General features: G+C 40.3%; 4 protein-coding genes and 1 long non-coding RNA gene across 7 annotated transcripts; 3 read left to right on the forward strand and 2 right to left on the reverse strand.

The window, feature by feature from the left end:
- The first annotated feature begins 547 nt into the window (after positions 1-547).
- Positions 548-55,067, forward strand: gfra4b (GDNF family receptor alpha 4b). The gene is made up of 8 exons (XM_054791634.1): positions 548-904; positions 37,760-38,035; positions 38,115-38,195; positions 38,536-38,881; positions 40,175-40,284; positions 40,917-41,051; positions 43,453-43,619; positions 45,735-55,067. Exons 1-8 carry the CDS (start codon positions 862-864, stop codon positions 45,870-45,872), a joined length of 1,296 nt encoding a protein of 431 aa, XP_054647609.1. The 5' UTR covers positions 548-861; the 3' UTR covers positions 45,873-55,067.
- On the reverse strand, positions 23,734-77,401 carry LOC129189677 (uncharacterized). Of its 2 annotated transcripts, XR_008572843.1 has the most exons (4): positions 77,298-77,401; positions 70,043-70,209; positions 24,213-24,382; positions 23,734-23,997 (listed from the first exon to the last, which is right to left on the reverse strand). It is a non-coding gene; the product is annotated as an uncharacterized LOC129189677 (long non-coding RNA). The 2 variants fall into 2 exon arrangements; XR_008572842.1 differs by having other exon boundaries at positions 23,734-24,382.
- LOC129189674 (solute carrier family 4 member 11-like) lies at positions 69,919-99,146 on the forward strand. 2 transcript variants are annotated; one of them, XM_054791633.1, is made up of 20 exons: positions 69,919-70,096; positions 79,236-79,286; positions 80,193-80,291; positions 80,530-80,567; positions 80,663-80,885; positions 80,974-81,055; positions 81,457-81,580; positions 81,666-81,875; positions 83,271-83,355; positions 83,430-83,555; positions 83,635-83,748; positions 83,826-83,958; positions 86,733-86,806; positions 87,462-87,732; positions 89,619-89,725; positions 89,854-90,019; positions 92,398-92,571; positions 93,954-94,149; positions 95,593-95,762; positions 98,565-99,146. In XM_054791633.1, exons 1-20 carry the CDS (start codon positions 70,060-70,062, stop codon positions 98,629-98,631), a joined length of 2,547 nt encoding a protein of 848 aa, XP_054647608.1. In that variant the 5' UTR covers positions 69,919-70,059; the 3' UTR covers positions 98,632-99,146. The 2 variants fall into 2 exon arrangements, with proteins under 2 accessions (XP_054647608.1, XP_054647607.1); XM_054791632.1 differs by having other exon boundaries at positions 80,524-80,567; positions 98,565-99,143.
- Positions 99,147-114,629: 15,483 nt separating this feature from the next.
- On the reverse strand, positions 114,630-119,796 carry LOC129189676 (DNA dC->dU-editing enzyme APOBEC-3Ca-like). Its single transcript, XM_054791635.1, has 4 exons — positions 119,571-119,796; positions 118,458-118,602; positions 118,117-118,357; positions 114,630-118,002 (listed from the first exon to the last, which is right to left on the reverse strand). Exons 1-4 carry the CDS (start codon positions 119,582-119,584, stop codon positions 117,920-117,922), a joined length of 483 nt encoding a protein of 160 aa, XP_054647610.1. The 5' UTR covers positions 119,585-119,796; the 3' UTR covers positions 114,630-117,919.
- A 229-nt stretch (positions 119,797-120,025) lies between these two features.
- On the forward strand, positions 120,026-122,426 carry LOC129189888 (adenylyl cyclase-associated protein 1-like). Its single transcript, XM_054792067.1, has one exon. The coding sequence runs from the start codon at positions 120,136-120,138 to the stop codon at positions 121,540-121,542; it is 1,407 nt and encodes a 468-aa protein (XP_054648042.1). The 5' UTR covers positions 120,026-120,135; the 3' UTR covers positions 121,543-122,426.
- Positions 122,427-127,403: the final 4,977 nt, after the last annotated feature.

A 127,403-nucleotide genomic window follows, 5' to 3' on the forward strand; every position in this document is an offset into this window, starting at 1 on the left:
ACCGTGCGGCCTCGCCACCACCGATAAACAACTACATTTTATGTATTCACCAGGTCACAACATTAGGTACGCCTGCCCAACCTAAAAACATGGAAAATTCTGCATATACAATGATGATGATACAGAGGTATCAATTCAACAATATGTTTACTGCAGTGCAGGCAACTTACAATGCTCACTATGACGGCTGTTTGTAATATTTTGACCATCACAGCTCCTAATGTTAAATATACTGTTAAATTGTGTGAAGACAATTTTTTTATACAGCTCCTGTATTGCAACTTAGATGTATACCTGTGTCCCAGGTGTACCTAATGAAATAACCAGTGTACTATTTGCAGAAATGTTTAAATTCAGGCAGCAATTGAGCCTCAGCAAAACTTATCCGGCCACCCTGAGGCTTCATCTTACCCCACTCCCACTCTCCCAATCTCTTGCTCTCTCTCCCACTCTCTCTGTCGCTCTCTCTCTCTCTCTCTCTCTCACACACACACACTTACTCACTCACTCACTCACTCACAAGCACACACACACTGCGAATGGACAAGAAGGCGCACAGTGGAACTTTCACTCACGCTCATTATTACGCAGGGCTCCAATTGCACAGCAAGCAAGTGAGCGACCGCAGCTGGGATCACCTGATGGGATTCTATCAGCTATAAAAAGGCACCAAAAGACGACTTGACGGCTTTGAGGAGATTAAACCAGTTCTCCCTCCAATAATATTAACAACAATAATAATAATAAGAAGAATGTGCATCTCAGGATACCCACGTCTTGCCGTGTAATTGAACAGCTGGCTCAAGGTGTACGTTTATAGCAACGAAAAAAAAAAAGAAGAAATTCTCAATTGGTGCAGACATGGACCTCTGGGGGGTTTATCTGTTCCACCTCACAACTTCGGGTAAGTGTTATTTAATGCACCAAAATGACTGCAATACATATACTGTATATATATACACACATAGTATATTATATATACACACATAGTATATTATATATATATATAATATATCACACACACACACACGCACACACACACACAGTCCAGAACAAAAGTTTGGACACACCTCCTCATTCAATGTGTTTTCATGACTATTTACATTGTAGATTCTCAAAACTATGAATGAATAACTCTATATGTCTTATATTTTAGACATACTGTATATTTTATGTCTTTTTTTGATAGCGCTGCAAACCCTTGTTGTTCTCTCAATGAGCTTCATGAGATAGTCACCTGAAATGGTTTTCACTTCACAGGTGTGTTACTTAATGGAATTTCTGTGGAATTTCTTCCTTATTAATGGGGTTGGGACCATGGGGCTGCATTGTGTGTGTCCAATTTTTTGGCCTGTACTGTACATACATATACAGTACATATATACATATACATATACACACACACATATATACAGTATATATATATATATATATATATATATTTTTTATTAAGGGATGCTCTGATCGATCGGCCACCTATCAATATTATTTCCGTAAATAAAACACATGATCGGCATATGCCAGTAAACCGCCTTTCAAAGCCGAAAAAAATGATCGGCATGTGGCGGCAAATCCTACATGTCTGCTGTGTCACTTAGGTTTGCCAACAAAATGATGCATCTCGTATTGAACTTGACACAGGCTATGCCAATCGATGCCCGTGTGTTTGATCACTCCGTTACCAAATCTATCATCGGTCAACTATTCTTGCATCTTTGTTTCTGCACTTTGCCGAGCTGTCAATGGCTGTACTTTACATTGGCATAACTGGCATTATCCGCTTAGCTTCTGGTCTTCGGAATCCAAAATGTGACTTTTTACGACAGTGACATTTTGTTTTTAAAACAAACAAGCAATGCGGTTAGTTCGGAGCTTGTTTTTGTCCCACACGGAGGTGGATATCCCGTTCATGGGGTACGTACCAACTTTTAAGTGTCACTGAACAATTTTGCTCTCTTGTTGTCATTGTACTAATTATGTCTCGTCCTCAAAACACTATTTGTGTGTAGTTTAATGAACATAAACACTGATTGGGTCCAGCCTTATGATGGTGATGCTATGACATGGGTCTCCTATCTCGCCAGTTGATTTTGAGTAGCTCACAAAGGCTCAACGAATATTTGCTTCAATTCTTAATATATATATATTTTTATTGCAACCGTTGAATTCAGACTTTATACCTTTATATAATGACAAATGAGCACAAAAAAGCATAAAGACGATGGCCACACTGTTTGGAGATCTGCTTGGTAAATAAAGTAGTGTACAATTTAAATGTTGTCGGTCATTAATAAAACACAAATAGTTGACGTCTAACAGTGATGAAAGTTGGACACCCCTGCAACCTGGACACTCAATGTATTCTCTTTTACGTTAAGCGGGACAGATTTCTATTTAATGAATATATTTATTTGTATTATTTTATCCTGTTAATTTGGTTTTTATATCTTGAGCTAAAAAATAACTGTTAAACTGTTTATTTACTATGTATTCATATTAATACAAAACAGCATTATACTAAATTCTGTTTTTTGTCAAATAGTACAAAAATTGTTTCACACAAATGCAGGCAAAAAAAAGACAATTTGCCCAAACATTTCTTTTTTTAATATTGACCTATTTGCCAGGGGCCCTTGGAATTGTCTAATGGTGGCCCTGACCAATAACGCTAATCATAAATAATTGGAAAATGTACTGTTAATTAATGTGATTGGTGCCGGTATCGACTGATCTCACTCATAGATGATCGGTATCGGAATCGGCAGCATAAAACCCTGATCAGAGCATCCCTAACACAGACACACACACACATATATATACATACATACATACATACATACATACATACATACATACACATACTCCTGCTTCAGTGCTATTATGTCATGCATTAATGTACTTTTAATCTTTTTATTTTTATTAATTTTCTATTCATTTATTATTTAACATATTAGGAGGAAACTCTTAGTACTCCTTTTTGGACATGTTGAACTGTGCAAATGTAACGATGCGATGCACTTCAATGTCCATAACAAATAAGCCATTCCTTTTATATAGTGGTAAGTATTCATGTTCTGCTGAGCTGTTTATTCCAGTAAACAGTCCCAAATTGGCAACATTAATGTGACACCTGCTCTCTGTGTAATTGAAAGAAGGTGCACTATTGATTTTGGAGGGGGTGTTCTGGTGTTCTGTTGACCTGCTGTTGGTGCATTGTCTCCCCGGGACTACACAAGGGTGTCAACCTTATGCATGTTAAAATAATTTAAGTACACATCAGATATGCTTCCAATTGGCTTGCTTAAAAGTTTTGATTCACATGTTTGGCACAAAAACACGCACAGCAGCCAGATGCCTTCAAGGGTTGCCTGCTGATTCATGTCAGGAAAATATGTCCGTGCTCAGGAGCAATGACTGACATGTTCCTTGATTGGGAACCTGCTAAGCTGTTTGCAGGAATCAAAAACAAAACCACAAAAAAGGGTCATAAATTGTACTGCACGTTTGGTTGACTTGTTGTGGTTTGCCTGGGCCTGCTAGAGGTCCTCAAGTGTGGATCGACTGGAGGGTCAGTATAATGCTAGTGTGAGAGACATAGTGTGAGAGACAGAGAGTTCAAACTGCATTACCGCTGCTGTTATGAAAAATGAAACGGATGCCCGGCAAGTAGTCCAGGCGATGCAGGCTTTGATGTTATCTGCATGATAAATGTGCACGGGCGCTCACGTTGACAAATCCACACAGAAGCTGTAAATTATACAGAGTTTTGTACAATTTTAGGGACTTTGGGATTATTTTGGGAAGGTAGATATTTCACAACCAGTTCCCATCAAGAAGTTGCAACTGTAACACAGGGTCAATTCCAACAACTTTCCATTAGTGCATGACAAACGATCAAGGCAGACAACATCATGGAATCTGGCACAGGAAAAGGAGTTCAAAACATTCAGTGAAGAAAAGTTAGCATGTTTATGTTTAGGACACCCTCATACTAGGTAATCCGTACTTAACTAGTACATCAAAAAAAAAAAACAGAACAAAAAGCAGTAGTATCATCTGCAAATAATACTAGCTTTAGGTCTTTCGTCACTTTAAATATATCATTAATATATAAGTTGAACAGTTTTGGTCCCAGTATTGACCCCTGGGGTACTCCGCACATAACATCTATACTTGCAGATGTGTATTCTCCTAGCTTCACATATTGCTTCCTGTTTACTACGTAGCTACTGACCCAATTCAAAACTAACCCTCTGATTCCGTACCTTTCTAATTTTGTAATTAGAATGTTGTGATTAATTGTATCGAAAGCTTTTGTCAGATCCATGAATACTGCAGCTGCACACTTTCTGTGGTCTATAGCGTTGGTAATATTGATCAGTGCCAATGTATGAAATGTATCCGTATTGGCTGAGCTGAATCATTCTCACATTCATACCTAAGAACAATTTTGAGTCGCCAATTAACTTAACAAGGAAACTGGAGTAGCCAGAGAAAACCCACATATGCACGCACGGGAAGAACATGCAAACTCCATACAGAGAATCCCAACGGAAATTCGAACCCAGATATTATAGATCTCCTGACTGTGTGGACGACATGCTAACCACTTAGTCACCGTGCGACCCATATGCTGTATATAACAATATAGTATATATATATATATATATATATATATAATTTTTTTATTTTTTTATTTTTTTTAGCACGTACATCATGAATCTGACAGCCACTTGTAGCTTCCCTGTGGGACAAAAACAAGCTCCAAATGACAAAAGACAAAATGCAAAATTTTAAGAAAAAGTCACAATTGGAGTCTATGGACCAGAGGCTAGGCGGATAACTATAGCTAGCTAGCGACTGTGACAAGCTGTCATCAACTGACTCGACATTTTACAGACTATTTTCCTTCTCACGGCAAAAAGGGGCAAAGTGCGTCACTTGTCAACTCAATACAAGAAGCATACTTTTATCTGGTTGTGCATGCAAGAGTACATGAAAAATGTACTCGCAATGTGTCATATTTTAGTAGCAAAATGCAACCATTTAGTCGCAGTCTGGAGCCCTGCCACAGTATATGGTCAAAAACCAGTGACGTGCAGACAGGGAAGGCAGCTGAGGCAGAGTCCACTGAACTGTATTGTAAATATATTCTCTGTATGATTCCAATCGTTTTTACCACGTTAAGTAAAAATCACTGAAATTGCACATTTCCTGAATCTGCTGTGAGTGCCTCCTCCTGGCTTAGTAGATAAGCCCAAGGTACTGTCTGAGTGCACTAAGTGAGTGCACTCAGTGACTGCAATGAGTAGGATCATGGCACCTTCCAGTTTCTATTTTGTCACCATGTCGCCAATGATATAATATTGCAGAAACATTTATTATACACCATGACTTTCTACAGCCTGTGTAATGTCTCTGATGTAAGTGTGACATCATTATTCATGCTAATTGGGAAATAAAATACAGGAAAATATCATACGGGAGGCGCTTGCAGTACTCACTTTTTTTTTCTTTTGACAGCAGCTGGAGAGCAGCAAGTCAAATGCAAGATATCTGTATGCTCTGCTGAATGAATGAATGAATTTGACTGCCAATATGGAGGATTATAACTGCAAGCTCACAAGGAGGTGATCAGACTTTCACATCAAAGTATCAGAGCTGCATATACATATAAAATGTAAGAACACAGTTTCTAAAATTATCCTGTAATGAGCAACCTGTATTAACATAAAAAACCTCAAAAGAATCAGTGCCTCACCAGCCATTAAGAAGTTGGGGACAAATATATTTGTAAAACTGTTTACCTTGGTTGGTGTTGGTGTGCTCAGCCTATTGTTCTACCTTGGGACAGACTGGAGCTCGTTCTCATTTAGTGCAATCTTGCAGAAAAAACAATGCAATTGTAGAAAACAGAAGCCATATTTTAACATGACCTTTTGGTATGAATGTTCTGAAGACAATATCACCCATTTACTACAGAGTGTCCCTAAGGTCTGGACACATAAGAAAAACATGTTTACAATTTCAACTGTGTATTCAATCAAAATAAAAACAAGTAACAACTTCAGTATGATTGGAATGGTTGATGCACTTTGCAAAGAGTCACGTGAACTCGACACAATACAGGGGAACCCTGTGGCAGCAAAATATAGTGTTTTAACATAGCAGGTCCACCATGTTTGTGAACTGTTACATCAATAGCTTTTAGCTGCTGTTTTCAGGGGAAAATATACAAAATGATGTCCTATTAAATTCTTACACAATTCCCTCGTTTAGATTTCCACTGTATCAGCACCCGGCTTGAGTCCAACTGTATTTTTGGACTTTATGGCTTCGACATTGTGGGATGTGACCTGAGTCTTTAATCGTGATAGATAAGTACCGCAAAGCACGCCATTACCGAGCATATTGGCTTGACCTCCTGTAAGGCATTTGTCATGGATTTCGTCAGAGGCAGGCGGCATAACATCTTCAGCACGTGGAACACGGCCATTTATAACACATCCACGTTTGATAATAAATACTGGATAATAAACTTACATTTGATGTGTTCTTTCAACCAGTTTTATGCCTCGTCATCACTATTTAGCACCATAAAATTGGATTATGTAGTATCTTATGTACTTTAGCAATACAAAGTATGTGGGCAAGGTACTCCACTTAAGAACGCTGACATTTACATGAGCAATATTGGAAAAGACAGATTTTCAAATACTCCCATAACAACCCGAGTGAGAGCATCCAATGCCGCCCACCCAATACGTTCTTGGTCAGCTTTAAGAGGGGGGATGTGACTCTGTTGTCATGGTTACAATATTAACGTGGAACTAAAACAGAAACATTTGTCCTGCTTTCTAGAGATCGTTCATTCATTCATTTTTCATGCCGCTTGTCCTCACTAAGGTCACGTGCGTATGCTGGAGCCTATCCCAGCTGACTTGGGCGAGAGGCGGGGTACACCCTGGACTGGCTGCCAGTCAATTGCAGGGCAAGTATAGACCATACAGACAACCATTCACAGTCACAGTTAAAGTAACATGCAATTTTTGGAATGTGGGAAAACGCCAGAGTACCCAGAGAAAACCTACGCACGCAGGGGAAGAACATGCAAACTCCACAGAGAGATGCTGAAACGGAGATACAAACCCAGATCTTCCAGATCTCCTGACTGTGTGGCCAAGATGCTAACCACTAGGCCACTGTGCAGCTACGTGTTCACTTTAAATGCAAAAATCTTGCACATACTACATGCAACACGCAAGAAATCTCAGCTATGGAATTAATTTATTATTAATGAGATACTGTATGTTATTAGATATTACACTAATTTGCTTTGTCACCTTTAACACAAAGGTAAAATTAGTTTGTTCAGATTTTTATACAGTATATTGACTTGCATTAGATTGTTTTAGCAACTTAAATGGACAAAATGTGTAAAATTTTTCTGAAAAAGTTTGGATACCCAGGGTATTTAGCATTAGCTTGTGTAAGCTTCTGCACGCTACACTCTTTCATGCTTTTCCAATTCCTCCGTGCTGTCGAGTGTGTTTTTACATGCAAAAGATTCATGCCGAGCTCTTCTGCCTACTTGAGATTGCTTTTATGGCTTAAAACTGCTCTAAAAGTGACATCTTTTAGTGTGCAGTTGTGTCATCACCTCTTTTTGCCTCTGCCGCAAAAGAAAAGTAAAATACATAAATACGTCTTTGGGATCAGGTGTTCGGGTTTATAAAAACGTATAAATATGTCTGGTAATGAATGAGTTAATATTGAATCTTACTTCGCAGAAATTCACTTATCGCAGTCCGGTCAACAAGAGACAACTGTATACACTTGAACTTTATCGGAAGCCAAGCAACACCGCACAACAACACCGTCTTGAAGAGTTTAAACAACAAGTAAACATCTTCAAAGCTCAGTAAATATGAGTGTAAAAGTGAAACTAGAGTTTTCATGCAAGTGTTGAGCAAGTTTAAGCATTTTAAGTCTCCACTACATTCCCCCAAAGTGCTCAGTGATGTTACATTAAACATAGTATATGATTTATGAAGACACGCCATCAGATAATTATTTCCAAATTGGACTAAAGCGTGAGTGTTATTTGCAATACATCAAAACATTGTAGAAAAGAAAGTAACAGCCATAACTACAGTAGCTTGCATCTGTCCTCATACTGAACTTTTAACATCGCTGATTATTACACCACAAGGCCTCGTGTGCATCGTGCAAGCAGGAAATAAAACTCCATCAAGGATGTGCGTATTCTATCTATCAATAAAGCGCAGCAACATTTACCTCCCTGTAGTCTGAGCTTGGCGTTAAAAGCTTTAGAGACAGAAAGGCTGTTATGAGTTTCCCGCGGATCGGCTCACTTCTCCAACCATTGTCAGAGCTTTGAAAATGCCTTAACTATTTAATTATTAAGGCTGTGAAGTCTGCAGAGGAGATAGCCAGGCCGACGCATTGCCATTTGAGCAATGTCCGTCTCGCTGCGATGACCTTTTACGGTGTCATTATTCAATGACTGCCATAATCATCTGCCTACAATATTACAATGTAATGACTTCAATCACTACACAAAGTTGAGAGTAGGAGAGAATCATTTCCAAAAGCATGCAGATGCAACGTGACATCAGTAGAAGGTGAATAGTGGAGGTTTAACGCCTCCTATTATGTAAAAGTGACTTTTTAATGCTGTCCTAACAGTAATGTGTCCTTGTGCGTCAGTCACTGCCGGGGTTATTTTTTTCATCTGCTTGCTTCTAATTTGGCTGGTGATATAAAGTTGGAAAACTTTGATTGTAGTACTGAACACAGTGCTTTTGAGAAAACTACAGTGAACAAGGCTGACAGGTTATTTCCCTGTTTGCCATCAATGGATGTTTGCATGAATCAGCAACTTCACACAGATCATAAAAAAAAATTAAATAATAAAGTCTTACAGATCACTTACACACATACCCAGTACGCATATAGCTGAATAATAAACACTAAATATAGCAACTTCTGATCAATTCATGTCAATTTCAGACTTAAAATAATGTACCACTTTAAGCCCCCCCCATTTTCGGTCAAAACATGCCCACTTCAGGTTTATGCCACATCCACGACGATTACAGATACGGATAATTTAGATGGGTGAATAGATACAGATGGTGGTGTACTCGCTCATCCCTAGTCCCTAGAGCATGTTTAAAAGCACCAAATGTGAGAATGATCGATCATCTACCTAATTTGCTAGGAGAGGTGCTGAAATGCCCATTTTTTTGAAGTTGCGAGTTTTCATGACGTCAGGTAAAACGGACATGATGCTGCCTCTGATTCACTAGATGAACCACACCTGTATATATGGACTGTACTTCACGAGGACAGCTCTGGAAAAAAAAAGAGGCTTTGCTACACATTTTAAAATAAAACTCTTCTAACTGTCGATCAGCTACGGACATGGGACCTTGGTATTTTCTTCAGTAAAGAAGCTAATCTAGAATGATAATGCTATGAAAATGTGAGTGTAATGTTAGCACTGTAGCTCACATAACTATGCTGGTGCATGGGGGAAGAAAGAAGGCCTTTCCCAAACTGTTTGCACAAAGCTAAAAGCCTAGAACCGTGCACAATATCTGTAAATATCTAAATTGGTTGACTTTTTCACACATTTAATGTTCTCAGTCATTCTTTTTTATCTTATATAGAGCTCATTGAGAATGCTTCCAAATGCCACCGTGAAGATCCCCTTTTGTTTGTTTCTGCAGGTTATTATCACCCATTTCCCCATGCTTTTTGCATACTCTGAGGGAAAATTGTCTTTGCAGCAGTGAAAGTTTCTAGGGATGCTCCGATCGATCGGCCACTGATAAATATCCGCCGATTTCTGTGGAAAAGCATGTGATCGGCATACGCCAATAAATCCCTTTCAACGGTGATCACAAAAGCCGATCACCTCTGGCTAGTACTATTGCAGTCTACAACCCATAGCGATCCCTGTGTGGGTAGTGTAGTGTCTTGCTCTAACACAGGGGTCACCAACATGGTAACCGCGGGCACCGGGGATCCTCCCACGACCACATGAGGCGCCTGCAAGCCTGCTTTTCATTCAGGTTTTCAGTTAATAATGTGAGAACACTAGAAATAAATGCATTCGGAAATACAAAATGTAAGTTGTGGATACCAGCATTTTATTAATGTTCTGGTAAAACAAGCATATTTGGTTTGTTTGGGTTGAAATAAGCTATGAAATGTGTTACAACGACTAGTTCTTGGCCATTTTCATTTTGTAAAGGTAGCTCTCACAAGGAAAAACGTTGGTGACGCCGTCTTGGAGAAGCGTCCCCCGCCCACTTTCCTTCACACTGTGCAGGCGTGCCAAAGCCAAAACAAACATGTTTGCTGTGTGGAACTTAGCTGTCATTTGTAAGAGTGATATAAAATGAAAACACATGCCCCGAAAAATATCACGCCGGCACAGCACGTTAAAAAGCTTTAATTGTGATTTGACTAATGATCACACCGTGAGCCTTGAAAATTCACCATACTCCGTCAAGTGCATGTTTGTTCTTCAAATGCCGTATTAAATTAAAGCTTCATAACGTGCTACCCCCCCAGGTTTCATGGCATGTGTTGGCAGTTAATTCCACATGATTGTTTTTTCTTGACATGATTGTCCAAGCGTTGGATTGTTCACGCACTAATAGGGAACGTGAGCTGGGTTTAGACCCTCGTGAGAAAGGTTAGTTTTACCCTACTGATGATGTGTTGTTGCACAGTGCGCAGGTGTGCCAAACGTGCACTATGTGAAGAAGGACACTGCCCAAGACGTTAGTTAGGGCAAAACACTACACTGCACGCAGGGATCGTTGCATGCTGCAATAGTATTAGCCACAGGTGATCGGTGTTGAAAGGCATTTATCGGCATATGCCGATCACATGATTTTTCACAGAAATTAGCCGATACTGATCGGTGGCCGATCGAATGAAGTATCCCTAACTCTCACATCGAAAGTCTCCTTAAAGAAATTGTCTCATCCTCTGTAAGTTTCACAAGTGATATATGTTCTCTTGAAAGAGTAAGTAATATATGTTTTTGTCTAAATCAAGGTGAATTTATCATATGGCCAATAATAGGGGTGCAGCCAGGAAATCTGGACCCCTATTATTTTTGCATAATTGACAAATTTTTGGGCCTGGCAGTCAGGAGACCTGAATTGTCCTAACCTTATCCCCTATACGGCACCCCTGGCCTATGGCACTCATAAATAAAGAGAAAAATGTACAGTTAATCCATGAGATCAGTATCTGAATCGGCCGATTTCACTCATGGATGATTGGTATTGGAATCGTCAGTATAAACCCTAATCGGAGCATCCCTAAAAGTTTCCATGCCAAAGTGGCACAAAGGCTAAAACCTTAGCGGGATATTTTAATAAAATTTCACATGGGCACCGATAAATAGATAAGTAATCATCATACATATATCTTTTATTACATTTTGATGTTGGCATCCTTCCTTTCTGAATGAGTTGAATTTGAGCTTCACTTTTATGTCCACTCACGATGGCTGTGGGTTAAGGCGTATTTATTTAATACCAAATTGTAGGGGAAAGTTTTACAGTCCTGATAAAGCAGTAATCGAAGTAGAAAAATACATACTGCACAACCAACGATAAAACATTATTTTTGGGGGAATGCCCACAGTGACAGGTTTTCACTGCTGCACCGTGCGGGGATTGGAACACCAATATACAGTAAATGAAATATTCAAGATTAAACACTCTTAATGTACGAATAAATCATCAAACTTACTTATTTGTTCATATAATGCACGCAGCAATGAACAACTTCATACTCTTCGTTCTCCTAGCGCACTGAGGCACTCGTAATTGTGAGTGTTAGATGCTAATTGTTTTCCATTTTTATTTACGTACCCCCATGACAATTGGTGTACCTCTGGGGGTACCCGTACCCCACTTTGGGAACTTAGGGTCTAAAGCACATGTGTCAAACTCGTGCCATGGAGGGCCGAGACGCTGCAGGTGTTCTCTCCAACCAGTTTCTTCAGCAGGTGATTTAATTGATGAGCTCTTTCCCTCAAACTGAAGGTGTTGATCATTAAAATCACCTGCTTTAGTGACTGGCTGGAAAGAAAACCTGCAGTGTCTCGGCCCTCCATGGCACGAGTTTGACACCCCTGGTCTAAAGCCATGTTTGTTTCAGATTGGTACAGTAGAGTGTTTCATTTGTAAAGAGTTGCAAATGAGTCAGGTCACAAAAGTTTGATGTATTTTGTGCACCAATAAGCTAGACACACATAAGGGCCATAACTGTACACTAATAATAACCCCATTATTCTTTCACTCCGCAGTGACACACTGGTGGTGGTAGTTTACATCTGTAGCAACAGCTGCCCTGGGGTAGACTGACAGAAACATGGCTGCCAATTCGCCTCTCCAACCACCACCAAAGTCATTCACATTTATGAACTAGACAAGTGTCTTGTCCAAAGACACAATAGCAGTGGCCAGGAAGGAGGAAGCTGGGTTTGAACCGCCAACACTCCAGTTTCTGGACCACCTGCTCTACTTCAAGAGCCACTCCTAGTACTAGTAGTAGCCACTACTACTACTGTAGTAGCAGACGCGTGACTATATCACGAGGTGGTTGCACTTCCCATCTCTCACTCAATGTGTTCTGTGTGGGACCTTGGTACACCTCAACACCGAAAAATCTGACTATGAATATAAATACCGTTACACCCATAAGGTTGTTTACGGATGCAACACTACACTACTTAGAGGAAACATGGTTGCTTTCCATGTTATGTCTTCCTTACATAACATTTTATTCCGTATTCTTGGCTTAAATGCGAGTATAAAAACAATGGCGCCCAGTTTCTTGCATCAAGACCGACTCAATGAAACTATATTGTCAACAGTGTCAGTTATACGCAGTATCTGGTGTCTGTCTTTATCCCTGCTTCTCCTTCCTCAAGCTGTCACAACATTGTCCTCAATGACCATTATCCTGGAGACTTTTTGCATTCTCCGCGTGACTCTTTCCTACATCTGTGAGGATGACGAAGGGTGTTGGGAGTACTACAATACAAGACACAAGACAATTCCATTAAGTTGAGCAAACAGATATTTTGATCATTATATGCTTAAGAGATAGATGGTACTACTGATCAGACAAAAAAGGTACTTACAAGAACAGCAAAACGCAATTAGCTCAGATTTTGCAGGTGGTAGCCCAGCAAGAAAAACTGTTTCAGACAAGCTAACCTAACCCCCATTGGAGCCTTTTTTTTTTTTAAGAGGAAGCGTGAGCTCCACATCTTTCCTGGACACTGTTAAGGGTGAGTGGATTTTCATGATGATAGATGGAAGGAACTTCTTGAGGTGGGGGTTCCGACAAAAGGTCCAAGGACATACAGTACATATACCTTCCCAGGTTAGCTGAGTGTGAAATGAGAATTTTCATTGCACACCAAGACCTACATATGGCCACTCGTTTTGAGAAGGATATATCTAAACCCAGTAAATGTTTATTTTCAATGAAAATGAAATTTATTTGTTTCCTTGCTACATTCTTTCTCTCTCTGAGGTGTGGTGACCTGAATAACCACAGAGTAAATGGACAAAACACAAGGACGCTCCCATAAGACAAAATTGAACCAGGGCTGTCTTCGACAAGAGACTTTCATAGTCAAAACTGATTTGTTAGACTTTGCCCATAGTTGACTAATCGTCAATGTTTTTTTTTTTTTTTAAGGAGCAGAGCTAATGACAGTCCTGACAAATAAACAGATCTCATTTGCGACTTTTTCCACATCAAAGAAAAAGGCTAAAACACACAGATAAACAAACAAATATGGTAGGTGTGTAACAACAGTACCAGGGTTTCCTCTACATGTACTGCAATTGATCAAATAAAAGCCGCCACACCTTAAAAATTTGTGTTTTTTTTAAAAACTTGAAAACAGTTTTAAGTAATATCAGAATCAGAATCACAATCAGAATCAGCTTTATTGACCAAGTATGCTTACACAAACAAGGAATTTGGCTTAAATAGCTCTCACTGTACATATACTCAGACACTTAATAAATAAAGAGTCATTAAAAAGTAAGATTGATATGTGCAAAAGGTATAATGATATAATGAGCAAGCAAATGGACGTGTGATTAATACGCCAGGACATGATCTGCATTTGTAACAAAAAAAAAAACAGTATATACATTAGAAAAAACAGGATTTACATTCAAGTGTTTTTTGTTTTTTTTTTAGTCTGACGTGTTCAAGTGCTCAACAGAGTGACGGCCTGGGGGAAGAAAGTGTCTCTGTGCCTGGTTGCTTTGGCGTGCAGTGCTCTGTAGTGCCTACCTGAGGGGAGGAGTTTGAACAGTTTGTGTCCAGGGTGTGAAGGGTCTGCAGTAGGGTTGGGGATCGTTTGAATTTGAGCGATACCGGTTCCGATTCCTCATTTCGATTCCGGTTCCTAACGATTCTCGATACGTTAGCTACTGCTTCAATGTTGGCATAAGACTGACGTAATTTATTGTTTTACTTACCGATCTGTTGGAAGAAGTCCGGCGTAGTGCGTCAAAAACAGGGCACTGTAATTTGTACACCGTGAAACCAGAGGTGTTTAATCATGTTAGTGGTGCCCCCTCCTTCGCATGATATGATGGCGTTGCAAATGTTGCGCTGCGCCGACCGTTCATTTGCAGAATGCAGAATTCCAGCCAAATTTTGAAGCGCTCTGGCACACTTTCCATGGTTGAAATGAATGAAGAAAGAAAGAAGTCAGGTGACAAAAGGAGGCTTGCCGTTTTAGACTCTCACTTACTCAGCAACATTCAGCTTTTACCTTTAAATTAGGGGTGCAACAATTCCTCGAATAATTTGAGTACCTCGATTACAAAAAATAAATGAGGTTTTTTTTTGTGCCTAGAGGAATCGCTTATGTCACCAACGCGCTTGCGTCACCCACGCAGAGGACGAAGCGGATATTTGAAGGCGCGGGACGATTGAAGAGGCGAGAGAAAGCTACAAGGCAACGAAAGAGAAGGAAAACAAAATGTAAAAAACAGAAAAAGAAAATGTGGCTAAACAGCAGGTTGAACACCAGGACGTGTGTCCGTTGTAACACGGCGCTTACAGTATATAGCACAACAGCATCCCCTGTATGTTGCATCATCTCCTCCCGAATGGAGCAGAAGATCCAAGACAATGTAAAATTACCGTAGCGCAAATCAGTGAGGTTAAGGTTAATGTACCTTACTGTACCTGTAATGTACCTAACATAACGTTAGCCGTGTAGAGGGCTAGCTTTTTCCTTATTATGACTACTGTCGAATGTGTAGCATTTTATTACTATGGTAACGTGACTTCATACAGGGTTTATATCATCTGCAAAAACACAGTTAAGTAGTGGGAGTTAAGTAGATGGAAAATAAAAACATTTTAGCTCACTAATGAGTAGCTGCTCATTTCTAGCAAACAATACTGTGAAATGGAACAAGGAAATGCGTGTCTCACTCCATTAGTTGACAGTAATGTGTTCCACAACACAACACGTTACAACACCCATTAAAACATTAAAAGATACAGTCATGTGAGAAAATTAGGACACCCTATGGTGTAACTCTTCTATAATTAATTGCTACACACAAAGGGGTGAACATTTGTTAAAAAAAAAAAAATTCACCCCTACTGTGTTGCCTATGCTATTATTTTCCCAGACCGCACCACATAGCGGCGCTGGTACTACAACCCAATATTTGACCCCATAAGGCGCATTGCCTTACGGACAATTTGTCACACAGCCCAATGCACTCTACAAAACACCCACTGTAACTTTAGGGTGTTCAGCCAAAGCACCACAGAATTTGGAACACACATTTAGGGGACTGACAAGCATAATTCTGTAAACTGCAAGATTGTTTAAAAAACATGGCCACCTTGTAATTCCAAATCAGTAGTCAGACAAACCCCTGCCGAAGACAATGGGTTTAGAATTCCGATGCCCTGTTGCAGCTACTGATATTCATCTCCTTCAGCCATTCCTTTGGTGAAAGTATATCCTGGCTTTTATAGCCTTAGCCTTGCCATCTCTCAAATATCAATCTTCCATAAACATTAGCCTGTTACGCTGCCCCCCCATAAGTTATCGGCTACGTCAAAAGTCTTTTGCAATGCAAGCCGAAAACAATTTGAAACATTTATGAGCCGAACCCAGAGCTCAAGAAAGCATCTCAGCTGTACGTGTTTGCACCATGACGGCTGCAGCCACCTTGTTTCATTGCACAGATTTCCTGACAGTTGGAATGAATGAAGCCAGTAAGCAAGAGTATTTGATATCTGTAGTTGTGCTTTTTGTTGAATTATTAATGAAATTTCATTAAAGAATAATTGAAGCCTGCAACTGTATAGAATTAATCAGTATTGCATTGTTAGTTTGCATGTAAATACCACCAGCTAACACAATAGTTTCTTATCTGCGTTCCCAGGGCAGAACATACAGCAGCTGAGCTACACACACAGTTTTTCACTGGAATTAATTTGCCATCTCTTATGCCCAGGAGGAGCTCTCTTGTTAATCAAATCAGCCAAAGCCATGTGTGGCCCAAACTTAGCCACAATAAAAAAGGAATGTCTGGAAACGTCCGTTTGCATCAAATAAATTGAATTATCAATGCAGCATAGATATGTGAAATACAGGAAATGGCCGCGTGACCATAAGCATCACTATCAGGTCACAATCCCTGAATTTAATTCCATATCATAGATTGACAGGAACACTGGATTCCATAGACGCAAATGATGGGAAATGCAGAGGCTATAAAATAAAGATGATGTAAAATAATTCCCAATAACACAATAGGAGTCACTGACAGTCTGGACATGACAACAACATCGGGCAGGAGCTGGCTGAAAGGATGGACAGATGGTTCCTAAGGAATAGCACTTGCTTAATTGATTGGTAGCATTTAATGAGGGTATGGATTGATGTAAATAAGAAGAGCATGGCTAGACAATGCATACATTTCAATAGGATTTGTGGTTAAAATGCAAATAATGCACTTGAGTATAACAAAGCACCACTGTTATCTGGCTTTTTTACATTCAAAACCGCTCACATTTTTCTAAATTGGCAAATTGATGACAAATAAAACAAACAGCGACATGGAGTGTCCATACATTTTCACATGATTGTATGCTTTTGTTTTGTTTGTATCAGCTAACTTTTCTACTTCTGAAACGATGCACATAAAAGGATGAAAATTTGTCAAAACATGCACCACCACTGTGTTGCTTGAGCTATTATCATTATTTTTCTAACAAATACACCACAAGGTGGCCCTGTTATTAACCCCCAAAGTTGGACCCCTTAAGCCACTTCACTTGAAATTTCTGACACAGCTTAATGTAAAACACCCACTGTAACTCCCCCCACAATGTCGTACGCATCTTTAGGGGACTGACAAGCACGTGTGTAAAGTTTGAGCAAGATTGCTTGAACAACATGCCCTCAATCCAGTAAAATGTCTTTCCAGGGGTGCGGCTTTGTGTAGGTTGTAATGTCTTCTTGAGCATCTTGACCACAACCCATTGTGCTAAATTGACAGTCAACATTAGCTCCTTCCATTGCAAGAATCCTATTCAATCACCACTGCAGAGAGCTAACATCTGAAAATACTTAAATGTGTTCTCCACCTAAATTTTCACCAGTACGCTCTCTGAGGTGACTGGTCAACTATCTTCTACTGTATAATCTTCTAATGAGGAGATGATAGAGGTTGGACGCCGTGCTGCCTCATTCCCCCTGTGTTCCAGGAAAAGGAAAGGAAATGCGCCATTACCGAGGCACCAGACGCAAAAAAAAGTGGCTGGAGGGCACCTGTCTGCGTGAGCAGCAGTGGATTTACAACATCTGCTTCATGCAGGAGGGGGGGAGGATGCCACCTCCGTTTGCCATGGCAAGATTAATCATTCCAGCGCAGGCAATGATGCAGCCAAAAAATTGCGTGGCAGATCCCCAACTCACAAGTTCAGTGATACTTTTGTAACTCTGGGAAACTGGGGTTATTAAAAGTTTTCTTCCAGGATTGTGAGGTTTTCTGTAGCACAAGCTCAGCAGTGATATGCTGAGTATTGCATATGTTGAGGGTCATCAACGCGACTTAGGTACACGATAAAATAAAAAGTTAAACTTCCATCCATCCATCCATTTTCTATACCGCTTCATCCTCATTAGGGTCGCGGAAAGTTAAACTTACATATGGAAATATTGGCAATACTGACTAATCATTCAGTTCCAGTTTTAACCCTTGCATTTCATCTTTAGGGTGTGAAAACAACTTTAAACGAATGGAACCTGTGTTGCCTGCGTGTTGCTATGGTAACAGCTATCATACACAGGCTATACATCCACATAACCAGAAGCACTTCTCAAAAAAAAAAAAAAAAGCTCAACAAAACCGATTTTAAAAAACAGAACAACAGTTAAATGACCAAATGTCTAAATTAAGTAAACAGTCCAAGACCAGCATATGTCATGAAGAATTTCATAAAACAAAAGACAAATACAACAAATGTTTGACAGTTAACACTTAGCCATTCCATTGGTATAAGTATTGTTCCTCTACCACAAAAACTCACTGAGCGGGCAGCTTCATTTACACTTCTTAAATAGACCTGTGACTACGTCACTAATCAGCCCCAGAATCCTGATTGTGTAAAGTCTAATCCATACGTGTTTTAAGTAAGTCAAACCAAAACAACAATGTCAACAATGTTCTCAGGACAGGGTTTCACCAATTACTCATCTGACACACACAATACTGTGCCGGCATGTTTACACACTGCTGCAAAGGGAAAAAACTCGACTAGACCATTGTTGTCTGTATAGTGTATGAGGACATTTTTAAAAATGCGTACAGAAACTTAAACGGTAGCATTCTCTGACACTGCTGTACATTCTTGTGCCTCATTAAGGCCGTGGCAGCAAGAATTTGGCATTGGAAGCCTTTGACTCTGTCACCACCCTGCAGATCCAAGTCCCCATCCCTCTTGGAGCCTTGTTAAGGCCCTAATTAATCGGATGAAGAGAATGCCACGAATGCTTGGACAGCTCGGTGTGAGTAATCACAGTGAAACCGGAGAGGCGTTCCTGAGGATGTGGTCCCTAGACAAGAATCACCACACATTACAGCCACAGACTCCTTGGGGATCGGGAACTCCTGCAGGGATGCATCATGATGAATATACTACATTAATGCACACCACCTGCTGTGTTTTTATAAGCATTGAACCACACTACAAAAGGTGTATGTAGTGAAAAAGTGCTGAATGTCCACTTGGTGCAAGAATTCCGAGCAAAGTTGAGAATGGTGGACTTTTTTTGATGAGCTTGGCATATCTTCCAGAACTATCAGTGGATGTATAGTGGCTTAGAGGGGAGAGTGTGTTTGCAGTACAAACTGCTGCTTGAGATTACTTGCTTCAGTAGTTCAGTACAAGCTATTCAAAACAGGTAGAAACAGCTGTTTGACTTCATTAAAACAGCATGCACTACTCACAAAAAGTTAAGAGACATTCGGCTTCCCGGTGAAATTTCAGGATGAACTTAAAATGCACTATAACCTCTTACAGGTGAACTTCATTTTATCTTCTCTCAACTTTTGAATGCACATGTCCAACTGTTCACTGTTTTTTTTTGCATGCCCTCATGTGACTTTCCCAGTATCTCTGTATCTCAGTTGCAAACTGCTGATAACACTCGATATTCAATATTCAGTGGTCACTTCTCACTGACAACATCCGACTTGAAGCGTCGCAATGGTGAGGTACTGTTGATGAATTGTTAGGTGTCGTCCTGCTCTCACTATGTTAAAATGTCAAAACAGCATGATGAAGAGTAGGCCTGTCACGATAACGATAAATCGATTAATTGAACGATAAAAAAACAAAGTCGATAATTTTGCTGGCCTTGATAAATTGTCGTGCATGTATGCGTCTTTGTTTTCCCAGTCTCTCTTTACCACACAGGCTGGATGACAAGAGGGTTCACTCTGCATGTGTCTGTGTACATTGGTTCTATAGTGGAGTGAATGGAGAGCGTGAACTCTCCTCTCAGTCATTAAGCGTCTTTGTCCCAATGGAGACGGGGCTACTAGTGAGTGAATACACAGACAGAGTTCTAGCAGAAAGTTAGCAAGCAAACGCTAATATGAATGAAGGCACAAAAGCGATAGTTTCTAAGCTGAATGCCAGAGCTCCAGTATGGAGGTCCAGCAGAGCCTTCGTCCCGACTGGTAACGCTTATCTAGGCGTTTGGTCGGCAAAGTAAATTTAAAAAAACGAAACAGCGCATAATGGTGCATGCTCAAAGACAGTGTCACTCGCTACATTGCAAAAGAAATACAACCTTTCATTACGGTTGAAAGGCCAACATTTCGGGAAATGTTAAAAATGTTTGACCGACAGTAAGAATTGCCTGGGAGAAGGTACCACTCTTGCTTCTTTCATTTCTTGTTCATTTTAATGCAGATGCAACTAAAGGTACCTTTGTTTGGACAAATATAAGAATGACAACAAAAATAGCTCATAAGAGTTAATTTTTTGGCAGTACAATGCTATAACTATTCATGGAAGAACTTAAGCAATTTAGGTTATTATCAAGAAGACCATGGAAGTTGCTAGATATCAGCTCTTAAATTAAACTCTTATGAGCTCTATTTGTTATCATAATTGTACTTGTCCAAACAAATGTACCCTTAGTTGTACCAGGCATTAAAATGGATCAATAAGCTGAAGAAACAAGGGTGGTCTAATCATTTTTTCCATGACTGTACATTTCACAAACAACAATTTCTAAACTGTATAACAGTGAAGTGAGTGAAACAAGACATGTTGAACCACCACATATATGTGGTCCAGCTAAAATATTACCGCCTACATTAGTTTAACAATACACTATATAACTGCATATATGTTTGTTTTTTTTATTGGAGTGTGTTTTTTTTCTTAAGCAAGACAGACTATATTTTTTTATTGGTTTTGATTATGATTTTTTATTTAGGTGTAATTTTTGCTTAAAAAAAAGACAGAGTCCATTTTATTTTCATTGATTTTTTTTTGTCTTTTTTTGTTTGTTTATTATGTTGTTTGTTAAATTTATTTAAATGCTCGGCATTCCAATTACAATGGTAAATACTCTTGAGAAATTCAAGCTTATTGCTTTTGATACAATGTACTCTCAATTAGGAATGTCCCAATCCGATCTTCAGGATCGGGATCGACTGCCGCCTAATCTTCCGTCACAAGATTAGGCCGACCCGGTAGCCATATAACATTTGTAACTCTGGGCCACACTCCAACATGGTAGGTTCAGTAACACGCTTCAAAGCTGGTTGCCACTCAACTCATGCCACCCGGAAGAAGAAGAAAACGCAACACACCCATGCAAACATGTTCGCGGTGTACCGTGGTGAAGTTAGCTTCACCTCGTACGTTAGATATTTGGCTCCGTAGCTAAAGCGGCAGTTCCCCCTCACCATGCCTGGACTGCTGTGTCATGGTGCGGGGGTGCCAGGATGTGCCGCTGTAACTGCTGGTTGTTTACACTATGGACCGTCAATAAAATACTATTACGTTGAAGAGATTGTAGGGCCCTATGATTTCCGCACAGAATCGCGGACGGAATTGCAACATGCAAACAGCGGTGGCGACAACCCTTTGAAACTCCACTCTTACGGAGCGTGAATGGAAGCTAGCGGGGTTTAGCAGAACGTGCTAGTGCAGCTGTGTGTGTGTTTTACCGTGTTTTACCATGTTGTGTTTTACCGCTTTAACAGTAGACTTTAACAGTCGAGGCTAGATTACTTTTGAACTAATATTCTAATATATTCAGACAATCAGTCTTCATCTGTGATCCACTAATCTGGCAGGTAATGGCTGTGTTTACAAAAATAAAAGGTGGGCAATTGTAGGTTATAGAGTTATTAATTTTAAACCACACAGCCTTTTGGCTGTCCTCTAGCCATGGGAGCAGGAGTAACAAAACCCTGGGACTTCTAGTGTTCATGGAAGGACCATTTTACAATGCCCACTGACAACGTGCAGTTTCTGAGTGAAAAAAGACGAGCGGCACGTTTATTTTTGCGCCCAGCTCGTATCAAATGTCAATAGCAATTCTCAGCACACGCAACACTCTTCCGGCCTTCAAAATAAGAGCACTCTGTCATATATTCTATCTATCTATCTATCTATCATATATTCTCTTTCATATATTCTAAATCAGACCACAAATTGATCTATAACCTTAGTCATACCCTAAAAGTATGTTGTGTTCTCAGCGCAAAGCAAATCCTTGCAGCACAACAAAATAAAATCCCACCTGAACTGTAAATAAAATAAACACATCCTTTATTCTGTACCATTTTGCAATGCAACTTGGTGAGTGATAGGCGAAAAAAAAGCGGTAAAAACACAATAATCCAGTTGGTACGTATTTACTTATGTAGCCAATCAATTCATTAACAGCGCATTACGTAGTACATGCCGCTCTTTTGCAGGTTAGCATATAGCTACTGGTGCAGGGGAGTTAAGGGAGCTAAAACCTGCATGCTAACCCTGTATTATAATGAAACGAAAGGACAGTGCCACATCCACTCACCAAAGCTAAAGTTCAAAAAAAAAAAAGAAAAAAAAAAGAAAAGAAAAGAAAAGGTATTTTAAGGTGGACTGGCTGTCGGAGTATGTGGTTTGACTGTGGGTAAAAAAGTGTGGTCTAAATGAGTGGCTTAAAGGGGACCTATTATGTGCTTCCTCTTTTCTGACCTATAAATGTTGTTACAATGTTGTATTCTCGTGTTAAACAATGCCAACACATCAGATAATTACATTTGCGCATTTGGAACTGAGCCCTGAAAGCAGTTTTGGACGGCTCTGCACGCTGTGTTTTACAGAGTTTTTTTAACACTGAGTTCCATTGACGTCAATGCAACCCGGACTTCCTTATATGGGCATGCCCAGCACCCCCGCTCTGCTTCGCTCTGTTCATCGTGTTAGAACGTCGAGCAATGGCTCCCAGGAAATGTTTGTTGGGGTGTGCCTAAAGACGCAAGCATCAAGCAGAAGTGGTTGGAGTTGCTGATTCCCGTCCAGCAAGTGAAAAATATGCTCATCTGTCAATGGCATTTCACACCAGACTGTTTTGGAACATGGGCCAATACGAAGTTGGACTATCTGCCAAACTGCTGCTGAAGTCCGATGACTTTTCCAACGTTACTTGGTCGTGTTGAAGAGTCAGAACAGCAAGCTGTAAGTAACTATTTATCAGTGTCCTAACTGTGCTTATTTTGCGTAAGTAGTCGGACAAAAGAGGTTCGGCAGCTGTCCTGAAGTCCTCTGGAGCGCTTGGGAGTGTAACCAATCACAACAGAGTGGGCTCGGCGGGAGGCATAGCTGGAGGAGGGCCGGGGGTGGAGTAAATTACACAGACCTTTCAGATGGGAGGCAGGAAACCCATGAAAACACTGTAGAAAGAGGTGCAAAGTCTGGAAGATCTAGAAAGCTTTCTGTGCGGGTTATCGTGTGTAGCTGCTCTATAGGAGTCTACAACCCCTACAAAAAGGTCCGCACATGGCCGCACATGACTTGATGACCGAATACAGGAAGTGTTACGCTGAGTCTGCCTGAGTGATGCCGAAGGGACCGGAAGGTGGTTGTTGAGATTTTTTTATTTCAATTTTTTTTATTTAGACAAAAGTATAAAACATACAGCAAATGTGGCATAATTTTCAATCCAATTTCCAGAGTGAAATAGTGCCAGAACAGGTTGCTGCACAACAAAAAGGAAATAAGGAAATACAAGTATACAAAATTAACAAAATAAATGGTTAAAAAAGAAAATAAATGGAAAAGGAAGTGATAAACCAGGTGTTTCCTCCAAGATTCATCATTAATTGGATGAGATAGTTGCACGGCTTGTTTTGTCTGAGGTGGACAAAAAAGAAAGCTACATTGTGAAATACTCCTTCAGATCCTGACACCTTCTGAATGTCAGCTGGGCGGAGCTACTGAACCCCTGCAGCTGTTCCTCATTAGCTCCCATTCAAAATCACTTCAGCTGCAGCTAGGCTATGCTGGATAATTCCCTTTCGCTGTTCCTGCTACCGCATGTTAGTCTCCTACTGATTGACTTACTGTACCTCAGTGTCTTGTCTTCTTCTGCCATCCTGCAGCCCAGGAGCCCAGCTCACATGGTAGTATCCCCATGGTCGTATTCTTGTCTTATGTTTTTTTGCATCTCTATTAAAACTGCGCATGTCTGCATCCTGGGATCCTTCCACATTGCTCACCTCGAGCCTGACAATGGTCCCTGAAAGTGAAAGAAAAAAGGAAATACAAATTTTGTAGAAATTGAGATTTAATTGAAAATTGACTGGTGTGCTGATCCAAACAATGTTGGGTGAGAAATTATTCACAATCAATTTGGGACACTTGGATTGACAATGGGGAAAATTCAATAATTAAATTAAAGTGGAATGTTTCAACGTTGTTTTGTGCTTCTCTTCTCAAAACATTATTCTTAATTTACATAGAAATATATTTTTGTTAATATTATTAATATTGTTTTATTTAGTTATTTCATGGTTGTCTGTCTATTTGTGCCCTGCGATTGGCTGGCGACCAGTTCAGGGTGCACCCAGCCTCTTGCCCACAGTCAGCTGGGATAGACTCCAGCATAGCCCCGCAACCCTAGTGAAGACAAGCAGCATAGAAATGGATGGAAGAATGTTGTACTAACAAAAACAAAAAAAACAAACCATCAAAACGTAAGGCCAAACTAATCATTTTCACCACGAAAAAAGTACCTCCATCTTACTGGCTCTTGAGCCTGTTAACAACATCCAATAACTTACGTAAAATAATTACAATTCAAAAGAAAGTAATCAGAATACTCTTGTATGCAAGTAAATATGATCACATAACCCCTTTATTCAATAACTTGAGACTTTTTAAATTCTTAGATATTGTTGAACTGAAAACAATTTTGGTAATAATTTTGGTAATAAAATGTTTAATAATCAAATGTCAAGGAATATTTTGCAACATTTTCACATCAAAGAATGTAAGTATTCAATTAGGCAAGTAAACCAATTCTATCAAATGCATATCAGAACAACACTAACAGTATTTCAATAAAATGAGTCCAATTATGGAATAAATTAACATTGGAACTTAAAGATATTAAGTCACAACTACTTTTCAAATCCAAAATGAAAAAGTCTTAACTATCTAACACTTAATCATGCACCGTAATTGTGAAATTGTATGCATAGGTGTTATGAAACTGTAATTTTTATGTGAGTAACAACTTGCATCAAATAGTTATTTACTGAAATGAAACACAGTTGGTGTAACTGCCATGTCGATTTTTATATTTTATGTTATTAAACTATTTTAAGAAATGTAATTTAATTTTTTTGTCTTTATTAATTATTTTTTCTTGTGTTAGTGAATTCAAGTATTTTGAATCTTATGTCATTTTTATATGTAATTTTTTTCAAGTATTTGGAATTGGGTTTCAGTGTATATGATTTTATATATATATATATATGTATATTTTTTTTGTTAATTATTATTGATCATGGGAGAGCATTTTTATAAGCTTTGCTTCCGCCCTCTCATTTTCAACTAATGTTCCATTATTTTGTATTTGTAAATGTTCGTTTTAATTTGGTTGGTTGAAATAAACTGAACTGAACTGAACTACTGTATGCACGAGTTTGAGTGACTTGGTTAACCACACTAGTCTGCACATCATGCATCATATTTAAAGATGACAGGATGAACTCCTTGAACTGGCTGTCAGGTGGCTGACGCATGCAGCTCTCAGCAGAAGCCGGCTATGGCCATCGAGAGATGCAAGATCAAATAAGGCGAGCATTCACTGTAATATCATCAATATGGTAACGCAGCACACTGTATGATTACGGCGTCGCACGCTTAAGTGTATTGCTAAAGGGGGAATTATTCAGTCGGCTTCACCCCATTACTTTCCCCACTCAATGTCTTTTTTCCCCTATTTTCTTGTCGTCCAAAAAATTCACACAAAAGAAACATATATGACAAGTCGGTTCAGTGCACATTGAGCCATCAGTAATCTGTCATATATTAATCTCTGTACTGTAATTCAGTTGAAATCAAGGCTGTACGGTAGTTTCTAAAAAGTTCTGAATGAGAACTTTCAGAGCATACACTTTTCTCTTTCTCGCCCACACATTTAAATTTCTTTCCTTTTGTTATTTTTTCAAACCTAAACTCTAAAAATACCATCTGTGATCGAAAATCCATTTTTGTACATTGAATTCATCGCACACTGTGTTCCAAATTATGATGCAAAAAGGATTTTAGTATCATAAACAATTTTTGGGGGGGTTTCAATTCATTTAATCAATGGCATTGTGTCTTGGGGCTCTTATATATCAAATATAATAATATATCAATATATATCAATAATATATCAATCTCGGACAACTGTCATAATTAGTTTGCCAGGTGAGCCCAATTAAAACAAAACCACTTAAAAATGATGTTCCACATTATTAAGCATGCCACAGATTTCAAGCAGTATGGGAAAGAAAAAGGATATCTCTGTTGACAAAAAAGCAACAAATATTGCAATGACTTGGACAAGGCATGGAAACATTCAATAATTCACAAAAACATCCTACAGTGAAGAAATTTGTGGCTGATTCAGATGGCAGGCAACATTGTGCTGATAAAAGCACAATGACAAATATTTCTGCCAGACAAATTTATCGAATCAAGAGAGCACCTGCTGAAAAGCCATAACAAAGCAGTAAACAGCTATTTGAAGCTGCTGATACCTCTGAAGTCCCATGAACCTCAAAGTGTAGGATCCTCCAGAGGCTGGCAGTTATGCATAAACCTACAATTTGGCCACCCCTAACCAATACTCACAAGCAGAAACGATGCAGTAGGCCAACACATACTTTACATAAATTTTCAAACAATCCTGTTTACTGATGAGGACCGTGCAACCGTGGGTGGTCCGGGTGGATGAAGTAGAGTATGGCCAGCATATCAGCAAGGCTGTGATGTCAGCAAGGAGGTGGCTGAGTCATGTTTTGGATCGGAATTATTGGGAGAGAGCTGGTAGGCCCTTTATGGTCATTGAAGGTGTGACAATGACCTCAGCAAAGTATGTAGAGTTTCTGACTGACCATGGCAAGATGAAGATGAAGAACCGTACCTTGTACCGTACCTTGTACCGTACCTACCTGTAGCAAAATGACCTTCATGCATGACGATGCATCTCATGTTGCAAATAATAACTACCTCTTTGTCATTGGCTGTTATGGGCATAAAAGGAGAACAACTCATGGTTTGGTCCCCTTTTCTCCCCTCACCCTCAAACCAATTGAGAACCTCAACAGCATCGTCAAGCAAAAAATCTATGAGGGTGGAAGGCAGAAGCAGCTGTAGCAGAAACGCTCTAAAAAAAACCTCACAACTTCAATGTAAAAATTTTGAAGGTTATGTCAAAGAAAGGATCTTATGTTAACATGTAACTTGGCCTGTTAAAACGTTAGTGATTGAAATAGCTTTTGCTTTCAGTAAATATGACCTTCTTATGCTGCAAATTCAACAAATGACCATTTTCGGTTCTTAACAACCAATGAAATGCTTTGAAACTCTGTTGTGCATAATAATGTGGAACAGTGCATTTTATGTTTTTAATTTTAATTTTAATCATTGGAACGTTTGTACAATAACATTCAAATTGTACTTTAAAGGTTGATGACTTGAAAATTATTGTGACTGTCATTTATATTTACTATTTAGCAAAATCAGATGCATAATCATTTGTAATGCAATGTAATGTTGCTTAGATTGAGGGATGAGTGAAAGCCCAGTGATGAATAAACTTCAGAACAACATCGTAGTTCATTTGTGTCACCACTAGAGGACAACTTATTCTAATCTAGTCAGTTGTGGGAAAAAAATATACGAACCTCTATCCATCCATTTTCTATGCCGTTTGTCCTCACTATGGTCGTGGGGGTATGCTGCCACCTATCCCAGCTGACTTTGGGCAGGGTACACCCTGGACTGGTCGCCAGCAAATCACAGGGCACATGTAGACAAACAAACATTCACACTCACATTCATACCTATGGACACTTAAGAGGCGCCAATTAACCCAACATGCATGTTTTTGGAAGGTGGGAGGAAACCGGAGTACCTGGAGAAAACCCACGCACGGGGAGAACATGCAAACTCCACACAAAGATGTCCAAACGGAGATTGTACTTTGATTTTAGGTCACATTATACTTGATTTTTGGTACAGTAAAGGAACAAAATGCAATAAGTAAACCAGCTTAGCTTCTGTGTAATCGGGTTTTAAATTGAAACCAAGAAATAGTTTACAATTTTTCAAGTGTTACCAAACAGGAGACTTTAGTGACATAGGTGGGTTTTTAAACTCTGGCTTCTCCTTGGCACTGTCGCTAACCCTGACTAGCGCCAGCCAAAGGCTGGGCTGCACTGTATTTTTTTACATAGACGTGTGACCTCACTCAATGACTCTGTACATAGTGAATGTTCCATCCATCCATCAATTTTCTGTACCGCTTGTCGTCACTAAGGTAACAGGTATGCTGGAACCTGAGCGAGAAGCGGCGTACACCCAGGACGGGTTGGCAGCCAATCGCAGGACAAATATAGATAAACAACCATTTGCACTCACATTCACGTCTATATTCACACCTACAATTTAGAATCTCCAATTAACCTAACATGCATATTTTTAGAATGTGGGAGGAATTTAATTGAATGTTTCAGTACTGAAAAATATGACTACAAATCAATGTATCATTACACCCCACATATAACATGATCATTTCCAAGTATGACGTTCAGGTATCCTTTGCAATTACTTACACTCTACCCAACACCAACTATGATAAACTCAAACAGAGCCAAAAGTCCTCGTTAATTGGTTGGTAGAACTTGCTTCTGAGCACTTGGGAGCTCATGTACTTTTGGATCTTCATGTCACACCCTGCTTTTATATATCTCTGGTCTGCAAGTGACCTTTCTCCTGAGCCTCTTAAAAACAGTGACGAGAAAAAGGAGCCCCTATAAACTATGTAACTGAGCTGGACTCCCGCGGGCGCCCCGTGATTAACTCCTTCGCTCCAGAGACTAATGCGATAGGCTAACATCTGGTCATGTTGACCCATATTTAACTTTTTGTGATCTTTGTATCGGCTATTTTACAGAAAATCTGCTTCCTTTCATGGATGCACGAGGACTATGATTACAGATCACCGAGCTCAGCTGGAGACACAAAATCAAAGTGAGACATAAAGCAGCGGCGCTTTGGAGAGGTCATGAAAGACATTTAAATAACATGGAGCTAAAAACAGACGCACTTGTCGCACATCGCCAGTTTAGTGTGCATCTGGATCCATAAAATTGGAAAACAAAGCAAACGCCTGCGGATTTATGGCATAATAATAAAGCACACTATGGATTTTGCCATGTTCAGAGGCTTTATGGTGATGAGGGGCTGAAAAATTCCGTCACATGATTCATGTAGCGACAACATCTCACTGCTTCTGCCTCATTACACCGACCCCAAATGGATCCCGAGATCTGAATGCATGCTGGAAGCAAAAGTACGGTAACTCCTCTTTCTTGTAGTGGCATTGGAATGACAGCCACAGCTGGCTGGCAGCAGGATAGAGGGCGATCACAATGTTACTACTGTTTAGAGTAGGAGAGGCCAAAAGTAGTTTTTAATAAATAGCCTTTTTGTAACCTCCATTAAAAAACTCTTTGTTTCATGGCAAAATCACTTTTCTAAGTGTGCTGAAGCACAAGCAGTACTACCCTTCCTTGTAAAACTACAGTACCATACTATGAGATTGTATTTGGTTTAGAGCCGTGGTTGTCAATTCTTTTCTGTCATGAACACCTCCTAGGGGACAGAATTTTTTTTCACGCCCCCACCAAATTTTAAATACTATTGAGAACCTGATATTTATTTTTTTTACTTACAGTATCTGTACAAATGACTGTATGAGTTGCTGGCACCAGTGTTCTGAATACAATCACCTGATTGTATGGGCTGATGATCAAAACAGCAAATCTAGTCTGTATTTTTTTAATAGCATATAACTACAATTTTTACGTTACGATCATCTTGGTGTACAAGCTGCCATTCCTTATGATTACTTCAAATTGCTCGGTGGCTATGAAATAGCACAACATCATAAGATTAATGGTGCCCCCCATGGGTTGTGGTCAAAATGGTTTGGAATACATGCATACATGCAATATAGATATCCTGCAAGTTTTATAATCATTAGACAAACAGTCAATGACTTATGGCTAATTAGTTGCTCAGTCCTGACCGTGCCCCTGCTAAGTTGCTTTTCTTAATGGCGGACATGTTTTTCAACCAATTCTGCTCAAATTCGGTTGGCGATTGGAAGTTACAGTGAGTGTTCTATTAGCGTGCACTGAACAGTGTGAGAAACGTCATTAAAGTAAAGTTGTTGATTTTGAGGGAGAAAGAAAGATGAAAACAGACTGATGAAAAATGATGACCAGTGCGCACCATTGATTGAAGGGATGACAAATTATGACTTGCATATGCCGCTGTGCATTTGTGCGTAGATTCTGACATTTGATAAGCCTTCATGGATCTGCGAGTCAGAGGAGGCTTACTTGATCTCATTTCCCGTCTCCTCTGAACCACAAGCGACACTGACACAACATTAGCTCTCCATTAAGCATCCGAGGGGCTGCCACTTGGCATTTGTGTCTCTGCCGGTTTATCATACCATGTCTGCACATCATCTTGTGCATTCAGCCGCAGGAGAGACACTGTTTAAATGTGTACAGAGACAAGGTCGGATCAAATTTGCAAGTTAATTACTTTACATACGGGGGTCTGCAGATTTTATTGCGCTCAATTAAGACAAAAGCAAATATATCTTTAGTTGTGTTAAATAACTTTTTTTTAACTTGTTTTAGAGCCGCCAAACAAACCACCCGATGAGGAATGACACATTTCAGGCAACTCAAGCGTTTAAATTACCGTATTTTCCAGACTATAAGTCAGTTTTTTCATAATTTGGCTGGTCCTGTTACTTGTATATCAGAATATAAATAACATAAATAAATAGTTAAATAATAATAATTAAAAAATATATATATTTCCTTAATTTTAAATACGGTAAAAATACGGTAGTTGCGAAGTCCCACCTTTCAAAAATGTTAACACGAAACACATTTTTATAGTTTTACAATTATAGTTTTAAATGTATAAAATAATTTTAAGGCATATAAATAATGAATGAAAGGGCTAAATGAATATTTAAGGTTGCTTTTACGTTCACTGACGGCGTGCTGCTCCCAAAGACGTCAAGAATCACATCTTCAATGAAGGTAAAATTAACCTTAAATGTTCATTTATCCCTTTCATTCATTATTTATATGTATTTATATGCATGTAAAACGATAATAGTAAAACTATAAAAACGTGTTTTGTGTTAACATTTTTGGCTTTCTGGAACAAATTAATTGGATTTACATTATTTCTTAATAGAAAAATGTATTTGGTTAAGGTCTGTTTCAGTTAGAGATGGACCTTTTGGAACGAATTAAAGATGCTAACCAAAGTTCCACTGTATAGTATAGTATATTATAATATAGTATAGTATAATACAGCTGTCCCTCGTTTATCGCAGTTAATTGGTTCCAGACCCGACCACGGTAAGTGAATTTCTGCAAAGTAGGATTCAAGATTAATAAATGGGAGTATATTCTTAGTCAGAACAGAGAAAACCTGTTTATGACTTTCTAAATACGTTTTATTTTTTGTTTTACTTTCATTAGATCCCTGTAGACATGAAATAACACCCCCTATAGTAAACTTTACAGTCTACACTATTATTCTTTGTTTACACCACATTGATAATGTGCAGGTTATGGGATCACTACAGGGACACAAGAGACGGCCACGGCTTTAAGTTGCTAAGGTCCACGCGTGCCCTTGCAAAGATATTTTTCTTGATAGCAGCCATGTTTTTCAACCAATCCAGATCATATTTTACATACATGAGTCCCTTAAAGGTGAAGGGTTTCCGCTCCATGTAATTGATCGCGGCAGTGCGCCACTACAAAATAAAAGCCGCCACACCTTAAAACTGGGTTTGGGGAGGAGGGGGTTTAAACATATTGACCACAATTAGTTTGACAACCATTTAAAATATCATAAAAATGTTTCACTGCGCTTTATTTTGATAAGCATGTACTGGAAAGGCTTGCGTTGACTTTCACTCTGTTTCTTATTATCGGGAGAATGAACAATAGCCTGTAAAATGTGTAGTCAACTGACGACGGCTTGTCACATGCTAAACCTATCTATGCCAGTGTGTGTGATCGCTATCGTTTCAATCTGATTTGACTTTCTGACATTTTTGTTCACACATATTGCCTGGCTGGCGGCATCTAGCTAGCTCGTTTTTGTCGTTTTTGCTCATGGGATACACCAATCATCATCACAACTTAGTTTTCTTAAAGTGTCACTTAACAATCTTGCGCTCTTGTTATCATTATAATAGTTATGGCTTGTTTTCAAAACACTAGTTGTGTGTCAAAGGTGTTCAACAGAAACACGTAGTGTGTACAGCTTTAGACGGTGACGCTAACGCAGGGATCTCCAACAGGTAGCTTGTATGCTAGCAGTAGCGCACCAGCTGATGTTGAGTAGTTCGCCAAATCATATTTCCTTCACTTCTTAGTATTTTTTATAAGTTTTCTATTCAAACTTGACACCTGTATTTAATGACAAATGAGCACACTGAGTGGACATGTGCTTTGTAAATAAAGTGCAATTTCAATGTTGGCAGTCTCATAAAATAGCTCACCTCTCCTTTCTTTTTGTCAAAGTAGGATAAGCGGCATACAAAATGGAAGGATGGATAGATAGATTTAATAAGCTGCAAGCTGGATACACCTGTGCTATCACTATCATAACCCTGGACTCTCAATTTATACTAATAAAGTTAATACAGGAGAGATTTTTACAACAAAAATATTTAAATTATTATTTTGTTAATTGTGTTATTGTGAACTAAATATATTATTGAAAAATTCATTTCCCATGTATTTGTATTATTCTAAAACGGGTATCAAATTCAATGTTAAAACAATGTTTGTGTCAAATACTACAAAATGTTATACTTTGGACTAGTCACATGGTACTATTTGAATAATAGGTTAGGTTAAATTAAATAAAAAAAAAACAGTTTTGCAATGCTTCCCGTTCATGTTCTGCTTGTTGAAAAATGTAAAAAAAAAGAAAACTAAGCTAAGAAATAAATAAATAAGTCACAAAAAATTGGTATTTCTAATTTTTTTTTTAAATGTGGATGCATCAGCGGCACAACACAGCGGCAGCTTCAAAAAATCCTAGGGGAAACCCTGCAGGTGTGTCTCAAATTTCACAGTGATTCGGCTAAACGCCCTAAAGTAAAGTGTTGGAATAGAGCACATTGAGCTCCGTGAGACATTTCAAGACAATCCAACCCAATGGGGTCAAGCATTGAAGTTTAAAAACAGGGTTGTTACGTTACAATTTCCCCCATTTGCTATATTGCCATCTTAAGAATGTGACAGATCGTATCTGGCTTTCTAAGCAATCAAAATTGTTGGGTGGATATAAGGTCAAACTGTTTTGCATTTTAGGCACATTGTGCTTTGAATGTGACGGCATCTCTTTTCAGCACTTTGAAGCGAAAATGACACTGCTTCTTCAGGAAAAGCGAATGCAGGGTGTTTGAAGTGTGAGCCAAGTGACATTGCTTCATTTTGAATAGTTTGCTGTCTCAAAATCAATCTACTACCAGGTCTTTGATGTCTGAAATAGCTCACTTTGTGCCCTAAAATCAAATATTTTAGAAGGGCAAAAAAATACATGCTTCATATTCAGAGAGATGATAATTCATAGCTTCCGAAGTTTAGATTCACTTATTATGGCCTGACTTTAATGTTTAATATTAATGCCCGTTGCCTTTAAAAGGTGACATTATGAAGGCGGACAGGGTTCATATAGGGGTCTCGTCAGGTGTCTAGAACTTTTGCTTTTTTTACTGAGCCTACTTGAGGATGCCTAAAATTACCAGATTTTAATTATAGGAAGCTCTGTCAGACTTTTGATGCATTAATTAGAAAGTCAATTTTAATCAACTCATTTGAAAGGTAGCCGGGTAATGTAGATGTGTCAACAAGGAACTATAGATTCTGTGCATTCGGTGGTTAATTGCACATCCTTTGTGTCTTATGATGTACTCACACTCGGCCAGTCGTGCCATGCTTGGGCCCTGTTCACACCTAAAGTCCGGCATATTTGGCTAGGGTGAGTGCTCTGATCTGTGCTCTTTTTGCCACAATTGGAAGAGGTGAGTCAGAGGACGGCAGGATCACATGCGCAACATACAGTAGCTGACTCATGACTGCAATGTGATCCCTCCTTGTAAGTTCTTAATGATACTCAACATATTTCAGAAGATAAATAAATAAAAAGACTAACAATCCAAAAGTCAAAACCCATGAAACGCTTGCTCACCCACAGCTACATTTGCGTTCGTGACGACGACGTGTGATTTACTCAATGCAGTCACTCTTATCCCAAGCAATTAATGACAGTTGCCACATTGCACAACATAAACAATTAGAACAATGCAAAAATAATTACGGTTGTCAAAAAAAGCACAATACCAGGAGTAACACATTTATTTAATCAATTACGTTTTTTAATTTTTTTGCTTAATTAATGCATTAGCATCATGTTACACCACACCTCTCTGTTATGACAGCAGAGAAAAAATGTTTATATAGATATATAAAACATTATATACACATTATATGACATTAAGTGTATATTCTTAATCACTCACTAACGTAACTCTTACTGTTGAAGTACATTTTGCTTCATTTAGGTATGCTTGGAAATCGCAGAAAATACACAACACTCAAAACATAGAATTCAGCTTAAATTATGTGGTGTCTTTGAATGCAACCACTCATGGCTCATAATAACATGGTAAAAGTGTGAATCAAATGTCCTGCTACTACTAAAGAGACTAGTATTAGGCAAATACACTGCTCAAAAAAATTAGAGGAACACTTCGAAAACACATCAGATCTAAACTGGGGGAAAAATGATCTTGAATATCTTTTCCTGATAATAAGTGGGTGATGTATTAGTAACAAAATGATGCCACATAATTTGATAGAAATGAAAATGATCACCCTACAGAGGGGGGAAATCAAAGACACCCCAAAAATGAAAGTGAAAAAATGATGTAGCAGACTGGTCCATTTAGCTAAAATGTCATTGTAGCAACTCAAAATGATTCTCAGTAGTTTGTGTGGCCCCCACGTGCTTGTACGCATGCCTGACAACGTCGGGGCATGCTCCTAATGAGACTACGGATGGTGTCTGGGGGATCTCCTCCCAGATCTGGACCAGGGCATCAATGAGCTCCTGGACAGCTCCTGATGGCTGCCCTGTTCTTGCAATACAGCTTTTCTCCAAATGAGAAATCTTGTCACGTTTTAATCTCCAATAATAACTATACTGATGATACTGACTAATAATAATAGTTATAACAATAACACGGGTTACTGTTGCGGCCATAGCCCACAACAAGCTAAACTCTACTCTGAACCCCCAACGTCATCTCCTGTCTGCCATTGATCTGCTCCCCTACAAGGTAAACTGTCTTAAATGGCCTAATATATCTACTATATTAGGTAATAGAATTGTAAATGTGACTACAGGTATATGGGTGCTATTTCATGTCTAGATGGCTCTAATAACGTTAAACATATTTACAAGATCGTAAACAGGTTTTCTATGCCATAACTACAAAAATATTCCTTTTATAAAGAAGGAAATTCAAGTCTGGAACCAAGTCACCGCGATAAACGAGGGATGACTGTAAATTAGAAAGAAAAGCCTACAACGTTTTGTATCATCTTATCCCTACTTAGATTTGTAAATACTCTGGTCTGTAAGGCTAACTGTATTTCATTGTTTATGTATTAGTGGAATTACCCCACCAAAAAAAAAAAGTGACAGGCATCAGTTGTGGGCGCACTTCAGTTGCAGATGAGCGTGTAATAACACTGTGAACTGTTTGGCTCCTCAGAAAAAGGCTTGTCACTCAAGGGCTTGTCACTCAAGTAGCTTGATGTTGGCACACCGGGGACAGTCGCTTTAATCCAGACATAAAGTCAATTTACGGATCATAGGAGCACGTGTGATGGTGCCACGGGGAGTGACGCCTCCACTTCACTCAAGTCCAGTTGGCTTCATTACATTTAATTTTCCATTTTATCTGTCCTGAAGTGGACAATTTAGTCGGTGTGTAACTGATCGGCTAATTTGCGGGTGATTTATGTGCCAGTGAAAGTGAAGACTTAACTGAGCATCAGAACACATTGATTACTGACATGGTTAATTGGCTAAAGCCAGTGGTACACAGAGATGGGCTTATTGGAAAATGTCAAATCAAGTTACTCATTTGCATTCATGATGTATGGCGTCTAGTCCATCTTATGCCTCCATGCAGCACAAACTGACGTGTAGCTGCAGAGAAAAGGTCTGGTACGTCCTCTGTATTGTACGTTTTTTGCTGACATCTGATGAATTGAAGATGAGCGCTTACTCTCGCTTAAGCTTGTGATGTCGGTGATGAGATGGTTAGAGAATTGCATCCTGGAATTATCTGCTGAACAGGTTTGATTGAATCCAATGTCAGAGAGTTCACAAGAGTCAGATTAAAGTCGACGTGCGACAGGCCATGCTTTTTGGGATGACACTCACACTTTATAGAAGGTGCTTTCTTCTCGCAATCACCACACTTAGCTTCCTTGACAGTATGGCTTTTAGAAAATGCATGGAGGACAAGAACAAAGGGAAGAAATGTCTTAAAGATCACCACTCTCAAGCAATTAAAATCAGGAGGACTCTGGGTCTTTTATGGACTCTGACAAAAAAGTATTATATGCTCTCCATTTTTAATCGACATTTATTTTAAAATGAAACTACCCATTTCATTTTAAACTCCATCCATTTTTAGTACCGCATGTCACTGTCCTTAGGGTCCTGAGTGAACTTGACCCTATTCCAGCTGACTCTGGGCAAGAGATGGGGTATACCCTAGACTGGACAGTCCATCACAGGGCACATATAGAGAACCAAACATTCACACTCACATTCACATCTATGAACAATTTAGAGTCCTCAACATGTTTTGCAAACAGCACACGGATGTTCTAATGCAGAGTCAAACACCAGACGCAGATGCGCTAACTACGTCACCATGCTGTCTTTTCAAGACCCAAGCCCCAGACAGAAAAGCCTTGAATCTTTCATTATCAAACCTATTCAAGACAAGGCCTTGCGTGCTTTACAAATGTTTCACAAGCTGTATTCTGGCGGTACTTTGAAAGAATACCAAAGAAATTCCGTCTTCGGCTTTTGTACCTCAAAATAAATGCCATGGGTCATTGCAAATTTTCACAGGACATTAAAAAATTTAACTCAAACAGTACTGTGTGAATTTTAAGACCTTGCTCAGTCTGTGCACAGTCTGGTCTAACATCTGCTGAATGTAACACTCCTCACTTCTCTATCACAGCTCTGTTGGAGGTCATACTGGCAGGCAGGGACTGCTTGATGGCCGGAGACTCCTGTTCAAGCGACGACACCTGCAGTCCACGCCTCCGCACTCTGCGTCAGTGTGTAGCAGGCAATGGTAGCATGAAGCTGGGCCCCGGCGCCAGGAGCCAGTGTGCCAACGCAGTGTCAGCCCTGATGTCAAGCCCTTTGCATGGCTGCCAGTGCAAAAGGGGCATGAAGAAGGAGAAGAACTGCTTAAGCATCTACTGGAGCCTTCACCAATCCATCATTCATGGTCAGTGCTTGACGGGTAAGGTTACAGATCCTTCAGCAAAACAGCTTCAAACCACCTGTGTCCCTATTTCCTCTGTCAGGCCTCAACTTGGTGGAGAATTATCCTTATGAGACGGTGCAGAGGGATTATGACTACGTCCGTTTGGCCTCCATCACAGCAGGCAAGTCGACCGACCTTCATTAACTTTCATGTTTTTCTATTGTAGCCTTTGGAGCGCGGTTGGATTTTCCCAGCAGCTGGCCTGAGGCAAAGACAAGTGCTTTTTGTTCTGAAGACAGCAACACAAGTGTTGCCATTTATCTGAACAGAATTCCTGAATCCAAAATGATATCTTTGTCAGAGTCACACACAAATACCAATGGATTTGAAATGAGATAAATAAAATGTCATTTGATTTACTTAGGAATTACCTACTGTTCATGCAGTGTCTTCACAAAGCAAATTCAATACTCAACTCAATACTTTTGTGACAAACTAAACAGTTTTGTTTCTGTCTTTAGACTCCGATATTGGCACAGCAACAGTGAACCGCTGCCTGGATGCAGCGAAGGCTTGCAACGTGGACGACTTGTGCCAGAAGCTCCGCACGGAGTACGTCTCAGCCTGCATCAAGCCCAATGCTAAATCCGGCCTGTGCAATCGTGCCAAATGCAACAAGGCCCTGCGCAGATTCTTCGACCGTGTCCCCGCCGACTACACGCACGAGCTGCTCTTTTGCCCCTGCACGGACACAGCCTGCGCGGAACGTCGGCGGCAGACCATTGTACCGATCTGCTCATACGAAAGCATGGAGAAGCCCAGCTGCATTACACAGAGAAGGATATGTGAGGCTGATTACGTGTGCAGGTTAGAATAAAAGCTTCATTGCTCACTCGGATACAAATAGATATCGGGCCCCGTCCGCACTCTGAGCTTATCTTAATTTGGATAAAATTAAGCCATTAAACCATTGGATCAGCACCGGAATTTTGGATTAAATTTGGATCAAGTTCCTTGGGTTGTATCGAAACTCCATATCCCAAATTTCATTCAAAATCAGTTAATAATGACCTTATAAACATACATACTGTACATTCTACATTTCTGTGCCAGATTGGGTCAGAAATTAGATGGTTAGTGGTGAGGCTATTCAAGGCATATTCAGTGACCTCTATACAAGTCATATGACTTACTCTGGAGATGGTTGGGCACTAGGAGAAAAAGAAAGGGGCGCCTGTGATGGAGCATGCCATCACTACTGTCTTGCACACAATCAATAATACTCTTCAAATTTTTTAACATATGGTGTCAGATGTGGGCTGGTAAGTCCATCCGTGGCATTACCAGTCAGGAGGACACTTGGGACAGGTGACCCCCAGTGTGATTGACACGGGAGATGGGTGAGGCTTTACGGGGATTAGAATGGGTTAGCTGTGTGAGACATGGACCCACTTCAAGAAGGGTAATACAGTTATATCCTGCTATTTGTGTGTACGCTATCTGCATAACACGGCAAAGAGTCTTGTTTTTGGTGTTGTAGTCAGTATGCACTGGACCCTTTTCAAATCTGGTTTGAAGGGTACTACTCAGATTTCTAAGAAACTTGGTGCCAAAGTGCCTGGCAGTGGATAGATTTTTCAACTAGACCCTGTTCAAACCTTCCCAGATTGAATTCACAGGCACAGTAACTATACTTGTCATAACAATAGGGGTCACTGCTGTAGAGCTTTCAGACTTTCTGAAAGCAAATAAACAGCCAATGAGTCAAAAAATGAACTATTGTTTTACCCTCAAGCCTTACCCTCGTCATCATTTGGTGAGAACACCCCAGAGAGCCTCTTGGAGTAGCACATGAAATATTTAACACGAATAAAGCGCCAGATGGATCAGAGTTATCGCTCATTGCAATCTCTGGTCATGGTCATTATTTTTCCACAGCTCCATTTGACTCAAAAGTTTTACTAATGATCCCAGCTCTCCAGTTGGGGGTGAAATACTGTATTTTAGTCCTATCACATTTTCAGCTTTTTGTCTTTAACATGCTGGGCAATATTGTTAGAATAATGAGGAAAACAATGCATGAAGTGAAAGGAAGATTTTTCTTTTACGTGAAACAAAACAAGAATCAATCACTAAGCAGAACCTTTCCTTCTTGTGTAGGTCTCGCCTGGCACAGTTTCAGTACGATTGCGAGCCCTCTGAAGCGTCTGCCAGCGGCTGCAAGCAAAGAAACTACGGAGCTTGCCTCCTCGCCTACACAGGGCTTATCGGTGGGTGCATGTATTCAAGACGTATCTTCTTGAGAGGAACATAAGACAAACAGATGGAGGGAGAGCGAAAGACAGAGTTGCTGTATATACAGCGTAAAAAGGCGGCATCTGTTGTTTGAGAGGATGACGCTCAAGACCTGCACAGCTAGAAGGCTGACGAGCAAGCCACAGAAGTAAACAAAATCTGCGAAATTCTCAAGCAAACAGCACAATGTTGAAGACGACGGCGCAAAAACCGCATGCAAATAATCTCTCATTAGAGGAGGCCTTTAAAGTGGCTTTTATTTTTGTAACAAAAAGAATATCCATCTTTTTGCAAACCACAGAGAGGAGGAAGAATAACTCGATGCACTCGATGCCCCACGGCACAAACACACTTGGCTTGTAGTTATTAAAGCACTTAAAATCCCATCTCCACTGCATCGCCACAGAACAAAAAAAATATATCTCACGGCTTTACACTTCTGTGACCTGAAAACTAAAAAGTTGGAGTACCTTGTTGTATATATTATATCATACACTCTTTTACATCAGGTGGGTGTCAAGGAGAGCCGGTGCCCATTAGCGCTACAACGCACTGGCAAATGAATATGCAAAAGACTGACTGATACGAGGTGCTGTTTTCTCCACAGGAAGTACAATAACACCCAACTACGTCGACAATGCCACATCCAGCGTGGCGCCGTTTTGCTCCTGCTTGGCCAGCGGCAACCAGAGGCAAGAATGTGAGGACTTCCTGGGCTACTTCACAGACAACATCTGTCTCAGTGAGTGACGCTGTACTGATTTTTTTGGTCAAGATGTCTAATGACTGATGGAACCTTCAAAGTGAAACATAATCGATACTGGTTGACTTTGAAGTTGTTCTAATTTCAAAACAAAATTTCCCACAGGAAGTAATGTAAGGTGAAAGAATTTGGGTCAAAGCTTTATTAACTGTACATGCAGGTTTTAAATAGCATCCTTCAGACAATAGTGAGAAGTGAAGTTAACCACTGTAGAATAAAACCACATTAAAGTAAAACTACTCACACTTAGTAGCGAGAGAACAGTGAGGTGTTTATAGAGCGATACTGTAACCTAGTGCGGTTTTATAGCTTTAAATTAGGGGTGCATGACAATTATCGGACCGATACTTGTCGGACCGATATGAGGAATTATGACATCATACCAATACCAATCTGATTACAATAAAAAATAGCTACAATAAACGATGAGGCGGGATTACCCATACTGTGCTGTGAGCGGGTTAGCGTGAGCAAATCAAGTGCTCCTTTTCTGTGACGTGCAAACTGTCTCATTTTTAAGCAAACATGGCGTCGCTTGTGTAGGACTTCTCAATGTTTCAGGGGTAAATATTTTGCTAAATACTCAAAATACTCATACATACATTCTGCGATGAGGGAAAAAAATATTGAGTTTCAACACCAATTCAAACCTTATCAGACACCCGGGGCTTGTTTCCATCGCCACAGCGTTTGAAAAGTGCAAAAAGGTTTGCCAGAGACAATCTGAGGTATAAAGCGATCTGTAATTTCATCAAGAAAATGATGCCGCTGGATGACCAGCCCTTTACCATCGTTGAAGATACCGGCTTTTGTCGCCTTGTTAATCCGTTGGAGCTACGGTTTATACTTCTGAGCTACTGCTATTTGTTTATGTTGTTAATAGTAGTGATGTCACAATATTTGGTAGGGACAAATCTACAGGTACAGTTTGTCAAATTCAACTTTGTTTTTTGTTGCTCTTACTTCGAGGTGTGCTCAAACATACAGCTAAATCTCGGATTTTTAAGGCATCCGGAAAATTCCAGAAAGTGTTACTTAAATCGCATGACTTTGTGGGCCGTTCGACTTCAGGGGCACTACTGTATTTGCTTTGGCATAACACAGAAGAAGAAAATGGTTCAGGTTAAGTTAGGTGGTAAATCGAAGTGAAAGAAAAGAATAAGTGTACTTGTACAAGCTCTTTGACATTGTTGTGACCTGACATACTGTACCTAAAATGACCTAATCATTTATTTTGGTAGCTTTTGTCTAACTGCAGTCAATGGCTGATTTTCTTCTGTGATGAACTGTTGACTAGTCAGAGTAATTACAATAATAATGTGAACCCGAACATGTCCATGACGTCTATGAAAAAATGGCAACATCATGATGGGACAGAGCCCCACGGGATGCCGTCAGACAGATGTTTGCCAGCATGCTCAAACAGCAGTGCATTTTAATCAAACATCCCCTTCTTTTTTTTTTTATAGATAAACATAATTAGATATCCTTTGTATCTCACTGTTTCTCTTTTTATTACTCATTTTCTTCACACTGGTTCCACCTAGGTTGCTCAGACTTTCACTCTTTAGGAAAATAATAACTGAACTGATCTTGATATTGGGATTGGAATACAAATGTTGATATTATGTTTGGCATTTACTGTTCTTTGTCCCAGACACATCACAGACTGAAAAACTATTGGTTAATAAGTAACTGCAGGTTTGGTTAGGCTGGCTAGTCTGATCTGTTAACTTGCTGTATCTATTGGAGTTGAGGTATGCTTGGTGTACAATACATTTTTGACTGCACCATAATGGTTATTCTCGATATAATTAGATGTTGTCACAGGATTCACACTAATTAGCGACTGCACACAGGATCTGCACTTTGCAGCTTGAACCTGTGAAAGCCAAAATGACGCTGCCACATAAACGCTTCCATGCACGGCGCCGCTCTCCAATTGCCAAATAATTTTCCAGAGACGCTCGCTTGATTTGCACTCGTTTTTGCCAGCGGAAGGCTTGCAGAGCTCGTCGTGGCACAAATGAGAGCGGCTCTCTCGGGCCTGCTGCCGAGAAAAGATACACAGAGAGCGCCTCAGAGTAGTTTGGCCATTTCACAAGGTTCTATGAGTTAATGAGGCCGATGTGGAGATGCAGGTGCAGTGCCCAGGCTGGCGGAGAATACTGATGCTATTTGGTTTGTTTGGGCCATCCCCTGCCTGTGAAGTCTAAACTGAGGCCATGTCCCCATGAACATGGGTCATTCAAAAAAGATATTTTTTGTCTTGTCTTGACATCAGGCATCCAATGCTACTAAATCGCCATGAGTTAAGATAAATGTACGAAGCTGACATGGCTAAACTTTGTTTGTCGTCCTATGTCTTGTCATGCATCAGGGAATGCCCTCAGGGTGTTTGGAAGTGAATCTGAGCAGCAGCCAACGGTAGGCCAGTCCAGTACCACAAGCCCCAACCATGGCAGCAAAGAAAACCGAAGCACAACTTCCCCGCCCGAAACCGTAGTAACCATGCGGAACATTCTGGATACAAAAATACCCACACAGGTGTGTTGTACCCTTGTCGTCATCACTCACTTTTTTTGGTGCCTTGACCTTCCAAGAATAAACACATCCTGATGAGGACTTAATGCTCAGGTGATCAGTGTGCACAGTGCACTGCATTATAACAACTGCTACTGATATATGAAGTTAATTATGTACAATATCCCACAAGAGTAAGTACAGCTCTCACATCTGAGAAATATTATACTGCAGTATATATTCTGAAGGGGCAACATTACAGAAATGGAACTTGGATATACCTTAGAGGAGGGGGTCTCAAAGTTGCGGCCAACAGGGCCACATCTTGCATTCCCCTACTTGACATCAAAGATTAGTGTAAGCGTGGCCCGCGAATCCTGGTAGTGGCTAGGGCAAAAACAAGCCAATACTGAACAGTGAGCTTGTCAGATAGTTAAATGAAAAAGGCTGGGGGCGCGGGGCATGTCACTGGACAGAACACTAACTACAATCATGGTGCCAACACAGAGATGACAGCACAACATGTAACAGACAAATAAACACAACTGCTACCAACTACTATGAAGATCAATAAACAACAACGATGTTAATGCTAAACATTTAACTTTAACAACTTTTTACAAAAGGGATGCCTTTGAAGATCAGACATTAGCAACAATTAGCTTGTCTTGTTAGTGATTGTCAACACTCAACATAACTTGTTTTATTTAACAAGTTAGTTCCTCAGGGTAGACCGGGCTCGGCAACCCGAGGCTCCAGAACCGCATGCGGCTCATCAGCCTCCTTGTTGCATCTCCCTTTGGCAAACGCAGTGATTTTTTTTAACACCGAAGTAAAGGAAATGTGCATTTTCAAAAAGAATGTGAAATATCCGACTCACCGCAAGTCCGGGAATGCATCTGGACTGCGTTCTGACTGCTGACTGGATGAGCAAGGGAAGGGGAGGTAGGCTAGTGTATTTATTGAGTCTCCCTGAAGAGAAAAAAGGTGATGGACTTTTGAGTTGAGTCTGAAGCAAGTTATTGTGCAGTAGAATAAAACTATATAATTAAAGACAGCATAACAATATGGTTTATAATGAGAAGCGCACTGTAGCTCTGTGCTCGGAGCCTGTGACACACTAATCGCTGAGCTAGTGACTCCGAGAGAGGCAAATAGTGTGCCGCAGGAGCTGACTGTGCAATACCACTTGTGACTGCTGTGAGCCGGGGCGGACCTCTCAGCAGCAACCGCAGAACAATACGTGTGTTCACTCTACCAATAAACAGTGCTTTCACTAAGTCTCCAACTACTAGTCCCTACATTTGTCGCTAATCGCTTTTGGGACAATAAGTCACCAAGAGGGTTTGGACAGTCACCAGATTTAATGAGAAAATGGCCAAGTTGGCAACACTGGGCTGCACAAGAGATGGGAAGGCATGAAAGAATCGTTCATAAAAATATCAGAGAATCTGTTATCCCAATTAAAAAATAAACAAGAAATGATTCAGAAAATAAAAGAATGCCTCTCTCTGCAAAGACAGTCAAGGACAGGACAAATAGAATGGTTATTGATGACAACTCAGCACAGGCGTAAATGCTATTGAGCAAACAACACTGACAGGCAGAAATGTGAACTCTAACTTTTTTATGTTAAAGTTGGCTACGTTTTTTTTGGGGGGGGGAGGGGGGGTTTACATTTAAACAAGTACAGGAACCATTCAAAAAGGCTGACAGAGTTCAGTGTTTAAATGATTTCAGAGTAGGCCTACACATGCACGCTGTACTTCTGTTTGTTGAATTTTGTTGTTGTAACAGGCAAGTTTATTTACAAGTTTTTTTGGGTTTTTTTCTTACTGGAAGGGGAGGCAAAATGGCTCTTTTGATGGTAAAGGTTGCCAATCACTGCGCTGGACGGTACACAAGCTCGTGGTGTCAGTAAACAGATGTGGAATTATAGTCGAGATCTGTAGGCAAGAAAGGTGCCAAAATAAGTTCAAAACTTGGGGTTGGTGCAGAGCTTCTTGAGATAGTCCATTTTCACACAATAACACAGAATGTCCTGAATTTAGACAAAAAGTATCATCTGTCAGAATACCAGACAACAGAATTGTCCAAATAATTAAATGTCCGTTAATCAACCTCTGTTTCTCCCTCCAGGCCATAGGAAATGAACTACTGGTAGCCCAGTCCACCTTGTCATCTAACGGCATCCCGAATTCGGCATCCCCTCTCCGGCTCCTTCCTCCAGCTGCCGTTAGCATTCTCTTATTTCACTTGCTCGACGGCGGACAATAAAGACAGCAGGGGTGCACCCCCCTCGGCTCCCCACGGTACCAAGCGGAATGGAGGCAGTTCACGGACCGTGCAGCTCCTCCTTCCTCCTGAACATCTACAGCAATTCTATTTTTGTGCCTAGGTAGCGTAAGCGGATTGACACTTTACCTGAAGCACATATGTACATTTGTACATAGTTGATGCCCAAATGAAGATGACTGAGCTCTCGGCTACCGTGTGTTTTCAAGTTAACGTGACCTTGCAACACAGCTATCTCCATGCGTGTATGATACAAGGATGTGAAGTATGTGAGAAGCTGAGGACATCAACAGAACCTCTTATGTGGAATATTGTGAGTCAGTGTTTAGAGAGCGGCTGGAGCACATGGGGCTTTAATAGCACTCTCCTCAAGTGACTGCAAGAGGACCATTATTTGTGATCAATACAGGAAAAATGTGGGGGAGGGGGGCCAAGGCGCTGAGACAATAGCACAACATTTTACTCAGACGTGGAGGACAGATACCCCGATTCTTCGCTGTCCTGCAGTGCTATCTGGCAGAGAGTGAATAAGACAAACCTTGACATCGTGATCATGCTTTCCATCAGGACTGATGCCATTTGTCAAACCCTCGCTTTAACTGTTATCGCTAAGCTACAGTATAAAACACGTTGTCGCACTTAAAAGGACATTTCCAGGAAAAGGCAATTTTCCTAAAGTGGAAATAATAGAGTCTCGAAAGAAGGGGCTCTTTACTTGTGGCTGCTATATATATAAAAAGGTGTTTTGCTTTCTGGAAAAGATTAATTGGATTTACATTATTTCCTAGGGGAAAAAGTGATTCAGTTAAGAGTAAATTTCTTTTATGACTCAAACCAAGGTTCCACTGTATTTGTTCATGTATCTGTTCAACTCCTGAACCGCTACACAAAAGAGATAAAACTTAGTCAAAACAAGCACTGTGCCTGTGCTATTATTTTCCTGACAAATAGAAAAAATGTAGCTCTTACTAAACGCTGTAAATTGGACTGACTTGGAATTTCTAAAACAGATTAACAACCCACTGTCACGATAGAGTGGTAGCAGCAAAAACAAGGGATTTGTTACACACCTTTAAAGGAGACGAGCAAGCACATGTGTGGGGAACTTGAGTAAGTTTGGTCAAAAAACACGGACGCCATCAAGCAAAACAACTTTGCAGCGGTACATGTGGGACTTAGCATCTAGACCATTTGTCTAATGATTATCAAGCTTTGACGGTATATGTATTACACGTATGCTAGCACATCTTCCAAAGCATTTTAAGCACAACGGATAGGGGCGCCACTTATGTTATTCATATCTTTTGACACACTATTACACTGATGCTAAAATGTCTTAGCAATGCATTTCTAATGTAGAGCTAAACTAGTTCATGTCCACTGAAAAAGATCCACTATGTTGTGTTGCAAGAACCCAATCGTTAAATTGAAATTAATGTTATTTATAATTTTTGCTGTGTACATACATCTACTGATGCCTAGTCTGGACACATCTTCAGTGAGGTTCCTGGGATCTTAAGGCGTTTTGGGTCTTTCAACATCATACGCCCTCCTCTAGGTGACCCAGCCGGGTCTGATCAGACCCCAGCTTGTGTCCAGACGGCTAGCTAGCTTCCATGACTCCATGGCTCCCCTCTTTTGAGCCAAAGCCATTTGACGCTCTTTCTGCCGCATCGGTGGAACTGCGGATTGCTCTCTCTTTCTCTCTCCCTCGATGCCTAAACTGCTGAAAGCTCTGTCCAAGGATCGGGCTGCAAAACCCCTACATCCAACCTCTACAGGGAGACACCTTGTTCTCTAGCCACTTGCCGGCAGTCGCTGACCAGTCCCGCGTACTTGGAGAGCTTCCTTTCAAAGGTTTCATCCAGTCGATCTTCCCAGGGGACTGTCAGCTCAAGCAGCACTATTTGCCTGGTGGACTCTGACACGAGGACAATGTCTGGTCGCAGGGTGGTGACAGCAATAAGGCTGGGAACTTCAGCTGATGTTCAAGATTCACCAACAACTGCCAGTCTCTTGGAGACATCAGTATGCCTGCAGATGTTGTTCTTCTGACAGGAGTTGGCTTGTCCCCAGTTCTGACAAAGGCAATGTTTTTCTTGGAGGGACGGAACTGCTTTGCCCACACCAGTCCTGAGCTGATGGCCTCAGCGTTGGTTTTAAGGACTTGGTCATGCCTCCACCTGTACCGTCCATCTCCAAGTGCCCTTGTACAGCAGCTGAGGATGTGTTCCAGGGTTCCTCACTTTGAACACAGTGGGCATGCTGGTGACTCTACTATGCCCCATGTGTGCAGGTTTGACGGGCTTGGAAGCACATCATACACTGCCTGGATGAGGAATTTAATGCGGTGAGGCTCAGATTTCCAAAGCTCTGCCCAAGTGACTTTCCTCTCAACCGCATTCTCCCATCTTATCCAAGTTCCCTGATGTTTCATTCCCACTGCCTTGTAGGTTCTGGTCTTCTCCACTGCTGCTCGCACCTTCTCCGGAACAAGGCGTCGCCTTTCCTTCCCCCTGGTGTTCATTTGGGGACACGGAAAGGAACCTAGCCCTGCTTGGCTTCGTGTGACCACTCCCACCAGGCACCTGTGGTGCAGCCTAGCATCTGCCTCTTGAACTGCTTCCTCAGCCCTCCATTTCCTGCCCGTTGTTACAGCAGCAAGCAAGATACGCAAGTAAAGAATATATAGTGACTACAACATGGTTCAGGTGGTGCAGGTGTTGTAGAGCCTGACAGTCGTTCGTGCGGGGCCCTCTGCACTCTGGTTCAGCAGACTTGGTGAGCGTGTTCATGGCTAGGGAGAACAACGTCACAGAGATAGTGCACCCTGTGATGATACCAATCTCCACCTTGTGCCAACTGGATGTTATTGCTCCTGAAGAGACCCTCATCCTGATATTGTTGTAATAATCAGCGATGAGGTCTCTGCACCTGTTGGTACGTGATGTTTCGTCAGAGTGAGCTGAAGCAGTTTGTGTGGAATGGAACCGAAAGCTTTTGCCAGATCAAGCCACAACACTGACAAGTTGCCCTTGTTCTCTCTGGCCTCCCGAATGAGGTGTGTCACCACACCCGTATGCTCCAGACAACCTGACATTCCTGAAATGCCTCCTTTCTGGACTGATGTATCGATGTACGTAGGTGTTCTTTGCCAGGTAGGTACACAGCCAATTGGAAACAGTGCTGAAGAAAACCTTTGCCTCAATGCACAACAGGGAAATAATTCGGAACTGGTCAAGCTGGGTGGAATTTTCCTCCTTTGGGATCCAAACCCCTTCAGCAACTCTCCATTGGCCAGGGATCCTCCCCCTTCTCCAGAAGACTCACAGGATTTTGCACAGACGCAGCAGGAGTTTGGGACAGTTCTTATACACTTTGTATGAAGTGCCACTCGGTCCTGGAGCAGAGCTTGCCCTTGCTTTGCGGACAACCTCCCTGATTTCCGTTAGCTGCAGCTCTGTCATGTCGAACTGCACTTCTGGTTCAGGGGGTTTTATAAGGTTGTTACACTCTCCCAACTCCTGCTCTCTTGCGGGGTCGCCGTACGTCTCCTTCAGATGTACAGTAGGTCTATACCTTCCTGCGAGGAGACCAGTTTGCCACTGCGCTTGTGCCCAATTTTAATAATTAATTTTATTTAAATAAATAAATTAAGTTAATTTAAATTTGCAGAGCACCATGATAATTGTCAAATAGTCAAAAATTGTCAAAAATAATCACCCCTTAAACAGACTTGAGAAGAAAAACTGACATGCCTCACCAGCAAAAAGGTTATTTTAGGTTTCACAGGCTTGATAATAAGATCTGCAGAAATATATTCAGAGCATGGATCAACAGAAAATGGGGTTTAGAAAATCATTTCAGAGGGAGGTTTCTACAAATTTGATGCTGCATATTTGCATGACACCTGGACTGCCTTGTTGGAAAAGTGGAATATCCAGAAATACGGGAGAAAGAGTTGTAAAATCCTCCTGCTTCTTTTGTTTGTTTTTTGCTTTATAACTTCCATGCATTAACAATGATCAACACCATTCCCAGGTATAGCGGAGACTCCAAATCCAGCACCGATCAATAAGAACAATCAAAAGTTGCTCAAGGGTGTTGAAGCCTCTCACTATTTACCACAAGATCATTTCACCTGCACTACTTCAACACACCTCCACTGCTCTGCACTATTTCTGTGATTTGTTCTTTTCTCCATGTCGCCAAGCTTTGGAGTTGGAAGAAGGAACTGAAATTGATCGCCTTACTAATTGGCGTAAACGCCTGACTTTTTGTTCTGTTCTTGACTACATCTTCTCACTGCGGGTAATTCCCTTAACACGCTAGTTGTCACAACACAGTGAGTGCAATGAAACCTCTCAGCAATTATACACAAAAGCTGTTCATTACATGTAAGCGATGTAAAAAAAAACAAAAAACGTCAGTCTGTCATGTGCCTGGCTGTGAGAACTCCGTATAAGGTTTAGTTTAGTTTCTTTATGCACAGTAAATAGGCAGCCTGATAAATCTAAGCCAACAAAAATGTGTGACAACGACCAAAGCCAGATCACTGCCCTCTCTTGGTCAGCGGTGGGTGCAAGACTGTTAAAAGACTTGTTTAGTCGTGGAGTGTACAAAGAGAAAGATGAGCGACTGGCAGCTCCTGACATGTCGTATGAACATCAGATTGATTTCTGTAAAGTTACTTTGGCTCTGTTATCCTTTGGAATCAACAGTGTTCTTGCTTTCTTTGTCAAAAGATTGGAAATTGTGACTGATAACACACTGATACAAAAATACAGTTGTCCCTTGCTACATCGTGGTTCGAACATCACACTCTCACACTATCGCGGTTTTTCAAAAATGTATTAATTAATAAATGATCGTTGTTTTGTGGTTGAATACAATCTATTATTAGTAAATAATATGCATATTTAAGCGAATTATGCATTTGAAGCATAAAAATGACTAAATGAATACAAATATAAATATAAGGCATCCAAACTCATATTTACATACATACACATATACTGTATATGTATACACGTACATGTAGTACCTATATCATTGGTAATATTACCTTTTCCCCGACTTAAGAAGAATTCGACTTCAGAACGGTCGTCTGGAACCAATTATGTTCGTTGGTTGGGGACTTAGTGTATACAGGTGTCCTCGGGTTACAACATTCTGAGTTTCGGCATTTCAAGGTTGTACACACGCTCCCAGAAATGAATTAAAACCTTAATTTTGGTCTGTAAACACTGGACTCGCTCGAGAATTAGTTTCAGCACGCGCAGCGGATGAATTCTGTGAGTGCCTCATTCGAAGTTTATTAATGAACTTTTTGCACTTCATTACGTCTCCCAAGCAGGCAGGCACTTCAGAAAAGAGCATCCATCATCATGCAACTGAAGATGAATATCATAGCTCTGAAAGAGTTAAAACACCCACCAATATTGGCAGAACGTTCGGTATTAAATGACTATCACAACCATCATTAAGGATAAAGACTGCTGGGTTTCCGCTACATGTAATTGATGATGGCGCAGCGCCACAACAAAATAAAAGCCGCCACACCTTAAAAATGAGTTTGTTTTTTTGTTTAAAACTTGGAAACAATGTTAAGTAGTATATTTTATGAATATATATGCTTTATAGATACATGTATAGCTTATTATTTGCACACATATTGACCACAATTAGTTTGAAAACAATTTAAAATATCATATTATTTTGATAAGCATGCACTGGAATCGCCTGTCAACCCTGGTGGCACTTGCGCATGTGTGACCAGATCGACGTTCACTTTGTTTCTTATTATCGAGAGAAAGAAAAATAGTCTGCAAATGTGTAGTCAACTGACGACAGCTTGACACAGGCTAAGCCTATCTATGCCAGCGTGTGTGATCGCTCACGTTTCAATCTCACTCGACTTTGTGGCATCTTTTATTATTATTATTGAACTCTTTATTTCCCATGTTTTCATATTACTCTAAAACAGGCATCAAATTAAATTTAGGTTTGTGTCAAATAGTACAAAATGTAGTAGTCACGTAGGCCTATTTAACTATGTAGGTCAACTTTGCCATTAAATTAACAGATTTGCAATGTTCTCGGTTCATGTTTGCTGGTTGTTGAAAAAAGTTGAATAAATAAGACAATAAATAAATAAGTCATAAAAATTGTTATTCGTCATAATTAAAAAAAAAAAATGCAGACGCAGCAGCGGCACGACACGGCTGTGGCAGTCCGCCCTCCCATGCAGCCCACCACCACAACTTCAAAAATCCTGGAGAAACCCTGGATTGTGTCCTTTAACATGTTAAAGCATCTGCTCCTGTAAAAGGGACGGTAATAACTAAGCGCGCAGGGGTGCTATTATTGTTTTATTTATTGTCCTGTCCCTTCCACTTAATCCTTCCAATAAGCCACAGAGTAAAAAGTAAGTTATGTTTTTTTTATTACCGTTTCATTAAATTCTCGTATTTAATGTTTTTATTACTGTATTTTATATGTCCTTTATATGTTCTCTGTACAGTGATTTAGGAGTTAATTTAGGCATGAGATCTGACTTACAACAAAACTCAACCTTGCAGTGTAGGAAGGTACGTAACCCGAGGATCACCTGTACTTGTAAATCAATAGCATTTTGCTGAGACAAAAGGGCAACAATCCTTAAAAGCTTGAGTTTAGAATTTAAAAGCAGTAAAACGCAGACAGCAAACCTCTCCATACATTTTGGCAAAATCCAATCCAACAAAGTCAACAAAGAGGCATTTTTTGCACAAATATGCAGTATAGTACACTCTATAAGCATGTTAACTGACGTTGGAGCCGCAACTTCAACCGTATGTTTTTTTTTTTTTTTTTTTTTAATCAGTACTAACCATCCCTGCTTCCCCTGCAAGACTGTGCTGCTGTCCACTCCTGGTAAAAATCATCACAACAGCCTTTCTAATCTTCCTCCCCCTCATCTTTTTGTACATATGCAACGGTGAATATTTATAGCACTGTTTTCCTTTCAGTCTCTGACAAGCTGCTTCTCACAGATTTCCACCTCCAGATGAGCGTACATGTTCGCATCTGTCTGCTTACATCTGTGTTAGCGAACGCGTGGGAATTCAAGTGGATGTGCGCGATGCATGTACACACGTCTCTACAAAAGGTCTGCTTTTGTCCACGCAAATAAGCTCTCTTGCATGAACAAATATGCCGAATTAGTCTTTTCCCACCTTTTCCAGGCGGACCAAGTTCACCCCACAGTACACATTAAGTGAGGGGCAGGAACTATAACAGAGTACTCTGTAAATAAAAATAGTGTAGTTCAACCTTTGGCTAGCGGGAGTAATGGCTAGCGATAGTGCCAAGGAGAAGCCAAAGCTTGAAAACTATCTTCCATTGTTAAGCTTTTTTGTTTGGGAACTGTAACAGTGCTACAAGTTGCAACTATTAATGCTGCATTCGACATAACCAAAACTAAAACTGATAATAGCCATGGCTTGCACATTTACTTGTGCCTTTCAGCAGAGACATAAGGAAAATGGATGATAAGAAAGGCATTTTCCTCCATTTGTGCATACTTTATTCTCTTTTCATAAGATATTTTACACCCTAACAGAGCTGCTGCTGTAATTTCGTTGCGTGTTTTAACTACAGTCTATACGTTTACGTGCACAAAAAAAAAAAAAAAAAAATTATTATTATTATTTTTTTATTGCAACCTTAAGCTTGCAGGTTCGATCCTTTGATTGTGTTGAAGTGTCCTTGAGCAAGATACTGAACCCTCAGTTGCTCCTGGTGCTGCGTCATCAGTATGTAAATGTGCTAGCAGTGTCAAAGCGCTTTGAGTGCCTTGGCGGTAGAAAAGCGCTGTACAAGTGAAAGACCATTTACCATTGCGAGGAGCTGTTCAAGCTAGTGTGAATGTTCAGTGGTTGGTGCTTGTAGCTAAATTGATATATGTCCATGTTCAGTGGCTGTAACTTTAGCTACAATCTAAATTGTTGCCAGGTGGCTCATGGATGTGGAGAAAAACAGACAACTGTGTCTACCGTCCGTGGCTATTAAAGACATAATGATATGGAGGAAGCGGTCACACTTTGTGATGTAAAAAAGCAGCTATTACACTGCGCCGACCTGGTTGTTTCTGTACCAATCGTTAGCCATCCAGGTCAAGATGCTCGTCAGAAATTGAATAGAGCACAGCAGTTGTGTCTGGTAGGTAATTGTTTTGCATAATCACTTCAACTGAGACATAGTTGACAGCAAAATGTGGGTCGTATAAATATTTTTCATGCATATTTGCAGCCGCTGGCAGCCGAAACGTGTTGCCTGGTCTCGTGAGAGAAACTCTCTGACAACAAGCCAAAAAAATCAGGGAACTTGGACATTTGTAAGCGACTTTACAAAAAACAAAGCCAACAAGAACAGGAAACTTGGGAATTTGCTAGCATCTTTACAAAAAAAACAAGCCCAAAGTCGCTTCTAACAAGCGAATGTGGCAACGTTGGCCGTGATGCTTTGTCTATCGTGACGTAACAGGTCAAGCGGAAAAGCCAAACCTTTCCCCGTGCTGAAAGAAACATGAGCACCATCTAGCGTTTTGGGAGACACACGGCGTATGGCCAACAATTGCAGTGGAGATAAACGGTGCATATAAGCATGAATGTCACGCTGAGGTGTGAGAAATAGAAAAATCACATTATTTCAGTAATCTGATGAACTCAGTGCATGGAAACATACTGAATGATAATAAAGCTTTTTGTACATTGCAAACTTTTCTTCCGGTAGCTAACAGTCTAAAAAAACTAAATGGAGGCATTTTCGTTAGTTGCTGTGGAAGAATCCAGGTTAATACTACCATGGTTTTATTGTGAAGCTCACTTTGCACTGAACAGGAAGTCACTTTGTGTTTTGATGCTTTGTAAGTAGACAAGAGTTATTTTGCTGTTGTCTTTTCACTTTGCTTAGAGATAACGATGAAGTTAATAATACTACAACACGTCGGAAAACAGACCAATTTTTCCTAGAAATGACCCCCTTAGGTCTCAAATTCAGTGGGCACTTCTTAGTAATAAGATGAACACTGTGGACCAGGTCCTGATGAGTTGGTCGACATCTACAGGCTGTCGACATAAAGACACCAACTTAAGTGACTGTATTATACTGTATACACTATTTGTATTTTTATTTGAGAATTTTATTATTGGAGAATTACTTGCTAGCAGACTGCATTTTTTGGTTTCATTTTAAAGATCCTTAAAGCAATTTTATGTTTTGTATTTTCTTCCCTTACTGAAAATGAACCCAACCATGACCTTAAAACCGAGGTACATACGGAACCGTCCTGATGGCGTATCGTTACACCCCATGTGTTTTGAGTTTGCAGGTGTACGGTTACATGCCAGCATCTGTCTCCATGCAAAAGGCGTCCCGTTAGCTAAAGCGTTCTAGGGACAGCAGCAAACATCTGCACAGCGGACTACACCTTCCACATCAGCGTCAGCGGCAGGGGAGCAGCTGGACAGCGATGACAGCCAATCAGTCACTGGCCTGGAACCTTACAGACCACAGACTGGAGCCTCACGGGAGCTCACTAGATTGCTCGACACATGAAATTCTCCCCGTGGAGGTAATTTTCTGGGCAAGCTCACCTCCTCCAGAGAACAATGTCTGACACAGTATTTCACAGAGATTCTGTTGACACTTTGACAACAATGTAACGGCTGTAAAGCCGCAGTAACGTCCAAACCTGATCTACGACTTCATTGTACAGATATGGGATTTTCTAGAGTGGTGTCATTGGGAATGAAGTTCACGTTGGACAGACCTGCACCTAAATTGTGAGCCTATCTTGAATGCAACATGGTGAGGGTGATGGATGGGCATGTCTTTTTTTGTTTATTTTAGTTTACCCAGGCACGACCTTGCCCTAAATTTGACCATGTGGTTTTCCTCAGGAACCCTGACACATTTTTGAATGTCCGCCACCTTTGCCTGTGGTTATTGTGGTGAACAGTTTTTAGATAGGACACCCCTTAAATCAATTAACTAATTAATAAGGGGTTGGATGGGGCCTCCTGAGTCTTAATTCATCATCTTCACGACATTTTGGACAACTTTATGGGAACGGTTTGGGTACGGCCACAAATTATGACTCATAAAGGCATGCTTGAATGAGTTTGCTGTAGAGCCGTGCGTCTCACATAGTGGGGCACACCCGCTTAGGGGTGGGGGGGGTTGTAGTGGGGTAAGGTGTCAGGGGGGTGCACTTTCAGTGCTAGTGTTGTTCTACTCCTGCTAATGTTTGGCCTCTACTTGCTCCAGATAACAGGTTCTCAATAAAGACTCCAGGTGAATTCCACTTCAGAGCCTTTAGTTTGAAACGCTATAAAACTCAACGTCCAGAAATAAAACATGTCAATTAGGACTTGTAAATTATCTGTGACATTCAACATAAAGACAGATAACAGGTTCTCAATAAAGACTCCAGGTGAATTCCACTTCAGAGCCTTTAGTTTGAAACGCTATAAAACTCAACGTCCAGAAATAAAACATGTCAATTAGGACTTGTAAATTATCTGTGACATTCAACATAAACGCAATGCATTTTAACAGATGTGCTAGCTCGATGCTAATTTACATTGGACATCCCATATATGTGCTAGCAATTAGCATTTGTGAATTACATGGCAATTTTCAAACCCTTCCAAATATAACGACAAATTAGACTAATTAGACATTTAAATGTACATTCCACTTAAACAGATGCAGTGCATAATGAGCATAACACACTTCCAGGCAAACATTTTCTACAGCTCAACAAGAGACAGGATGACACACTGCACATCTCAATGGCAGGAGCTACTTCCAGATTCCCTAGGGAAGGCATGGCAGATTATAGAAAACACCACTGCTGTAGAAGAACTTGAACTAAACCCCGTCAACACTTTTGTAATTAACTTGAATGAAGACTGCTAACCAGGCGCTTCCTCAGATCCAGCATATGGCCTGAAATGCTGTTATGGATGAAGACAAAAGTTCCTGCAGAGACACTTCAAAATCTGGTAGAACGTTTTCCCAGACAGTGAAGTAGGCGTCCAAGTGTAGGTTTGTTCAGCCTTGTGGTCTTGTTTTGGTGACCTCAGGGCGGCAACACAATAGCTGAACGGTATGAGTTAGTGTCCTGTGTATGAATGCCTCATCTGTAGAGGCCAAACTGCCTTTTTGTTGTCAGTGTTTTGGTGTCTTTTGGGGTCAAGCCGAGGGTCACTCAAATAAGCCGTGACAGATGATTGTGCAGAATACTTTGCTATCACCTGCCTGATTCGCACTCCAATACGTTTCTTCATAAGAGAATAAAGAAAACACAAGTGGCAATCTGATTGTTCTAACCATGACCTATTACGCTCCCATTGAGGTGAAGTGGTGGCTTGAAAACAGTGATCACTCGTGTGAAGACAACCAATTACCAATCAAAACACAAAGCCTAGCAATCAGCTGAGGAGCCCACACAATGAGCCTTTAGGGGACACTGTTCAAAATATTGCTTGTCTTCTCAGGCACAGTTTCTCTTCACAACTGCATCTTTGTACGTGGTTCCAAGGCAATGCTGCCCTCTGATGTTTTGACCATGCAATGCAGTTCTCTGCAAGTCGTCACAGAAAAGTGGCAGCCAAAAGCAAACCAGCCACTCCTTTACATTGCATGACTCACTATTAGGAGTATGTAGATTCTCGGTCAACGAGGTCACCATGATCCACAAACGGACTAATCAACTGGACTTGCTAGTGACTGTTGTGATGTTTAGCCTTGTGAAACCAATCAGAGATGAAGTTGACCAATATACAGTGCAAACCTATCAACCGATCTAAAACAAACACTGAAATCCAAATGAAAAGCGTTAAAAGAAGCAACTCCTTCTTGGATGTGAATCTCTGACACTCTCACCCTGTTACCTTATTAGTGCTGCCCCGCTGCTCAACCAGAAAATACGTCACCAGTCAGTGTCATTAAACCCAACCAACCTCACCCCTTTGTGCCTCTGACAGTTCACGATGGCCTATTACTGTGTTAAAAGTAGAACCAGTGTGTGGCTAACGAAAATCCAGGGTCAGTCATTACCTAATTGTTGCTCATTAACTGAGCAAACTGCTTGTAACCTCATCATAACAGCTCTGCTTATCAGGTTGCCTAAATTGACCCAGAAAGACGCACCGATTTCGGCATCACAGACGTGAACTCCTTATAACCACCTCATAATAAGTGTGAACCCAATGTGATGGAACAATGGCAGGCATAGATCAATTCGGATGTACAGTATACAAAATTATCAACCTTGACAAACATGCTAAAACCGCATTGCAGTGAGCAGGTCAAAGCCTGCAGTGACACAAATAAGATAACTATTGTATGTTCCAAATATTTTACTTCTTCCATGAAAACACTTAAAAGTCATTGGGCCTCATTCACGAAACGTTCTTACGCACAAATGTGTTCTTAAAGCCTTCTTACAAAGATTTTTGGCATTCACGAAACATGTTCTTAACTCACAGTTCTTAGATCTAAGAACAAATTCTACGAACACTCAGGAGGACTCTTACGCACAAGCAAAGCTTGCACTTTCAATGCGCAATCGCCCTCATGATGGATTTTGCAACCTGATCCCAAAAAATGTAGTGCAAATAAAATATACCAACAATTATTTATCATCAAAACAACTAAAATATACTCCATGGGTAAATATTTATTCAAATCCCAATTCATCAAAAAAAAAAAGTACCTGGCTGGACGTGCGCTGCGCAGAGAGAGAATGTATAGGGACCATGTAGATTTATTTGCTGAAAGTGACGAATATTTGATGTCCCGCTTCAGGCTTCAGGCTTCCCTCTCTGTTCTTGCAGGTGTGCAGGATCATCAGAATAGCATCGCAATGAAACGTGGTGTGTCTATTGCGCACGTAGCACCCCCAGATAACGACATGCGCCCCCAGCCACGTCTTGAGCCAGAGCACGGGGCTGCTGTATTAATTAGGCAGCGTCTCATCAAATGTAACCACAGAAAAAATAAATTGTCACACACAAACTACTTATTTTGACTTTATTTTTCCATCATGATTGTGTAAATATTTTCTAGAGTTTCTGAAATGGTTTGGTTTCTGATTGATGGCCCACCTCCCGTTTCCTCCAGATCCCTCCGGTGCAGTCCAATATTTTTTTTTTTGAGTCTATTTTAAGTCAAAACACTTCTTTTTAACCTCTGCGGTGGGGCGTTTCTCCGTGGAAACGGCATTTATGTTTCCTGCAATGGTGCTCCATGCCGACTCTTTTTGGATGGCCTGATGACCGGTGGATACACGTGAAAATAAGGCGGTCTTGTGTTCGGTCACTCCTTGTAAAAGCACCTCTATTTCAGTAGAATTGAAGTTTTTCTTCTGTTTGTTGTCCAGCTGCTCCTCAGTCTTGCCCTTGCGCGTTGCCATCTCCGCCTCCAGCTGCCTGCTGCGCACGGCACATTTTTTACCTTATATAAAAAATAATAGGCGGTGACCTATGCAAATTAGGCCTTACATGCACGTGCATCGCAGTTGGCATTCATCAACCTAAGAACACCGGTGCGAACGATTATCCCTACTTAAGAACGTGTCGTGAATGTGGCGCAGTTTCCAACCCGCGCCTTCTTAAGTACAGTTCTTAAGAAGACTTTTAAGAAGATGTTCGTGAATGAGGCCCATTGTTCCTTGAAGAAGCAAGAACAAATTCTCTCACAGGTTCGAAGATCATGTTGTGCCCATAACTTTGCCCTGTCGGCATGAACGTGGACAAAAGAAGGGGCTCTATTGATGCATTATGCAAGTTGTTCATGGCAGTGCAATTAGCTTCACATTGTACTCCTGCTTGGGTACAAGAAACTGTGGTACTTTTATTCATTGAACAATCATTTTATGAACAGAACCAATGACATATATCAACGAATGTTATATCCCACTGGGGTTTTTATGTGAACTGTTCAAAGATTTCACTCAGACGTGAACAAAGCCTATGTGGCAGAAAGCCACTCTGCGTGTGACTGGGGCTTTTTTGTTTCTGAAAGCTGCCACTAAATGGAAAATCTGAGGTACAATGGTATATGACGGACAGACAGACAGATGCTTTATTAATCTCCAAGAGAAATTCTCATTTCCAGCAGCTCTGCAAAAATGTCATAATGAACTTAACCACAAAATAAAACAACCAAGGCAAGACATGAGAAAAATAAGAAAATAGAATAAATTAAGTATAAATAAGGAACAGATCACATCAAATTTGTAGTGCAATAATACATAATAAATAATGATAATACATAATAGTAATAATAATAATAATAATAATAATACATAATGAGATATTAAGTCCAGTCTTTGCACGACAGGAGATATGTGATGTTACACATATCGATAACGGTTGATATCGGAATCGGAAATTGCGAGTTGGACAATATCGGCATATTGGACATTGGCAAAGAGGTGAATATCGGCTATCCCTACTAATTATCATAATGGTTGGAAGAGGTGGGCCCTGCACAATAGCTTGCATGCAAGCACACAGGGGCCTCAGAAAATTGGGAAAAATTCACCTTATACAGTGCACTCCCGGACAAAATTTTAAGCCCAGCTGAAAAATTACAAGAATGTAGATTTTGCATTATTTTTGATATATAAAAAAATATATAGAAAAAATACAATTGAAATACAAAGTGTTCTTTTACTGTCTCAGAAAGCAATAACTACATCTAAATGGTTGAAATTTTTAAAGTATATTACATATAACAAAAAGTAAAATCACCAGTCAACAGAAACAAAAAAACTCAGACACCAGCGTATAAATAAGCGTGGCCACGTAAGAAATGAAGCAGCTTGGTAGTACAGCATATGTGGCCTAAATGTTAGGCACCGGTCCTTTTCTTGCGTGTGAGAACCAAGCAAATGCACAACTTCAGCAAATACTCTGAAGTCGTATTTATTTATCATTACTAGGGTTGTGCATCATTTGAATTTGAAAAATTACGATTTGGATTCCGATTCCTTGTTTCGATTCCGGGTCCAAACGATTCTCGATTCTGATGCTTTTAAAAGGCAGGGTCACAAAAGTTTGCATGTTTTAAACGAGGGTGCTAATCAGAGTTCTTTTTGGATTAAATGACTAAACTTATTAATGAATTGTTTAATGATATAAACTTTTTATCAACGTCACTATAAATTTCAATATAGAAATATAAAATCATTCAACAGCAATATAAATCTTATTCACAAAAAATGTTAATAGAGGGCCGAGACACTGTAGGTTTTCTTTCCAGCCAGTCACTAAAGCAGGTGATTTTAATGATCAACACCTTCAGTTTGAGGGAAGGAGCTCATCAATTAAATCACCTGCTGAAGAAACTGGTTGGAGAGAAAACCTGCAGCGTCTCGGCCCTCCAGGACACGAGTTTGACACATGTGGGCTTAGAGGAAGTCTGATGTCTGATGTCGAGGTACTGAGTTATTTCTACACCATGAATGTGTGAACATTAATCATGTTGGCCGTGCACCTTCCTTTGCATGATAGCATTGTGGTGCAAATGTTGCACTGAGCCGACTGCTCTTTTTTTATGAAGGTAAGCCAAACTTTGTAGCTGCCCTTTTGCTGGTGCTTCTTCTTCTTCTGTTTCTTCGGTCGGCAAAAGTCGGCAACAAAACTAGGAATCAAAATAAAAGCATTTCAGTGATCCCAGGGGAATCTGAATGTTAGTCCCGGTTCGATGACGAACCCTAATCATTACAGCCTGCAACTATGAACATCACATCATCCAAGATAGGCTTCCTCATTGTTCCGTGATAAGTGTTACATCACTGCCTGGTGCAAACCATTACAAAAGCATAGCACACAACAAGTAAAGGCGTAAACTTATGGAAATCTTTAACACTAAATCCTCAATCTTATCCAAGATAAAAAGTTTACAAAAATGGACATCAGTTCCATACAGTGGATGCCGTCCGTGAAGCCATCTTCACCACCTTGAGCAACATTCCCACCAACCTCCTGGTGTCCCTGGCATCAAGCATGCCCAAAACAATTTTTGAGGTGATTAACAAGAACGGCACGGCTACTCATTACTGCATCCTTTTTTGTACATTTTATTTCGATTTTAGGGGTTTTTTAAGCTATGGTTTTAAACCTTTGATCAGCTGGTGAACAGCCTATTTCAATTTAATGGTTCTTGGCAATAAATTGTTTAAATTGTTTTTGTGTCACTTCCATTTCTTCTTTTTGCATTTGAAGCTCTACTTAGAACCTGCTGCTGTAACAAGTAAATTTCCCCGCTGTGGGATAAATAAAGTACATACAATACAAAACCTTAAGATTCAACAGTGCAAAATCTAAATTCTTGCAATTTTTCAACTAGTCTTAAAATTTTGATCAGGAGTAAATATATAATTATATTAAAGCTCTTAAAATGGAAAAGCTCACATTGATTCAAATGTAAAGCAATGCCCAATGAATATTACTACAAATGGTAACAAATAAGTCTCATCATTGTTGTACATAGTTTTGCATATACAGTAGTTGTATCTATGTGCGATTGGCTGGCGACCAGTCCAGGGTGTACCCCGCCTGTTGCCCGAAGTCAGCTGGGATAGGCTCCAGCATGCCCCTGCGACCCTAATGAGGAGAAGCGGCATAGAAAATGGTTGGATGGATGGATAGTTATTTTATTTCGTTTTTGTCTATAGTTACTGCATAGTGTAAAAGTAGTTTTTATAGAGTTATTGTGTGAAAACTGGGTGGTTATTTAAATTGCTTGATGTTGATTGTTGTATAAATTATGTATTACTATTATTATTTAGTCCCTTATTTACAGGATTTATATGTTGTGGTAAGAGTATTTATATCATATTTCAGATTTTTTGGGGATATTTTTGTAATTTGTTAACCATGTCAATTAAAAGACAACTGGGGAGGGTCAGCTCTCGTTGCATAATTAGGGCAATTAATTCATTATTAATTATCAAGTGAAGCTTGATTGAGTGCAGCACAGTGAGGCAGGCATAGTGGCACAGTATGAAAGAACTGGTCCATGGTTAAGCTGTAAATAATAAACACAGCAGAATAATGTAAGTGCGAAGGCGTGTCTCCTGCATTGTAAACATTCATTCTTACTCATTCCTAATATGGATGGTCACCAAGCAGTTAGAGAATGAATCATTTTAGAAGCTGAATTGAAGTGGAATGTGTTCAGGGTTAGACTATTCATAATAAGCGTTGGCTCTATCTTTTCGGTGCAGTGCTCCCACACATAGAGCTAAGATAAAGACAAACAGCTTGAGGGCCATGGTGAGAATACGGTGATAATTGGAGCACATTTGGAACCTACTTGCTTGGTGCCAAGGAAGGATTTCAGTGGAGCAGAAAAAAGCGGAGATTTGCAATAGAAATGGATTCCTTCTCATCTATATTAGTCTGAGGAGGCTGACACAATAGGTGACAGATTACATGTGAAGGTAGATGATTGCTATCAATTCATGTGGAGAACGCCTATGAGAGGATTGTGACACTCTCTCATTAACTCCTATTAATATAAATATAAATTTACTTTTTTAATTTGCACAAACTGTTGGGGGTGTAATGGTACGCCATCATCACAGTTTGGTTTTTCAAAGTCTTTATGCAAACTTAAAGACTTTGTAAAACTTTTATGTAACGCCTCGGTTCCCAAAGCGGGGTACACGTACCCCTGGGGTACACCAATTGCAATGGGGGGAACGTGAATAAAAATGACAAATAATTAGTGCCTAACACTCACAATGACGAGTGCACCAGTGCCTGCCGGCGCAAGGAGAACGGAGCAGAAAGGAGACAGAGCATGAGGCTGTTCATTGCTCTGTGTGCATTATATGAACAAACAAGTACGTTTGATGATTATTTTGTGCAGTGACAGTGTTTAATCCTGAAGATTTCATTTATATTGGTATTATAATCCCCGCACGGTGCAGTGGTAAAAACCTGTCACGGTGAGTGCCGATTCCCCCGAAATTGAGGCTTTATCGTTGGTTGTATGTATTTTTGTACTTCGGATACTGCTTTATTATGACTGTTAAACTTTCACCTTCAATTTTGTATTCAAAACAATATGCAGACTTAAACCATAGCCCTCGTGAGTGGACAAAAAATGTGAAGCTCACATTCAGCCCATTGAAATGGAAGGATGCCAACATCAAACTGGAATAAAAGAAATGTAGGATGATTACTTATCTATTTAGCAGTGCTCATGTTAAACTTTTATCAAAATGTGACCACGCAAAATACTAATTTTTTACCCGGAATTACTATTAAATTAATTAACCAATGAATTCTGTTCAATATTTATAAGTTTTTAAGTGTCCAGGAGTAGGGGGTACATGGCTTCTGGTCAAATGTCTGTAGGGGTACGTGACTGTAAAAAGTTTGAGAACCACTGATGTGACGCATTTGTTTTACCTTGTTTTCACTGAACGACAGCATGTGAAGGTATGTACAATTAATCCTGTTTATATACTGCCAGAAGAATCCATGTCCTAACTGCTTTTCCAACACAGGAAAACCTGAATGCTTCCAGAGACTGTGACGACTATAGTTTAGCATCGTCAGTGACATTAGAATACCAAAAGAGACCCATCAGGGGTTCATCACAGTGGCCTCACACCTTCCTTCCCCCTCTACCTGCACTCCTCGAAAGCTTCCTTATTACCTGTCTGCCTCACAGTCATTGGTCGAGAGGACATTAAGGTGTTACTCATTGGCGGTGACCAGCTCCCATCTACCTGTGGGTCTCCACAAGTAAAGGCTGCCTTATCCAACAACGCATTCTATAACTTTTCTTTCCGTGTGTCCAAGAATAAAATATCACAGCTTTTTGGGTTTAAGTTAAGTTTAGAGAAGCAAGATGAAGACGAAAAAGGAAGCCAACGACATGCCAGGAGTCACACTGAATCGTTTTGTTCAAGGTAAGGAAAGCTAACACTAATTTAAGACACAAGTCAGTGACTTGTGTAGCCTACTGAATGTATGGATGAAGTCCGATGCAGATCCGCAGCAAACATACTGTACATCCAATGTACCTAAATGCTGCATCACTACTAACCCTTTGTCTTTGAAAAGGGATAAAACATATCGTCACTCTCTTTGGTATTTATTTACAAATTCTATATATTTGCATAAAAAGTCATGTAAACACATTTGTCAGTAAATGTCATAAAGGTACTTGGACATGCATATTTTCAAACATGAACTCTAATAAATCCCTACATTAGAGGATTCAAGTTAAAAAAAAACAAAAAACACATGCTAGCGTACATGTAATACAGATACTGTATATTCAAAATTTTACAATCATTAAACAAATAGTCAATGACGTATGGACAATTGATTGCCAAGTCCTGCCTGCACCAATGCAAAGCCATTTTGCTTGACGGCAGCCATGTTTTTCAAACAATCTCGCTCAAATTTTACACACATCTTCTTGTTGGTCCCCTAAAGATATGTACCAAATTTTGTGGTGATTCAACTAAACATACCAAAGTTACAGTGGGTGTTTTGTAGTCAAGCACATAATTGAGCTGTGTGAGAAAGACAGTCTGGCTGATGGGGGTCAATCTTTGGAGTTTAATAACAACTCCACCATGTGGTGTGTTTCTCTGAAAAATAATAGCACAGGCACACAGTAGGGGTGCTTGTTTTGACAAGTTTTCACCCTTTTATGTGCAGTTGTTTAAGAGGAGAACAGATAACTTACGCTAACAAAAATGACAAATTAGGTGTCGTCACGTCAAATTCTTATCTCACAGACCAAAGGTATTCAAAAGAATGTTTCAAATAAGATGTGGACAGTACAAGCAGTTCTTGTGTTCAAGCTTTTACAAAGTCGCATCACCAACTACTAGCCTGGCATGCGAATTCCAGTAGGTTTTGCTGGAGTTTTGACTACATTTCTGGGTGATTTTCTTTTAAAAACACAAAAAAAAGCTTCTCGTGTTAGCAGCCTCCAGTAAGAAGGTGTTGGGTTCTTCACGTTGAGGCCTTTGAAAGGAGGTGGGGTATGTATGTTTTCTTGGATGAATTCTCCTATGCCTTCTCCAATAAAGCAAAAAACACGCATGTTAGGACAAGTGTGTGTGACCGGTTGCCACCCAGTGCCATCCAGAAGAGGCGGCAGTACTACAAATGAATCGAGCAATATGCAGTGTTTTGTTTGCTAAATGACTCTTCATTCTGGTTGATGATTCAGTAGTTGATTTATTCTGTCTGCATTCGCAGTACAGCAGCGTCTGTACATGTGCCCAAATTTAATGTTTGACTACAAAAAAAAGAATGTGCACCTTGTTGTATATTAATAGCAGTAAAGGTCGTAGATAATCAAATTCAGTAGCACTTCAGTAGCATACATGATCAATTGGTGATTTACAAAACTAGTATTACTACCATTACTCATTACTAGTCTCTCTGCAGCTTTAACAGAATATGAAACAAAACAACTACTGCAAATACCCGCCATATTTCTTTTTTTCCTTCCCTAAGGCACCTTTTTTGTGTTAGATTAATGTGTCACTGCCGTCTAAACTCTGCAAAGTTTGCCCTTGCAAAGGAACAGAAGATTAGCTTATTAATGCGGCATTTCATTGCTCATTGTTAGTGGTCACTCTTTGACCAGCGCTGGTGATGAAAGTCCAAACAGCCTGCAAAAAGCTGGGGGGAAAAGGCCTTTTTCATGTTGATTGCTGACCCAGTGGCTCGTACTCAAGGATCCTTTTGAGGGTAATGCTGTGGTGATGGGTCACGGCGAATCAGTATACCCGTAGTTGTAGTTTGGTACTCTGGTCCAGGCCAGATTGATGCTTTGATGCTTACCTTACCATTCACAGGGTACAGTGGTCCCTCACTCCATAGCGGTTCGAACATGACTCCCTCACTCTATCACGGTTTTTCAAAAATGAATTAATAAATTATTGCTGTTTTGTGGTCGACTACGGCTTATCATTAGTCTAAAAAATGCACATTTAAGCAACTGTTATGCATCCTTGGCCTAAAATAAGCATTTTAAAGCATATCAATGTTTCAAATGAACTAAAATACAAATACAGTTTAAGGCATAACAAGATGAACTCTAGTCTATACTGGCCACTAGGTGTCACTAGTAACACGCACCGGACTTGATCATCAACGAAAGGCTTATATTATTTTATAATATAATTACTTATCTCACAACAGGCACAATAATAACATAATAACAGTCATCATCATCATCATAATAGTAACATGGGCTATACTCCAGCTAAAACTCTAATGAATCCCTGACGTCACTTCCTGTTCACACATCTGGAAGATATTAATTGGAACACTCACGAGCACAAATCTTATTTATGTCTTAAATAACTTATTTTCTCTGATTATATCTAATATATTGGGTAATATGAGTGTAAAGATGACTATAGGGGTGTTATGTCATGTCTAAGGGGCTCTAATAATGGTAAAAATAATAGTCAGAAAGTCCTAAACAGGTTTTCTATGCTCTAACTACAGAAATATTCAGTTTATTAATATTGAATAAAAAAGCAGTAGTTTTAAGAGACTATAGACAAAACATGAGGAGAATAAAGTTGTAATGTAATGTAAGGAGAAAAACTTCATACTAATAATACGCCGATAACACAAAGCTGAGATGCAGGCTGTTTTTTTCTTTAAATATAAAAAATGTCTCAGCATACCTACATGGGTTGGTTGAAAAAATGTGAAAGTGGCGCCCACATCCTTTGATTTTCAGTATGCGGCCCTCGCTGGAAAAAGGCCGGACACCCCTGTTTTAATCGATCAAACATGACAAGTGTGAAAACACCCTCAGTGATGTTCTGTAATTAATACTACCGTCCTGGTTGGGTGGGTGTATTATAAAGTATATAGGGGAAGATATTGGGTTGGATCAGCTGACTCTATGGTTTGAAACCATAGGGATATGCTACACAGGGGATGTGAACAAACAATAAAATGTATCCACTCTCTATAAGGTTCACGGTAGATGTAAAGTGTGTTTTGGCATTTCTTCTTCTCGCTCATGACAAAATGTTATGCGTGGTTTTTGGGTTGTTGTTTTTTTTTTAAGCACTGCACTTTTCATGTCATTTTATGAGTTACAGAGAAAAAGCTAAACCTTTAATCCTCCCAAGCACTATTAATGTTCTGTTAATATTCAACCTTTGAGAGGTCTGAATGAAGCAAACAGAAATAATAATTATACAAGACGGTGCTCTCTATAGTTGCCTCTGATGTCAAATTAGGAAGAGCTGCATTTTTTTTACTATTTACTTGCTTCATCTGATCAATTTCCTGATGAAAACAACTATTTGGCCCAAAATGGACAACAAGCAAGTTACTTATAAGAACACACAATTACAAAAAAATGATAAAAACATTAAAATCAGCATTTAGGTTATGATTTCTAGAGCCTTCAAGAATAACATTTCTTTCTAGTCAAGTAAGCAAATTACAGGGTTAAAATTAAATAGAAACATGATCTGAATCATAAAATCAGTAGAAATATAAATTATGCCCAACCCAGTTTTGAGGTATTATTAACTTTACTAACGAACCTCAACAAATGCCCCAAAAGTGGTACAATTTGTTTTCTGAAAACATATGCAACACAAGTCAAACAAAACTACCATGTCCCATGTCACCAAATAAAACTATCTCTCCGTAAGCATGTAAAGTATTAACTCCAAAAATGCGTTTTGCCTTTTTTATGATGATAACCATAGAATCTTCGGCTGTTGTGTACATGAACAACACAATGAATTAAAATCAATGACGTGCTCTAATGCACAAGCCAATTACAAGGCAACTAGAAGACACAAACCGTAGAGGTTGCAAAAATGATGTATGTGAAAAGCTAAACATTTTTAGGTGCAAATTGGTGTTAAAAAGTTTGGAAATCATTGCTCTAAAGCACATGTTAATACACCTACAATATTACATACTAGTTATGGCAATACCTAAAAACGCCATTAGGTGGCAGTGTCACTAAACCATTCTATTTCACTAAGTTTGCATTATGCACTACATATTAGTGCAATATCTAACGCCATTGGATTACTGTTGTACTCTGCAAACACCTTTTTGTTCCCTTTACAGCAAGGGTGTCGAAAGTGCCATTGGCCATTGCCATTGGTGACCAGCACCTGATTTTTTTTTAAATAATAAAAATTAAAAATGACCACTATCAGAATATTACCAAAGATGATTGGGGTCAATTACAAAGTTCCAAAAAAAAAACAACTATTGGTCTTGATATAGATGTTCCAGAAAAATTTTCATAAAATTGCAAATTAAACAACCTAAAAAAAAATGTCAATGACTTTAATTGACAATTTAAAAAAAATCATATTAATCAGGAATTTAAAAAAATAATAATTGTGGATTAGAAAACTTTACAAAAAATCCATCATGTACTATTACATTTGGCTGTGTCCAAAAAGAAAAAATATGACTGGAAACATTTATTTGCCTACATAATATTCATACATCATTTGAATAATCAGGAAATTTATTAATTATTAATTTTATTTGTATTTATTTATTTATTTATTATTATTTATTAATTACAATTTTAACTTAGCATATATTGGCCAACACTGGATAGGATTTGGTCTGTTTTATAAACTCTACATGCTGATTGTCAGGTATCTTCACAGGGTGGGCAGTATTACTATATTTTAGTTTTATTATACAGTTCAAATGTGACTTAAAATATGACTTTGCTTGAAAAGCTAATAAAAAGGTTTATGATACAAACTGCAGCCACAATAACAAGCAGATTGCTCAATAAATACCTCTAACTGTAGCTACCACTACTAGATGACATTGTGCAGGTGTTCCTAATGTTGTGGCTAACTGCCATGAGTCAGTTCATGGGCAGAAACCAAACCCGCCTCCGCCCCTACTGCGTCACCTAACCACTTCCTCTTTCAAACCCATGTGCTACTGGAGGAGGTGTTAGGACTTCCACATGTATGTGTGTGAGAAGAGAGAGAGAGAGAGAGAGAAAGGGGCTAGGAGGAGCAAATTTAAGGAAAACCAGGGCAAACTTGAGGATGATGGGTTGACCCCTTGACAGCATCTTACCTGAACCCCTAGAGAACATGGAAGGCAGAAAGGTCCTCCATTTCGTACCGTCCGGTAAGTTTCAGTGGTGTGTGTTTGTTGGGTGGGGGTGGGGTGCGGAGCAGGACGGGAAGGTCTCCCACGGTGCAACCTGAGCCACCTTGTGTCACGTGAAGACCCCCTCTCTTCTGTATGTGTGGATGGCACATATGTCATAAATCAATACAGTAGTTTGGCTGTTTAGAGGAGTGTTATGATGAGCTAAGGCAATATTTACTATCTGGCAGTAAAATGGTGCACGAGTAAAAAGTGATACAATTCTACCACTGTTTTATGTTTAATGACTCACGGAAAGGCAAAATGGCCAAAAATGCTAATGCAGTATAGTCATCGCAGTTCGGTACATACCTCAGTTTTAAGGTCACGGTTCGGTTCATTTTTGGTACATTAAGGAACAAAATGTAAAACATAAAATTGCATGTTTGATGATTTGTTTAAATTAATTCTTATTTTTAAAAAAAATATAAATAAATTAATATTAGATTATAAGATGGGCCGCACGGTGGTCTAGTGGTTAGCATGTTGGCCACACAGTCACAGTCTGGAGATCCTGGGTTCGAATCTCCGTTGGGCATTTCTGTGTGGCGTTTGTATGTTCTCCCCAGGCATGGGGGTACTCCGGGTACTCCGGTCCAACATTCCAAAAACATGCATGTTAGGTTAATTGGCGACTCTAAATTGTCCATAGGTATGAATGTGAGTGTGAATGGTTGTTTGTCTATATGTGCCCTGCTATTGGCTGGCCACCAGTCCAGGATGTACCCCGCCTGTCACCCGAAGTCAACTGGGATAGGCTGCAGCATACCCTTGCGACCCTAATGAGGAGAATCGGCATAAAAAATGGATGGATGGATAGATTGTAAGACTGAAAAATACCCCAATAGTTTCTTTTTAGGACAATGCACCACATTTAATGTGTACCGTAGCGATTCCCCATACATTTATTCATTCATCCATGTTCTACGCCGCTTATCCTCATTAGGGTTGCGGAATGCTGGAGCCTATCTTAGCAGACTTCGGGCAAGAGGCGGGGTATACCCTGGACTGGTCGCCAGCCAATCGCAGGGCACATATAGACCAACCAACCATTCACACTCACACCACCAAAAAAGAAAAGAAAAAACCCACGCACGCACAGGCCCAAGCAAAGCAGAGATTCAAACCCAGGTCTTCCCAATCTCCTGACTGTGCGGTCAACATGCTAACCACTGGGCCACCGCGTGGCCCCCCATACTTACATTTATTTATTTAATATGGATCGCCACCGCACGTTGGCCACACAGTCAGGCGATCAGGAAGATCTGGGTTTGAATCTCCATTTGGGCATCTGTGTGGAGTTTGCATGCTCTCCCCGTGCGTGGGTTTTCTCTGGGTACGCCGGAGAAAACATTCCAAAAATATGCATGTTATCTTAACCGGAGACTCTAAATTGGCTGGCGATCGGTCCAGGGTGTACCCCGCCTCTCGCCCAAAGTCAGCTGGGATAGGCTCCAGCATACCCACGACCCTAGAGAGGATAAGCGGCATAGACGATGGATGGGTGGATCGCCACAAATAGATTTGGCGCCACCTGTTTGCCCTCGCTCATAAACACGTTATAACAGGACTTCTTTGAATGTAGCTTGTGGTTCCAACGCCTTACAGTCATGGCAACTTTGCTTCTTAACAGTCCTCATCCTCATATGCGCCTGGTCTGCCAGAGGTTCAAAGTTAATTTAAATTTATGAGCATATTTGTTTTGCTTTTCGTGTTTTTTGCTCACTTTTTGTCTCCCTCACCTTCGAAAACTATATGCACAAGCATCATGGCCAAATATGCAAATTACACTATGATATCATCTAGCCCACCGGCCAACACAGCCACAAATAGATTGCAGTCCTGTGGGAAAAACTGTACCGTGTGGGAAACCAGTATGCTTTACCATACCCAATGTCTCCAACACTAAAATATCTGATTACCAATACATGTACGTTTACACACCCTATACTGTAGATTTAGCAAAAGTTCAGCAGACAAGCCAACAATTTCCTTGCCGCGAATGAGTTAAAGCTTGCAGGTCGCGGATTAAGAAGATTATGAAGCAGAAAAAATGTCCCGCATGTTATAATCTGTTTCAAGTTGTACCCCTCCATGTATTTGTTGTATTTTTGCGCCTCACGAGAGGCAAATGTTATGATATGATCTTAAAAAGATTCGCACGATGCACTCCGAAGTCGATTAAGTTAAGATTGTTACTGTCGGCCCAGTGGCTGAGTCCACTGTGTCGTATGAGCAAACATCAGGTAGTTTTTGAACTGCTGAAGTGGACTGAGCTGTGAGGCTTCCTTCCTGTTATTTGCTTTATTTTCTACATTGGGAGCTAAAGTGCAAACACAGCTCACACAGAGACCTGCATGGTTAAAATCATTCAGGCTGACTGAGCTACAACACGAACGGTTTTACCCAAAAGGGAAAGAAGGCTGTTTAAATGAATGACCTTGAATAGTTCTCAACTTGATTCTGCCTACCCCTCTTGGACATCCTCTTCTCACTGAGAGTGGCTTGAGATTTATAAAACAATCTCCTCTGTGTATCTAGGGAGAGGACAACATTTGACATGAGGAATTTTCTAGCATCTCAGGGTTAGCGTAGTCAAAAATGCTGACTGTGCAAATATCCAATGTGCCACAAAATCAGGGCATATCTTCTCAAGAGGCAGTACAATAAAAACTTGGATATACAGTCGCCCCTCGCAACATCGCAGTTCGAACATCGCTCCCTCCCTCTATCAAGTTGTTTCAAAAATTAATTAATTAATGATGACTATTTCGTGGTTGGCTGTGGCCTTTTTTTAGTCTAAAAAAATTAAAAGACAAGTGATATGTAGTATTGCTGTCGCTCTGCGCCAGTAATGTTGCATTGATGTGACATTACATTACCTTAACACTGCATGTAGTCAGTCATGGCATGTCCAACATGATAGAGTAAAAAAAAGTTCTCCTCCAATTCCGTTTGGAAGTGTTTTTTAGGTTCTTACTTTGTCCTTCTTCCCCACTCTGTTTGAAATACTTTCTTAAGTTTAGAACAAATAAACCGGAGGCTAACTAGTTAGCTCGGCTGCTTGCTATATGCTGTGAGCGGCGGCCGTCCCTTTCGTCTCTGCAGAGATCCCGTAGCCTGCACATTAGTGTTGCGCAATGTCATGTAAAGAAAGAATAACAGGAGTGTAAAGGTTACTATAGGGGTGTTATTTTATGTCTGCAGGGCTCTAATAATGGTAAAAACCTTATTTAGAAAGTCATAAACAGGTTTTCAATGCTCTAACTACAAAAAAAATTCATTTATAAATTCTGAATTATACTTTGTGGAAATTCCTGGTCGGTTGTGGAACTACAGTAATTAACGATAAACGAGAGACGACTGTATATTACTTTACGTTCCAGGACCACTAGTAAGGGGATCTACTGTACTGCAATACAAGCTGTATACATTGACTACTTAAAGTACAGTGTATCAAAGTTTACTTTCTGTGTTATTGCTCCTTGACAAGATGTACTATAATAACTAGAAAAGCACTCGGACAGTGCAGACCTGCGGCAAGCGCCATAGTTCCCCCCATATTTTAATTTACACCATAAATATTAGTCCTACATTTATTTTATCTACATATTTAGATTCCTTGACCATGAAAACATACAATTAGCAATTGTTCAGTAGTTATTCACAAAAACGCATTTTCCACAATGGCTGTTTTCTACTGGAAATCCGTTAGCACACTCCAGATTCTGCAGTGTCTTGATTAAGTATAATGGTGTTTGTTGCATGTTTATAGCTTCATTTGTTGTCTTCCTATGATGAAAATTTCAAAGGTCCCCTATTTTTTTCATGTTCTGGATCACAGTATCTGCAATTATTCCATTATCTGGATCAGTCTTTGATATTTTGCAGAACCTGTTGGAAACATGTCCTGTCTTTTTTTCCCCAAGTGATCTGACAATTTTTTGTGGAGTTATATGCACAAATCCTGAAAATGGTCCTATCTCGGTTGATCCGGATCACCCCTAAAATTTGATCAGTTCTTCCATATCCCACTTTACGCAATTTCCCAAAATCCATCCAAATCCATTCAGAACTTTTCAAGTTATTTTGAACACAAACAAACAGACAAACGCTGGCAAAAACATAACCTCTGCACCGCGCTTGGCGGACGTAAACATGCTTGCACAAATGTGAGGGGTGTACTCACTTTTGGGAGATACTGTACGCTTTGTTTTTAATGCCATTGGGGCATGGAGTTTGGAGGCCACTAGTTGAGGAATATACTACATGTACAGTAGTAGTACAGGTGAGAATAGTGCATTTTGCTCTTGTGCTGTTTAGTCATCAAATAATCTCAAAATGTTATGACAGACGTTAGCAAATGGCTTGTTTAGCAGTACTTGGAAAACAGGGTCAAGGGGTCAGAAAGCCAACTATTTTCAGGGCTGGTTTTGATGTCAAAAGGTGTACGGTGCTTAGGCCCAGTACAGTAGAGTATTATTATACACACGATATATTACTTGAATACTGTCACCATCTAGTGCGAGGTAGCCCGTCTCTATAATCAGGTACAGTCGTGAATCCTTATGCCAAGTCCGACCTTTATCTTTACGATACGGCGACATAGAGGTCTGGCAGCCGACCCGCGTGGTACAAATAACCGTGTCGCCAGAGCTGTGAGGCTCCGCCGAGACGCAGGAGGCCTTGGGAATGTTCCGCCTTAATCTGCTAGAGGACCTCGTCTTGCTCAGGAGGAGTCCTCGGAGACAAACAGCTCATCATTTACAGCGTCTCAGAAACACACGACTGCTTATGAAAACACGGCACGCAGCTGGTGCCCTGGTTTGCATTGTAAGTGAGAGGGAACTGTGTGCAACCTCTCACGTGTTATTGCCCCGCGCCGCTTCATCTTCACTGACATGGTTTCTGCAGGGTGCCGAGATGATGTGAATGTGGTTTAGTGCTGTGTAAGGCGAAGGCCACAGAGTGTAAACTAAGTCAGTCCACACCGGGAGTCCAGTTTCAAGTAAAGTCAGTTAGAGTAAGTTGCGTATTTTATAAATAACGCCTTCAGATTATCATGTTTTATTATTTTTGACTGACTGTACTACCTTAACACAGTGTTTACTATTGTGGCTGTAGTTTGTAGTAGGTCCTCAAAAACAGTAAGGTGCTCCTGTCATATAGAGGGTCTTTGAAAGATGTTTGACTAGAGCAGGGATGGGTAAACTTTCTGACTCGCGGGCCGCATTGTGTTAACAAAATTGGCCGGGGGGCCAGACTATATATTTGACACACGCACACTAGTTCAAGCTTATAGTTCTAACAGTCCACCTGGAATTACAGTATTTGTCATATTTTGCCTGTAAAAGTGTCATACAATCTGCTACATGTGCTTGTGTCCCTTTTTCCAGGAGCACTTTAACCATCAGACCACATCAAATCACAAAATTTAAAATTGTATTTTTTTTTTTTACTGAATAGGACATCCGGAATATACATAAATACAGGATGTGTGACAGACAGTACAATGTGAACTATACAGAGCATGTGAACGTCACTCATTTTAATTCCCAGACAGCGCAGTGGGTAGGTTAAGTTGTGTGTCACATTGGTGTTGACTTGTTTGTTTGGCACCCTGGGTGAGGTAGTTGTCTGTATCGCTGCATGTGAAAAGCTACTTACAATATCAAAAGGTCGTCTTTGTCTGAGATTGACTGACTGACTACTTGCAAGTCAGGTTGCCAGCTTGTATGTTCATCCATCCATCCATTTTCTATGCCGCTTCTCCTCATTAGGGTTGTGAGGGTACGCTGGAGCCTATGCTTGTATGTTATAAATTTAAATACTTTGGAAGCAACTGGTGGGCCGGATTCAAACGCTTGGCGGGCCGGATGTGGCCCCCGGGCCGTAGTTTGCCCACCCCTGGACTAGAGTGTTTGTAGTAGCTCCTTAAAAACCGCAGTGCACTCCTGTCATATGGAGCATGCGTGACTAAACACATCCTCAAAAACAGCAGCGCACTCCTGTCATATAGTATATCTTTGACTAGTGTTTATGCAGTAGGTCCTCACAAAAACAGAACGCTACTACCATATAGAGGATCTTTCAATAGTGTCTCTACAGTAGGTGCTTAAGTATAGAGCAATGGTTTCCAAACTTTTCACAGTAGCGTACCGCTTCAGACATCTGACTGGAGGTCATGTACCCCCTATTCCTGCACACTTAAAAAACATAAACCACACAATGAAAGATCTTTTATATATTACGAAACATATTATATATTATGACATTATATTAAAAAAAATAATTATTTTCCAACTGCACACATAAACTACTAATTTAAAACGGAGGAGGTATTTGAGGGGTAAGATACAGTATCTCCTGGCAGTTTTGTGTTCTGTTTGGTAAATTTACTTGTATTTGTAGGTGGATGTAGTATTTAAGTGGTGACAAGCAGTGGTAAGATGTGGTGAATTGTTATCTTAGTTTTTCATGAATTAGGAAATTTATTCAATTCGAGGCTTATTACTGAGCCAAATGGACATATGAGCACATATACAGTACTGTAGCATGAGATTATGCACCAAGTGAAAATACACAGCAGCACAGAGCAAACATAATTAAAGTTCACCTGTGCATTTACATACAGCATTAACATTTGTGAACAAGGACAAGGTGAAAGGAATAGAAAATACACGTCTGTCTGTGCAGTGTCGGAGAACGTCATTCACATACGTCTCAGGGGGTATACGGCGAAAGTGGCTCAACTCAAAGTGGCTTAAACTCAAAACCTGGTCGCAACCAGGTTTAAGTTACCATGGTGATACAGCTGCTTTAAAAGAGAGCTACCTTCGCTGAACATTCAAGTCTGACCTTTCAACTCAACATACAGTAGCTCGCTTCACAGAATACCTCCTCAATCTGCATCAAACATGGCGTGTTCAAGGTCCGCCTTACAAAGTGATAGAAACGCCCGAAGAAAACACATTATTCGTGAAAGCATAAATTTACTTGCAAATTTTCTTGTCAGTGCGTCCAGTCAACAAGCAAAATGACAGATTCATACAGCACTGAAAACACACTAATTAGTCACAGCACCACTAAGAAGACCAGCTCTCATTTGGCACACAATATAAATGATCTTGAAAAATCTTCAGATCATAAAGATTAAACACAACGTCCTCCACAAACTTACTTATTTGTTCGTCTAAGTTGTTCACAGAACAATGAACAACTTCATGCCGTCACCTTTCTTCTGTACTGCACTACCGGTGTTGTGGCTGCTCACATGAGGCGTTCAGGCGCATTAGGAAAAATTTAGTGTTCGGCGATAATGTAGTCGAGCCGTTTTTAATTTGTATTCACATACCCCCTACGGCAAACTTCGTACACGTAGGGGTGCATGTAACCCCACTTTGCGAACCTATGTAATATGATCCTCTATATTAAAGAGGCTCTTTGACTAGCAACCATAGCATTTTTAATTCATGACTTAACTATTTAATTAATGAAAAGTATATTTTTAAGATACAGCAGTCTTGTGTTAAGAACAATAGTGATGCCCCCCAAACTCCCGCTAGCAGTGACAACTTCGCAAACAAAGCTAAATATAGCTTTGCTTCTTCCTACTTAAGTTTTGCTTTTTCCTACTCCTTTTGGACATGTGAAACTGTCAAAGAATGATTCATGAGATGTATTCCATTGTAACCTTCATGCTCAAATAAACTAAACCAAACCAAACCAAAACCAAATATCACACATATCCACTTAATGCTTCAACAAGGTGTATGCTATTGTTCTAGTGTCACATGAAAACAAAACAATTGATATACTCTATACACAAAGTCCCCAACTAACAAACACAATTGGTTCCAAACGACCGCCCTTATGTTGAATCGTTCTTAAGTAGGGGAAAAGGTAATATTTTCAATGATATAGGTACGACATGTACGTGTATACATATACTGTATATGTGTATGTATGTAAATATGAGTTTGGATGCAGTAGTAATATTAAACGAGGATAATTAATGAAAAAAACAATAATAAAAGTGATATAATAATACGTAATGATAAATGTTATTTACCTTTGAAGAGGAGTCGCCGAGCATACGTCGTTGTGGTGGAGTTGGAGGAGGAGTTATTGAAAAAAAGGACAATTCGTCATCGTCGTTAGACTCTTCTAAAGGCGGTAGTGTTCTGTGGGTGGTGTAGAATTAAGCAGCCTATTAACTCTTCATGAACTTTAATCACACGCTGTGTCCGGGTTGTACAATTTAGCTTTCCATTTAGCTTTACACTGTATCTCCCCAGCTGTGTTGGTCTCATTAGCTCTAAGGCTGCATTAGCAGTGTCACAGTGCCCTCTACTGGTCAAGCATGTACAGTAGCAGTATAAATATTGATTGAGCCACTGACTACAAGGCAAAATAAAATAAAATATAGACCAGTCGGCTTGTGTTCGTATCAGCGAGTGTTCGCTAGTCGGGTGTTTGTAAGTTGGGGACCTAGTGTACTCACCACCTGTTGTTTTGGACTTAATTCACCGTTTCCGCATTTCTTCTTCTACGGTCAGGTTACTACCGCCATGATGTCCAAGATTAGAAAATTGAGAGATGGATGATGCCCGAGCAAAAAACCTGTTGTACAAAGCATCCTGTAGTCCTAGAATTGTGTATTGATTGTCTAATAAAAGCGAATAAGTCAAAACACCTGAAAACACAAAACGATAAAAGTTAACTTCCATCATGCTTCTTTGATTCCAATACTATATTGTTTGTGTTCCTACAGCTACTGCCCCCATGTGGCCTGGAATTGAATTACACGTCAGCGCTCCGTGTAGCATAGACCACTGTTACAATGATGTTCTTTTTGACAGTGTCAATCAAAAGGACTGCATTTAATCATTTTATTTGATTTTATTTCATTATCTTTGCATATGCACATTTTAATATTTAAATTGGTGCAAGTACGCCAAATTCTGTGACCAGTGAGTGTGTATGCATCAAAAACAAGGAGGGAAATGACATTCTGACAAGTGTGACAAAATACTGACACGTTGGCGATATACAGAGAATAAAAACTATTGACTAAATAAAGAAAGCAAGTATTATCTTTGTATTTTCTCTTTTGCAGAGGCCCCACCAACCGGGAGCTCCAAGAATGGATATGTTTTCCAGGAAATGGGTTAGTAACCTGTCATGTTGTTATTATGGACTACTTTACCAACATTGAAAACACAATTCCTCAGGATATCTGTAAGATTACAACCAATTTTCTTTTCCATATGGAAACGTACTGCAACAGTTATCCAGCTAATGCCTCTAGTTTATGGCCTATTTCACATGCTGGTGGAGTGTTGAGAGCCTAATAAATGCTTAAGTAATGAGGCGGTTGATCTCTGAGTTGACGGCGAGCAGGAGGAGAACAATCATCAGTCAAAACTCACACAGGGTTTGGGTTAATTCCCTTAATCCTCCTTAAAGGAGGCTTCCACCCAGGGGTCATATTATTTATCTCCAGTACAATAATGGGATTCACAAGGGGCAGCAATTGTTATATGGCTGCAGGTGTTGGTTGAAAGGGTGGGTTCTTTTCTGTGCATTGTAGAAGGAGTGTAAAGCAAACTGTGGAAAACACTTTTCAACAAAAGAGAGGCCACCCTACATAGAAGGCTGACATATGAAATCAATAAAGCTTGCTTAGTGTAAATCAGGGGTGTCCACAGTCCAGTCTGGAGGGCATTTGCGGCTATTTGATGATTTTCAAGCATCCTGTCATGATAAACATATATAAAACATTTCCTGTCAATTGGACACTTGCGGTGGGTATTTTCCACTCTGGCTTTGGGGGGAAGGTAATTTGTTTTGCGAGGATACACATGCTTGCACTATATGATAAGTTTTGTAGTGTGTGAAAGCCCTGAAAAAAAACCATGTAGTTGCAGACGAAACAATAATTGCATTGCTTTGAGCGTGCTTGATGAATTAAAATGTGAAAATGATCAAAGTGGCACCCCACAACCTTCTATTTTTCTATAAAAAGCTTCGACCCCACTGGTGCGAATGAATTAATTTTGAGGACTATCCACAGCGTTGAAGGATGGAGAAGAGGGTGAGGATTATGGGAAGAATTCTCCCGTCTCGCACAAGGAAATCATCTATGACAACCAGATCCAACTCAGCGCGTCAGGTGTGTAATGTGAATGCGAACAACCACTTTCATGCAGGATGATAGCTAAGGTCAAATTTATTGACATATTGCCATAAAATCAACATAAATATAGAATTCTTATTAATTTCTTATTTTATATTTCTCAAGTTAGTTCACAGCAGTTTACTTTCTGATGCTATTCAGGTTCTGACCCCAAGTTTGGTAAAGGTTGCTGTAACTTAAATATTAGTGACAATGTTTTTATTGACAGAACCAGAAGGACCAGGGTTTGGCCTTCTTAACACAACAAGAAAGGTAACATTCAGATTGTTTGATTTTAAACTGAATATATTGGCTGGTAATTATTAAAGGTAATGATAAAATGTAGTAACATCCCCCCTCTACACAAGTATGTGAAGCCGATGGACTTCCGCGAGGAGGTGCGGGCCCACAGGGACCTGGATGGCTTCCTGGCTCAGGCGAGCATCCTGCTGGACGAGGGCGCTTCCACGCTGGATGAGGTCCTGAGGCGCATGTTGAGCAGCGTGGCGGAGGACGGCCACGGAGGGGGTTGCGACGTGGACGAGGTCATGGGTTCGCTGTTTACTGACACGGGGAGGACGGAGTTGGATGGTAAGGTGACGTGAAATAAGAAATACTAGGGAGAGACTACGCTTCAGATTCTGATGTTGAAACTTGTTTTATTTTATTTTTCCGACAGTCCATCTTCTGTCAGAGACCATTCAGGGAGTGACGGCGACGCCCACTGGCATTCATTACCAGCAGTCCTGGCTCTGTATTCTGTGAGTATATTACCGATACACTGGCCTTGCACTAGTGGGGACTGTGCAGTTGGGGCAGTGCCCTGCTGGTTCCAGCAGAGGGTACTGTTTGTCAGCCCAAACCATTCATGCCGTTCATTAACTTGCTGTGGCGCCCCTTGACGGGGAAAAGCCGAAAACAAATAACATACCAAAAAAAAACATTACCGTTATGTGGGCCTTATAGTGAGGACTCTACAGTAGGGGCAGTGCCCCACTGGTTCCAGCAGAGGATGCTGTTTCTCATACTTTTTAACATAATGTGTTGTTTCCTGGCCTACAGTACAGCTTACCAAAGTGGTAAAGAAACATCTCTTTTTTTGAAACATACTGCATTCTTTTTTTTTTCCCATCGCTAACATACTTGTGTGCAAACTTACCAGCTGCAACGTCAGGACCCTGCAGAGACGTCATGTCTGCATCGCACGTCTGGAGAGGCCGCAGAACTGGGGGGTCAACTGCTGCGAGGCACGCTACGTTGTCCTCATCTTGGCCCCGTACAGAACGGTAAGACCTCGGTTTACTGTAGGAAAGTAAAGCCTGCGTCACAATATCCATTTTAAATACAACAACCCTCTTTTTAACATCCTAGAAAAGCACCAAGTCGGCCATTGAACTGGGAAGAACATTTGCCACCATGTTCTCAGACATTTCCTTCAGACAGAAACTTCTAGACACCAAGACCCAGGAGGAGTTCAAGCAAGAACTGGTCTGCCAGCGACAGCAGCTGTCTGTGGTCATGGAGAAGCCCGTTGTAGATGACGTGGATGAGTCCGATCCACGGAAAGGCAAAACACTTCAGGTATGCGTAAAGAATTGGGGTAAATGTTCCTGAATATGGAATATAAAGGATGACATAACAAAATAACCTATAACAATAAAGCAACATGTTCTCTCTAAGTCCTTCCTCATGGTGTAGTGCTCCAGCCAGGCATGTGAATATGAGGAGCCATGAAATGAAGTGCAAAATGATCTGATTATCCCCATTCCGCAATCCGTTAGTCGGGCCTGGGGAACGAGAGGCAGATGGGTTGGAGAAATGGCTGCCAAGTCTGCCTGGCAGCAGAATGATTGCAGACAAAGTACTTCATTATGTCCACCGAGGACATTTAGACACAAACACTCCCCGTGGAGAACACTTTTATTTGGGTGAATTAACACACTAATAGAAGAAAGGACCATTGCTAGTGCAGTGGCAGTCATACTGTTAAGAGGATCTTTGTTTTCACAGGAAATCCCTAAAAACAGCAGTATTGCTATAATATAGAGGCTCTTTGACTAGCATTTCTGCAGTAGGTCCTTAAAAAACTGTAGAGCGCTCTTGTCACATAGAGGATCTTTGAAAAGTGTTTTTGAAGCAAATACTTAAAAACTGCAGAGTACACTTTTCACATAGAGAACCACTAGCCAGTGTTTTTACATTAGGTCTTTAAAAACAGCAGAGCCCTACTGTCATGCAGAGCATTTTTGCCATAGGTCTTCAAAAACAGCATAGTTGAATAGCATCTATATGCAGTAGGTCCATAAAAACAGCAGCGCGCTCTTGTCATCTGGGGGATCTTTAACTAGCATTTTTGCTGTAGGTCTTCAAAAACAGCATAGATGACTAGAATATATTTGTAGTAGGTCCTAAAAACAGCAGCTCACCCCTGGCTTATACAGGATCTTTGACTAGCATTTTTGCAGTCGGTCTTCAAAAACAGCAGAGGAGACTAGCGTATGTATGCTGAATATCCTTAAAAACAGCAGAGCGCTACTGTCCATACAAGATCTTTAACAAGCTTTCTTGGAGTCGGTTCTCAAAAACAGCAGAGTTGAACAGCATATATATGCAGTACATCTTAAAAACAGCAGAGTGCACCTGTAATATAGATCTTTAACTAGCACTTTTGTAGCAGGTCCTAAAAAACAGCAGAAGGCTCCTGTAATATAGGGGATCTATGACAAGCATAAACCTACTGCTTGTGTTTGAATTTATTTATAACTATATTAACCATTTGGTGAGATGAGCGAGTACTTTGGCGACGGAGGAAAAGAAAAACAAGGTGTGGGGTGTCCATCTGCGTCGATCTATAGCAGTAGCATTGTAGTAGCAATTTGTGGTTACTTCAGTAGCTCTATTTTACAGCTCTTCAATATGTTGACCTTGTGTTCCACATGTGTCAGACGAGCTTCTGTGTTGTTTTTTCCATTGCAGTGCAAAGATTTCTTCAAAGCCGGTAAAGGTGTTTACAACGACCTCCGCCGCCGCCTGCCTCTCTACCCTTCAGACTTCACAGACGGTCTGTATTCAGCTGTTAACGCTGCTGGTGGTCTTTTTTTCCATCTTTAACACCACTTTGACTGATCAATGAAGGCATCATTGGGAAGGACCGCTCTCTGCTCAAGTACACCACCACCGCTATTTTCCTCTACATCGCCATTCTACTGCCTGCCATCGCCTTCGGTTCTCTGAATGACGAAAGCACACGAGGGGAGATCGGTAATGATGACACGTCACAATTACTAATGACTAAAACATGATACAAAGACTGGCAACCAAGCTCAAATGTCTTTCACAGATGTTCAGAAGACCATTGTCGGCCAGAGCATCGGCGGTGTGATCTACTCCTTGTTCGCTGGCTCGCCACTCGTCATTCCATTGACCACTGCACCGCTCGCCATCTTCATTAGCGGTGCATACTCACATACATACTGTACATAATAGTACCAAGAGGGATTTCTTTTAACACATCATGGTGTTTGCTCGCAGTGATCAGGGGCATCTGCGACGACTACGACCTTGACTTTGACGCGTTCTACGCCTGCATCGGCCTGTGGAACAGTGTGTTCCTCATCCTGGGAGGTTTATTCAACGTCAGCCTCCTAATGAAACTCTTCAAACGGTGAATGCACAACACCATTTTGTCAGGATGCCATGGGGGCCTGGCTCTTGTTAGAATTTACAAACCAACAATAATGCACCGTATTTAGTAGAATGCAGACATATTTTAAGAGGGAACTCCAAAGTGAAACACAATCTATTCTGTGACACAGAGTGAATTTTTTTCTATAGGAAATAAAAAAAAGTGAATTGTTCCAGACTCCAAATGTTACCATCACAAAATCTCCATTGAAATTGTACAGGCAATGTTTAAAGTAAGTTTTTAACATTCCTGACTGTTTTAACATTCCTGACTGTTAAATAACACAAAAATAAAGTAAAATTGCTCACAGGAAACGAGCCATTTTTACATTAGCATCTGCTTAGTGATTTGAATATGTGTACAACATTGATTGATATTCAATTAATCATAATTCTCATATTGTACTGAGCAGTTTTCGGTTGTATGGTTATCATCGCACGCTTCCTCCATGCCAATCACTGGTATCCCCTTCTATGGCGGCACCACAAAAAAAAAGCTTCAGATGAGGGTCATTCAACTCGCCACTAGTGCTGACTAGTGCTTTGGAGTAGGTCCTTAAAAATAGCAAAGCCCGGACATCATCTTTGATTAGCATTTTTGCATCGGGTCCTTATAAACAACAATACTCTTTGACTAGAATTTTTGCAGTAGGTCCTGAAAAACAACAGAATTTTGTCATATAATAAGTCAGACACGTTTCCAGTGAGGTTTGGACTCCGCCAGGGCTGCCTTTTGTCACTGATTCAGTTCATTACTTTTATGGACAGAATTTCTAGGCGCTTAAAACACTGCTAGGTGTTACAGCAAGGCGCTTAAAACAGCAGAGTTCATCTGTCATATAGAGCCTTCCTGTCATATAGAGCAGTGATTCCCAGCCACTGTGCGGCAGCAATCAGGTATGCCATGGGAAATTATCCACTCTCACTTAATTTGCCCAGAAATTGTGTATTTTTTATAAATAATATGGTGTTATTTAACTATCTATGCCAAAGACGCATAGTGACAGGCAGATTAAATGCTCTCCCATTAAATGGCAGAAGTACCTCTGGACTGGCAGACGGGTGGTGGTCCCCCTTTTTAGTTTCAACTATCGTGGGATCGCACTCTGCAGCCTTTCTGGTCAGATCTATTCAGGGGTTTTGGAAAGGAGGATCTGCCTCATAGTTGAATCTCAGATTCAGTAGAAGCAGTGTGGTTTTCGTCCTGGTTGTGGAACTGTGGACTAGCTCTACACTCTCGGCAGTCTTTTGGGGTTGCATGGGATTTTGCCCAACCAGTCCACATGTATTTTGTGTACTTGGAGAAGGCATTCAACTGTGTTCCTCTTGGACATCTGTGGGGGGTACTCTGGGAATGTGGGGTACCGGACCACCAAATTCAGGCATTTTCGTCCCTGTATGACCAGTGTCAGAACTTAGTCTGCATTGGCGGCAATAAGTCAGACTTGTTTCCAGTGAGGGTTGGACTCTTCCAGGGCTGCCCTTTGTCACTGATACTCTTCATTACTTTTATGGACAGAATTTCCAGTCAAGGTGTTGAGGTGATCCAGTTTGGTGGCTGCAGTATTGGGTCTCTGCTTTTTTTGGTGTCCTTCTGGTTTCATCGGGCCGTGACCTTCAACTCTCACTGGATCAGTTCGCAGCCAAGTGTGAAGCCTCTGGGATGAGAATCAGCACCTTCAAGTCCGAGTCCAAGGTTCTCACCAGGAAAAGGGTGGAGTGCCATCTCTGAGTCGGGAACGAGATCCTGCTCCAAGTGGAGGAGTTTAAGTCCCTCGGGGTCTTGAATTTGAAATTGACAGGCAGATTGGTGTAGTGATGCGGACTCTGCATCCGTCCGTTGAGGTGAAGAGGGAGCTGAGCCGAAAGGCAAAGCTCTCAATTTACTGGTTGATCTCAATTCCTAGCCTGACCTATGGTCATGAGCTTTGAGTAGTGACTGAAAGGACACGATCGTGGGTACAAGCGGCCAAAATTAGTTTTCCCCGTATGGTGGCTGGGCTCTGGGTAGGGTGGCTGTCTTCTAGGAGGAATTCGGAGCAGAACCGCTGCTCTTCTGCATTGAGAGGAGCCACATTCAGTGGCTCCCGGACGCCTCCCCGGGGAGGTGTTCATGCCACGTCTGACCAGTAGGAGGCCTCGGGGAAGACAAAGGACACAATGGAGAGACTATGTCTCTCAGCTGATCAGGGAACGCCTCAGGATCTGACGGGAGAAGCTTGGTGGTATGCCATGAGAGTTCGATGTAAAATATGTGGCCTGGCTCAAAAATGATTGAGAAACTCTGATATCGAGAATCCTTGACTTGCGTTTTTGTAGTTGGTGCTTAGAAACAACAAAGCACTCCTGTCATATTGAAGATTTTTTTGACTAGCATACAAATATTGCTTGTGTTTTAATTTCTGACCATATCATTCATTTGGTGAGGTAATAATGAGAGTATAAGACAGCATATGACAAAATAAGAACAACTGACTTTGGAGGGTCCACTGTAAAGACTGTAATGACCGTTTTCACCATAGCATATTTGCCATGTTTGAAGCATAAATTAACCAGGAACTACCACATGACTTTTCTCAGAAGCAAACCCCAGTTGAAATATTTAACTCTTCGTTGCATATATCATGTGACCTTCAGGCGAGGACAGACTGTGTTATGACTCCCTCACTTCTGCGTGTGCTGTAATGTTTCATTACATTCTGTGCTGTCATGTTGTGTCTGCTCGCATGAAAAATATAACCATGTTCTCCTCAGCTCCACAGAGGAAGTCATTGCATTGTTCATCTCCATCGCATTTGTTGGAGATGCAGTGAAAGGCACAGTTAAAAGTAAGTGAAATCACTTTGCATGGATAATTTGCAGTGTAATACATTCCATCCTAGTTTTTTGCAGGGTTAGGACCCGGGATCACCAACAAAAATGCAAGTAATTTAAACACCTATAAAAATGTCTATTTTTCACACATGCATTTAAAGTCCAAATTGCATATGTAGGTAGTCATTACTAATGAATGGTAATGTAAGATGATCAATGAACAGATGGAATCGGAGTAGCCTTTAGCCTGGTCGTCACGCAAGCGCAAGAGGCTCGCAACAACTTACAATAATATATTAACGTGTTGAGCTCGCTGCAAGTTTTGAGGCGGGCTTGACTGCCGAAGCTAGTGTTGCCAAATAAACTTTTGCCTCAGCACAACTATGCTGCATTTAAGAACCGCTGAACAAAGTGCGAAATCTCCATGCTTGACGACAAGCGCTATCAGTGAAGCATAAAGACATAAACATGTAAAAATTGTGGGCTTTCCACAGTGGTACATGTATGCTGCACATTTTACCCGTATTTATAAATTATTATTGAATGAGATGTGTTTTCTGCAGCAAAAAAAAAGCCTATTTTTTAAGAAAAAAAACTGACCAAACAGTCGCGAATTTGCGGGGCCGTGAATACTGAATCGTAATAGTGTCATTCTTTCACACTCTCTAGTTTTTGACCACTTCTTCCACGAGCCCACACTGGCGACTGCAAACAGCACGCTGGTGCTTCACGAGATCAGCGAGGTTCTAGAGAAGATGAAGAACCAGACAACAGGACATCCCAATGCCAGCATGTCCCTGATGGCTCACGCCGAAGGACACGCCTCAGTCTTCCTGCCCAAGTCTCTGGTGCTATGCTCCAGAGAGATCCCCATCCTGTGCCTGCTGCTCATGCTGGGGACCTTGTGGCTGGGTTACGCCCTCTACCTTATCAAGAGGAGGTAGGCCAACCACTGCAACACAGTGCGTTTCAGCACTTTAAATACATGACTTATGCAGCCTTGTGCTTACAATTTGAACTATAGCGCATATTGTGGCATATTTTGGTCTATTATATCTTTTCAAGGGACAGTACCATGGGATGTAATCTTGGCAGACCGAAAGAGGGAACCTTAGGCGAGATTTTATATGGCACCCCACATCGGCAATTTACATAAGCTTACAATACAATTTAACAAATTACAAATACACTAAGTCCCCAACTAACAAACACAATTGGTTCCAGACGACCGTTCTTATGTCGAATCGTTCTTACGTTAGGGAAAAGGTAATATTACCAATGATATAGGTACTACATGTACGTGTATACATATACAGTATATGCGTATGTATGTAAATATGAGTTTGGATGCAGTAGTAATATTAAACGAGGATAATTAATGAAAAAACAATAATAAAAATGATATAATAATACGTAATGATAAATGTTATTTACCTTTGAAGAGGAGTGGTCGAGCATACGTCGTTGTGGTGGAGGAGGAGGAGGAGTTATTGAAAAAAAGGACAAATCATCGTTGTTAGACTCTTCTAAAAGAGGTAGTGTTCTGTGGGTGGTGTAGAATTAAGCAGGCCTATTAACTCTTCATAAACTTTAATCACACGCTGTGTTGGGTTGTATCATAAAACTCTTAGCCTTCCTCTCTTCTCTTCCTCATCTTCCTGTATCTGTTGGTCCCATTAGCAATGTCACAGTGCCCTCTGCTGGTCAAGCATGTAGCAGTATAAATATGGACTTATAAGGCAAAACACATGAAAAAATAGACCAGTCGGCTTGTGTTCGTATCTCCGAATGTTCGCACGTCGGATGTTCGTTAGTAGGGGACTTAGTGTACTGTAAATACAAAAAAATCTTACCACAAAATAAAATCCTGTGAATAAATAATTCTCATAATAATTATGAACACAACAACCAACATCAATTTAAATAATCACAAACTTTGCACACAATAATGCTAGGTATAAACTGCATTGACATTATTCAATAACTATACAATTTTTATTATTCTATTTTTTTATGTTAATACAGATTGCTCATTAAGGGGTTAACAAGAAAAACAAGAGAATAATTCACTTTTGTTAAAAACTTTATATTCAAATACTTCTTAGCCCCCATTATTTAGTTATTTATAACCTCAAAAACATTTTTTTTTTTTTTGTAAAAAAAAAAACTACATGCGCCCTGTCCTACTCCAGGAAAAGCTCTCATACTTTGTTGTAAAAGTCTGATCACCCTCTGTTGAGCTTGGATATATAAGCCTTCATCTTGGCATTCAAAATTCATTGTTAACTTGTTGCTAAATCTACCGTAGCTGTAAGTGGTGCAGCTGGCAAAAAAAAAACAGGCTGGTTTTTCCTCTCTATGTAAGGATGGCAGCTACAAACACCTTCCAGCTAAAAAAAAAAAAAAAATACAAAAAATCTATTTATAACACAGTTTCAAACAAAAATATTCATGACCGCACGTCACTGGTAAATCGATACTGATATACAAGCTGTACACTGACTACTCTTAAGTATATTCAAGTTTACTTTCTACAGTATTGTGCCTTGAGAATATACACTGTAGTAAAAATGCTTCCTCAAATGTGAGGTGAGTGCTCACTTTTGAAAGATACTGTGCATATCCATAAATATGAGTGTGCCCTGCACTTGTTAGCACTGTATTTTATAGGGGATAAGTTACTTGCCAAGCACTCTATTTGTCTGACAGTCACCATGACCTATTTGGCCCTATTTTGGACCCGCCACAGGGAGCTATAAAGTGTGAAACGCCTGTAAAAAAAAATCAGCAAGAATCTCCCAGCTGAATAATGTTTGGCCCTTTTAGCCCATATCTGAACGACAAAATCCGAGAAGTAGTGTCAGACTGCGCTCTGCCCATCTCTGTGGTCATCTTCTCCTTCATCGGCTCCTACCTCTTCCTCGATGTACAGCGTGAGTGCACATCTCCACAGAGCTCATACGACATCTCAACCTCTGTCAGTAGACTTATTTTGTTCTTGTCTGTGTGACTCATGTTTAACCAGTCTGATGTTACCCTGCCAATGCTACGCTCTTGACAGTTCCTGTGTTCAGCGTTCACGACGGGCCCGTCTTCAACTACCCTCCCTTTGACAAGCTGTCAGGACTCAACACCCTGAGCGCAGTAGGCCTCGGCTTTCTCCTCGCTCTGCTCATCTTTATAGACCAGAACATCGTCATTTCACTGACACACGTGCCGGAACACAAGTAAGCGCTACGTTTTTGAGTGTGTGCTTTAATGCCTCTCAGCTGTGTCAAGAACATGTTTATTATTGTGGTTTGCTGTGGTGTAGAACCACATTGCAGGGCCCATTGCACAAAAGTGGGATTCACTCAGTCATCCAGGATAAATGACTGAGCTGAGCTCAACCAATCAAAAACAAGAGCGTAGAGGCTTCATTGGTTGCACAAAGCCCAAGCCAGGATGGGTATACACTGATTAATCAAGCCAGATGAAACCAATCCTGGATCAGTGTGCGTACGCGGCTTCTTTAAATAGACTCTGCCTATCGATCGCAGAGTCACCGAATCACCATGGCAACAAGAGCGGCGTACTTTCCCGCGACCGAAGAGGAAATCCTCAAGGAGGAAAAGAGCAAATAAAAAGGAAAGGCAACACCGCCACAGTCATAAAACAAAGAGATAAAGCGTGGCAAAGTATTGCAGAGACGATCTACAATACTTTGTGTGTAAGTAGTGCACTAATACACACTCACTGCTCCGCTGCAAAAATCATAATTATAATCCAAATAGTCAGTTAATGTTATGTTTGTTGCTTGTTCAACAAATCAAAAACAGCGGTGTAGAGTAACACCAATGAACTCTTTATTAGCGTATCACCATTACTCTCTCGTAGCTTCAACAGGGTGTAAACTTCCGGTTTCTCTTCGAGCGCTGAGGCTTCTGGGTACTGTAGTACACATCCACAACCAACACAATTAACATCTCCGAAAACGTAGTCGCACTATGATTATGATTCCGTTGAAATTGAAGGTGAAATTGACTGCAGATGTGAATGAAATTGTGTAAATACAACTCCATCCAACTCTACAGCTCTTTATCTTGTATGTGTGTCTTTGTATTTATGTGGGATGTGTATTTTATATATACTGTAGCAGGGGCGAATCTAGCTTTTTTGAAAAGGGGGGGGTGTGACCGAGGCTGGAAATGGAGCGAGGCCCTCCCCCAGAATTTTTTTTATAATTAGACCTCATTTCCTGCAATCAGGTGATATCTGAGGCCAATTTTATGTCCTTAATTTCAAGAGTTTGTTGTTATTTTTGTCCTCGGAATATATCGTTTAAGCCAAAACATTCTATTTATAAAATTACGCCGAAATCGTAATGGTTGGCATCTCTGGGTTGTCAATGTCAAAGTGTGCCGGCCGCCAGCCAGATTGACCGGCTATTCAGATAAAAAGGCCGTCTATTTCCCCCCACTCCCCCCTCTAAATCCACGCCTGTTATAGTATGTGTAATGATCTAATATATAACCTAATGATTTCAACCTCATCTAAAACCCTTTATGTTCAATGATAGCATGTGCTAGTATGACAACGTGCGGTTGTGCACCAAAAAATATGCACATTAGCACTCAATAACATAATCAAAACTTACCTTAAAGCATTCCCACATACTGTAGTATCAGCATTTAGAACCAAATATGAGGTGAAAGAAAAATGGTAAAAAAAAATAGTATAGTAGTCTCGAGGAAGTGCGCACACACAATGGTGCGATCAAGGACAGTTGAACAAAGTGGGACAAGTCGCCGCTCGCAACAAACAACGTGTACAGTACATGCAAAAACTATGGGATTTGTAACTGCATATTATTTTTTAAATAAGATAACGGCCTATATTTTAAAAATGGATATGCATTTACATAAAATTTGATGTAGTTATTTACAAATGTATTTTTTTTAAGTTTATTTTTTTTAATCATTGCACCTGAAAGCTTCCCGCGGCACCACAAAAATGCTAGTCAAAGATCCTCTAAATATAAGGAGCATTCTATTGTTTTTGAAGACCTACTACAATAACGCTATTCAAAGATCCACTGTAGGACAGGAACATGCTGTTATTTTTTGGAACCTACAGCAAAATGCTGGTCAAAGATTCTTTATATGACAGGAATACACTCATGTTTTTAAGGACCTACTGCTATAACACTAGTCAAAGATCCTCTGTATGACAGGCACATACTGCTGTTTTTAGTAACCTCTGCAAAAATGCTGGTCACAGAGACGGGAATATGTTGTTGTTTAAAAAAAAAAAACACCAGTCAAAGATCCTTTGTATGACAAGTGCTCTGCTGTTATTTGGAACCTGCTGCAAAAATGTTAGTTGTTCCTAAATTTTGAACTGAAGTTGTGCACCGGCCCTGATTTGGCCTAAAGCCACCAGTTGTAAAACAGCCCGTTGTAAAAGATTAACCATAGTATGATAACCATAGGACCAGATGTAACTTATTGACTGCAGCTCTCAGTGTAATGCGTTTCTACATCACTGTGAAAGAGCATCATAAGCTGTCTTGTTTATGTTGAAAAACAAAGCATACCATTGAATCCTGTGCATTTGTTGGTACCAGGCTGCTCAAAGGCACGGCATTCCACTGGGACTTAGTGCTGACGGGCCTCATCAACATCCTCATGTCCTGTCTGGGGTTGCCATGGATGCACGCTGCCTTCCCGCATTCCTCCCTGCACGCCCGTCAGCTGGCCAAAGTGGAGCAGCACGTGGAGAACGGCCACCTCTACACCACGTACGTCAACCACAAGCAAATTGAATATTCTTATGTTTGGATGTGGCTAAAAGTTAAAAAGTATACAGCAAGCTGGTAAACCAGGGATGGGCAGCATATGGTTCGTGTGCCATGAAGGGCGAGCGAGACATTTAACCCACAAATGCTTATGATAACGTACATAATAATACTGTACATTTGCAGGGCTCAAGGTTTTATTTTACAATACTGTATGTAGCAAAACCTGCCTTGGCATCGCAGCTGTCTTCATCAGCGCATGCAAACACTGGAACACATACACAACAATGGACAAACGGCAGCGCGCAGTGATACAAACTGAGAGAAAATAACACCGAGCCATTGAGAGGTCTGACTTTTTTTGTGGGCAACGGTTTTGCGATGTAAATGTATTACTCTTTTGAACGCATAATGTTTTTAGAAGCAAAAATGCCTAACTTAAGAGACTCCAGCAACTAGCCGGAACTACGAAAACCGACCAGAAGTGGGCTCACGAGACAAAGCGGGGGAAAAGTCACTGTTGATGTACTACACTGCTAAACGGGATGTCATAGAACTTGATGTCAAAAAATCCTTTAAGTCTTCCTGTTAAGGGAAAATACCCAATGTTTATTATTTACTGAAGTGCAATTTTGTTTACAGAAACTTTACTCCATTTTATTTATTGTTTTTATTGTTGTGTGGGGTTTTTATTTGAGTGCTTTTTTTCTTAACAGAGACAGGGTCTATTTTTTGTTGTTGTCGGCTATGATTTTTATTAAAGTGCAATTTTTGCTAAAAAAAAAAAAAAGAGATTGTGAGTCCATTTTATTTTCATTGGGGTTTTTTTTGTCTTTTATTTTTTTAATTTATGTTGTTTGTTTAATTTATTTTATTTAAACGGTGTTGACATTCCAATTGCAATGTTAAAGACTCTTGAGAAATTCAAGTTTATTGCTTTTGATATGGTGTACCCGCATTATTATGCCATATACTGTATTATCATTACATTAATGAAAAAATGGTCTCAAACTAATGTTGACAATAATATTGTTTATTGGCAATAATTGGTAGGACAGCGAAATTTGTTATCGTGACAGGCCTAGTCATTTTAAAAGTAATTCGCAGGCTGAAAAAGTGTGAGTACCCCAGGACTACACACTTACCACGTGCAGGATGATGCTGTGTGTATGCCCAAATCTGCAGACAGGAAGTGGCACGAAAACAAACAATAAACCCACGTCAATGAAAACATAATCTCCTGCAGCAAGGTTTTCCGAACACAGTGTGATTGTCTTGGAATGTCGATAATGAGGGTCTCAAGGACAGCTTGAACTAAAAGACAGCTAAATAAACCTAAAAAAAAATCCAGACAAAGCATATTTTTCTTTCCTGATATCTAACAGGATCGTGAGCGTGAAGGAGACGCGCCTGACCTCACTGGCCGCCAACATCCTGATTGGCCTGTCTGCCTTCATGCTGCCCATTCCCCTCCAGTGGATTCCCAAGCCCGTCCTCTACGGGCTCTTTCTCTACATCGCTGCCACTTCGCTGGATGGGAACCAGATGGTGGACCGCATGGCCTTGCTGCTGAAGGAACAGGTGTGCAAAAGACCTGTTTGGACATCAATTTTCATGCGGATTGATTACAGAAAACACTTGTGGCACCCCCTATGTGTTGTGGTCAAAATGCTTTGAAAGACATGCTAGCATACGTGTAATGCAGATACCCTCAAACTTTTAGAATTGTTATCCAAATGTCCAATGACTTATGGGCAATTAGTTAGGTGCCCCTACAAAGACGTTTTGCTTGATGGTGGCCATGTTTTTCAACCAATCTTGCTCAGCTTTTCCATACTTTTGCTCGTCAGTCCCCCTAAAAGTGTGTACCACATTTCATGGTGATTTGGCTAAACCATGGGTAGGGAACCTTTTTGACTAAGAGAGCCATGAAAGCCACATATTTTAAAATGTATTTCCATGTGAACCAAATAATATTTTTTAACACTGAATACAACTAAATGCGCACATTTTTATGCATGGCCAACAATTTTAGAATATAATAAGTCTCTGAATTTATTCTTTTTAATAATGCTATACTGGAGCTAACCAGGGCCGCACGGTGGTCTAGTGGTTAGCACGTTGGCCAACACAGTAACAGCCTGGAGATCGGGAAGACCTGGGTTCGATTCTCCCTTGCGCATTTTCTGTGGGAGTTTGCATGTTCTCCCCATGTGCGCGTGGGTTTTCTCTGGGTACTCTGGCTTCCTCCCACATTGAGGTTAATTGGCGACTCTAAATTGTCCACAGGTATGAATGTGAGTGTGAATGGTTGTTTGTCTATATGTGCCCTGCGATTGGCTGGCGACCAGTCCAGGGTGTACCCCGCCTGTCGCCCGAAGTCTGCTGGGGTAGGCTCCAGCATGCCCCCGCGACCCTAAAGAGGAAGAAGCGGTATAGAAAATGTAAGGATGGATGGAGCTAACCAATAATAAAATACCTATCACCAGTAATACGACTTCTGGTGCTGCATGGTTTTGCTCGGTACTCCTCATCTTTCTTTCTTTTCGCCATCTTCTTTGTCAAAACGGTTTGCTCTGGAGGAAAGTTTACTTCTTGACCTCTCAATGACCCGGGTAGGCTACCGCATTATCCACTAGTCATCAAGTTTTGGTGATGATTAGTGAAAATATACTGTATGAAGGACATCTGGCATAGGCTGTGTGCATTGCGGTAGAAAATGGATGGATTCAAATGCATGAGAAGGTTTTATATTTCGAATGTTATTCTTAACACAGTGAATTCTACAAGGTTTTACTTAATGTCAGCAGAAAAAAAATCAATTTTATTGTGTCAGGAAATGTCTGAGAGTCACTTACAGTCATCATAAAAGCCACATCTGGCTCTCGAGCCATAGGTTACCTCCCCCTGGGCTAAACACATTAAAGTTACAGTGCGTATATAATGGTCAAATACCAACAGTACTGCTAATATTTTTCTACTTTTAGCTTAAGTCAGTAATGCTTTTGACATTTTCTCTTGTAGACCGCCTATCCCCCCACCCACTACATCCGCCGTGTGCCCCAGAGGAAGGTGCACTACTTCACGGGGCTGCAGATGATCCAGCTCATCATCCTGTGTGCCTTCGGCATGTATCCTCTGCCCTACATGAAGATGGTCTTCCCCCTCCTGATGATCCTGCTTGTCCCTGTCAGGTGAGGACATGGAAAGAAGCTTGTTACTGTATACAGTCAAACCTGTCTTAGCGGCCACCTTTATAGAACGGCCACCTGCCTATAGCAAAAATCCCCCCCAGCAAATTTACATGTTATAGTCCCTGTGTATAGCAGTCACCTGTCCAACACAGCCAGCGGCCACCCATTTTGTCTCCCTTGGTCAATATCTGACTGCATATAGCGGCCAAATTACCAACTCAAGTAGAAGCTTCATGCACGAAAAAGTTTTGTTTTTCAATCAATGAAGCCGTCGTGTGTAGACTTTAATTACTGAGTCCTAGCTCAGTCACAATCATTCACAAGATCCACACAAACTGTCAGTTGTTCCACATAAAAAAGCCGTCTTCTTTTGAGCTTGCTATTTCCTGGTCAAACATGTAACTTTAAGAGCATTTGCACCAAAACATTACCGCAAATAAGGCTGGGAACAGGACGTGCTCCCATCGACGCTACAATAAAAAAAAAAAAAACATACGCCAGCATGCATGCGGCAGCAGGAGCAAAACTGAGTTCGGTTGTACTTAATTGAAGTATTTTAGAATGTACTCACGTTATTTTTCATCAATCCTCATCCACAAATCCATCAAAGTCCTCATCTTCTGTATTCGACACAAACAAAGCCGTCTTCTTTTCCGTTCGCTACTAGTCTGTTAACTTGTCAGTGTTATTCAGCTCCGAAGCAAAGAAGGAAACTTCTCCTGTTGCTTCTGCCAACTTTATTTATTGAACGCGGCCACCAGACAGCAGCTCAGAACACACACACATCTCTCAGCATCGTCTCTCTTTCCTGCTTGCCCACAAGGCAAAGGCTAAACAAGCCCCACTACATAGCTGTCCAGCCAATGCCTGTAAGAAATGACACCGTTTATTTCCTGGTGTGCACTGGTCAATACTGTAATGCCGCTTGTTGTGGGGAAGGAGAGACTCACGTCGCCGATGCACTTTGATGGCTTTATTAACAGCGGAGAACACTGCAGGACTTTACATCCACGCCAACATAAACACACTTCCCAACTCTCTCCAAACTCACAGCTAGCACTGAGCCTAGCTCTCCTGCTCGGGACGCCCACCGTCACTTCCCGTCACTTCCTGATGAACTAAAGCTGTAAAAAGTAAAATATTAAAAACAAGCGTAAGACATTACTAGCACAGCTTTGTTCTGTGGGTCGTGGATATATTCTATCAGTTATTATTAAGCCTCTAGCTTCCTTTTAGTAAGTAAAAACCTTGGCTATGATTGCACTACATTGTCATGTACGTAGACCTACAAAGTACACTTGGAAGAACAAGAGGTGAATAAATGTATTGCAACTGATGTGAAACTGATGAGGGGTAGGATTAAATAAGCTTTGCTTCTTACTACTCCTTTTTGAACATGCAAAATTGTGAATTGTACTATGTGATGTGCTACTGTTTGAGTCATGCATGTTCAGGATTAAAACCATGAACCATGATAATAACAAGCCTAGTAGTGCTGTACAACTTTTATCCACAGTCCGCAGTGCCCTCTACTGGTAAACATTATTATTAAAAAAAAAAGATTCCCCCCTTTTTTTTTTTTCCTCTACTGGTCAACATTCAAACTGGATGCCAACCTGTCTATAGAGGCCACCTGTCTATAGCGGCCACTTTTGCAGACTCCCTCTAGTGGCCGCTATAGACAAGTTTGACTGTATTTCTTTACAACGTATAAGAGGCACAGCACGAAAACATCAACTTTACTTGTTAGAGTGAGTCCTCATGTTGCATCATGTAGACTTCTCCAAAATCCATGAAATTACCATGGAGAAATTTGTGTTAGGTTAAACGTTCTAGAGAAAGCTACACAAAGTGGAAATGTGACATATGTGAATGGACAGACCTTTACCTTCCCTGCGCAAAATGACATTTGAATTGTGTGTGTGTGTGAATGGACAGACAGATGTTTGCAATACAGGTATGTGTGTGTGTGTAAATGGATGGACAGAAAGAGACATTTGTGTTATGTTTGTGTTTGTAAATGATATGACAATGACAAGCATGTACATTCCCACTTTATGTAAATACACAGACAGAATTCGACATGACCTTTTTATGTAAATGGACAGACAGTTCTTTGTCTTACAACTTCAAGTAAATAGACAGATGTTTGCATTATTTGTCTTTACAAAGGACATACGTTTAGATATTTTTTTAATGTGAATAGACAGACTAAACTTGCATTGTGTGTGTATGTAAACGGACTGTAAATGTGCAGACATAAGTTTTCATTATCTCATACCTAAATGGACATAGTGTGTATGCAAATGGACATTTACACTGTCAGTGTAGACCACACAGATGTTTGCATTGTGTATGTATAAATGGACTAGTTGCGTGAATGGATATATATAGATGTTTGCATTACATTGTGTGTGTGTGTGTGTGTGTGTGTGTGTGTGTGTGTGTGGAAATAGACAGGCATGTACATTATCTGTGTATGTAACCTGTGTACAGGTTTTCGTTGTTTGTTTATGGAAATGGGAGCTGACATTTACATTATCAGTGTGTGTAAATGGTCAGACTGTTGGTACCATGATTTGTGTGTGTGTAAATGGACCTCTTTTTAAGTAGCTGGACAGACAGAAGTTTGCTTTATCTGTGTATGTAAACGGGCATACATTTGTTTGTATGTAATGGGCACAAAGACATTTTGCAGTGTGTGTGTGTGAATGGACACTTCTTCATCTGTAGTTCCTCTAGGTACAGTATATGCGTATATGCAAGTGTGCCAATCATGTGCTCTGCATGTTTCGCTTTCAGGACCAGCTTGCTTCCGAGAATGATTGACGCCAAGTATCTGGACATCATGGACTCCCAGCACATGTAGAAGAGGATGTAGAGCAGAGGATGCAGACAATGCAAACATGACGTTTTAGCATTTTAGCAACACTTTGACTATTGACACACCTCATTGGCTTGTTCACAATCAGTGTACTGAACCGTTTCCTGCAACATAATCAATCACTCACTTACGGTACATACGTACATCACTAGTGAGCTGGTAACTGCAAAACCAAAAATTCTCCCCCTCTCACCCAGAATAATTGTACAATAATCGTTTTTTTTTCAGTTTTGCTTTTTGTATTTTGTATTTTTAGTTTGTCCATTGAACATCTTTTTTAAAAACATAAAAAAAATACATCAATAAATCGTTTGAGACAATCAATTAGACGTGTAATGTGATGTATGTTATTATATAGAACATTGGTCCAATGCAATGCAATGTAAACAAATAAATACATTCTAAAGAGTAAGTTATCTGTTTTTTATGGATATCTGCTGCGCGGGGTGCATGTGAAGCTCCTCCAGTAGATGGCAGTAGAAGCTTAGCTGCTGGATGGTGTTTAAACTGAATAAACTAACAAAGTAGAATTTGATTCTTAGATGATTCCATCTGACAAATGATACACAGGATGCATTTGCTGTCTTCCAATTTGTTTACCTCTACTCAGTCAATGAAAAAAACAACTAACACAGATCTGGGAATTCAATCATCGCATGTATTAAAATTGTATAGTACAGTTTACAATGGGAGAAAGTACACATGATCTCCAAAGTTGTATTTAAACCTCAAATTTGCTGAAAAATATACCCCAGACTTCAGAGTGTTTTTCATCATATAGAGGATCTTTATTATTATTTTATGAGCAGTGAAGTACATCCTTAAAACAGCAGGGCCCTCAAATAAATGGAATATTTTCATAGTTAGAGCAATACCTGTTTACGACCTTCTAAATACATTTATTGCCATTATTAGAGCCCTCTAGACATGAAATAACACCCCTATAGTATTACCCAATATAATAAACATAATAAAAGAGAAAATAAGACAGAAATTAGACATAATATAGACTCACACATTAGACTTCGTAGAGTTCCTTGTCCCTTTTTAACATTCTTTTCTGTACATTTCTGTACAGTACTTCCGTACAGTCAACTGTCTCATCAATGTAATATTACTCACACCCAGTGACCAGTGTTGAATACTACATATCACAACGTCATTTACTGCATCTTCTGAATGCCTTATATTTGCATTTTAGTTAATTTAGCCATTTTTATGCTGAAAATACTTAATTTAGACAAACTAAGTGAAATTTGCTTAAATACGCATCTTTTAAACTAATAATAGACCCATCCATCCTTATACTGCTTGTCCTCACTAGGGCCGTGGGTATGCTGGAGCCTATCCCAGCTGTCTTAGGGTAAGAAGCGAGGTACACTCTGGACTGGCGACCAGCCAATCACTGGACACATATAGACAAGCAACCATTCACACTCACTGTAAGTGGCCATCTTAGCCAATTTGTTATTTTTATTCATAGGCGCACCCCATAACACTGAAGAGAAAAAGAAGGTGTAAATAGCGAAGTCACTTGCCAATTTTGCCACGAGTCTGCAAGCACCGAGCAGGCTGTCATCAGGAGAGCAGAATACCTCACGAAAGTTGTCAGTTTAAGTAATAATAGTTCAATCAAAATATTGTGTTTGTTTGATGATAAGCCCAACATTTATATACCGGCGTATATGTATATCTATATAAATTCTATTGCAGTTGTGAATTATAAAGGTTATCACGTGTTAAGATGTGGCAAATGTCAATATTTTATATACTACTATAGCTGGCATTTTCTATGCTGAATTAAAAGGTATAAGGTATGAACCCCATGTGCTCTGATATGTACATAGGTAGAGATTGATGTTTTGCTCGATACCCAACAAGGGAATAAAATTCCACCAGTCAAACTCAACGCTGTGACCACAGAGTCTGACGCTCTTTTTTTAAACTTCATTTTGACCTGAACACAACAACAGCAGTACAATTCCAACACCATATACTGTATTTATCGCTAACTCACACACGTCTCGAGTGCGTTCATCCTGATTCTTCCTTATTCTCCTCACAAGAACGCGAGATGCATTCAGGGACACTCCGAACATCACAAAAACGTCTTTACGGTGTGTGTATGTGTGTGCGTGTGTGTAAACAGGAAGATAAAGAAAAACATGAAGTGGATCATCTTATCACTCACTTCGTAGCTCTTAAGTCAGATGTACAATTTGCTACATTTAAGTAGGCTGGAAAGTACACTGAAGACAAGTAAATTTACTTTAAATTATGGTATGTCTTTGAACGCAACGCCGCATTGCTCATAATAACACGGTTTAAAGTGTGATTCAAATGTTCTGCTACTATTAAATAGACTAGTGTTAGACAAATAGATTTTCAGACTTGTGTGTTATCTTTTAGCTTGATTGACATATTCAGTTCATTTGGACCTGTTAAATACAAATATATATAATCCTGTCCTGTCATTTATCTTTCTGTTATTTAAATACAGTAAAATTGAGCATATTTCAGTTGCTAATGGTTATTAATCATGATTAATTAATTAAAAAACTGTGATTAATCTGATGAAAATTTATAATCATTTGACAGCCCTAATTCCCTCGGCCCGGTTCTGCCACGACCACGGACCAGTATGGGGCCACACCCCGGTGGTTGGGGACCCCTGATATAGAGGCACTCTGGCTAGTGTTTTTGTAGGTTCTTAAAAACAGCATAGAGCTCTTGCCATATAGAGGACCTTTGACTGACATGTAAAAGATTAACTGTACAAGTGCTTTTTTTTTTTTTTTTTTTTACCATAAAATGGTATCAGTGATGAAAAGAGGGAATGTGTGATCATAAACATAGAACCAAAAATAGAATTCGGGACCCTGTCCAAAGAGGAAGGCTCCAGATTTTTTTGTTTTTGACGGGTTAAAAAAAATTTGCATCCACATTGTGCTGGATTACTAAATAGTGGGAACGGATAACTGACTGAAAACGATGTTCGTAATACACAAGGCACACCTACGTGTGGCACTGTCAACAGACACGCAGACGGAACCACGTGACACACCAAACCATAGAAGAAGAAAGAACGCATGCACATAACTCCGTCGTCTACGACAAAGTGGAATTAGACGTGCGTCATTTTGGGAGCATAAGACAAGAAAATACCAGGAAAATGTCGACTGCGGTGAGTCATGACACTCGAAATATTCAGATACAGTCAAACCTGTCTATAGCGGCCGCTGAAGGGAAACAGCAAAAGTGGCCACTATAGACAGGTTGGCGGCCATTTTGAATTTGTGCACGCACATATGAACATGTTCACAAACATGAAAAATTTAGTGTTTGAAAATAATTTTAAAAATTAAATCAAAGAAGGTAATAAAATTATAAAAATATAAGTAGTGGAGAAATATTTTTAGAAATTAATTTCCATCTTTGATTTTTTTAAAACATGATTTTAAAAGCAAGAAATAAACATTTTAGTGAACGAGCCTGAGGAATGGGATCTAAGAGGATACGCGTGAAGCAGTCATGAATGGGTGTGTACGTGAACAATAGAGTGCGGCGGAGGTGCGAAGATCGTAGTAAACTAACAATACCATCGCTCCTTTCTTATTGAATGGGCTTCTAATCTCTAATTAGTCGGCAACTAAGTGAAATTTTAGATGTTTTATTCAGGTGTTTTGCCCATTTTAGAATCTATTCACGGCGGCATTGCTAATTGGGAAGATTACCGTTTTGGCCGTCATTGAATCTTTTCAGGGTGGCATTGCAAAGTAAGAAGATGGCTTTTTTTATGTCGAACAACTGACAGTTTGTGTGGATCTTGTGAACGATTGTGACTGAGCTAGGACTCAGTAATTAAAGTCACACTACGGCTTCATTGCTTAAAAAACGAAACTTTTTCGTGCATGAAGCTTCTGCCTGAGTCTGTATTTTGGCCGCTATATGCGGTCAGATATTGACCAAGGGATACAAAATGGGTGGCCGCTGGCCGCGTTAGAGAGGTGACCGCTATACACAGGGTCTACAACACGCAAATTTTCTGCGGGGGATTTTTCAGTGGCCGTTATACGCAGGTGGCCGCTAAGACAGGTTTGACTGTATTATGTTGGCTTGTTGTCAAAGCACACTTCTGGTCACATGACGGCGACAGGTCACATGACGGCGACAGGTCACTGACGTCATTGTTTAAAAAAAAGCAGAGGATTGCTAGTCTATATGGAAACGAAGGAGCTGCAATTTTCAGATTTCCACACTCTGGAAGCCGTTTTTAAAAAATACTGTTGGTTGAGAGGCTGAAACGATAAAATACTTTGCCATTTTGAACTGAAAACGTTTCTGTGTGGATGCCCCCCCAATGTGACACAAAAACAGAGCTGGCTGCTCAGTTTCCTGTTCTATCTCCAGTGCATCTTCAAAATGTGATTCGTTTTACTTTATTATAATTTTATTGTACTGTATTGTACTGTCTTTACACTTGGAGGCCAACTAAAACATTGTCTGTAGACTTTATAAAGGGTTTTATGATGGCAAACATTTCAGTCTGGAGCAAGTTCATTTACATGACAGTGTTTGCTGAGACTTCCACAGTGTGATGCTATCCATATTGTCATTCTAAAATGACAAATTAGTCTTCATTTGAGCATCATGTGGGCGTCGTATGAGAAAAAACAAGAGGGTTATCATGACATTGGCTTTGTAGATGGGATTTTTCAGAGAACTCATGACAAAAACAAACAAAAAAAGAGTAAAAAAGGGTGTCGCCATGGTGATTCATCCTCTCATGGTCACCATAGAGATGCTGCCAATTAAATGTCTGCTTGTTTTTATATTTTTTATTAACGTCGGCGCCACCTACGTAAAAAACGTCCCCTTAATACGAGGCGGAGGATAATAACACAGTTGTCGTCTCAGCTAACTCCAGCAGCTGTCGGCTTCCTCCGCACTTTCTAGAGAGTCTCTTATGACAGCACGCACGTGTTTTCTTGTCAATATGTCACCATGCCCACGTGCAGGAAGTGCTCGTCATGCTGAAAGTAGCTCATAGGGCAGGAAAGGCCCTCCGCACTGGAGCTCATTTATACATGCTAATGAGTAATTATATCATAATGCAATATACAGTATATATCATGAATCCACTCAATAACTACTTTTGGTGCACTATACCTTCACAAACTAATCCAAGGTTATTCAACCTGTGGCCCGCAGGACAACTTTGAGAATCTTTAACCAGTGTTTTTGCAGTGGGTCATTAATAATAACAGCAGAACTATCCTGGCACATGGAGGATTTTTGATTAGCATTTTTTCAGTTGGTTCCTAAAAACAGCAGAGGGCTCTTTTATGTAGATAACCTTTGACTAGTTTTTGCAGTTGGCTCTTAAAAACAGCCAAGTGCTCTTTTCATATGGTAGAGATTTTTGACCTGCAGCTGGCCCTTAAAAACAGCAATATGCTCCTCTCACACAGAGGATCTTTTATAAGCATTTTTTTTAGGGCCTTGTCATACAAAGGATCTTGGACCAAGGGTTTTGCAGTTGGTTCTTAAAAAGAGCCGAGGGCTCATGTCACATAGAGAATCTTTAACCAGTGTTCTGTAGATGGTTCTTAAAATGGTAGAGATTTTTGACTCAAAGTAGATCCTTTAGAACAGCAGAACTCTCCTGTTATATCGAGGATCTTTGACTAGCTTTTTTGCAGTTGCGCCTTAAAAACAGCAAAGGGCTCTTGTCATATTGATACTTTCTGACTAGCATTTTTGTGGTTGCTCATTAGACAGCAGAGGGATCTTTTCATACATTAGAAATTGTTGACTCACAGCAGAGCTCTCCTGTTAGCAAAAGATTTCTAAAAGGGCACTCTTGTTTTAAACATAGCAGAGCTTTAAAAACAGCAGAACGCGCCTGTCACATTGAGGATCTTTGACTGCCGTTTTTGCAGTTGGTCCTTAAAAACAGTAGACTCTTTTCATATGGGGATCTTTGACGGGCAGTAGGTTATTAAAAACAGCAAAGAGTTCTTGTCACATAGAGAATCTTTGACTAGCAGTAGGTCCTTCAAAAAGCAGAGCGCTCCTGCTCTAAAGAGGATCTTTGCCGAGATGCTTGCAGTTTTTGCAAATATGCCCCCTAGAGGCTGTGAGGAGCATAAAGGTGACATCAGAGACAGGATTTCAAGATGTCTCGCCCCACCACGGGCAGTGAAAGGCTGAAGTGACAGCAGAGAGACAAATTCATGTCAAGATGGCGCTGAGGACAAGACGCAGTGTGCCGCATTCATAACAAGATTGTTCCGTGTGTGTGATGATGATGTCAGGATGCATTAAGGTCCATCATGGAGATTGTTGCATCACGGCAGAGAACAGAGCCCCTTTTGAAGTCACTGCAGTAGCACCAAGATCATAATTATGCCCTGTTTTTAGTTTGCTTTTTGAGCTATATGAGAGGGTCAAAATATTAGAAACAGTGCAGTTCAATTGTACAGTACACTGCAAACCACAATAATGACCATATTGTTCGATGAATGCCGAGCACCAATATCACCCATCCCAAGAAGGATAGAAGATGGACAAGCTATCAGATTGAGCACATTAAGCCAGAAAGTGTGGACTGTCTCACGAGGCACTCATCATCCCAGCCGAAGAACAGATTGTCAGTAACAACCCTGCCAAGAAAATGATATGCAAGAAGGTAAGGAGATAGACAGCCAAGAGCGGAACACTCATGAAACCTCTGCTGTGTTGCAGATCACCAAGTGTCATGTTGTTGACATGACTACTGCAGCATGAATTTATTTACAGTATCATCATTTTGCACAAGCAGCTTTGTCATAATACCACAAAAAAAAAGCTGTGGCATGACAATCGTGAAAAAGTCATCATCGTTAGCCTCTTTTACACAGAGATGTGAAGAGAGCTGTGGTTGTATCCAACATTTATCACCCTTTTATCTTTTATACCATTGAGGCTCTAGAAACAACAGAGCGCTCCAGTCATAAAGAGAATCTTTGACTAGAGTTTTTACAGTAATGATAATGGGGCCGCACGATAGCCAAGTGGTTAGCATGTTGGCCACACAGTCAGGAGATTGGAAATATTGCATTCAAATCTCCGTTGGGAATCTCTGTTCTCCTCGTGCGTGTGTGGGTTTTCTCCGGGTGCTCCGGTTTCCTCCCACATTCCAAAAACATGCATGTTAGGTTAATTAATAACAATGAATTACGTATTAGCAGGTAGTCAGTACGGATACAGAGCTAACATTGCAACTTCTATGGCACTGATTGAAATCACGGCGGAAATTACTAATGTTATAGACCACAGACAGCGTGCAGTTCCAGTATTCATGGAGCTTACAAAAGCCTTTGATACAATTAATCATAATATTTTAACAACAAAATTGGAACGGTACGGAGAGGATTAGTTTTGAATTGGGTTAAAAGTTACCTAGCAAACTGGAAGCAATTTGTAAAGCCAGGAGAATACACATCTGCGAGTTTAAATATCACATGTGGAGTACCCCAGGGGTCAATATTAGGACCAAAATTGTTCAATTTGTATATCAAAGACATTTGTAAAGTGACAAAGGACTTAAAGTTGGTATTATTTGCGGATGATACCACTGCCTTTTGTTCTGGGGAAAGCACACAAGAACTCATGAAAAAGGTCAAGGATGAAATGGTCATATTAAAGATATGGTTTGATAAAACAGATTATCCTTGAACTTAAGTAAAACTAAAATAATGCTATTTGGAAATAGCAGAAAGGATACGTACGATCAAATACAAATAGACAGAGTGGATAGTGGAAGAAAATAAATTTTCCCTGGGATCATAATAGAGGAAAAAAAATGAGTTGGAAATCTCATATCAAAAATATACAACAAAAGGTGGCGAGGAATACTTCAATATTGAATAAAATTAGCAAAAATTTGTTCTTAATAAAAAAATCACTCCACACTCTGTTCTTTGGTATTACCATATCTAACTATTACCATATCTAACTTATTGTGTGGAGATATGGGGCAGTCATTATAAAAGCAATCTTCACTCACTCAATGTACTGCAAAAAAGAATGCCGTGTATAGAGAACATACAAACACTTTATTTTTAAAATCACAGATATTAAAATTTGCTGATTTAGTAAATTTTCAAACTGCTAAAAAATGCAAGTTAACAATAACTTTTTTAAAATTTATTATTTATTTATTATTACACTGATTATTATATGGAAGAATATTTCATGGAATGCAGGAAGTGAATAATATGTACTGTACAAGCTGTGGAATGGATGAGTGGGTAGGATTAAATAAGATTCTTCTTACTCCTTTTGGACATGTGGAACTGTGAAATGATTCATGAGATGTATTTCATTGTAACCTTCATGCATGTTCAAATAAAACTAAACCAAACCAATTGGCGACGCTAAATTGTCCATAGGTGTAAATGTGACTGTGAAAGGTTGTTTGTCTATATGTGCCCTGCAGTTGGCTGGCAACCAGGGTGTACCCCCGCCTCCTGCCCAAAATCAATTGGGATTAGGCTCCAGCATACCCCAGCATACCCCGTGCGACCCCAATGACGATAATATGGATGAGTAATGGATGAGTAATGGCTTAATTTATTTTGAAGCTACATTGGAATACATCACGGAGTACAATTCTCTGTCCAAAAAGGAGTAGAAAGAAGCAGACCTGATTTAATCCTACCTCCCATCCGTTTCATACCAACTGCAATACATTTGTTCACTTCCTGTATTCCCAATGCACTCTTTGCCACTTTCAATACATGGGGAAACGATAAGGTAGTATAACAATGTGATAAATAATCATGATAAATAATAATAAGTATGTAATAATGATAACTGATGACAAGTGGTCCTTAAAAGCACAGAGTGCTCGTGTACTGTCGTATAGACGAGAGGATCTTTGGCTATTGTCTTTTGCAAGCCCTTCAAGACAGCAGCTCACTCCTCTCGCAAAAAGGTTTCTGACGAGCATTTTTGCAGGTCCTTAAAAACAGCAGATCCCTCCTGCTATCTGTGAATAGTATTTTTGCAGTAGGTCCCTAAAAACAGTAGTAGCATATTGAGGATCTTTGACTAGTATTTTTGCAGTAGGTCCCTAAAAACAGTAGTATCATATAGAGGATCATTTTTGCATCAGATTCCTAAAAACAGTAAAGTACTCTTGTCTTACAGACAATTCAACTACAGTTTTTTTTTTTCCAGCAAATCCTTAGAAACAGCAGATCACTTCTGTTATACAGAGAATCTTTGACTAGCATTTTTGCAGTAGGTCCCTAAAAACAGCAGTATCACACAGGCTATCTTTCACTAGTGTTTTTGCAGTAAGTCCTTAAAAACAGCGGAGAGTGTCATACAGGAATCTTTGACAAGCATTTTTGCATCAGATTCCTAAAAACAGTAGAGCACTTTTGTCATATAGATGACCTCAAACTAGTGTTTTATCAGTACGTCCTTCAAAACAACAGATCCTTTCTGTCATATAGAAGATCTTTCACTAGCGTAGGTTCCTAAAAACTGTCGTAACATGTAGAGCAGGGGTAGGGAGCCAGATGTGGCTCTTTTGATGACTGCATCTGGCTCTCAGACATTTCTTAACACAATATTTTTTAAAGTAAACCCTAACAGAAACCACAGTATTAAAAATAACGTTCAACATATCAAACTTTTTAAATCCATCCGTGTATTTGCCGGTGGTCAGACCCTAATCCCAGCTGTCCTTCCAATATTTTCCAGGTCAGACACCAAAACTGGTAGCCTGCCCGGGTAATTGAGAAGTCAAGAAGTAAAGTCCGATCAAATAGTCAGCTAGCTAATTCTGCAGAGCAATCCCTTTTGAAGAAGAAGATGGTGAAAAGAAAGAAAAAGACGGTGCAAAACCAGGCAGCACCAGGAGTCGCATTAACGGTAAGAAGTATTTTATTTACTATTGGTTAGCTTTAGTATAACCTTATTAAAAAAAATGAATTCAGAGACGTATTATATTCTAAAACGGTTGGTCTTGCTTAAAAATGTACACATTTAATTGTATTCAATGTTAAAAATTATGATATGGCTCTCATGGAAATACATTTTAAAATATGTGGCTTTCATGGCTCTCTTAGCCAAAAACGCTTCCCGACGCCTGGGGTAGAGGATCTTTGACAAATGTTTTTGCAGTTGTTCCTTTGAGTCTTATAGAGGATTTTGCGCAGCAGATCCCCCAAACAGTAAAGCACTCTTGTCATATAGACAATCTTGACCTGGCATTTTTTCAGTACGTCCTTAAAAACTGCACTTCATTTATGTTATATAGGGGATCTTTGACTTGCATTTTTGCAGTAGATCAGTAGGTCCTTAAAAACAGCAGATTGCTATTTGTATAGGCTATAAGGAATCTTTGACGAGTGCTTTTGCAATAGGTCCCTAAAAACAGCAGAATCACACAGGGGATCTTTCACTAGCAGTAAGTACCTAAAAACAGCAGAGACTCTTATACAAGATCTTTGACGAGCGTTTTTTGCAGCAGATTCCTAAAAAATGTTATATAGAAATGTTCTACAACTGGTGTTTTTTTCAGTATGTCTTTAAAAACAGCCAATGAGTTCTGTCATATTGAGGATCTTTGATTCACGTTTTTGCTGCAGATTCCTAAAAACAGTACTCCCCTCTTGTCATATCGACAATCCTGAACTGTTTTTTTTCCCCAGTAGGTCCTTAAGAACAGCAGAACACTTTTGTCATATTGAGGATCTTATTTTTGCTGCAGATTCCAAAAAACTGCAGCACACCCTTGTCATTTAGACAAACGCTGATGTTATAGAGAAGCTCTTTGACACAGCGTCACAGCATCTTTGTCACTGCTGTTGTTCTCTCAAGGAGACAAAATGTTTTAGTTGTCGCAGGAAGCAATCTTATCAAAATAAGACTTATGTTGTCACAACGCAGGCTTTTGCTTTTCCTTCTATGACACATTTGGGCTGTGCTTTCAAAGGTTTTCTTCTCTTTCAGTTGGGAAAAAAAATAATGAAAAAGCTTTTTGCAGCTTGGCACAAAGTAAAAAAAAAAAAAAAGAAGCATTGGTATTTCCACTCCAAAGGGAACGCTTTGTTAAGCTGCAGATTGGACTGCTTGCATCAAACAAGACGTCAAGAAGAGCGATCGTGACGCTGGAAGGTGGCGTCCCAGCGAGGGCGGCCGCAATCAGAGGACAGGCGCCATTGAACACCTAACCACCCGTGAGCCAATCACGCGACAGAGCCTGCAGAATGGGAGTGAAGGGGGGCACACACTCCAAGAAAAAGAACACTTTCTAGTTCAGCGAAGACCTCACGGAGGACACCAGCCAGTTTGATCCTTTTTTTATTGAGCCAACGACTGTAATTAACGCAGCCAAACAGTGACAGGCTTGTTTACGTGCTTAAATAATGCATTTCACCATACACCAGGGGCGGCTTCCCGTCACATTATCTTATGTAATCCATTGAGGAGAGGTAGATTTGTGTCTTTATTTGTCCCTCCAGTGGCTTTCATTATGCAAAATTCTGAGAAATGGTGGAGGCTTGGTGTGAAGATGCTGATTTTCAAATGTCCCATTTTAAAACATGATGCAGTTACTGTACATTATTATTTTGTAAATGTGAAGTTACGGGTTTTGATGACATCATGAAGGAAAAACCAAGTGGACATGATACCACACCGACCTAGATGAGCCCACTCCATATGTACATCCACCACTTTGTAAAAAAAAAAAAATCAGGCTTTGCTCCAGTCCCACTCATTAATGTTACGTTGTTGTCGGACCTCTTGGAGACACGCACTCCGTTGCAGATAGAAACAAACACAACTCAGGCTATGTCCACACGAATACAGATTACAGCATTATTTTATGCATTTGGCCTCTCATTCACACTCAAATGTAGGTTTTTGTCGTTAAAAACTGAGCTTTTGGAAAACTCCGGCCAGGGAGAAGATTTTAGAAAACTTCGGCTTCAGCGTATGTGTGTGGACGGCGAAGACGGAGCATTTGGCTTGGCCGGCAGATGACGTGCCATCATTTCCACACTAGTAAGTATAATTTAATGTGTGCGATGGCAAACATTACATTGCTGGTTTTAAGCATACTAAAATGGCTTTTTGTGTGTTTAAAGGTAAACATATGCCTGCTTTCACTTTACATTTGCCAAACAATGGCACCAATATGGGCTTTGGGGGATGCTGTTGCTGCTGTTTTGTGCTCTAAAACTAAAACTGCTACGACGCTCCCGCCAATGACGCCGATTTCTGGACAAGACTTGATAGGACCTGTAGCTGGTGGGACAACTTTGACAACAATGTTGTTATTTCGGAAGAATGGCGTGAGAATGTGAGGACATTGTGATTGCATTTGACTGAGCTGCTTCACCTGAACTGTGGACAGTGTGGACAGAAACTGTGTGTTTCCAGTAGGGCTTACTAAAAGCACTATTAAATCGTCAAAATTCCAGAATTAAGGCTAGATTTTGGACAACACACTTCCAATACACTATTGTGGGACCTCTGATATCCAAATTTTTAGTCCCATGTGCACCAACTCCTGGCATCTATCTGCAAAGTTTCAAGGGAATTGGTTTTGTAGTTTTTGCGTCATCTTGTTTACTAACAAACAAACAGCCCATTCATTTGGATGCATTGATACGCTTGACCTTTAACATACTACATAAAGGCTGTTTTGAAACGTGTTTTGACCCGGCGGGCCTTTTCCTCTCTTTCATTGTGTTTCCTCTCTGCATCCCTTTATCACTAAAGGCCATCCCCGTTTGACATAATAATCCATACAAACACTTACCGCTATTTCTATTCATGAGTTTGTCTTGCGCCTGCTGTAGTTGGACGCATGCAAATGTCAACACGGAGCTTGTTCTCCCGTGAGGGACTTTTACACGCCACACCTGCCATCAATACACATCCATACTTAGCAATCTCCTGTTTTGTTCCAGTGCTTCCGTCTTCGTACCACAATACACCACTGCATTACAATAATCCCTCGTTTATCGCAGTTTGTTGATAAGTGAATTTCCGCAAAGTACAATTCCTTATTTAGGAATAGAATATTTTGGTAGTTAGAGCATAGAAACTTAGTTTAAAAGCCCTCTAGTCATGAAATAACACCCCTATTGTCATGTACGGCGTAAAGCTGGGTCTGGATCCCACGATGCAGAGAGACAACCACATATAACAACAACAAAAAAGGTTTAATTAACAAAAGAACACTCCAACAGGAGAAAAAATGGTAATACAAAAAAAAAAGTCAAAAAGATACACAAACGACAAGGCAAAAACTATGCCAACTAAGGGCGTTGCGAAAAAACTAGCAGGGAACAATGAGACGAAAAAATATAATAACAAAAGACGCTACCAAGAGCAAGGTAAGAACAATAAATATGCAGTCCGATAACAAAGGGTGTCTGCAGGAGGTGCGCTACAGCAGAGAGGCAGACAGGCGGCAGCAGCGTGGCAGTGCAGAGCATGACACCTATGGTCACCTTTACACTCCTAGTACCCAATATAGTAACACAGTATAAGAAAATAAGCCATTTAAAACATAAATAAGACTCATGCTCATGTGTGTTGCTGTAAATGTGTTCTGGTGCTCTGGGAGGTGTGTGGGGAACGGACAGAAAGTGAAGTCGGGAGTTGAGAGTAGAGTTTCAACTTGGCTTGGGTTATGGCCACAAGCCTATGTTAGAAATTATTGTGCCTGTTTTGAGATACATAAATTCAAGGCAGCAAGAAAAGCCTGTTGTTCAAGTCTTGTGTGTCTCACCGAACATTATAGCAACATTACTGAATCCTAGTGACCAGTGTAGAACACAGTGTTCCCTCGCTACATACAGTGGTTCACCTTTCGCAGATTTTTAAAGTGAAATTTTGCTTTTTTTTTTTTTTTTTTACAGCGTTTGAATGCACATTTTGTTCTGCCGGTGCTCTGTTGTGTGTCTTTATTGTATTTACTACTGTTACTAGTAGAGGGTGTTGTAAATTCATGTTGAAGACATGTGCAGCTCCACGTCTCTCCAGTGTGTTTACGTACTAGCAGTGTGTTTACGTACTAGCATATTAGGAACCCACAGTAGACAATAGCCGGCTAAAAATAGAGCCACAACAGTCCTTATTGGCTAAGGGAGAACCTGCGCATTGTGTTTTGCGTCCTGATTGGCTGTAGATTATGTCAATCAATGTCCTTTGTGCCGTCGCTAGCCAACTGTGCTAGCTGCTTGCTATACGCCAATAAACAATAGAAGAAGAAGAAGAAGAAGAAGAAGAAGAGGCTAATCGGCTAAAATAATCTTCGGTTCAAGGAGTAGGACGAGGAGGAGGACCTAATAGATTGATCATTAGAATTCAAAGGAAATTTGAACTCTGAGAGTTGTTTAAAATGTGGCAAAATATTAATGCCTGTCTGAGAAAAGTGAATAAAGTGTATTGTGAAGGGTTTTACAGCCTTAAAACGTATGTAATAACTGTAAGCAAATAAAGTTGGGTACTTTGTGGATTTTACTTATTGCAGGCTATTTTGGGAACCTATCCCAAAAACAGTAAACGTTTGCCCAATGTTGTCATTAATATGTAAGAATACACCACTCCCTCATATGCCATCGGCCTGACTTGAATACTTGCAGGAACATGGACACGGACTGCCTAGAATGTTATTAAGTTCCTGGTAATAAAAGTTAAATTGTGGAAAAAGGGCAATAGATGTGAATGTTCATTTATTCATCAGCACAACTTGTAGTATGGTAGATGTTTTATTTAGGGTATTTGTATGACATAGATAAAATGCACTTGTCCAAAAATGTATTTTTATTCAATGTGCTTATGTTGTTTTTTATTGGAGATCTGCCAGTTAATGAAGGTCATTGATCCGTATCATTCAAACAAGCTTCTAGGAGTTCAGCATTCTTTTCCCTTAAAAAAATTGAAAAAAAAAAAGATGTTAGAATTCAGCCCTACTGTTGGGTTAATTTTTGGTGAAATACAATCATACATTTGTTTTCATAGGCCCCAGTTTTTATATGATTCGGTTTTTACCAGGGCTGTCAAAGTTAATGCGTTAAAAACGCATTAACGGACGTTTCCTTTAACGCCACTATTTTTTTTACGATTAACATGCGCACGTCCTGTTTGACCCTCGGCCCATGCCGTAGTTTGAGGAAGTAGCGGTGACTGTAGAGCCACAAGCGGTAACAAATATTGAGCCGAAATGGACAAAGAAAAGGGTATTTTGATTGGCAAATTTAGCTTTAAAGCCCTAGCAGATGGCTCTCACAACAAGGACAAAGTTATTTGTATCTACTGTCGCTGTGATTGGAATTGTCACGGGGTACGTCGGCTTGCCAGAGAGAAGCGAGAAGGTACTGGAGCGCTGCTGGTATTTTCTTATTGTCATTTATAAGAGGTACCTTGGCATATGAGTGTCCAGACTAACAAGTGTTTATTTTAGATGCTTTAAAAGCTCAAATTTGATTGCTAGTTAACGGCAGGCAGGTAGACAGCTCTTTGGGGGCTTGTGTCAATGTGACCATGGCTGAAGAGCTAGCAGCGCGAGCATTAGCTAGAATTAGCAGTGCACTAGCTAGTCATCAACAGATCAGTAAAACATGCGTACATTATAGCGATCTAATTGATCTTATTTATTATGTATTGTGTAAAAACATGACAGGAACAACATAGATTACAAGCACAAATGAATACAGACCCACCAGCCACCAGTACAAGCTGGACTTTGATTGTGTACTGAACAAATATGCACATTAGCACTCAGTAAGGTTAGAAAATCTTACCTTTATGCATTCCCACGTAATATCATCGTTTGGGAGCAAATATGAGGTGAAAGAAACACAGGAAAAATACACTCGAGTAGTCCATCTGTACAGCATGGGACAAAGTTAGAAAGTGCGTATCTTCGCTCGTATCTTCTTCCGCTGTGGAGCTTGCCCTGTTTTACACGGCGAGATCTAAAATGCAAATGTTTCTTAATCTTCAGTAAGCCTGGACAAAAGGGGAGGGTGTGTTTATTGTGTTTATGTTTTATTGTTAGTCTATTGTGACTCTTCATTTGTAAAACGAAGTGGATTATCTTACAATTCTTTGGATAAATGTAAGTACACTAGGTCCCCAACTTACGAACACCTGACTAGAGAACATTTGCGGATACGAACACAAGCCGACTGGTTTATATTTTATTTTATTTTGAGTCGCTCAATCAGTATTTATACTGCTACTGTACATGCTTGACCAGTAGAGGGCACTGTGACACTGCTAATGGGACCAACAGGCAGCCTTAGAGCTAATGGGACCAACAGAGGAAGAGTTAGACGCTGGGGAGATACAGTGTAAAGCTAAATGGAAAGCTAAATTGTACAACCCGGACAGAGCGTGTGATTAAAGTTTATGAAGAGTTAATAGGCCTGCTTAATTCTACACCACCCACAGAACACTACCTCTTTTAGAAGAGTCTAACAACAACGACGATTTGTCCTTTTTTTCAATAACTCCTCCTCCACCACCACAACGACGTATGCTCGACCACTCCTCTTCAAAGGTAAATAACATTTATGATTACGTATTATTATATCACTTTTATTATTGTTTTTTCATTAATTATCCTTGTTTAATATTACTACTGCATCCAAACTCATATTTACACACATACGCATATACTGTATATGTATACACGTACATGTAGTACCTATGTCATTGGGAATATTACCTTTTCCCGGACGTAAGAACGATTCAACATAAGAACGGTCGTCTGGAACCAATTGTGTTCGTCAGTTGGGGACCTAGTGTAATTGATGAGCCTATATTTATATTTATTTATATTTATATTTATTTCAGCTCAGTTGCATTTGCATATATTCAGAAGAGTGTGCTACTCACAAACCACACTGAGTCATGTAAATGTGAGCCATAGAATAAACACAGCATAATCTGTTAGTCACTGTTCAGTTGGACTCATTTTAAAAAGTTCTCAATGGCCAAGAACTTTGAGAGGCGCTGGCCGAGATAAAATATTAAAGTTATTTTATTTTGATGAAATTATGGCCAATTTTAAATGATCAAACAAGAATAAATTTTATTTGTAATTCTAAACTTAATTAAGGTGTTTTTGCGCATTTTTTGTCTCTTCTACGAGGTTACGCTTTTTTCCTACAGCATTTTACAACATCATATGCAAGTGATATGCAAATTAGACGACATCTAGCGACTTGTAGGACAGCCAGTAGCTACTTTTCTTGGCAACAGTGGCTCAAACAAAGCACCGTATGCCTCGTTGACTCACTGTCTGTGAGCCAACCCAAAGAAACAAAAGACGGTGAGGTGAGCAGGCCAACTATACAGGGCTGTCGTCCTGTCGCCTTCACCGCTACCCCAAGTGCAAAAAAAACAAACAATTCCCTAAACAAAATAAAACCAAAAACAGGTTTCGCTATGTCAAACAAAAAGCTAAATGCTAAATGCGGCTCAGGCATTGCCGCCAACAGGAAGCAGCTGAGCGGCCAAGGAGCGCGACCGACGTGTGTGTGACTTTGCGCGACAGAAAGGTGGAGGCGATTGTGTAAAGCAGAGCAGAGAGTAGAGCCTAGACAGAGACGGCGAGAGCATGTGCACACATTTATATGTTCCGGAAGAAGCGGGCCATACTCAGCTGCCTCCTGAGAAAAACATAAAAAACAAAACGTGAAGCACACAAAATTCACACTGCCCATTCCTCACACCATCCATTCGTCATTTAAGATTATTTCACATTGTTTTAGTAAAACTATAATTATAATAATAATAAGTGCTACGTTTTGCTTCTTACTTTGTCCTTCTTCCCCACTCCATTTGAAACACTTTAGAAAAACAAACAAAATTGGAGGCTAACTAGTTAGCTAGGTAGAATGCTACGTTTAAAGCGGCGGCCGTCTTTCTGTCCCTGCAGTAATCCCGTAGCCTGCGAAATACAGTTGAGCAATGCGCTGTAAACAAAGAATATTAGGTGTGTAAAGGTTACTGTAGGGGTGTTAGTTCATCTCTACAGGGCTCTAATAATGGTAAGAACTGCATTTAGAAGGTCATTAACAGATTTTCTATGCTCTAACTACGAAAATGTTCCATTTATTAACATCGAAGCCTTCTTTGCGGAAATTCACAGTCGGGTTTGGAACCAATTAACTGCCATAAATGAGGGACATCTGTATTTTGGTTTTCGCCTGACCTTTTGGAACAAATTAGTAACGAAAACCCAGGTACCACTATACTTTGCTTAAAAATGATTGCTACGTTCTAGCTATAAAATCCACAATACAGTACAGTAAGCCCTTTTTATCGAGGTTAATTGGTTCCAGACCCGACCGTCATAAGTGAATTTCCGCAAAGTACGATTCCTTATTTCTAAATGTAACATTTTCCTAGTTATGGCCTAGAAAACTTGTTTGCGATCTTGTACGTAATTATGGTTTTTAACATTATTAGAGCCCTCTAGACATGGAATAACACCCATATAGTAGATCGTATTTGTGTGCGTTTCAATAAATATCTTCTGTGGACAGGAAGTGGCATCGGGGGATTCAGAGTTGGGTGTTAGCTTGGTATGGTTGCGGCCGCAAACGTATCCCATTTTATTATTATGATGACTATAATTGTGCCTGTTGTGAGATACACCTACAAAAAAATCCTGTTGGTTTGGCAATCAAGTCTGGTGCTTGTCAATTACTGACTAATCCTACATTCACAGTTTGGAATGCGTCTTCTTAAATGGCTTATGTTTGTATTTTAATTCATTTAGCCATTGTTATGCTTGGAAATGCTTAGTTAGGCAAAAAATACATACAATTTTCTTTATTTTCATGTATTTTTGATTAATAATAGACCGTATTCAACCACAAAACAGCACGATTGGTTGGAACATTAGAACTGCGATGCGGTGAGGGATGACTGTGATGCACATGACTTCTTTGTTGGTGGTTTTATGGTGCGTTTTATGTTGTTTTTCATTTTTATGAGTTTTATGAGTGTTTTTCATTTCAAGGAGAAAAACAGGATTTCCACATTATTATGACTGGGGGGAAATATTCTGAAATATGCAGATGAAAAAAATGTTCAAATCAAAATCAAAGCAGTGTTTCCCCTCCGAAATGACAATTGGGAGGTTTTTCCACAGACAGATTAAGGTTTGCATGCCTTTGAGTGTAATGAGTGATTGAGTGTAATGTGATGTATCCAGTATGTAGTGTAGTGTAATGTATATTTACGAGTTGTCATCCAGGTCATCCCAGCCCGGGAATTCCCTTTGCTGATGGTCAACGAAGGTCTTCCAGCAGTGTTCAAACTCTGTGGAAAACAACAACAACAAAAACAAAAAGTGATTGGTATATTTGGCCTCAACCTTGTCATAAAAATGCCCTCAACCTTGTCATAAAAATGGCCATATAATACTTTACATACCTTCTTCATGCATGACTTTGATCTCCATACCAGCGTCTCTCAGTGATTGCAGGCCCTCTTGGTTTTCTATGTCATAGTAGTAGTATATGCGTGACACAAAGATCCTAAGCGTAATGTTTTTCTCCCTTCTAAGGAACTCCACCAGCTGGTTGGAGCAGTCTGCACAGGGAGACCAGGAGATGTAGCAAGTGATTGTGTGACGTCCAGGAGGCAAGCTTTCCATGAAAGACTTCAACTTTATCTACAGGTGAATAGGAAAATATTGGACTGTAATACTTTCGTATTTTAAACATTTCGTCATAACAAGCCCTCTTACAGTATACTGTATGTTTCATACTCACCTCTGCATGGTCTAAATCATTTTTAAAGAGTCCAGTCAAGCCAGGGGAATTTTCCACCTCATAGAACAAGTATGTTGCGTTCCGGCCCTCTGCCAATAACAAATTATTAAAATGGAAGAGGAAGTCGTCCTGGCTCAGAAGCACACTTAAGCAAAGGGAAATTGACATGTCATTTATGTCCACTGGCTGCCACAGTTGTATCAAAAATGATGCTTTAACAAACGTAATAATTATTTTTATTAACACTGTCAAAGAGGCTGTGTTCAGAATATTAGCAGTATTTTTAATAAAAGAGATTAAAGCACAAAAATGTCAGACAATCCAAAATGTAAGCTTTCCTTATTGTCCTAAAATTTTATTTTATTCATATAAATTGCCAGGGAAATATCATTAAATGACTTCTTTATTGTCGTTAAATTACAACTTAATACGAAATATTTTTGTCTTAATGTAATTATTTTCATAGATTTACAATTTTAGCAACATAACATTATTAATTATTCTCAGAAAATTACAACTTCATGCTTGTAATATGATGACTTATTCTCATTAAATTCCTAATTTCTCTTTGCGATATGACTTGTCATATAATTTCATAAAACTGACTTTATTCTCGTAATATTGCGCTGTTTTAAAAAATATAAAATTCTGATTTTATTTTCCTAATGTTCTGACCTTATCGTAGTAATGTTACCACTTATTTTCATAAACTTCCAACTTTATCCTGGCAATATTGCGACTTATTGTCATAAAATTATGACTTCATTCTCGTAATATTATATATTCTCATAACATTTCAAATTCATCCTGGTGTTATTATAACTTATTTTCATAAAATTTTGACTTTATCCTGATAATATTACAACTTATCCTCATAAAATACCAAAACATTGCAGCCTATTGTCATATTATGACTATATCCTATTAGTATTAATACTTCTTCTTATAAACGTCGGGGGTTATCCTTGCAATATTAGGATTTATTCACATTAATTAATAAAAGCTTTTATTTCCATACATGTAAACAAATGCATCCTGAACATTGCATATTCTATTCCAAACATGAGAAGACATTTCTCAAATGTGTTCTTAATTTACAGAGGAACAACATACCTGTAGTCTGCCATTTTGGTGAATGTCACAAACGTGCCCAAACCTCAGAAGACTGGCACATAGTGTACCTCCGCCTGTAGTCAGCACCCTCTTTATACAGTCCTGTAAAATCTCACCTGACTTGTATGGCCTCTTTGATGCAGTATGCCCAACCTACCATTCATTGTGACTAATTTCATGAGATGTTTGCTGAACTGACTTGTGGTTGAGGGTCAACAAAAGAGGTGCGTGACGTGTCGGTCTCGTGCCGGATTCAGTGGGGTGGAGTTCTTTATCTTGACAGATGATGAAACACTGATGGTTTATTTGCTTGCCAAGCTGACTCTAAAGTCTAACTTGAACATACATATAGTCATATTTATTATCCCTATTTTATTATTCCAATTTTTTTTTGTTGTTGTTTTTACAAATGTTACATGTTTAAAAAAATAAAAAAACGGGGGCGGAAACGCGGCGCGGTGATCGTTGGGTAAATTCATCCAGGAAGAAGAAGCAGCTCCTTCTGCTCTGCTACACAAACGAACCCGACGTCAAAGTAAACAACCGAGTCACCGCTTTAGCAGGTATGGCAGAGTTGGCGAGTCTGGTGCAGCGGCTGGAGGTGGCAGTGGGCCGCCTGGAGGCCATGTCAGGCCCCGGTAGCGGAAATGGAGGGTCTGCTGGTGGAGCGGTATCAGCCTACGTTGAGGCCTTTGACGAGATCATAAATGGCCCTGTGGCTCAGTATTACTCAATCAGCCAGCAGATAGCTGGGGATGTCCTGAAACATGCAGAAATGATGAAGCAGGCATTCTCCTGTCAGAGACAACTCCTTCTAATGGCCTCCTCTTCCCAGAAGCCCTCTGATGCGGTTTTGACCAACCTCCTGCAGCCGGTGTGCAAAGCCATCCAGCAGGTGCAAACATTCCGCGAGCAGAACCGCACATCTCAGCACTTCAACCACCTCTCCGCCATCAGCGAGAGCGTGCCTGCCCTCGGATGGGTTACCATGGACCCAAAACCATGCCCGTATGTTAAAGAGATGCAGGATGCCGCCATGTTCTACACTAATCGTGTGCTTAAGGAATACAAGGAAAAGGACAAGAGGCATGTGGAATGGGTACGCGCCTATTTGTCAATCTGGACCGAAATGCAGAGTTACATCAAGCAGTACCACACCACGGGTCTGTCTTGGAGCAAAACTGGCCCGGTGGCATCAGCGACTGCAGCCCCTCCCAGTGCGCCTGGTGGATGCCCTCCCCCGCCTCCTCCTGGGCCACCACCTCCTCCCATCAGTGAGACCTGTGGCGACAGTGAAACTGTCAATCGCAACGCATTGTTTGACTCCATCAACAAAGGAGCCGACATCACCAAGGGCCTCAGGCATGTCAAGGATGATGAGAAGACACACAAGAATCCTGGCCTCAGAACTCAGGGGTCTGCTGTGCGCACCGGACCAAAGCCCTTTAGCTCCCCCGCTGCCCGACCTGCTGCATCTGCCACCCCGACACGCACGCTTCCCCCCGTTTTTGAGCTGGAAGGAAAGAAGTGGAAAGTGGAGAACCAAGAAGGTGCACAGGATCTGGTGATCGGCGACACTGAGCTGAAGCAAGTGGTTTACGCTTTCAAGTGCAATATGAGCACTCTCCGTGTCAAGGGCAAAATCAACTCGATCACTCTTGATAACTGTAAGAAAATGGGGTTGGTGTTTGATGACGTTGTGGGCATTGTGGATGTCATAAACTGCAAGGATGTCAAAGTCCAGGTTTTGGGTCGTGTGCCTACCATCTCCATCAACAAGACGGATGGTTGCCACGTGTACCTGAGCAATGACTCACTCAGCTGCGAGGTCGTCAGCGCAAAGAGCTCAGAGATGAACATACTGGTTCCCCAAAAAGATGGCGAATTTACGGAGCTCCCGGTTCCTGAGCAGTTCAAGACGGTCTGGGATGGCCAGAAGCTTGTTACCACAACAACAGAGATCGCAGGGTAGAGTAGCAGCATGAGAAACGGCCACCTGTTCTCAACACCGCCGCGCACACACACACACACACACACACACCCCTCTTCCCCTCATTCGGCCACCTGACTGATCACCAACTAACCCACATGCTGTAGAGGTGAGCATCGAACACCCCCACTCCCAGTTAGCCAATCGCAGCTTTAGCTGTTCCTTCCCACAGCCAATGAGGAATGCTCACTTTTATCAGAAGCATTCCTCCAGCCAATCAGCAGGGAGCACTTTGCCATTAGGTATATTTTCTATTTATCTGGATCATGCTATGCTTTACACCGAAATTAGAGGGCGTGTAGTCAATGTTGGATATTGTTTTCACTGGGGCCAATCAGGCAGTAGTACCAAGATGCTTCACTTATTTCTGACATTTTTGTGGCTTGATAGGTTTGTGCTCCTTAATATGCAATTAAGCACTTGTTAACAAATCCTTCCCATGGCCTCCATATCGCACATTGACCGAGAATATTGTTGTGGATATTGAATATTGTCAGCGCATAAATTAGCTGTAAAATCAGGTTGTGTTTGTGCACCACACCTCTACTCTTGCAATGAAATGGATCATCTCATTGGAATATGGATCAGATCACAATCATGTGTCCTTGTGTACACATTCCCAAATATTAGACATTCCATGTGAGGAGGCTTGTAAGGAAAAGTTGTGGCGAGGCGAAGGGCAAAGTGATCTAGCCTGCTAACTGTGGTTCCTAGGAGATGTGTCACCACGATGTCTAGATGCTGGTCATATTGGCTCTTGCACTTAAATCAGTAGACATGTCTGCACCATTTGGCTAGCAGTCTTTTATATTGTCTTTCTTTTACCTCGTTTTTTTTGGGGGGGGGGACTCCACAATTTTGATTTCTGCTCATTAATACTGGAGACATCATTAAAATGTTGCAATAAAAAAAAAAAAAAAATAAAATAAAAAATAAAAAAACAACTATTGTGACTTTAATCTCTGATGATTTGGAATTTATGCTTTCCTTGTTAATTCCCGACTATATTGTGTTAAAACTATGACTAATTACTATTTTATTATCAGAAAATTATTTTTTGATTGTCCTAAAACTCCAACTTCATTGTCATAAAACTTGATTCTCTTAAGAGCAAAACTTTTTTGTTTTAAATGTAATTATATTTGCAATATTATAACATTAGCCACGGAATTACGTATTTTCATGAGATTTCGACTTTATCCATGTGATATTATGTCTTTATACCCGTGACTATATTCTCATAATAGTATGCCATTATTCTCATAATGCTATGTCATTATTGTCATAAAGTTCTGATTTTATACACCTACTATGACAACTTTATTTATATAAAATTCTAACATTCTTATATTACAACTTCTTCTCAGAAAATTCTGACTGCATGCTTGTATTATGACTTTATTCTTCTGAAATTCCGACTTTATCCACATATCATGACTTCATTCTCAAAAAATGGCAACTTTATTCTTATAAAATTATAATTGTGTTCCTTTAACGTTACGGACTTTATTCTGATTTTTAAAAAACTGCAATAAAAATGCAGTACAACCTGCACAGGAAGAGTACACCAGATGCACCTGCTGCACAGCAAATCTGTTATGGCAGAAAACACAACTGTACAGTACAAACATACTGCATGATTAAGCTGCCAGACAGGACAGGTGAAAAAAACCCAATTTTATTCTGATAAAATGAGTTTTTTCCCCCTCATAATATAACAGCTTTATTTACATAAAATTATGACTTTATTCTCCCCAAAAAGCTGACTTTATTCTTGTAAATTAGGATTTTTATTTCTATTAATATAACATATGTTGCCTTATTTAACAATTGCATTTGTATTGTATTTATTTTTTCTTTTCTCTGTAACACTTCGTAGATAGCATGTAAAAAAAGATCCGTTTGAAAAACATGCACATCTTGCGGAGTGAAAAGCTGAACATGTCAGACGCGGTGGTAGATATCTTATTCGATTTTCTAATATCTGCTCCCACATTTTGAAAGCATTCATCTTTTTATTGTACAACGCAGTGATGTCTCGTTTTCATCTTGAGTGTGAATGCATGCAGAGTATATTGCGATTGGACCATGTCGGATCTCATTATCATTGATATTTGATGTCGTAATCCCATCATCAATGGCATATCTTCTCCTCTTATGTAACCAAAATAGTGGAACAAGAAGCAGCAGCAACTACAAGCAGAATAATATGTTAAATTAATACATTGCTGACTGTCAATCAAACAGAGTGTTAGCTCCTCTTCCAGATTCAACCAGTTGATGCAAAGACATGCTAGAGTATTTTCAACCCAGACACAGAGCCCTTCACAATAACAACGTGGGTGTGAGGTGTACAAAAACACAACTTGTTTTCAAATCGACCTTTGCATAACATGTCAGTCTATGTCGGTCCCCTCTGAATCCCAGTGAGGCCCACTCTCGTTCCTTGTGAATATTCAGAAGAGGAATCAAGTTCAATCTCTTCCGCGGGAATGCTAATCATATCTTTCCGCAAAAGAAAAAAAGAAAAAAGCTGTGTGACACGAACAAGCGCAGTGTTGCACAGTGTCCATGCTTTCCATCCCACCCTTCTCCTTGGAAGCCCACAGTGAGCATGCAAACTTTTCTTTCTCTCCCTTCATTCCCACAGCGGAAGTGCGCTGCAAAATCTGTTTTGCTTGTCGTCGCTGCATGTGTAATAGTGTTCCCTCGCTCTATCGCGGTTCACCTTTCGCAGATTTGCTGTTTCGCAGAAATTTTTCAGTGTTTCTTTTTTTTATGACAGTGTATGAACGCTGTTGTAGGCTGAGCCTGGCCCTTTAAGAAGAATTGCATTGTGGGAAGTTGAGTGTCTCTCTCTTCCCTCTCTCTTGTCTGTCTGCACCACCCATTGTTTTCTGCGTCCTGATTGGCTGTAGACCATTGTCAGTCTTCTTTGTGCTGTTCTGCCGTGTCTCCTGTGTCATCACCAGCTTGCTTGCTAGCTCTTTTGTAAATGAATCTTCGGTTCAAAAGAGGAGGACTGCAACAGGATGAGTACTGCAGCAATATGTTTTAACAAGGATGCAAAAGCGCTATCGGTGCCAGGACGAAAAGACACGGTCACAAGAGTGAGATACATGTGAGTGACTTAATCATTTCTTGCGTCTGACCTGTAGGTTGATCATTACAATTTTTTGAGTGTTTAAACAAGACCGAATTGTGGCAAATGTTTTTGTCTGCCTGAGAAAAGTGTCTATGGTGAGGGGTTTTACAGCCTTAAAATATATATAATCATTGTAAAAAAATGAAGTTGGCTACTTCGCGGATTTCACCTATTATGGGCTATTTTGGGAACCTATCCCCCACGATAAACGAGGGAACACTGTAACAGCAAACCATCTGCACACCATGCCAACAGCAGGATCGTGTCTGGACAAAACGTGTGCCGCATCATACTTGAGGTATATATGATGCACTTTGGCCTTTTCCTTTGTATGCAATAGACTTGTTTTTTTATAAGGCCACAAAAGAAGGATACCAGCGATGACAAAGAGGAACATAGGGAAGGCTCTGGCTTCTCAGTCCAATTCGAGCAATATTCGGAGATTCGAACCATCCCGATCTCCTGACTCTGTGGCCAACATGCTAACCACTAGGGCACTGTGCGGCCCTTCACACCTTTTGAAATAATTTTTATTACTAGTGACAATCTTAGCACAGGTCAATCTGATATAAGAGAAGAAAAACATTTAAAAATAAAGCTATCATATTGGTGCCGTGTCTTTTATATCCAGTATTACATCGGCAGCTATTTCTGTACTCTGTTTCTGAAAGGGAGAGTAAAAAATGTCACGTTCCTGGCATGTTGATGACATCATTAAGCAGAGAAAAATAATGCCGGCCCAAGCTATCCTTGAGCAGCCAGTTAATACTAAGCTCTGCTAATCAATACTAGTCTTGCTTGACTGGAAAAACAAGTCACATGCTTTTGTTGTTTTATATCTTATCTCCTGAAGTCCATTATGTCATCACACTGGGCAGGGTCAAAGGACAAACAAGGTTTGTCAGGCATACAGTCACTTTGTCTCTGTGGGGGTGGCGGGGCCGCGAGCATACACAGCAAAAGAGTGTTGCCTCAAGAGGAGCAATGCAAGGTAACGTAGTAGATTTTTGGAGGGAAAAAGATGCTTGCCGATACATTGTTTTGTGACTCAGTTAAATAAAAAAGTTTATCCAGTCATATTCTTTTGTTGTACTTTTAATTAACCTTATTTTAAAATGTTGTCTCGTCTCGTTCTCGTGGACCCAATCTCATGCATTTGTCACGGCATGGCATGGTCGTGACCCCAGGAAAAGAGTCTGCTTCTGCCTCTGCATCAAGGGGACATGACCATGCCACACTGTGACAGAATGAGCTAGCCAAAGAGTTACCTTGCAGAGTTCAATTTTTGGACCATGCTTTTTCTAAAAGCTTGGAAGGCCCAGAGTGAGGGGTACATGCCAGAAAAGGCAGAAACCATGATGTGGGGCCCTGATGGCAAGCTGAGGTGAGGTCATCTCCGGCTCCTGTTTACAGCTCCAAGGCAGGTCAAACTTCTGTCACCTCCTACCCCTGCTCCATGCCAAGCCAAGGTCCAAGTAACCCCTGTTCCCTCTCCAAGGAAGACTGAGGTCTGTTTGCCACCAGTACCCACTCCAAGGAGGAACATAGTCCTGTTGCTTCCATTCACAGCACCAAGCCTTCTCAAGCCACCACCTATTCCCGCTCCATGCCAGGTGAAAGTCGAGTCACCTTATACTCTCGCTCCATGCCAGGCGTCGGCCAAGTCGGCTCCTCATTAGTAATAAGGAGGTTTCTTATGGCGAATGTGTGGACTTGGCCATTTGCTGGCACATTGTATGTGACTTTGACGTGTTTCCTGTGTGAGATGGTCTGTCACCTATCAAATGTAGCTTTTCAGGCATTCCACTGCATCTCCTTACGCTACCCCCGTGTAGCTCCTCTCCCCCCGGTGCTTCGTTTATTTTTTGTGCACCGTCATTTTTTGTTAGATTTTGTATCCTCCACTCCACCTGCTGAACCATTAAAGACTCTTTTACTTACTGTTTACCTCTGCCTCTGCATCATGGGGTCACGAGCATGCCACACCGTGACAGCATCGTCTCATCTCTTGAGTTGGGTGTCTCATGACACCCCTAATATTTAAATATTTTTGTATTTTTTTTGCAGGATTTTCTACAAAAAGTAATTTGCTGTACATCAGGGGTCGGTAACCCATGGTCCGCGAGCCATATATGGCTCTTTTGATGTCCACATCTGGCTCTCACACATTTCTTAACACAGTTTCTTTTTTTTTTCTGACATTTTAAAGTAGAAAGTTACAGAAATCACAGTGTTAAACGTCAAGAAGTAAACGTGCCGCCTTTAGTCAGGCAGCTACCTAATTCTGTAGTGCAAACACTTTCGACAAAGAGGATGGTGAAAAGAAAGATAAGGAGTACCGTACATTTCAGCAGGAATGGACACAGGAATTTGCATTCGTGGAGAGACCAGGTTTGGCGGTGTGGCTAATATGCAGTGATAAAATGTCATTGATTAAATGGTCAAATATAAAGCGACACTTCAACACAGGCCATGCTACATTTGCATGTAAATATCACAGCCGGAAGAAGGCATGCCAAGAGCTACTGGCCAGAGTGCAAGCTAGCCAGCAACTACTCCATGCATGGACCCGACAAGCTGACAGGTCTTCGGCCGGCTTTGCTGGTTCTTTAACAATAGTGAGGAACGGAAAGCCATTCACAAATGGCAAATATGCCAAAACATTCATTCTTCGTGTGGCAAATGAACTTTGTCAGGA

The sequence above is a fragment of the Dunckerocampus dactyliophorus genome, chromosome 11 (genome assembly GCF_027744805.1).
Source record: "Dunckerocampus dactyliophorus isolate RoL2022-P2 chromosome 11, RoL_Ddac_1.1, whole genome shotgun sequence".
NCBI lineage: Eukaryota > Metazoa > Chordata > Actinopteri > Syngnathiformes > Syngnathidae > Dunckerocampus > Dunckerocampus dactyliophorus.

Coding starts and splice junctions, on each gene's coding strand:
- LOC129189674 (XM_054791632.1), top strand. CDS start 70,060: ATGGAAGGCAGAAAGGTCCTCCATTTCGTACCGTCCG. Junction 90,020..92,397: donor ACACACGTGCCGGAACACAA/GTAAGCGCTACG, acceptor TGTTGGTACCAG/GCTGCTCAAAGGCACGGCAT. Junction 95,763..98,564: donor ATCCTGCTTGTCCCTGTCAG/GTGAGGACATGG, acceptor TTTCGCTTTCAG/GACCAGCTTGCTTCCGAGAA.
- LOC129189888 (XM_054792067.1), top strand. CDS start 120,136: ATGGCAGAGTTGGCGAGTCTGGTGCAGCGGCTGGAGGTGGCAGTGGGC.
- gfra4b (XM_054791634.1), top strand. CDS start 862: ATGGACCTCTGGGGGGTTTATCTGTTCCACCTCACAACTTCGG. Junction 905..37,759: donor GTTCCACCTCACAACTTCGG/GTAAGTGTTATT, acceptor TCTCTATCACAG/CTCTGTTGGAGGTCATACTG. Junction 43,620..45,734: donor ATACAAAAATACCCACACAG/GTGTGTTGTACC, acceptor TTCTCCCTCCAG/GCCATAGGAAATGAACTACT.
- LOC129189676 (XM_054791635.1), bottom strand. Junction 118,358..118,457: donor ATGATTTAGACCATGCAGAG/GTGAGTATGAAA, acceptor ATTCACCTGTAG/ATAAAGTTGAAGTCTTTCAT. Junction 118,003..118,116: donor CAAAGTCATGCATGAAGAAG/GTATGTAAAGTA, acceptor TGTTTTCCACAG/AGTTTGAACACTGCTGGAAG.